We start from the raw sequence: 123,498 nt of genomic DNA, 5'->3' as shown, positions 1-123,498 counted from the left end.
ATCTTAAACTAACTGCAACATTAAATAATAACTACTAATACTACTCATGGTCCCACTTTCACATAAAATACTCTATTTGAGGGATACATATGTTTTACTGACACTTTAATCCCTGATTAGTACAAAAAAAGACATGCAGAAAAAAAGAAAAGAATAACAAAACAAAAAACAAATACATAAGCCCTATCAAAATGTAAAATTGTGAATACATTGTAATAACAAGATTGAAAGTGTAAAACAAGGTTTATCAGATGCTGGGGCCACTCCAATGATGTGGTATGCACCTTTTCTGTACAGAAGTTCTTGGCGCACATTTGCACACTTTTGGTGCTGTTGTAACATGGAAATTTAGGCTCCCTCCGAGCCCAGAATACAGGCTGAGTGGAGTAACTATGGTCAGAGTACTGGATTTGATATGTAAATTGTTGGAGTGCCCCTTCAAAAGATAGTTGCCTATTTCGGTTATCAGCCAAATGGAGCTATGGAAAAATCCAACCTCAGCATGAGTCTTGCTTTGTCTGACACATAACTAGCTGTTTAATTCATCAGGAAGATCACTTTCTTCCTGGAAAAGGCTACAGAGGATATGGATTACATAGGTGGTTGGATAAAAGGGTAGTCACCACCATTTGTCTTGGACTTCCTAAGATTTGTTACTACTGACCTACTACTTACTATATTATAAGCCACGAACAACATTTCACTAAAAACATGTTTACTAAACAGCAACAAGAGTCATCACCAAATCATTGTTTTAAACGAAAACACACTGATGCATGTTTCATTGTGATATTTACTGAAACAAAAACAAAACTTTCTGATTTAAAAATGTTATAAACTAATCATGTTTACTCTCTGGTTCTGTCAACATTTCAAGTTAAAATTAGAATTAGCCAGACTATAGCTTTTCCATCAACAATTACTGATAAACTGTACTTTCCCCAATCTAATTGTAGGTTATTCAATGTAGGAGCTTACAATAAATGTGTAGCTTTTTAGTGCTTTCATGTTAAAGGCGAAAAACCTAAAGCCTCGTCGAAACGCAACAAGATAGCTGACAACACCTGGCAACAAACACCACACTTCCGGTTATGATTTTCATCATAAAGCCTTGCTGGCAATGTTGTAGGCTATGTTTTGGTAACACTTTGAAGTTCGACGGAATGTTTTCGATCCAAGCAAAGTATTTTTATAAAAAATATTTTTGGTGGTGATGTTGAATGTTATTATTTATACTTGCACAAATGTATAGTAAACAAAAGCTCAATACAAAGAGCTATGGTGAAAAGCCAAGACATTTATTTCCGGTCATATTTTATTGGAACTTCAGAATAAAAGTCCAAAGGTAGTAACCTACCTTATCAATACTGTATGAAAAACAATGAACTTCTCATGATAAATTTTTTGATCAGTGTAGAAAATGATAATAAATAATGAAATATATATGTTTTTGTTTGTTTATCTTGTTTACCTTTAACTGTAAAACATTTTAAACTCATTTGTAAATGTGATTATTTTTGCAAATAAAATGAGAAAAATAACATCATAAACAAGTTAAAAAATAAAGGAAAAAGTTGAGAATATCTTCTGTTTTTGATGTAAATTCTTTTGCTTTGTCTTTTAAAAGTAGTAGACATCATCAGATCCTAAATTGCAGCCTAAGAAGCAATGACATGTAATTTGATATTAATACCTTTTATAAATAGATTAATTATAATTAAAGAGTATTTATTAAGGTATAATGTACCTATTATTTAACTGCTGTTTCTGGTTAAAGTGAAATTAAACTAGTTTGGTAGTATGTCCTGTATTAGGTGAAAGTTTTGTATATAAGGTCCTAATGCACAAAATCTAAATGGTAAATGGCCGCTTATATAGTGCTTTTATCCAAGCGCTTTACAATGTTGCTTCTCATTCACCCATTCACACACACACTCACACACATGGTGGCTGCCATGCAAGGTGCTCACCTGACCCACCGGGAGCAACTTGGGGTTCAGTGTTTTGCCCAAGGACACTTCAACATGTAGACGGGAGCGTGGACAGAACCACTGACCCGCTGGACGACTGCCTTACCAACTGAGCCCAATATCTGCTGTCTAAATTGTCGTGGATGAAGTTTATTAAAATATTTAGTGTGGCAGCAATAATTAGTAGAAAATATCAGCAACTGTTTCGTTAATACAGTGTCAAATATTTGCTGGTTCTAGTCTCTTAAATGTGAATATTTGTTACATTTCATCATAGACCATTATACTAAACTACAATAAAACTAGAATAAAATATAAGACATGAAAACATAAATACAGAATGTTTGGAAGCTGGGCTATAGCAGGCACTTTTTCAACTTTTTTTTACATTGCATGGTTGACACTAATAATAAACATCAATACAACTTGTCCAAGTATCTGTACACAAGACACTGAAAAACAATAGCACGCGCCAGTTTCTGTTCAGCTGTTCAACAGTAATGTATACATTATTATTATTATTATTATTATTATTATTATTATTATTATTATTATTGTATTGTCATTATTCATTGGTGATAAATGTGGTTTATATACCCCTTTATTTTGAAAAACGTTTCAGTGACACCGGAAAATGAACTTTTGTTCGCGTGTTGCTGTAAAGAACTCTGTCAAACAAGAAGCAATAGACCTTCCTCCTCTTAGCTATCGCTATCACCGGATGGTTTTTTCTTATTTTGCGGAAGTGATGATATTTTCCAAGGAGCTACATTATGTAAATTGTGTTGCCCAATCGTGTACGTCTGGTTGAATGTCATGTGGCAATAAGAGTGGACCCAGATCAGTCAGATCGATGTGTTGCCTTTTGTAGCTAAATAACATAATCTTTCTCAAGTGTTAGTTGAGACATGTGATGTGACATAACTATAGATCATTGTATAAAGCCAAAACTGATAGTAAGAAACAAAACTCCGCCCACCATTTTAATAAACCTCCCGTATAAAAGCCCTTTGTAATAATAGTTTGCATTCATGATGTTTTTGAAGAAAAATTGTAACGTATTGCAGACATGTGGGACAAAGACAAAGTAGACCCATCTTTGATCTGCAGTGTATGGGAGTCAAACCCTTGCAGCGACGATTCAACTAAACCTGTTTTCTTTCAGATCGTTTCGTAGAAAAGGCTGTCTTTATTTGGTCATCACATGAAAACCAAGTGCCCCAGTGCCAGCGAGTAGTTTGTGTGTGCTCTGGGTGCATTCCTGGGTTAATATTTCACTGCTTAGTGTTGAATTTTGTCAATCTTTGAATTTTGTTTTTTCCCTATAGTTGGGTTGGTGTTGTCTTTCACAGTAGCCCACGCCCGTGCATATGATGAAGTAAATGTTGATTATGTAATCGGCCCCCAGGACCGACACAGACCCGTTCCTACATGATACCGGATTAAACAACTGCGGTAAGGGTCCCAAAAAAAGATTGCGTCGCTATTTCTGTTGTAATTTTTAAACATGTAATGTATGTACAGAATCTTTTCCTTACATTCCTGCCTCTCAGGCAAGCAAGCATGCGCACGAGACGCTCAGCTTTCGCCTTATTTGGATATGTTAATGAGGGGCTTCGGCCAGCCAATGATGAGCGAGTACTTGTGCATGTGATGCTGAAAGACCGCTTGGGAGGCGGGGTCAGGCGCGGAGTTTAGGTTAAAACCACTGGCCAAGACACAGCGCATTCAGTGTAGGGAGAAGCAGGGACTCACTGTGAGGGGGAACTTTGTTACTATGAAACTTAGGAATATTTGCAAAATATTGTAAAAATTATCAAAATCCCTCGTGAATCAATAACCTGCCCCTAGGGTTTGAGGTTTTTAGTTTAGTTTGCCCGGAAAGGGCTTCTACACTCACTATTCTTACACTTTTTTGAAAGAATGTGTGAGACAGACAGTTAGCCAGCTAGCTAGCCAGCTAGCTGAGAGGTGATACAGGCGGCAGGAGAACAAAAGATTTTTTTGCGTTTTGGCCGGTTGTACTGACACCAAGTCCATGCAGAACGTGTCATTACCATCACAATGCCCGTTTTACTTTTTCTGATAGACACGTCCGCTTCAATGAACCAGCGCACCCATCTGGGCACTACCTATCTGGACATAGCAAAAGGCGCTGTTGAGACTTTTATGAAGGTACTGTAACCACGGGACACACTAATATTGGGAGATCCCGAACCGGGATTGCGGTTCAGATCATCATTGTACTGTTGCAAGCTCGCCTGTCAACGCTGATCTCTCGATAACCGTAAATAATTCTCTACTATTTCCACAGCTCAGAGGGAGAGATCCTGCGAGCCGAGGGGACCGGTATATGTTGGTAAATTTTGAAGACGTTCCGTTCGGGATAAAGGTAGAGTTTGTTTTCGGGTCATGTCCAAGCTTTACATTGCTGTCCTTCCATCGCTCCACCACGTTGTGATCACTACATCAATTGTGTAGAGAAAATCTTCAGGAGGAGCTTTCATACCCCTTTTAAAACATGGCCGACATTTTGTTTCAATGTGAGCAGCAAGGAACTCTGGGTGTTATTTATACAGCGAGGTGATATGTGGGGGGGGGGGGGGGGGGGTGGACCGCGGAGGAGGAGGAGGGGTGGGGGGGGTGACAGACTAGCCTACTTTACTTGTTTAGGCCAAATTGCCGCTTTAGTTATGGCAAACATGGCGACTTTGCCACTTTGTAATTTATGAACCCAGGCTGATGACATCTGAACAAAGTCTTGGCTGCAGTGAAAAGGTGACATTTATATAGATGTTTATCAGAACCACATCATAGTGAATAAATCCTAGTTAACCATTTATTTCTTTAGAAGTTGTCTAGTGCTCACAACACTGTGGTGGCTATTTATCTTTGTGCATATTAATAACCTAATGTTTTGTTTTTAAGGCTGGATGGAAAGAGAGCCATGCCACATTTATGACAGAGCTGAGGAACCTTCAAGCAACTGGACTCACAACTATTGGCCAGTCCTTGAGGACCGCTTTTGATTTACTTAATCTCAATAGATTAGTGACTGGGATAGACAACTATGGACAGGTATGTAGTACTGAAGAGAGCGAGAAAATCCAATTTATGAAGTGTTTACCCTCCGAGTCCCCTCTCACCCCACAATCCCCTTCACCTACCCCCAGTCTTACAAGCATCAACCACCTGCAAACTGTGACCCAACACGTTCAGTCATGTGTTCACGACACAAACATAACTGAAAGTAAAAAACAAAAAAAAAAAATCAGGAAGACATTATTTTCAGTAACTGCTATTGACGTCACTATTCATTTGGTAATTTTTGACTTTGGTCTTAAATCATGGATATCGTCTTGCAAATATTTTTATCCATATAAAAAATTTAAGCTGTACATTAGCTTCAAAATATACTATGGCCAGGAATTATATTTGAAAAAATGGAGGAACTCTTCCAGTCTTAGATGTATTATGTACATTTCCCTAAAACGGATTCACACTAAAGTGGCATAAGCTGCCTTTAATAAGGATTATATTGCATAGTTCAGTTGAAATTTCAAGGTGTTTAGTTACTTTGAGGCAGTGTTTAATTTTGTTTTACTAAGAAATATCCACTCATTAACATATAAATGTGGGGACAAAATATTCAAAACAGTTCTCATCAGTTCAGCATTCATAATCACTATAACACTGATTCATTACTTCCCCATAAAATATAAAACTGAACATTACAGTTTAACCTTTTTATAATGATAGAATTTATTTCAGGTCTAAATGATTTATTTTAATTTAAATCCAGTGGATCTAATAAACAGTTTCTTAGTGTAGATTGGAAAAATCTACTCATTACTCACATGTTAATGTAATTAGTTGTCTGATACACATGGCAGAGTTGTCTTTCATCATGCTATATATTCAGTAGTGTAACACAAAATGACCAGAATGGTTCAATAATGATTTTGTCTCAGTAATAAGAAAATAGCAGGAAACTGCTCCCAGGGGATGTAGCACATGTCATCTGTAAGACTCTTGTGTTAAAGTCAGGTGCCGCTTTCTGTCAGATGAACAGGATGGTCTTTATTAATAAAAACTGGGCACGTCTAGTCCATACCCAGTTTGACTGCTAGGTGAGTTTGAGTGCCTGTGGTTGTTACCGGATCTCCATGTCTGTTTTCCCGTATGGGCGACAAGTGAGGAGGATGGGACCAATCATTAATGTTTAACTAGCACTTTCTTGGTAACAAATTGAAGATCTCTATCATTTAGGGTAATGCATACATACAGCATACATAATGCATGTCAGATACTCTCTGGGAGTTTAAATGTCAAATTCCATGTCTGCTGTCAGGCTCAGAGATAAAATATGGACACAAACATGTGCCTACTAATAGCACATGCTGAGGTCAATGTTAAAGTGTCCTTCACCAGTCACCATGACCTGTGATGAGTGACAGTAATAATTAAAATGTAATGACCAGTTCTCTCTCCTGTGCCCTTTTTTTGGCCAACTCAAAGGTCAGTTTCAGACTAGAGGGTTCACTCCCTTTTTTGGCTTTCATACAACTGATGTTGTTATTACTAGTAAATAGTGTAATTTAAAAAAGAATCTGCTAACAATTTAGCATTTTTGTTGATAGCTTTTATTCTATTGATTAAATGACAATTTTTGGAATAAAATGGTGCATTGGTGACATCTAATTGGTTTGCTAGAATGGCTATTTAAAAGGATTTGAAAAAGGTGGATTTCTGGATTTTAGAATAATGTTTATGAACAGTGTATGTGGTCAACATTACTCCATACATACCGATAATTGTTTTATTACAGCAGACCATGGGTTTCTTTTTTCCCTATTAACTTGAAAAGTTTATGAGCAAAACTGTTTTTATGTTGCAGCTTTTCTTTAAACAGTCTGAACTGACTTTTCAGGTTTCATTAGCGCTCTGATGGCTGCATTCACTTTCTGTCGTATGTCTTTCAAACTTAAATTACTTCAACTGCTGTAAAACAAAGCCCAACAAAAGTGATGCAGTAAACTGTGTTTTGTTGGTGTTGTATTTAAAGGGCCTATTGTTATAACTCCTTAGTCCCTGCATTTGTCAAACGTTCACCAATTTATAACGAAAAGTGGACTTTGATTTATTAATTTTTTTCCATCCTCATCCTCACCCACTGTGCTGAAGGTGAAAAGGTGTTCACTGGTATAGCGAGCTAAAGATAGGGAAGACAAAGGGGACTAAGCCTGTTGGGGGAGTTAATTTTGCCCTCTCTCTACAGTAACAAAGAGCCCTCCAGGTTGCCAGGCATCTGAGATGACTCTCCCATGGGAGGTGAAGAGGGGTATGGAGCTAGAGAGGGAGCACGCCAGCGCATATTCCTGACACTGATTGCAGTTTCATTTAGAAAGCAATGAAAGGGCAGAAGATGGAGAGGGCAGGAAAGGATGAGAGTGAGGAAATGATATGACCGATGATGTTTGGTCGTACGTTAACATGTCAGCAGGGGTGATAAACAGGGCTGTAATGGATCTCCATCAGTCTGGCGTTGTGTTAGCAGCTCAGACATCCTGCTGTTTCAGATGGGCTTTACTCTTTCTGACTGCATTGACAGATTCACTTATGATCAGGTTTAATGATTGTGTTTATTGTTGTATGTTTCAATTATTTGCTTGACTAATCTCAATTAGGTTGGTCTGTAACTTGTCAAAAAAATACTGAAAAATGTCCATCCCTGATGATGTTATAAAATGGTTGTTTTAGCAGTCACATAACCCCGAATTTGTAGTTAGTCATTTTATTGTCACATAAGGTAATGTAAAATGCAAATACACACATTTGAGAAGCCAGAAGCAGCAAATGTTTAGCGAAATAGATAATTTTTTTCTGTCAATGAGCTATATTGAAGTATTTAGCTTTACAAATGATGATACATATATATATATGAATACACTGGCTTGCCAGATTATAGGAGCACAGTTCCCTGATTCTGTCTTGTTGGTTTAGACTGATACAGTGTCTCAGAGTCTAATGTTAATAAATGTATCATGCTCTTTTGTGACAAACACCTAATTGCATAGCAGGGAAGCTAAGTGAGCTCATGTGACATATTAAACCATCACTAGGCAAATTAGCCTCATTTCCTACTCCTTAGCGAGAAAGTTCCCGATATAATAAAGGGACTTTCATGAGGGAGGGGGGGGGGAAGTCAGGTTGTCATAGATACCTACAATACAGTGGATCTTGGTAGTATCCTACTCTGTTTACTTTGGGCTGTTTGTAGAACTGGACAGATTCATCATTCAGCAGAAACCAAAACCTGCAGGTTGAGTCCAAACTGTGTTGGTCCAGATCTATTAATAATTGCACCACTGTCAGAACAGGATGGCCTTTATGAATTCTGTGTGAATCTGTAGTGAGGTGCTGGGCACTTACAGGATGTGTTGAGCTACATTGGGGTTTTCCACTGTTAACTCACAAAGTTATTCTGTGGCCTTTGAGATCGCCACAGGGTTGATGCATAGTGATAAATGCAGTGCTGCTCCAATTTCATTTTATCAGTGTGGATGTGTGCTGATGTCAGGAAATATTGTGAGATCTAGCAAATAAAAAAGGTTTCCTATAGATCCTCAGGAAATGTTCCATCGTGGTGGATAGAGTGAATATATACTGCAGGTAGACACTAATACTTGTCTAGGAGGAATAGATGTAGTCCCTCTGTACTAAAGACTGCTCTTTTTGCTTCTATTTATTATTCCCTGGAGTCAAGGTTTTCTCTTTCACACACAGACATGCTTAAAATAGGTCCTCAGTAAGTTGTCCATAAAATGAAATCTTAAATGTGCTTATTTCTGCCACTGAAGTTAAAGTGCCATAAATATACAGGTGCTACATTTTAATATGAATTCTGTGCCTGGCTTCTATAAATGCAATTTTTAATTTGGTATGTTGCTTTTGTTGGCTCTTTAATATGAATACTTCCTTCCCCCCCCCCTTTTCAGGGAAGGAATCCCTTTTTCCTCGAACCAGCCATCATAATCGCCATCACTGACGGCAACAAGTTGACCAGCAGTGGCGGAGTCCAAGATGAGGTCAGCCAGCATTCTCCATGGAGGCGAGGGGTCCCGGCCAATCAGGACTGCTTCCTGCTTGGTTGGATGACAACTACAGTCTCTAATTGTACAGTGTTCATTTTAACACTGTTACTTCAATTAAACCATTATCTATTATCTATCAATATTTAGGCCAATGTTATAAAATATATTATCATCCTAGTAGTGTATGATACAAACCAGTCCCACATGTCTTACCTCTCTTAACTTTAGATAAATGATAGAAACCATAAGTAAGTTTAAGCTGTCACATTGGTTTCTACCAATCCTCTGTTTGAATTGAACAGAATTTTGTTAAACATGTCATTAGTTTTGTAGCTTGAAAAGAAAAATATGTGCAGGTCAGACACATACAATTAAATCCTTGGTTCTGAGGCCACCATCTAATTTCTGGCCTTTGTGATAATTCCAGGCTTGTGCCTGTGCACACCGGGCAAGTTACCAAGTGATGTTTGGAAGGGAAGTTTGACTTTAATTGCAGCTCTTTGGACAATTAAGGGTCTCTGCTGCCCATTAAAAATAAACAATCTGTATTCAAGGGACAGTATGATAGTGAGGATCATGTCACTGTAAAGGGATAATACTTAGATATTGCAGGCAATTAAAAACCTAATTCTAAAAAAAAAAAAAAAAAATCCAGCAACTGCCTAAAACAGAATCTAGACTAATTCCTGTTACAAGTAATTTCATTTGGACTCAAACCTCTTTTTCCTTCCTCTGTTCAGCTCCATCTGCCTCTGACCACCCCGCTGCCGGGCAGTGAGCTGACCAAGGAGCCCTTCCGCTGGGACCAGCGTCTGTTTGCTCTGGTGCTGCGGATCCCTGGCAATGCCTCTGTGGAGCCTGAACCCCTCGGAGGAGTCCCACCTGACGATTCTCCCATCACCCCCATGTGTGAGGTCACTGGAGGTAGGAGGACTGAATACAACCAGGTGTCTGGTGAATATGTGCTTTGTGGAATGCATTGCCTAAACTGAGCCTCACTTTGTTAGTTTGCTTGTCTGTCTTGTCTCTGCTTTTAAATAGTTTTATTTTGTTTTCTGTATCTGTCAGGATTTCTCTAAACTCTGAGAAAACTGCCTACGTTGCAATACGCTTTGTTCCTGCAGTTTATAACAGGTTTGCTGTCAGGTTTTCAGAGTGTATGAGATAATGGCATTTAACAGGCAGGGACATGTAAATGACTACTCGGCTGATTTAGTGTCACACCTCTATTACACATCAATGTAGCGATGAGATTTAGGGTGCATTCTTCCCAGTCTTAACCCGTCCTCTGCATTACAAAAATACTGCTTGTAAACTCTTAAAAAAACCCAAACACCCATTATGTTTATTAGTACCAAAACAAGGAATAGTTTGACATTGTATTAATAGCTCCAGTTTTAGGTACTAATGATAAAGTTGCTTACTGTAGGCTTGCAAGACACAAAGTGACATAAATCAGATCAAACAGCTAGGTTGTACATATTAAATAACCAACATTTCCAATTATCTTAATTTATCCACAAAGCATTTGTACATTAAAGAGTATGTTATTCTAACTTACTAGATACAAGAGCACCAGAAACAAGACTACATAATCTCTGTTTTCATCAGTTCTTTTCTTCAGACATCAGTTAAAATAACAAATTAAGATTTTTAGTCTTTGTAATAGGATATTTAATGCCACTTGTGGCTGTTCAGATTAGCATAATAGATTTAATTTTGTACCCTTAATGATTTTGTAATTAGATGCATAATGATTCTATTTTCGACAAACATATAGACATATTCCTCTTGGGAATGACACGGGCCCAATTTCTACAACACAACCCCGTGGAACATGCTGGGGCAAGTATTTATAACACTACATCGAAATAGATGTTTGATAATACATTCTGTAGCCCAGCTGATGAATCATCACCATTACTACAAAGAAATGGGAAAATAATAGATTTTTTTAAAAAAAAAAATTTTTAAGAAAAAGGCAGATGGATTGAAAGATTGCCGTGGTAGCGTTTTTTCATTTCAGTGAGATACCACCTAGAGCTCCGACTTAGCACTGTCTTGCTCAATGTTGAAAAGTTAGTTGTGTTTACAAGTTTCACAGTGAAAAATGAATAACCCAGGAAAAATGTGGCATGGTGTAGTTTTACTTCTGTGCAGGTCTGTAGGAGCTATGAAGAATTTAAGTGCTTTGTTCAAGTGTACTTCTGCAGAAATTAGAACTGTCTTTGTCCCACTCCTACACCCATCACCATACTTTCAAACCCTTCCAAACCCTGACTGCCTACCTACCTGTTTTAAAGAGCCTCCACATAGATGTAGACTTTTATTTCTTCTTTTTCCTGCCCGATTGTGGAAACAGCTGGCAGGAAGAACAGACCAGAGCGATGGCAATGGCTGGTTAGGACACACACACACACACACACACACACACACACACAAACACACCAGAGCACATTGAAGCTCTGTAGCAGTCAGTGGTGCTGAATGCAGAACATGACACAGCTCCATTGTCACTGACAGTCTATAGTACATGCTGCCTGTCTATTACTGCTGATGGCAGACCTGACACAAAGCCACTGCCTTTTGAAATGTGTGAATAAATGGGTGCATAGTAGGGTCACAAAAGGTGAAGTTGAAGGCAGTAAATGGGGAGAAGACTGAATTAGACTGATCAGTTATAGCTTTATATGACACCATCTTACTCACGGTCTGTACTTGTGTGGCTTTGACTGTTCTTCCTCTGACGCCGTGACAACTAAAGCAAATTCAGAGCTTTAGAGCTCCATTTCATGCAAATGTACATTTTTGCATCCATTTTGTAAACGACTGATTCTGCCCCATGTTAAGTAGAGGACAATTTAGAGTGCACTGAGTATATAAATTCAGAAACTGCAGTGTTTTATATGAGACAGTGAGCACTTTACATTTAAATGGTGTTTAGGAATATTTTTAGTATAAGAGATTGAAATTGGACTTAATTAGTATGTGTAAGTGGATCAGAATAGTAATACAGTAAACAGTATGTCTAGATTGATTTGGCTTTACTTTAGCTATTCAGGTAGTTATTTATCTAAAGAATAGGGACAGATATAGACACTGATCATCCTCAGAAAGTCTTGGAATTTAAAGCTTTTTTTTTTTTTTACATTGTCAAATACTAATGTTATTTCTTCTCTGAATTATTTGTAAAACTTAAATTTTGTAAGCTAGTAATATAGTAAACTACTTAACTAGCTATCATGTACGCTACTTCTTTCCAGAAATTGTTTGTGTACATTTTAAGAACTTAATTTCTATGTTGCTTTGATTTATCTAATCGCACATTTCATTCAAATGAACTCACTGCATTAAGTCAGACCAATATAATCCGTGTTAAAATTTCAATTTTAGTTCTTAAATTTCAAGCATACTGTATTTTGTATCTTAAAGATTTCCTTATTAGTACCTTATTAACTGTGGATTTAATTGAATCTTGACTGCACAAGTAAGTGGTTACTCGGTGGGATAAACACACAGACAATTATCGCGCATTTCTGTAGATTCCCCTCCACTGCATTGAGCTTTTGAGCCTCTTTTAGGTCATTATTTACTTTTCATAGCTTGTTTACACTGTAATTTGGTCTTAATCCAGTACCACCTGTTCAGCAAATAAGCGTTAATAAACTGACTAAACACTACCTGCCAAGCACCAAACGGCAGACAAAGTGACACCAGCTGGTGAGGAAAGTGAAACACTTTGCAGCTGGGGTGACATTTTTCTAAGGACTTGGAGGCCAAAACCAGATGGAAAAGGGAATGAATGTTGGATTAGCGCTCATTAGCACAGAAGCACATTTTCAGATAGATGATACTGTTTCTCCAGAACTGATGGATCTGTAAATAGGCAAACGTGTGCTAAGTTAACCCCAGGATAGATGAAATAAGGTGACAAGAAGTCAGGAGCTTTTTTTTTTTTTTTTTTTTGCTGCTGCCCCCAAGTGGCAAATGGAATAAATACATGCAACTTTGTGTGTTGCAGGACGTTCCTATAGTGTGTTTTCTCAGCGCATGTTGAACCAGTGTCTGGAGTCTCTGGTGCAGAAAATTCAGAGCGGAGTGGTGATAAATTTTGAGAAAACGGGGCCTGACCCACCTCCACTAGAAGGTAAGTGACACCTCTGTTTGTCCTAAGGAAATTTGCTCCTCCTTTTATTTAGAAGAAAGAACTTGTTGAGAACAGCTGCACTGCATCTGAGAATCTCTTCGCTCTCTTCCTAAACACTGTTTTTAATCTGCCCCACTTTATTTATTTGCTGTTGTTAAAAAAAATCTGGTGGTTGTCAAAGTTTGAATCCCCATGCTCATATTGTGCCTACACAGACATTCAGCTTATTAAAACATATTGTTGTGTTAAAGTCTCACAAACACTTTCTTGTCTGAGCTGCTGTTGTTTTACCTGTCAAGCAAAACTCTCCTCCGTGGTTCTCTACAGATGCTCCAGCTGAGGTGATGAAGGCTTGTCCACAGCCTTGGCATTGCTGTCACAAGTTAATCTATGTACGACCCAACCCTAAAACCGGTGTTCCTATTGGACATTGGCCTATCCCTGAGGCCTTCTGGCCAGACCAAAACTCCCCTACACTGGTAAGAACCTTCACATGGATTGAAAATGCTATTCATAATATCTACTATCCTCTAAGGTCTTAACTGCATTTCTTGCATTCATATTTAATACATTTGGCAACAACAGAAATTTCCTAAGGCTATACAGAAGATTGCAAAGAATGCTCTATGTAGTTTAATGTAATTTAATTACATTGCAAAGTATTTTTGCTTTGCATGGATACTCAACATAAAAAAATCAGTTAGAATAATAATGGAGTAAAGCAGGAAAAAGTGAAAATAACTGAAAATATTACATAGCTCAACAAAAGTACAGTATGTGACTGAACAGGTGGCAGCACAGTTGAATGTTTAATCTACATTTATTTGTATCCAAAAATGCATCATTCAGTGTAACAGTTTGTTTACATTTACATATTTTAAGTGCAATTTTCTTGTAATGTGTTTTAACATGTACTGTAACAGTATCTGCCTCCACCTCTGTGACCCACCCAGCCCCCACGTTCGGCACATCCCCACGTACGTTTCTCCTGTCTTGACGCTGAGCCCATGGTGATAGACAAGGTGCCCTTTGACAAGTATGAGCTGGAACCGTCGCCCCTCACACAGTACATTTTAGAGAGGAAGTCCCCGCACACCTGCTGGCAGGTACAGCACCAAAACCACAAAATAACACACACAAACTAACACTGGAGGAGGAAGAACTTCAACGTTAACCTGAAATCCTTAATGCTTTAACATTTGCAGCTGATGGTTCATTCTTTCATTCATTCTCTCTCGTGCCTTTTCATTGTGATGTGATTGCGATAAAGTGCAGCATTAGATGTTTAACTGTATTTTCTGTGGTCTAGTTGAGACTATACGGAAACCTTCAGGGTTTCATAGATTAGATTACACAGTCATTTGGCAAACACTTGGGGGACACACTCACGGGAGCGACATGGGGTTCAGTGTCTTGCTCAAGGACACTTCAACACATGGCCTGGTGGAGCTGGGGATTGCACGGCCTGATCTGCAGATGGCAGATAACCTTTTCTTCCGCCGGAGCCACAGCCCCTGATTCAAACCCTGATTTACAAACTCTGTCCAAACTCTCAATGTATTGGTCACTATAATTAGAATTATAAGCAAATGAAGGTAATTAATGTGTTAGTGTGCTAACAGTGTTAAAGGATATAAGTTGGCATGCTAATATCATTTATGTTTATAAAAGGCATGTTTCAATGCTAACCATAAATCTAACATTACCACAGCAACACTAACAACCACTCAGCTTGAAGGACAGGTGAATATACACCGATGAAAAGCAAATATAACTTTTTATTTTGGGATTTCCTTGCAACAACCCTCAGACCTAACTGAACATGTATTGAACTACTACAATGACAATGTAGAACTAGTAAAGTTTTCTCTCCTATTTGCATGCAGTCCATAATTTAATTTTATGTTGTATATACTATTAAGTCTGTGTGTCCTTTAAACATGTTTGTCTTTCCTGTGCGATGTCCCATGTAGCCACACTGAATGTCTGACAGAGTTTAGTAATTGTGAAAACACTAGCCTAAAAATCACACCGGAAACCTTTTAGGTTCAGATGTCTTTTTCATTTTTTGACACATTGTATACAAATTTCTCACAAGTAATATTGATGCATGTAAATTCAGCTCAAGCTATGCATCTTCTAGATGCTTATATTTCATCAATTGTTGACCAATCAAAGAGAAATACACACAATAAAAGTTTCTTAAAAAATGGCCATGTGATTTTTGTTTGGTGCTTGATGTGTTCTAATGAGACTACACATTAATTCATGTTTTCTTCTGTGTTTTTAGGTGTTTGTATGCAACAGTGCCAAGTATAGCGACCTGGGCCAACCCTTTGGCTACTTAAAGGCCAGCACAGCTCTCAACTGTGTCAACCTTTTTGTAATGCCGTACAACTACCCAGTACTTCTACCACTTCTGGGTAAGGCTGAAGGCTCTGTTCTCCCTATCACTCTGTTTGTACCCCGTGCATCACTGTTACTCCCATTTGTCACTTAACATTGGTATTCTGCTTATTGCAGACGACTTGATCAAAGTGCACAAGTTCAAGCCAACCCTCAAATGGCGGCAGTCCTTTGAGAACTATCTGAAGACCATGCCACCCTATTATATTGGGGTCAGTGCAGTTCCTTGTGGTGTATTTCTTTTGATGATTATGCTAAAGTTATAGACAATGTTTTACTAATATAACTTTTTTGTTCATTCTGTAGTCTTTGAGAAAAGCTCTGAGAATCATGGGGGCACCAAATCTGCTTGCTGACAACATGGAGTACGGCCTGAGCTACAGTGTGGTCTCATATCTGAAGAAGCTCAGCCAACAGGTTGGTTGTTGAGCTGATGTGTATATTCCAGTTTGTTTACATATTGCAGAAAATGTTTTCCTAATGCATGTTCAAAGGAAGTACAGGCTGAGGTGTGTTCGTAGCACTAAGCAGTTATCTGTCAATTAGCGGAAGGCTTGGTAACAGTATATTTTTAATCTTCTTAGACCAGATATATCTGGATTTCTCTTACAAGGTAGTTTTTTTTTTTTTTTAAATTTGTGTTAATATCCAATGAAACCTAAATGCATTTAGCATGTTTCTCTTATTTTGATATTAAAAAAAAAATTATTATGTAACGTTAAAGTAAGACAACAAAGAGAAACGTTTTTGAACTGGAAACACTGGTGTTGTATTTACATTTTGTATTGTATTTACGTGTATCTACAATTAACGTGTAGATTTACAAGTATGTGTTGATTGTAATATCTCTAACATGTTAATGCCCTGGTGTTTTGCATATACACACTGATAAATACTTTCTTTTACTTCACACTACAATGTAGTTTAGAGTGGATATAAAAAAATAAGTGTTTACTGATTATTATATTATAATTCTGTTTGACTATGTTGTCATTCATTGGGTGTTATATTAACCTATTTCACACAAGAGGAGCTGTAAGTAAATGTACATATGCATTTAGAAACATTATAACCATAACCTCTCCTCTTACAACTACATTGTAATATGTTATGAAGCATTTATTACATTTTATATACTGCTAATAAACGCTAAATGGCAGGTAATAAGATTAAACATAAGACACTTGAAACAACAGAAAGCTTTTTTTTTTTTTTTTGTCATAACCTAATTTTTTCTCATTGCCAGTCAAAAATCGAGTATGATCGCCTGATTGCCTTAATTGGTAAGAAGCCACAATCTGATGCTGGCATCAAGGTGCGGTGGAGGGGTGGAGGTATATCTCTGGCTCAGCGCAGGGACTTCATCCAGCAGCTGCAGAGTCTAACAGGAGAAGCTCCGACTCTGCCCATTGAGCTTAACCCCAAAGAGTTTCAAGGCTTTCATCTGGCACTGCTAAACAAGGTAAAGATGGATTATTAGTGATAATACTCAGCTTTCCTAAATAAGAAATACTAAGTCATAATTATACTAATTGATATTGTGAAATTGTTGTCTGTTGCATTTTACTTTATTTAATTCATGGTCATGTCAAGCAAGTCTTTGTTCAAATCTCACGGTTACTCATCTGTGCTGTTCATCCTGCCTGATTTATATATTTTTTATAAATATATATATATAGAGAGAGAGAGAGAGAGAGAGAGAGAGAGAGAGAGACACACACACACTCTTATAGTATTTCATCTGAAATATTTATGTTTTTCTGACTTGAAGGGAGCTGGAATTTTAACTCACATCCCTCACATGGCAGTTCCCTCACTTTCTTATGTCCTCATCAGGGCCTAAAACCTCAGAGCTTCAGGAATCCTTATGATATCCCTCGCAGCCACATCCTGGACCAACTCAGCAGAATGAGGAGGAATCTACTCAACACCAGTGTCTGCAATCTCAGAGGACAGGACTCAGGTAAGTCACTCTGCAAGTCCATTGGTTCGAAATTTGCTGTTGTATCTAAATCTGCATCCAAAAAATTATGGCAAGATGAAAACTTCTAAAACTGACTGCAGAGTGTTGCCTTGTTATAAATTACTCTTAAAGTGTAAACTTCCTGTTCAGACCAGCTCCACAGCGTGCCAATTGCCCAGATGGGCAACTATCAGGACTTCCTCAAAGCTGCTCCTCAGCCTCTTAGAGATGCAGATCCTGAGCAGCCAAAACGCCTACACACATTTGGCAACCCCTTCAAACTGGACAAGAAGGTACGTTCCACAACTTGTATAAATCCTAACCTTGATCCTCTTTCATGAACAACAGACAAAGGAAAATGACTAACAAATAAATGTAAAATAATCTCCTCATTAATATTCTCCCACACCTTTCTCTCAGGGCATGATGATTGACGAAGCAGATGAGTTTGTGACAGGTCCTCAGAACAAGGGGAAGAGACCAGGAGACAACAACATGCAGGGTGGAGGTCCCAAGAGACGTCGCTGCATGTCGCCGCTGCTGCGTTTGGGAAGGGCCTACACCCCTCCGGTAACGCCCCCTGCCAGTCCTCGACCTACAGAAGGTGAGAATGACCTGGAAGCACCCAGGAATGTTTCCAACCTGAATCAGTTTTCAGTTTTTATTAATGATTGCTTCAAACTTTGAGTGACTTAAGTATTTAGTATTCCCATTGGCAATTAAACAAATCTAGTTTAAAAATCAGCAATAGTTCAATCAGATGTTCTGGTTGATCATACAGAGGGTCAATGTATGAATTCTCTCATCTGACAATTAAACAATTATTATTTTTTTTTATATTTTTGCTCTTTTAGACATGGACATGAACAATGGAACACCTGAACCAGACTTGATCATCAACCATATGAATCAGAACCACTACGTCTCAGACAGGAGCTCAGACTCTGAGGGCGATCATCCCTCGGGGCCCACTGACCACCTTGAAAACCACACAGCCTCAGACACAGAGGACATCCTACACCAGGACGAGGAAGAGAACGGGCAGCCCCCTGTGGGTGAGCTGTCACCGGACAGTGAGGGAGGAGCAGAGCTGGTACTGGTGGAGGACCAGCCGCCTCGCTACCTGACACCTGCAGCTCTGAAGAAACACATCCACAACGAAACAATAAAGGTCAACAATGAATTAAGGGCACTCATCACCAAGGAGATCAGAAAACCTGGCAGACGTATGTGGAATAAGGAGTCACCTTAGTCATTTTACTGTATATGTACTGTACATTCAGCTGGTTGTTTTCAAAATTGCATTAAGGCTTTATGTGTCTTGGAAGCACTGCAGTAATTAAGCTATTGATCTTATTTCACATGCTCTTTCTGTTTCAGACTATGAGAAGATATTCCTCCTTCTGAAACAGATCCAGGGTACTCTGGACACTCGGCTCATCTTCCTCCAAAACATCATCAAAGAGGCAGCCAGGTACAGAGTTTAGCCGTCTCTGACATCACAGCAGTGCTATTATGTGTTTTGGAACAAATCAGATCAGTTAATTCCTGGTCCTCCCTTCACAACAAGTAAAAAGCTACAGTGGTACAGAAAAAGAATGTGAACCATTTGTGTTACCAGTTTTTCTACATGAATTAGTCATAAATGGTACCGGTCTTCATCTAAGTACAGACAAATACATTGTGCTTAAGCTAAAAGCTAAGTATACTAAACTTTATTGTCTTTCAAGAACACACCCATACATGTTCATGGATTTATTATCTGGTTGAACCTGCTTTGGGGCTTTTGGAGCAATAACCTGAAATAGTTCCCATAGCTCTGACTCAGAAAAGGACAACCATGAGAAAGAGAACTACACCTGTTTGATATGAACAGTCTAGGCTCCTACTCCAGAAGGTTGATTATATTCAAAACTTCTTTTTAAGCCTGTAGCAGATTTACTTCAGTGTTTAGACCTTTGTTGTTGTCAGGCAGATACACTTAACGTAACCCTAACCTCTTTTAAATAGATTGTGTTTGTCCTTAAATTTACTTTACAACAATTTTTACCACAAATGCAAGTAATTCCAACGAGGCCACTTCTTGCTTTTTTTCCTTTCCACTGTAAAAAAAGGCTGAACTGTTGCTCCTTTTGGACTTTGCATCTGTGTGTTTTTTTTACATTTACCATTATTTGTTCTGTGCAAAGGTTCAAGAAGCGGGTTCTCATTGAGCAGCTGGAAAATTTCCTAGAAGAGATCCACAACAGATCCAATAACATGAACCATGTGGAGATGCTCTAAAGCTAATTAACTCCCAACTCAACTTACTGATAATGAACCCCCCCACCCTACACCCTCCACATCCCCAAAACTCCTCTCCTGTAATGTGGTTGGGGGGGAGCTCGGAGATGGGACAAGGCAGCATCCAGCTCTCAAACTATCACCTCTTCAGTGGACCGTCTTCATCTAATCAACATTGGTTGTGTTGGTTTACACACGGTATGAACTAATGTGTTGGCAGTGTTGACCCTGGATGATGAATCCAAAATGGAGAGTGAGGAAGCATTTTATTGCTGCAGGTGAAGAGTTTGCCTATGCAATGAGAGATTTGGGCTTTAGACCATGTCTTTGTGGTTGCTCTCTGATCTGTGGAACTGTCCTGAACTCTTCTCCCAGAATGTTCTCCTTTCCTGGTTAGGTTTATTGTTTTTAAGTGACAAATAAGGGACAATAAGTCTCTCGCAGGGAGGTGGGGTAAACGAGGGAGTGCAGGACATTTCCAGAAAGAAACACATGGCAGCCACGTTTTATTTGTGGAAGCCCAGCAGTCTATGAAGGGTTCAGGCTCGTGTGCGCACTTTCAGCCAACTCAGGGTCAAACAGGATACAGTGGGGATGTAAGTGAAACACTTTTCTCTCCTTGTGCGCTTTTATTGAGTCACTTTTCTTTTCATGTTAGACATTTGTAGGGGGATGAGTACCTGTCATCATGTTGACTGTTGACATTTTCTTTATACACTCCATTAACTGAAGCACTCTGACAGCTCTTACATGGGTATGAATCGTGGTCCAAATCAAATCTTGAATTTGTCAACTTGTGGTTTGCCTGCCTGACTGACAATTGAGTGGGAAATTAAGCATGAACAGTTTTCTGAGGAAAAAAATGATTTCACAGTTTTCATTATGTCTAGAGTTTATATGCTTAAAAGTTCTTCTGCAGAGCCACACAAAGTAAAAATAATTTTGAATGATGCAACATCATTGGTTACAAATGTTGAAATACAGGGACAAAAATGCTCAGGAACTGATACTAATACATCATAGTCAGCAATAACATTGTAGCAAATTTTACCCCCAGTTTTTATCATAATTTGAGCCTGAAACAGCTGATGTGCAAAACACACTGTTGTCCCCTGGAGCGTTGATGAGCTGAGGTCTTGGAAGCCAGCATCTCCTAACATGCTGGCCGCTGCCAAATGATGTAACCGCCCCAACCCCGAAAACTCTCCGCCATGAATCTCAAACCAACTTCTTGGCACTTAATCATGAATGCACTTGTGTACATTTGAGAATGTTTTTATTTAATGTAATTTAAAAGAAGCACTCTGCAGATTTTTTTTTTTTTTCTTTTCGGGTTAGGGCTATTTTCTCAAATATACACAAAGAATCTGAATTAAGGTCTAGAGTTCAAGAGTTGATTTCTGATTCAGAGGACAGCCCTCTTCCGTTCCCTCCCTCCTTGGACAGGGACCAAAATCTGCCATACTTCTTTTTGTTTGTGAAGAGGCCGCTACACAAAGAGTATTTTGAATACACTGTAAAGATGTAAATAACCCTAGAGTACTATTTAAAGAGAATGTTCAGTGGAAAATGGCCTTTTTGTAAGTATTTCCATGAATAAAGTTTCTATTTTACACTGTGAAGGGCCATGTAAATAAAGTGTTCTGTAAAGATGTGACTCTGTTTTTGTGGTAAATTTTTAAAGTATATCAGACAGAAAAGAGAGGGGCAGTTGGAAAAGGCAGTTGTCCACGGACCACAGTGTCAGTGGTTTGATCCCCCGGTCCTGTCTCTGGGCAAGACACTGAACCCCCAGCTGTGCAGTGCCGGTCCAAGCCCAGTAGAAATTGGGGAGGGATGCGTCAGGAAGGGAAAACCGTGCCAAATCAACATGCGACCCTGAACTCACGGGATAAGTCGACAGGCCAAAAAAAAAAAACATCAGGCAGAAAAAATATTCTATGATAGAAGAAACAACCAAAACAACAACAGTGTAAAAACGTGTATTAAAATTTTATTTACAGATATGTACAAGAATACTGTCCGTCCTCCTGAAGTGCCCATGGACCCTCCTGTTCATCCACAAATAAATACTGGTATTGTTTGTTTCTGTGTGTGTCTGGGTAAATTAGTCTTAAGGTGCTTGGTCAGCTGGATTCATAACTCTGCCCATGAATACGATGGATCCTGAAATGGAGAATGCAACAAAATAAGATCAAGCAAAAAGTGTTGCATGTTCACAGATTTTCCCCTCAAACATGTTACTGTCTGCAATGGCAGAGGTCTGATAAGAACATTACAGTAAGATTTGCTAAATAATGTACTTTCCTAAGCTGAAACATGCAAAACATCTTGTATCTCCTGCAGCTCAAATGAGAAGAACAATTACCTGTATTAACCTCTCGTAGCAAAAATAGAAACGGCCGGTCTGCTTTAAAAACGGGAGCACGAGATCGTTTGAGTAGCACCATAGCTGTAAAGGTAAATATCATTTTTTTAGAAACCATGTATGGTAAATTGGAATTCGGTTTTATTTCATCTTCATAGAATATTTTAAACCTGTAGCAGCTGCTGCCTTTGTCCCATCTTCTGTCACTTCTATTCTCACTTCATGGAAGGCATCAGACACGTAAAGACCTTCCTCCACTGCAGGAAAACAAACTGTGAGCTGCCAGTAGAGCTTCAGTGATGCTTGTTTATTTGAAACCGTAGTAAAAAAAAATCAGCATTTTGAATGCATTCCCTAACTGGTGTATTGACCTGATATCCCAGTGAAATCAGCTGCTCCTGGGTTAAAGGCATCTCTGATGCCCAAAGCAGGGAGCACTGATCTCAGGTTGAACTTGTTCTGCATTCGGAACCTGTGAACACCAAACAGAGAACTGTTGAAAACCACCTGATAAGGTCGGAATCTTAAAAACATCTGTTTTCTGGGGGCTTTATCACCTGGGTAGGAAAACATCCATCCGGGTTCTGCGTAGGCCCGTGTCCCACGATGCCAGCTGGCGAGCAGTGAGCTGGGACTCCAGGGAGGACAGCGGCACCTTCCTCTCGCTGGGGAGGACCACCTGCAGGCTCAGAACACGGCCCAGGTAGGGCAGCTCCAGCACAGTGTAGCGCTGGTCTGATGATGTCCTGAACTGACCTGCCAATGTAGACAAATGCTGGCTTTTGAACTGTGCACAGATAACAAGTCAGATGGTCTCTATCATCTCTACCACAGCAACAGTGTCTATGATGGGCACAGGACAAAAGGGCATTTGTTGTCTTTTATTGGATAGACAGATGTATGATGTCTCTTACCAAAGCGGACCTCTGTAGCCTGGTACATCATGGGCACCTTGACGGCGCTCCCATCGGAGAGGATGAAGGGCACGTTCTGGGTGTTGGTGAAGAGGAACTGCTTCTGCCAGATGCCCCTAAATGTCACTGTGTTGACCAGAGCCATCTGTAGCCGGTGGCTCCACCACAGGGCCTCTGCCTGAGCCTCACCTGAACCTGATAACTCCCCGCTGCTGCTTCCTGATTGAAGGGGCCACGATTCGTCTGGATGTTAACAAGAAAAGGTCAAAGTTTAATGTAAGAACCATGTTGTCTGCAACTCATCTCTTAGAAGTCAGTAGTCTCCAGACTGCCCTCTAATGCAGTAAACAGGATAGAAGCATGTGTAAATACAAATGATGGTTTTGGGGGTCACCTAGGTATTGTTTCACAACAAGGCAAAGATGTTAAACGATAAAATGACAAATAAAACCAGAAATCTCATTATGTGTCTTTCTTTAACAAGGGGGTTCTAAATTAGTCTTTAATTTTAATTCTTTAAAGAGGGGTCCTTAGGTTTTTTTGAGCACTAAAGGGAAACCGAGCTCCACAACTCTCCTTTTAGCTTCGGCTGCTAAGAAATCTACCACATTGTGTCAAAGCTTGTTTTTGAAAATCAGCTGCCGGATCCTGATATGCAGTGAAAGCAAAACATGTACTGAAGCTAAAAGAGGCCAAAAAAGCTGCAGAGTTGGAGATAATTCTCTGATAATTCAATTATTTTCACTATAAATAATTGATTAGTGGGGCTGTCTGCTTTGCTTACCATGATTTTGTCCGGATCTCTCCAGCTGGCTGCGAGTGTGGTTGGGATGGCCGAAGTTGACGCGGACGACGCTGGTGTTGGCCCAGGATGCTGCTTGTTGTGTAAACTCAGACAGGAGCTGGACACCGCTCTGAATGAATAATGTACAGGTCTGCTGCAGCCACATCCCCTGGCTTGTGTTGCCCATGTCCCTCTGTGAGTGCAACAGCAAGTCTTGTACCACGGCATCTACAAGATGTGAAGAGGAGTGAGGTGTGCTAGTTTGAGCTTTGTTGGCAGTTTAGGAAAAGCTGGGTGCACAATTATAGTGTTGCATTCACAGGTCTATAAACTGTAAAAATACTATAGACTCTTTGTCTCGTTCTGAATCTAAAAAATCATAATTCCAGTATGTTCAACTCAGCTGCACCTCGCTTCATCCAGGAGTAATTTACTGAGCTCACATCTCATCCCTGCACAAACAAATGCTCATTTGACGTAATTTGAGCTCCTCAGAGTCTGGTGAGCCACAGGGATCTTCCAAACTAATAAACACCAGTCATTTGTAAATGAAATTATGCAAACTCAAGTCAAACACGGATTCACTTACGACTGCAGTATTTGCAAGCGTGCGCCCTTATTCTGAGTGGGTGGAATCAGTCAGATGTACGTTGGCCCTCTGTGATGTATTATCTTTCTTTTTATATTTTTTTTCATCTTGCTGTGGTTGTGCCTGCTTTAGTTAGATTTTGAGTAGGAGGTACATATGGCATATTTGTTCTGTATCCCAACTTCCTGAATAAGAAGTTTTTATTTATATCTAAGTATTTTCTATATTATTCTTTATATTCTCCTTTTTCTTTCTTCTTTAAATTCTACAGCTGGCCAGGAAATAAGGCTTCCTCCAGTTCGAAACACTCTCATGCTAATATTAATTTGTACTTTTAAGAATACAGTGATTTTATGGGCAAAGGAATCCAATGTTTTCAGTGTTTTCTTACGCTCTTTCACAATCTTACAGTCTCTTACACTATGTAACTGGTCCCAAAGGTGGTTTCTTTGCTTTGCTGCAGTGCCGAATTCAACAGCAAATTAACTTGCAAACAAATGACTTTGGAGCTAAAACCATAAGTGGGTTAATCAACTGGTTGATTGTTTCAGAAAATGAATCCCCAAAGTTTGATGATCATGATTTCTCAAGTAAACAAGCAAACATTTGTTTCTTAGTAAGATCATTTTCTGCTGTTTTCTTTGTTTTATATAATTAAATCTAAAATTTTTGCTCCAGCAAAACAAGCCATGTGAAGATGTCAACATGAGCTTAGAGCATGTTCACAATTTCAGTAAATAAATGATTATATATTTATGGGATATTTTGGCTCAGGTTAAATTTAATGTTTTCTTTTCCAAGGTGTCCTGCTCCATTAAAGCCCAGCTTAATCCACTGTCACCTCTGACTAACAAGTGAGGGTCACATCCCCATGAAGGTGAAAGAAACGGCGGCTGCAACACTTGTTTTGTTTATAATTAAACACAGTGACCTCTCGACCCGGAGGCCAAGCTGCAGGAGTGGTTAATGAGATTAGAGTTGGTGTGGAGGCAGGTATTATGGCTCCAGACACCACTGTGCAGCAGCAGCACCGCTCCACACCACCTGGTACCAACAGCACTGAGGGCCACCAACAAGCTCACTCCCACAGCATGAGGAGCTGTGAGAGTGTACAGTGTACAATAGAACTGAGCACAACGCTGATCCACATCATGTCCATTTACATGTAATTCAGTTGCTTTTATCATTTCATGTGTGTGTTCACTGACCGAGGTTAATCTTTCAGCTTTGTGCCTTTTGTGAGCACTTCTTGCATGAATTATGGAATGTTCTGCACATTGTCTGATCACTTTTGTTGTACACTATATTTAGAAACCGAAATCAAGCCTACCGTTGACATTATATCCCAGTGTTCCCTCCAGCTGAGCCAGTGTGCTGCCCCTGGCGCCAAGCTGCAGCAGTCCCAGAGACAGGGAGATACTGACCGGAGACACGATCAGGTTGGACTTGTTTTCCGTCTCGGTTAGCGTGTGGTAGAGGTCCATGGCGAACCTGGTGTGCAGCTCCTCCATGCTGTCCTGAAGGCTGCCGCTGCAGTGGCTTCTCTCCACCAACCAGAAGCAAATGAAAAGTGAAGCCACTGGCAGCCGACGCATGTCCTCAGAACTGCAGGAGAGGAAAGGTCCACAGGGTGCAACAGGTGGTCTGAGAGAGAAAATCCTATGACACCAAAAAACAGAGGTCAGTGAAGGCAACTAATGGGCAACTATTGACTCTCAGTGATTTTGAATGATGAAGTGATCGTGTTCTGTTGCTGCAAAATCAGTGTTTGATTTGCACGTGTGAGCAGTTGCATCTGATGTAACATAAAACAAGGGTCCACACAAGAGTACTGGAAAAGTAAACTTATTTATTCACAGCTGTTTTATCTTCTGTCCTTTTGCAGTGTGCAACACTTTTTCTAAGTTTAGATTGTGATGAATCTCAGGAAAGGGTGTGCTGCCATGTATAACAATTTAAACGATATGAATGGAAAGATGCGCGTATTTGTCAAATGATAACTGGCAAATAGGCCCAGTATAATCAGCGAGTCCACAGATATCTTGGTGTGAGCGATGCAAGTTACTGTAACCTTGTTAGCCTGCAAGTACATAATATATGTTGTACATAACGTTAATTATTGATTAATTTAGCCAGAGGAATAAACTAGCCCCAACTTTACCAGCTATGACACGTGATGCTTACGTGCTGGGTTTATAGTACTGTCCAATATTATTATGATATTATGATCGTGACATTATTAGGGTTCCTTCCCTGCGTTGTGCTTTACCTTTTATACTACTCTAAGTTTAAAATTACCTTCATATTCCTTGTAATGAAGTACTTTAAAGTTGCAGTAATAAATTTTTGAGTGGGCTTCCACAAGGGATAAAGAGATGGAGACAGTGACTGTCATCTATAAGCTTCTCAGGTGAAGAGTCTCGTTGATTTGTCCGTTCAGGTGCACTTACAGTCCTACCTGTGGACAGGTGATGTGGTATCCGTGTAAACTCCAGCTGTTTGGCGCCAAACATTCAGCCACCGCAGGGGAGGGGTGTCCTGGTATGTCCCCGGAGGCCCGTCACAGTCACCGGGTTCTTGTCACTGAGTCCGTCCTCAGCTGTCCCCCAGCTGTCAGTCTCTGGTTCGGACCTCCGGTCTGTCACTGGAGCCGCCTGTAGTCATAAGACCGCGTTAGAGAGGAACGCTTCGCTCCGTGTTTGCGGTCTCCGTCGGCGATGTCCGTACTGGGGCTATATGGAGTCAGGCGGAGGGAGGCATGTCCCCGAGCAGCAAATCCCAAACCGGCCAGTGGGGAAACAACTCCCACAGAGGCGCGCGCGGCACAGGGCGGCACACACGCACGCGGTATCTGCAAATCAAATTATCGGCTATAAATACATTTGTAATGATGGATAATTATTTTTGTAGGCTCAAAATATGATTTTAATTTGACTGTGACGCAGAGATGTCAGACAGACAAAATCTACATCAGCCCACTCACTTAAACATGTATCTGAATCACTGCCAACAAATCAGTAATTTTTACACGTTTTATACTTTGCTGTGAACAACAAATACAGTCAGATGTGCTAGATAAAATGTTTGATCCCATCATTTTTATATACTGTTATTAATATGTTACATATGTCTTTCACTAATGCCAAGCCATTAAAACACATTTGGGGTTGCCAGGTTGGGAATCAAGAGGTGGCTTCTGAATTGCCACACAGGCTGGCAACCCAAACATTTTCTTCATTCGTGATCACTGAGGCTCTTGACTTGAGTAATAAAATGTATCAGGCAGTGGTATCACATTGTTTGGGGTGTTTCTCCCTGCGTACAGCTCAGCTGAGATACTGCACCTCAACAGGCATGTTCCATGGTGACCACCATTAAAAGAAGTTTGTAAGGGCCTAGCAACGATTACATGAACTAATTCCCTTTCAAAACGAATTTTAAATCTTTAAATTGGTTTATGTCTGAATTCTGCCCAGAATTGATCTAAAACATAAAAACACTTTTTCAATATGAAAAGCTACTAAAATTAATCGGAGAGAGGCTAAATCATTCTCAGATTGGGTGGCAGTGGGAGGGTGGGTGAATATTAAAGTAGATGACATATAATCAAACACAAAGTAAGAAAAAGTAAAGAAGTAAGAAAAAGTAAGAAATGTTATGTGTGACATTATTTGTTCTATAATTTGTTTCCTTTCTTCTTCTGTGCTTATTTTTTACAACCCCTTGAAGTTGTGGAACACACAACACACGACCTACAATCTTAAACCTATTTCTAACCCCATCTCAAAAATCCCATCTTTACCCTCAAACAGGCCTTTGCCAGTCTGAAGACCAGACGAAATGTACTCACTTACCAAAAATATCCTCATTCAGAGAGATTAAAAGCTCAAACACAATGGTATTCATACAAGTAAATGCACATTAATAAGACATTTGTTCTGTTGTACTGTACAAGTCGTTTGGCCTTTTGTTGTGATGATCAAAAGACATTTCTGCTCCCAGCGTCACACTGCTGCGTCAGTGTTTCTAATTGGTATCACTATGGAATGTGAACTCACTCACTCAATCATGAACATGTTGCTGCTCCCTCATGTGATGAATAAGAGCATCTCAGTTATCATCAGGAAACATTTTCACACACCTGGGTTGCAGTCAGAAAAATACCAGTGCTTTTTCAAACTGTGTGTTTTAGAGGCACAGTGTTAAATAGCGTCTTAGTTTTAATATAATCAAATTTGTACTAGACAGCATAGCATTATGAGAATTTCATTAGTATCATGTTTGGCTGGATGATACGTTAGAAGATCACCAAGATATTACAGTTCATCCTGAGCTAAAGCTGAAGACAGTTACTCAATTTCTTGGCAATCGATCTAACACTTGACAAGACAGACGGACAGACAAACAGACAAGAAAGTCTTGGTGTTCAAAATGTCCATTAGATGTTGAGATATTTCAGTCCGGATCAAAGTGGCGGACTGATATCAAAAATGATATCAACACTGTCACTGGTGTCATATAAAGCTTTATGGAGTCTGTCACAAGATCTGTCACGTTCAGCTCTTTTATTATTGAATGAGAAACTTCTAAATTTGGGGAGAAAGTTGTGACAGGTTATAAAGATAAATGCTTTTAATATTGGCCCAGCAATGGATAACATGCACACATAGTTTATATTTTAACATGCACAATGTGATCTGAGAGTACATGAGGACAAAAAAATAAAAACATTATAGGATGATATATGTCCTGTGTTTCAGCTAAAATCAAGTTGCTGAGGATTGATACCCCCTCAACCGTCCCTCTTAATTGGGGACTTGATAGTCAGCAAAATAAACTGTGGACATTTTTTCCCATGAAGGAAGGAACATGATTTGTAGCCATCAGGTATTTGGCTGCATTGTCTAACGGGGGATTCCAGCCATCATTGGACTTGACTAATTAGTGGAGCCGTGTTTTGGCTTCATTAAACGCAATCGCCACATTCTTTAAAACCCAATGCCCCAAGTTCCAACGCAGGAATTTGGAATTTTAAGGACTTGGACGTTCACGGTGATTGACCAAAGACAATTTCTGAAAAGATGCCACCATGAGCAGCAGCTTTTATATCTGCGCTTCTGAGGCCTTCGGAGGAGCACTGTGTTAGAGGTTCATATTTGTAGAAATAAGGATTTCTGGAGGACTCGGCAGTGTCAGTGTGCAGCGTAGCGGAATGCTCAGGGGGCCTCAGCCTGCTAAACATGGTAATGTCCTTATCTTTGCTGGAGATTCTCTGCATTATTTCATTACAACATACAACTAGTAATAACATAGTCATCCTCACTACTCGTGACGCTGACAGCTTGGTCATTGACAGCTGGACCAGGAGGATTAAATGTGGTTGGAAAAAACGAAAAGCCATCACTTGTCGTCTCCCTCATTAACACGAACGCCGTGCCCTTGAGCAAGGCCTTTAACCCCAGCTGCTCCAGTGGAGCTTCTCAGTGGCTACAGGTCAAACTGTGGATGTACTGAGCAGCTTCCAGGTGTGAATGTAGCTCTTCAATGAAATTAATAAATAAATGAAAAAATAAAACCTTAAAAGTGAATTGTTGACATCTGTGGTTCGAAGTATTGTCTTAATAAATAGCATATCTGTAAATGGCCAAAAATATGCCCTTCCATGACATACTTGTCTTAATGCAGTCGCATTTGTGTAATATTTAGCAGTATGCAAAGTAACAAAGTACATTCTTTACATACAATACAATTTATAGTTATTTCTACATTATTCCAATTTTCAGCTACCTCATACTTCACTACAGAGGCAAACATTGGTTAACTATCAGATTCAGATTAATAAAACAGAATACAGTAAAACTTTATTGACCCCCATTATGAAATTTACAAGCTACAGTAATAGAATATACCGCAAACATGAAGTAATTCAAATTTCAAATTTCATATGGTGTGAAAAGGGCCATACTACATATAGAGTACTTTTACAGTACCTTTTGCACTTCAAGTATTTTTTGTGCTAACACTGTTCTACTCTTTCTAAGTTTGCATTTTGAATGTACTACTTTTACTTGTAATTGAGTAATCTACACTATGCTGTGATGTCTCTGCCTTTCTCTACATGGTAGCAACCTAATCCCTAATTAATGGAGGGTGGCCCCTCTGTTCTGACCTTTAACCTTTCCATCCTGGGACCTTTGACCTTTGGGGAAATTGGTAATTAATGGAGAAGAAGAAAGAGAAGGAGGAGGTGTTCTCAGTGCAAAATAGCTACAAGTGACAGTTTTTTTGTGTTTTTGGTTTCATTCAACCAACAGCCACAAAAAACAAACAACCAAACAAAAAAACCCAACAAAAACACAAAAAACTAGGAACAGCTTATGTGCAGTGGTGGAGTGTAAGTAAGTGAGTAAGTACATTTACTTAGGTAATATACTAACTTCTGCTACTTCACATCAGTGCTTTTTTTGAACAGTGTTTTTTTTATTAGAGGCCATTCTGCTCATTCTGCTTCACCTCCAGTACCCTACTTCCTTGCAGGCTCCAGGGCCTTTGGGTTGTCCAGGCAGGCATGGATTAGAGGGGATGCTGGTGTGCGGGGTCGGGCCAGGCTGCAACAACGCCGGTGTCTCCAGAGCGATCTGCCAGGTACGCCACGGCGGATTAGAGCCACTAGTGCTGGCACCGAGAAAGGGGCGACGTGAGGGGACGTGTGCCCCGCAGCGTTCACCTCGCAGAAGCATGAGCGTGGCTGGGGAGAACCATGGGAAAAAGTGTGATTGTTTTAAGCCCAAGAAAATGAAGGGAAGTGCCATCAGAGCAGATTATTACCAACAAATGAATAAATAACCTTAAATGTTTTACAGTGATCCCATATGTTTTCTAATGCAGCAAAGAATAAAGTCAGCCTGGACAGTGTATGAGATCATACTCCTGTAGAAACATTAACCTTTTCATCGTGTTTTTGTTTGCACTGCAGCACCATCTGCTGCCACTCAGAGCTAAAGTCTTCTGCATTCAAGGTACAGTATCAAGGTATTCAAAGTACAATATCATTGAGGATCATCAAAGTCATGGCCAAGGCGGAAACAAGATGAGTTGATTCAGGTTTTATTTTTAACCATAAAAAATACAGCTGAAATTTGAATTTGAATCTAAACCTAACGCACATGTTTTAAGTTTACATAGAATTCCCATTTATTACCTTCTTGAAACAGTCTGTGCCCTGCAGGGCTGGGAGTGTTATGACGGCTGCACATTCACGTTATTTATGTTGGGGCTTGAACCCCGTATGCTTACAGTCCAAACATTTGTGCCCACCCATCTTGATTCACACAAATTGTAACAATAAGTGTATGAATTTAGCATGTATATATAAAATATGTAAAACTTTCTGACTCATTTGTTTTTCAGACTTCTTCCCTGTAGAAGCCCTGGATTACACCATACTCCGTGCTGATTGGCTGATGATGACATCACCTCTGCAGGACTGCAAGGAGACTTTGCCATGGCAACTAGTGTGCAGTTTGATGGGACCCCCCTCTTCAAGCTGTGGGGGAGACCACACAGGCGATCTCACACCAGTTTTAGTGCTCAAACTGTGGAGAGAAGCTGAGCTGGAACAAGAGGTCGGCGAAGATTTCCCCAGACACAGAGAAACCACACTGAAACAGCTCTGACAATCTGTCCTGAGACACCTCAGGATGGATCACTTACATTTATTACTTTAGAGATTAGCACAAAGATAGAGCTGTTTAATGATAATAACATGACTGCAGTGGAACCATGTCCAAACCATATACAGTATTTGACCTCAGATTTCAACACAAGAGGGCAGCGTTCTGTTGCATTTAAAGACTTTACATACTTGTATGTTCTGTTTTTATTACTCTGTAGTTTTCCTTTACTGTATTTTTTGTCAGTTACTGTGCATTTTACTGCCTACTTTTACTTCTTCCTGTTGTCTTTAGCTGCCTATATTTTGTGTTATAGACTCATCTTCACATCTCTTATGAACATGTGTCACTATTCACCAAACTTTTTATATAAACTTAACGGTGAAACAGGGATCGATTAATTCTTTTTATAGGGTAAAATATCTTAACGATCATTTTAGGACTAAAGTTAGGGCAGAGATGTTGCTTCCCTTTAAATTCAGGTTTTATCCACTTACAGGAGAATTAAGTTTGAGGCATAAATAAAATCACTCATAGGATCCTGTTAAAACTAAATTTGATTATTTGTTGAGTCACAAACGTTTGATATTTAAGAATTTAATTTCAAACGGAATAATCTAGGCTATGATTTAGCCAAGATTGGGCCTCTGATTCCAAAACAAAACCGTTAAATGGGCTGCATCACTAGATTTTTGGTCAACTTCATTATATTCATTACTGGTTGTTGACTTTCAGAAATTCTTCTTCTTTAGTTTTTCACTCATTACTTTGGTTTTTACATCAGAGTGATTTCAGGGCAGTCTCAGCATTGCCATCAGCCTTATTTCCAGCAGCAGGGGGCTGCTTAAAGTCAGACTGGTATGAATACAATAGCTGTGCAGCATTGAACATCTTGCAAAGTTATAGTAAATACTAGTAAAGAAAGTTGAACATTCACAGCTGAAAGGACTAATGTTCTTTTCTCAGGAGTTGTTGGAGACCAAACTAAAGCTCAAATTAGAGTGAACTTCTAAATATGAACATTGGTTGCTGCATATGTCTGTGTATATCATCTTACTGTCAAGTTCCTCCACACCAAAAAGTCCAAAAACTAAAATAATGTTTACTTTATTTAACCTGTGATACATTTAGAGTTTAAGCTAGTATGTGAGCATTTGCAGTTGCACTCCAGGCCAGTATAGGGCAACACCAAAGGTGCTGGCCTTCACTGCTCCCCAGCTGAGCACTTAGTAGTATCCTGAGGCGTAACAAACAGCTCTCAAGATAAAGAGAATCCAACGGTGCTGCCAGTCAGACCCAGTTTTCACGGCGCTTCAAGTCTTCAGGTTAGTGTTTGTCGCAAGAAGTAGAAACTCAATCCATCCATTTACCTCTGTCAACTGGGTTAACTAGTTGGGAGTGTTGCCAGTTAGTCGACACAGCGAGCCATCAGGCAGCTTTAGGTTTTTATTCAGTGTTTGTGTCCAAATGTGTTCCCTTAGTTTACTGGGCTTTTACTCCGTGAAATAAGCTGATTAAGTTGCCTCCACGGTGGTTCACTGGCATTCTCAATATACTATATCTGAAGCTTTAGCCTCACAGACTGTAACCTGCTCTCATCAGCATCTCTCGTAGTCTTCATTGACTTCAGTATAAATGCAGTAATTATTGTGTATTCTCTGTTCTCAGCAATAAACTCTTACTGCAGGACTGTTGCAGCTAAACAATACCCAACTGAGTGTGTAAATAAAATTAAGTCAAGTTAAGTGCTCACAGTCAAACACAAACTGCTGCAATAAAATGCACAATAAAGGTCGGCAATTCCCTACAAGTAGGGGTGTGTAGGATGTTTGAAAGAGAAATAATTTTATTGCATAGTGGATCTGTACACAAATAAGTGATTGGTCCTCTAAGTGTTCACTTACTTGTACGACCTGACATTTGCAAAGCTCAAATCTACATGCAAAACTGCAAAATTTACAAATACACAAGGACATGAAATACACTTTGAGCTGTGCTCCACTGGCCTGTATTTTGACTGAGAGACACCAGTGGGCAGAGAAGAGCTGTTTTCAACTTTCCCAGCCCAAAAGGTTGACATTGATGTGTGATTAGGTCCTCTCAGGTTGCAACTGTTCAAATGTAGAATTCTTGGACTTCTTCGGCCTTGTCCTCCTCTTTAATTGGTGCACTGATAATGCTGCAGCTGTCTGACTGGTTAATGGAAACGTCGCTCACTGACGGAGACGCACTTGTGTTTGCACTGGTGCCATGAATATGTTGCCCCATTAATGTTGGCGGATCGCCGTGGATGCAGAAGCGGTTAGGAGTCCGTCCCAGTGTGGCAGCCTTGTAGGAGTTCTCTGGGATGCCAGGAAAGAGGCAGGGTCCTATGTCTTCTGGTGGTGCAGATAATGGACGAGAAGCCTGTGGCAGGCTGGAATTGATATATGCAGATACCACTGTGAGGTCCACACTGCTGCCTGGATTCACTTTGTTCCCTGTGTCCACATCTGTCTCCTCTGCCCCGATCAGGGCGTCCACGTTGAGCCGGAAGGGTGGGATCAGAGAGGAGCTCCTGTTTAGGGAGTGGCTCCTGTGGTGGGGGCTGAGAGAAGGTCCAGGAGAAGAACATGTGGAGTGGGAGCTGGCCGAGCCCAGGTGGGGTAGAGAGAAAAGGGAGCTGGACCGGTGGCCCCTCCACTGGGCCCTCCAGCTGTCTGGATGGGGCCGGTCGGCCCATGGCTCCTGCTCGTCAGGCTCCTCACAGGCCAGAGGGAGGGAGCTGTAGGAGGTCTCGTGGGGTCTGGGACGGGATGTCACCCTGTGGTGGTACCGACGGTTTCTGTAAGAGGCGCCGCTGCGGGTGAAGGTGGATGGAGTTGATGCTGATTCAGTAATGGTGGATGATATGTGGCAGGAATCTTGTCGGAAGTGTGCACCTTGGACCTGAGCAGGAAGGAACAGAAAACAAATCACAACATTTACATGTATTCATTTATCCATCGGATATTCTAATGGGGAAGTTCATGAAAGCCTGAATGTCTTATTTTAGAATAAATAAAAAAAAGTTTCTTTACAATTTGCAAGTAACTTGTTTCAAGGTTGCACAGTAGGGCGCAAAAGTTTGCATCCCTTATTTTGAAATGGCAAAGGCAAAGATTTTTTTCATCAATATAATATTCAATGCGCATTGAGATAGTGCAGATGCGCCTTCATCAAAAATTTATTTGAGGTTACTTTTTACTTATTAAGTGTGATGCTATAATTTTCAGTATTTTACTGTAACTTTTTAAGTACACTCATTGACAATTTTTATTAGTCCTGATAATAAAGGAACATTTTTACTGGATGAAAGTGGGTTTTTATTGTTAAGTTTAGGTTTAACCTTCAAGTTTTCAGCATCCCCTCACTCCTGGTGCCTTGCTACTGTTGAGCTTTCTATCTGTATATGTCACTTGTAGTTTGCACTGAGCTTCCTCACTAAACCTACACACAGGGCATCTTAGCTGATGTCAAAGGGCTCTTCAAAGTGTTTTGAATGTACAGTGACATCTCTAGCTAAGCCCTGCATGTCCCATGGACCAAGCAGGGCTGAGAGAGGCTCTTTTCAGGCTGACAACCTCCTTCATTGCTGGTGTCCACAGCAGGTCCTTCTGGTTTCTAGCACGACAGGCACAGACTATTTCTAGCTACAATGAGGGCTTTGTTACATGGCACATTTGGAATCCATATTCACAGTCTTGCTTTGTCTTGTATTATTTTTGCCAATATTTATCCTCTATTGCCAGGTCAGACAGTGTTATGTACTTGTCAAATTTGTTATTAGCCCATCGACAAGAGTATAACAGTGTTTTAAAGCAACAGTCAGGAAATAATTTGAACACTTAAAAGTTTGGCAGCTATAATCATTCCTCCTGTTCATACTGGCAATGCAATGGGAGTGAACACTGGGAAAGATAATTGCATTTTTGTCAATTGTAGAGGGGGACGTTTGCATTGAGCACACAAACTATCCCACTGTATGTTCTGTAGATTTGGTGAAATACGAGGCCACAGGGGAAACAAAGGAAGGAGGTGCACATTCACGACTATTGACCTCCCTCTATAGGGCTCTCCAGCAACCAAGTGCTCCTCACGCAACGTGCAGCCAGCAAAGCCAAGGCGTAAGGGGTATAGAGGAAGCTGAGGCTTTTTTAAAAATCTTGCAGACGCCCCCTATTCTCAGCCTGGCCACTTTTTGAATAACAGCAGCAGCTGGAGAAGCCATCAGCACGTAGAGGAGCCCCACATGTATCCCACCTTCATTTATGGACCAAAGTATCCCCAAACACAGAGAGTGCTGTTCTGAAGATCTGTGCTCAGATTGTACCGCAACTCTTCAGAGGGAAAAACATCCACAATAACATGTCTGGAAATGTGTGTTTTGACTTAACTGTGGAAATGTTCTCGTCTTTAACAAGCGGCGCAGCTGTAGCAGTATTTATTTCATTTCTCTGTCAGTTCAGTTTCTGGTGTTTTCCTGCTCATCTTAATGCTGATAGCTTCTCCATGTTTCTGTTCTGATGTCTGCTCAACACAAGCAGAAGCATTAAATTTCCACACAGCCACCTCAGGATGACGGAGGGAAGTTTGCAGTTTTCCATATGCTCTGATTGAACAACTATAAATATCACAGCAGCAAATCTTAAAGTTTCCTGAGAGCTGAACTGTGATTTATAACATCCTACGTATAAAATGCACATAGTGTAGATTAGAAATGAAATATGTTACTGGAGTTAATATGTGTAACTAGTGATGACACAAGAAATTCATTTAACACTTGACATATAAGAAAATTTATATTTGGAGATTCAAATGTGAGATCGATCACCAGCTCCTATTATATATGAAAATATAAGACATACAGCGTCGGCACATGTTTTTTCTACTATTGCCTCAAATTTCACAAGCTGATCCATTGATCCTCTAAAGTTTTTAAAGTTTTTAAAAATCCCAACTGGCAACATATACACTCATCGGCCACTTTAGTCGGTAAAACTGTACACTCTTAATCCAACCCAACACAGCAGCTCTGTCATAAATTCTACTTTTACAGTGTTATAATTTCTCAGTTTTTAAGTTAAAACTGTCAGAAAGGTTATAATTCTTCTCTCTGGTTATTATTAAGGTCTTAGTGGGTAGTGGAGTCATACTGGAGTGCATTATATTAAAAGGTGGTTCTAATGTTTCGGGCTCATTCATTTTACTGTATCTTATTATAATGTACTCCAGTACAAATCCACCACCCACTGTGACATCAATAAGAAACACAAAGTAGATTTATCACCTTTCTGACAGTTTCAACTTAAAAAAACGGAAAAATTAGAACCTTGTAAAAACAGAATTTATGGATTGTATTAGATTGTAGTTGTATTATTACTATACCAACTGTATTGCCTTACACAGTAATATAATTTGCATTATAGAAATATTTGCATAGTACACATACTGTATATATTCAATTGTATTTTTTAGCTTTTAAATATATCTCTAATCTCACCCACACTTTTATCCAAAGTGACTTACAAGTGAGTTACAAGGCAGTAAAAATCGCAATCAAGGAGAAAACATCAGAGCAAAGAGCAAAGAAAAACCTTTCAGTGCATTCAGATTTCAGTGCATAGGAAGTTGCAGGAGAGTTTTGCATAAACATGAAACCGACCAGAGTGTTTTTATTTTTCTGCTGGTTAACAGGACATTTGTCAATGTGAATGTCTGTGTGAGATCAACATCAACTTCCACTTTGTTGACTATGACTGAGTGTGATGCTCCTTGGCTCTGTCTTAAAAAGGGGAAAAACAGCAGACCATTTCTACGTATTTCCTGTACAGTGTCAACACTGGGATTTGTTTTATGGCCTGTGAACACAAACTTTATTATTTGTATTATTCCAATGCCACTTTCTAGCTTTTTTTGAGAGCTTTTATTCTACTGCCCTGCAGTGAATGGTTTTTGCTCAGGTATCCTCCTGTTACCTGTGTATAATGACCATTTGTTTCATGTGAGCTACATAAGTTGGGTACCTCGGTCACATGGTGACATCTGAGCGAGGTGGATTTACTAAACAAATGCCATGGTACAGAGCTGAAAGGTCTAACAGAAGCTAATAACTGGAGCTTGAGTTTATTTATTTAAACTGTATATTCCACTAGAGAAGAGGCAAAAGTCTAAAAAAATGTAGAGATATGAGATATTTGTCAAATGATCCTTTAGCATGAAGACAACAATTTTAGTCCAGTGCTTTTGTGTGTGTGTGTGTGTGTGTGTCAGTGTAACACAGCCATTGTTCTTCTTTCTCCCTGCTCAGTGTCTTAAAGCTGGTTCTGCTATAAAGCAGCTTTCTCCTCGGTTTCTGTCTCTCCGGTCCACTTCCTCCTGTTTATGTTTATCTCACTCCCTTCTTCACTTTGTCTCCCTTGTTCTCCCTCGCTGCCATGGAGTAGCTTCACCATACTTAATACGTATTTCATACTTATTTCTCATACTTATTTCTCCCACACAGGAAAGAAGGAGGCCGTAAGTGTTATTGGTGGCTTCTCAGGCTGTGATTTAAAACTTAATGATACTGTAAGGGGGCCACAGCAGGGCGACTGTGAGCGTGTTGTTATCACAAAGAGGCTGCAGGTTGATTGAACACGTTCATTGTTTACCAGAATTCTTTGAGTGCATGTTTGGGTGGAAGCGTGCACGCCTCCGTCTGCTAATAGGACACGACAGGATCTGTCCTGTTTTCTCTGGGGACGACATGCTGGTGAGCTGGTAGGGGGGCACACTGAGTAATGAGGTTGCTGGCATAGAGACGATCAGATCCTTACTCATGCAAACTTCAGTTTTGTCGGGATGTAAGCCAGGTCAGCCGAAGATCTGACCTCAGCGACACAAAGGCAGCACAACTACACTAATCTAGCACTACGCAACATTGCTATCATATTTTTAAATGCTCCAGCTCTTGTGCCTTAAATCCTGGTACTGTAGGTTTAATAGCTAAAACTTAAAATGCCTTGTGGCCCAGCAGCTTGTCTATTTCACAATACTACAATATGCAAATATGTCGATACAGAAACTAAAGGCAGATCAGATGCTGCTATCCCTTCACTTCTGCCGCGTACTGTGTGGACGAACACATGACTTCAGGCCAGGTGGGAGCTGAGCATCATGCATATGGTCGATTGTCATGATGGATTAGCTTATTGTTTCCCTCGGATGTTCCAATCCCAGTAATGGACTGCAGCTTAAGCAGACTGAACTATCCAAACTACTTAGCTCCCACCACTCAGACACATATCGCCCCTGAAACGGATACCCTCCAAACAGGGAGCTGTGTGTGTGTGTTTGTTACGATATAATTCAAGTCTTTAATCTTCACTTAAAGTTGCTGACAAATAATTCAGAGCTAAGGGAGTTTGTTACTCTTGATGCTTTAACATCCGCCACAATCTCCTTATAATGTCCATGTTTGTGTTTGCAGTGCAGGAACAAATTCAATGTGTTTCCAACCTGTATTGGTTCAGGTTTCTCTCACAACTTGCAAGTGAAATATATTTGATTTTCACGTTTGATTTGTTGCTGAACCCTTTCTAAATGACAGGGAAGCTCCATTTTTAGGATGAACTCCTCAAACTCCTCAAAGTGGTGGGCTTGGCCTTCCACCACACTTTTTCTCGTATGAAAAGCTCACAGTAAGTACACGTGTACTTTTTATCATGGGGTGGATATTTACAGTACACTAAATGACAACTTGACACGGCGAAGCGCTAGATGTGCGCACGTAAACCTTTTACAGTGGATTCAGGATGGATGGCTAAATTTATGATTGGCTAGATGGATTCAAAGCTGTGACAAATTATTAGACTCAATGCTCCTTTGTGTGGTGGTACATGAGGTTATTTTTGGCTGTAGAGTCTGTTTTACATCCCGCTCTGTGTCGTCTTTCTTTCTCTTTCCTCTCCCTTTTTTCTACATGCATGGAACTGCCTTTGGTTTTCCTTTGTTTTTCTCATACACCCGCATAAGTACAGCCTGCAGACAGAGTAAGCAAACCATATAGAGCATACATCGTCCAGCCCAAGATTGATATCTGGAAGGAGAAACCCTGCACTAAAATAGCACGACTTAATCGATGAAGTTTCATATTTTAATAAAGGAAAACACCACATACTGACAGATTTGTCAGAATTTTTTTTTTTTTTTTTTTGTCATGACTAAGAAAACACATCATTTCTGAGAAAGGAGCGATTGTTTAAAACAACTGTGGATCAGAGGTGCAGTTCATTGGCCTATGGGAAACGTTTGAGATTTGCACTGATGGTGGAGGAGGATTACCTGCAGGAGGATCTTGTTTCCGTCGTAGTCCTCCGTCTGCCAGCGGACTTCACTGATTGGGCTGCAGGGGTGTGGCAGCAGGGGCACCAGTGCTCCTACGTCCTGGACCCTAACCTCCATTACTGCTGAGTCCAACACTAATGGACACTGTCCGCGCGGGAGCCTCTTGAACGACAACTGGATTTCCATATCCGGGTTGGAGTACACCACAAAGAAGCAAAAGTCCTCTTTCTTCTGCGCTACCCTCCGCTGAAGCAGCAGCTTGTACAACCGCACCATGTCCACATAGTTTTCATGTCGGCAATAAACAGTAAACCGCACAATTTCCTTCCCGTAGTGGACTTGTCTCACGGCCCAGAGTGGCGTGCCAGGAGACAGAGTGAAAAAGTCCTGACTGCATGGTGTCATGGGTAGCATCCGCCGGCCATTGCTGACTTTCTCAGTGTGGTGGTACCTCCAGGGCGGCCTCTGTAGAGTGCGGTGCAGCATCAGTATCTGCTCCTCGCCACCATATGCCTCCTGCAGGAAGAGGATGACAGCCAAGGCCGGCTGGCAGGAAGCTGCTGGGCTGCCATTTTGATGGCGCTTGGACCTGGGCCGCGAGGAGACAGAGGCCCGCTCTGACACTCTGAAGAGCTGCAGTTCAGGGTGAACCCACGCCAACACAGCATCGGCAGCACGCTGCAGACGCTTGCCCTGGGCGGGGTCAGCGATGAGGTGGACACTGACGAGGAAGGGATCCTGGAGCTCGCCCATGGATAACTCACCTCCACATACAGCAGCATCAAGTGGAAAGGGAGGATAGGGAGAAAGAACAAGAAAAGAAATTGAATGATAAAGACACAGGAAAGAAGTTCAGACATGCTCAACATCCTCTTCCTTATACTTTGCACTTTTCTACAGAAGGACACACAAAATTTAAAGGACACTAAGTGTAAATCGCAAAGTTTCCCTAACATTGTATTTCCCTCTTTTTCTTTGTTTACCACTTGGTAAACAAATGGTTTTCCCATCTCTGGCTCACTCCTTTCCTTTCCCACAGGTCTCTCGCTCCTTGTCCTTCTCCATTTCACTCATCTCCATCTAACTCCATCTTTCTTTCAGTTTCCTTGTTTATCTTGCTCTCTGCTCTCACCCTCCCCCCTCACCAGCAGACCCATGTGGAGCAGGGCTCCTCTGTGAAGTCTCATTAGTGCCATTAGGAGATCATTACTGCAGCACAGAGGATTGTTTCAGACCACAGCAGGAGCGATGCATTCAGGTGTAGCCTCCCTCTGAACCCATGACTGGGAAAAGCCGCGCACACTGGCACAGGTACTGCAAATTACTGCTAAACTGCTCCTGAAATCCTGTCACATTTATCCAGTGTTGTCATTTTTGCAAGTTTACATGTACACAGTTAAAGTATCTGTTCTTATCTTCATGTTAAGTCTTTCTTTTGCAAACACCTTTCCCACTCTCTTTATATGAGTTCTCAGGGGACTTGTCCTATTTCGTTTGTTCCTAGAGTTAGTCTGTGAAAGGACACACAGTCTTCCTGTCCCTGGCACAGTAGATTGTCTGACTGTTGCCAGAATCGCTCCATGAGACCGAGAGGCCAAACAGGGACAGGTTCTGTCTCATGAGTTCCACTGGCCTTTGGAAAAGGACAGTTTGTACTTGACCAAAGAGGTGACATTTTCTAAATGTTGAGATCAGGTTACAAGGAAAAGGTGGCCATTAATCACACAGTCAGCTCAGGGTCCAGAATGATACACAAGAGTTTGTGGGTTGATGCCCAAACTTTTTTAACAGAGTTTGAATGGAACTGAAGTGTGACGATAGGTACAGTGTCAGCTTTTAACTGCTTCTTAGTTTTGTATTTTTTTGTCCTTTCAGCTTATCCCGTGAGTTCAGGGTCGCGCAGCGGATCATTGTCCGCATGTTGATTTGGCACAGTTTTTTCGCCGGATGCTTCCTGCTGTTAAATTTGGCTAAAAATAAAGCCATAAAAAGTTTTTTCTAAAAATTATTTTTCTCTTTTAGTTAAGTTAAACGAGGCTGAAGAATTAAAACATGCTTTGATAGGTTCTAAAGATCCTAAGGCAGCTCCGAGTTATTGACATGCTCTGGACTGACTGGGCCCTGCTGAACTTTTCCCTGTCGTCTAGCTGAACTCTGGGTAAATCTGTCGTGCTCTGCGGGTGCTACACAGTGGCACAGCTTGCTTTCTATTGATATTAAATGGGCAACTGTCGCTGGCCCAGACTTTTGTAGAGGTACACTTGAATGTCCCGTCAGAGGTACTGAGACTGTAGCGCAACCTAAAAATTTATTATAAATATTTTCACAGGTGGTGTCCACAGGTTTTTGTACAACCTTACTGCTGATGGATAATTTCCTTCCAGCAGACCTAAGAGACTTAATTGTTGATTTTATTTACAACGTCTGGTACTTGAAATCAATTGACCCGCATCATTTACTATAAAAGATTTGATAAGGTCATTTGAAAGGAATCAGTTTCAATAAATGGCTTTAACATTGGATCCATTCATTCATAATCTGTACAGTTTATCCTGTTCAGGGTCGCAGGGGGGCTGGAGTTAATCCCAGAGACAATGAGTGTTCACAGGACAGGTCAGAGGTCTATCAAAGGGCTGACAGAGGAGACAGACAACCATTCACACAGATGAGCAGTTTATAGTCATCAGATCTACACTAACTGCATCTTTGGACTGTGGGGGGAAACCCGTGCACAGGGGCACAGGGACAACATGCAAGCACACAGAAAAGCCAAGGATTGAGAGAACTAGTGCCTTTGAGCTGCTACTGAACCCCAGAGCTACAACACAGTGACCTTGTGGGTCAGTTCAACACAATGACAGCAGGATCAACAATGATCAGCTGCAGGTTTAAGCTGGATGCCAAGGCACATATGTCCCGCTCCTCAACGTCTGCCTGATCCCATTACAATCAGAGTCTGTCTCTCTGACATGAATCTGCACCAAGACACCAAACACAGGGATAAGAACCTGTAAAGGTGTTTACTGTGCAGCACATTGTATTGATACGGAGACTGCTTGATTTCTCAAGTATTTATATATATTTCTCACTTTTATAAAGTTAAAGCCTAAGGAAAGCCAAAGTAACAGTGACCTTTGTCCAGGTTCTCTTGCTTCATAAGAATTGATGAAAACAATAACGCAAATTGAGCTGGAAATAAGATGTTTTCATAGCTCTTGGACGGGTTAGAAAAAACGCCCCTCACCCTTGCTCTTCATTTTTCTATAGTAGTCCATATACAGTGGACACATAATAGTACACTATTTTTAAAAAATCCCTTTTCACGCTTGTCTCTCTCTTTATATTATGCTTGTTTATCTAGACAAAGTTCTCAGAAGTCTGTAACTAAAATGTCTCAGGGATTAAACAGGAATTTGAGATTGGCTCAACGCCACAGACAGGCTGAGGTTCACACTCAGGGCCACACACCTGTTTCTTTCTGCCTCATCGCATTAGAATCAAAGTCCGTCTCTCTGGTATTTGATATCTTTACTCAAGCTGCTGTTTGAAACACGTGGACGCTGAAATCCAACTGGATCTGGAAAATCCAGGGTGATCGTTGTTACTGGTCTTCACACAGGTTTGTCACCAGCTGAGCCAACACTGCATTTTTTGGCTGTGGTCATTTATCCCTCAAGCCATATTTTATCATGTGCCTCTCATTTAATTTTGTTACAGTAAAAGCACAAAAAATAAATGTGTACCATATATTTCATACAGCCAATTAACAGATAAACAAAAATGCTTGCATGGAATATTTAATGTGTCTATGCCGAGTTTTTCATAGAAGACATTTGCCAATTTATTTGGCTAAAACCTTTTTTTTCTTTTGGCTTATCCCGTGAGTTCAGGGTCGCCACAGCGGATCATTGTCTGCACGTTGATTTGGCACAGTTTTTACGCCGGATGCCCTTCCTGATGCAACCCTTCCATATTTCTACCGGGGTTGGACCAGCACTGCACAGCTGGGGAGGGGAATGGGCTGTTGGGGGTTCACTGTCTTGCCCAGAGACATTTTGACATATAGTCGTACATATAGCTGTGGGTTCTAACCACTGACCCTGTGGTCTGTGGATGACTGCCTTACCAACTGAGCTACACCCGCCCCCCATTAGGCTAAAACTCTAACGCAGCCTTATACAGCAGTCCTCTAAGGAATTCTGCTCTCAGAATGGTGATAATGGGTGGACAAAATAATCGAAGCATCCGTTAACTAGTTGTGTATAACAAATGCCAACATCCACCAATAACGCTGAATCAAAACCTTACACAAAAACTGAACGTTATCACCTTCATAAAGGGAAAATGTATTCCAGGACTGTTGGGTTAGACTGCATTACTTTTAGCTTGTTGTGCCTAATAACCTGCTAAGTGGGGGTGACTTGTTTTTTTATGTATTTACTGAAACACTTGACCTGCTTTCTTTCAAATTGAAAAAAAAAAATTCACAGTTGCATCTCTCACAAGTATAACAGAAACCTCACTCAGCAGCTAAACACACAAGATGCTGACTTGAAGCTTTTGGATACAACTCTGGAAGTACCCTGTAGACCTTGTACGTAGAGACTAAGCCTTAGTCTGATGAAGCAAAGACGAGAGTTTGTTAGTAAAGCTCTGAAGGAGTGTGTCTCTAAGCTGTTAATCCACTCGAATCTTCAAGCTGAAGCTGATGTTCTGACTAGTGAGTAGACTGATGACATAAACGCTCATGCTCAGACACACACACACACACACACAATTTGCAACCAGATTGTGCATTTAGAGATAGGCCTGTCATTTCTAATTCTCATAGACTTTTACCTTCACTCTGTGTTTAAGTGTTAACACATGCTCGCAGCTACAGATGATGATGTGAGATAAAACAACACGCCTTCCAGTGGCCCCTGCACATATGAGAGTGATTAGCACTGAAAACTCAACTAAGGCCTCAGTGTGTGTGTGTGTGTGTGTGTGTGTAAGTACCACAGTCACAGCTTTAGTTTCCCTGCCCCTCAGTGTGAGTCAAAACAACTGAAGGAGGAAATTTGAAACGGGGGCCCCTTTTGTCATTTGGTTAAGAAAAAAGTGCCTGGACTCATATGTCAGTTTGACCGGTGCCAAAGACCAAACATGTAAAGTCTTATGTATATTGTAAAATTCTGTAAATCCAGATCATGTCTGAATCCAAACAAACTGTGGTTTATTCTTTTTTAGGGACCAAATACACATTAATCCATAGATGAAAATAATCTTCAACAGTCATTTGTTTGGGAAACTTTTGCCAAAAAAACTACTGTAACGCTTTTCAAGATGTTATGGAACTTTTTTAAGAAATTAAAGTACTAAGTAAGACTAGGCGCACAGATTTTTATTCTTTAGTTATCTTATTCTTTTGACAGTGACTGAGGCATTCAAGTGATGACTGATGCATTTCTTTGCATTTCTCTGATATGAGAGCTTAAATTAAAATTTCATGCAGCAGTATCTGCTCGTCAGCTGGATCTCACGCATCCCAACGTTCACGAGGGAAACCTGCAAGTCTGCGTTTCTGCACATGATGAACCCTTTAGGCTACACATCATATGTTGACACATTAAAGGTTTACATGCCTTTTAACTTTGTTGTGTAAAAGACACAACAGGACTTATAATTTCTTTGCTCTGTTTCGTTTAAAGTGCAACATAGGCAGGACTTGAAAATAAAGGGAACTGCTGACTTTCTTTCCCAGAGCAAAATATGCAAGGGTCTGTGAATGTGTGACGCAGAAGATAAAAGAAATCAGACTATAATGTGTAGCCACTATTTTTGGCTTAAAACTGCTGTTAGTTTTAAACTTGAGAATTAGATAGATTAGATCGATTACGACAGACTGCTGTTAGGAGAAGATTAGAAGGGGAGGCTTAGTGAGCAGACCGAAGCCAGTCAACACAGCTAGTCCAAGTTCTTGGATGTCATTTGACATTCAGAAGTCTGCACAGACATTGGACAAAGCAGCTCGGCTTTGCAGAGGGACAACAAGCTGAAAAGGCGAAGATGCCATGATCCTATTTGTCTACTTCGCTCACTCAATCTGGAGTTGGACACGGACATTTTTGTTTGGTTGTTTTGTATGTCTTTACTGCAACAAATTAAATTACTATGAATGTTTAATCTGATGATATCACATAGTTATCACGTACTCTAAAAATGTAATTCATATACTGATTTATACGGATTTAAAGACCCTCAGCTCAAACCTGAATCGCTGAAGCCTGAGGTCTTCGAGTCATGCATGCAGTAAATCGTTTTGCAAAATGGGGCCTCAGATAGTCAGACTTGATCGCAAAATACCCGAGAATAATTAGGCATGAACCAAAATGGGGTCGACCAGAAAAGACCTCAATAGATAAAACATTGGCAGCAGCATGTAATATACAGTGCATTCCGGAAAGTATTCACAGCGCTTAACTTATTGCACATTTTGTTATGTTAATCTTATTCCAAAATGGATCAAATTCATTATTTTCCGCAAAATTCTACAAATGATACCCCAGAATGACAACATGAAAGAAGTTTGTTTCAACATAAGTCACTACAGGCTTTAAGTACTGAATATTAATGGAACCTGGACCTTTAACCTCTATCACACAGTTGTGCTGTGGTGCAGAGCCAAAACAACAAAACATGCTTCCCTGTGCCTTTCAATGTGCACCCATTGAGCACACACTCATTAAGTCATTATAATGAACGGCCCACAACAAGGCTGACAGACAGAACTGCCTCAGTTATCCCATATGCAAACAGCTGACTGCAGCATATTCAGCAGCTTCATGGTTTAAATCTCAATTCAGAGGATGCACATTTGGTAACACTTAATCCAAGCTGCCTTACAGCACAGCCAGGATCCCATATGCCATGTTCACGTATAGGAACAAAGCATCAGGAGTGTGTGTGTGTGTGTGTGTGCACTGAGCTGTTACGGGTGGTCCTTGACCCATCAGGTGCTATTCAAATTGACTTTGTTGAAAGTGTCTTGGCAGACATCACTGAGAGGGGTTTGGCATGTAAAAGGATACTCAGCGCTGTCCCTTTAACGCAGACTAGTGCGTCATCTTCCCCTCTGTCTGAGAGCGTTTGCGCTGATGAAAGGCAAAGAGTCAGAGAATGCTCAAATATTTTACCAGTACAGGTAAAGCATAAGAAAAATATTGCAGGTGTGAGAAGGTTGGAGAGATCTATTCAACAAGACTGCTGCAAATGGGGCTTGAAAAAGTACTGAATTTGGGATGTGAATACTTTCGTAAAGATTAGAGATTTCAATTTAGAATTTATTTGCATATATTTGCTAATAATGTTTTTACTGTCATAAGCAAAAAATAGCAATTTTTCCATTTCAGTATAAATTTACAAGGCAGACACAGGTGCATAAAGTACAGTGGCCCTGACAGCTCAACCAACTACAGCAGGCAAAAGAAGAGCAAATTAGGAAAAACTGCAGACAACAGCCGCATCACTGAAGAGGCCAGGACAAACTTGTTGCTATGGTAACATATTAAGTTACTAATGCGACTGGTGTTGGAAAATGAGCCATGTCATGATTTAGTTAAATAGATGTATAGTTAGTGGTTTAACAAAATATTTGAAATCTGTGCTGCTTGCAGCATCTTTGTGTATTTGATTGTGTTTTTTCCTTTTGCATTCTCTTCTTGTGTTTTCAACTTATTTTTAAAATTTGCTTGGGTTTTGTCTATTTGCATGTGTTGAGGTCTCAGTGAAGGGGTGAGAATACTCTCTAAAGAGGCTGTAGCTCACACGATGGGACTGTGGCCTCTGCAAAGATATCACGTGTAAACTTCAAAAATTGTAATCAGTTGCTTGTGTTTCAGTTGAAAAGTTGAAGAAAGATCCCAGCAGGACTTTTACGCAACACACATCTAACAAACTCATCTCCACTGTAAACACTCTGCTAATCATGACCCCTGCTCTCTATTACAGTGAATGAAACAACATAAAGACACAATTGCACGCAAGAAACCTCCAACTACGTAATGAGACAAGCAGAAACAGAAGTTAGTGGATGTGGGTGCTGGATGTAATCCCAGTTATATGAGCGCTATCGCTTAGAAACTGCATGAAAGACTGTAAACACAGTCACTTTATAGGATATAATTAAAGCAGGACACGGATCACATATAATTTATTTGCTCATTGTTGCTTGGGTCTGCTGGGATCTGCTGGGGTCTGCTGATGCCGCGACACAGTTACTACAGAAAATAATAATGGATGGAGGTTTCCGACTGAACCTTTACCTAAAATTAGAAAAAATTAAAATGAAAAGAACGCATCTTTATGGATTCCATCTGTCTGTCTGCTCATATGGTGTTCAGCACATCTAATTGCCACTCAAACTCCACAGCAGAACTTGAATTATTTCAGGGAAGGAAGTCGATTTTTTCATAGGCTCCTGCTCTTTCACCAGTAAATATTTAATTGACTGGCTGGAAAACAAAAGTGTGGGTCACATATGAATTTTGGAGAGTTGAGAAACTTGCATGTACACGTGTTCCTGATTCCGCTGATCTGCCGCCTGTCTCAGCCGAAATAACAAGACCAAAGCCTCAGGCATTACTGGACACACACACACACACAGACGGACCAGTGTGTTTCATTTTATGATGAAAAAACTATGATCAACTTCATCAACATGACCTGGGCCACAGCATTTACGACCAATAGTTTTCTGAAACCATCGGTCTGGGATTACCTCACTATAGAAAGGCTTTCATTGCTACTGGTGGAGTCCACGAGATGATTCAAATTGCTTACTAATGCACAAAACATTCAGTAAAATAAAAGTATTCAGGTCAGATACAACAGTGCCTCCAAATATGGATGTCTCAGCGAGCGAACATCTGCTGGTAACTCCCAGGCTTTTGTTAGACTGCTATCAATCCCATCTCCATGTCTGTGATATAAAAGATTTGCTGAACTGGTCACTACACTGAGGCCCATTTATTTTATTCATTCCTTCTGAGGAAGTTTTTTTTTTTCCATCTTAAAAGTAATTCTCGTTTGGACGCTGTGTATAATGTAAATGTTCATGACTCTACATCTGTTTGTAATACATGACAAGTAATGCTACTGCTCCTCCAGTCTGTTTACATCTCCTTTAGTACATCTGTATGCATCTCTACACAGTATCATACAGTTGTTAGACTCTGACCTCTGCAGTGTAAAAATTTCTCCCATCTGGCCGAAAATCATTTATTACTCTGACATGTGACCTCCTCTGCCTTACGTACATGTACACATTCAAGAAAACAGTTGGGGGCAGGATGACAGGTCACTCATGCATGAATGGACACTTGTCTGCCGTGACCAATAGAAAGTGATTGAGTGCTGGAGCCTCTTGAATCAAAACCTATTTATGTCCCAAGCTGCCTGCACACACCAGCTGCAGACAGCGTGAAAGAGTAATAATAAGCTGTGTCTCAATTCAGGGGTCGCATCCTTTGAAGGACATGGTCTAGCTTGAAGGCTGCAAAGGCCAAACTGATCTATGGAGGATTCCCCGAGTCTGTCCCCTACTGTTCTGATTGGATGCAGCTTTTATTGGCAGCTTACGTTTAAATTCAAGGCTTTGAAGACTTTTTTTATTGATATTTCTTCCTCATGCAGAAATGGTGTAATGTAATGTGAGTGCACAGCCTGTGGGTTTTCTGTTAGAGTTAACTGTTGTTTGTAACAACTGTCATATCCTCATTTGTATCAGTAGAGAATCACTGTCCTAAACAAATGGCATTTCACTCTGAGTTATATTCACCTTTTTATAGCTTTTAGTCAAAAACACAGACTACGTCATTTGAATTCCTACAGTTACTATTACATGGAACCTAAAGTACAGTTGTTTTAACATGATCAGTCTGTCTCCTGGGGGCTTGGAGCTGGTCTGAGCTGAGGTCAAAGGTCTGGGGATAAGACCACTTGTATAAGCACAAATGTGTGCTCTCTGCCAGCACCTAAATATACGTCCGTGACTTAGGAGACAGGGGAGACTAATGGTGCACGCACCTTTGCAAATGGACATGTCAGCGAAGGACAAAACAAGCAGCCACACACACGCAGAGCTGCGACAGATGAGTATTTTGTCCTTTCACATCTTTGGAAAATCTGCCGTCACAGCAATTTGCATCCCTCTGTCGAGTCCTTTCAGCTGTGATCATTAGTTTGAGCCTCGGCTTGACAAATGTATTAATGGGGCTTCTTTCACTTTGTCTTTCTGTCTGAGGGTTGTGCATGTTTTTAAAAGACTAAAGAGTTTTAGAAAAATATCAGTGAAAAAACAGATAAATAATATACAGCAAGTACTCATTATCTTATTTGTCGAGTCAAAAAACCTCAAATAGGTATTTCTATTGGTGGTCACACACCTTTTGTATTTAAAGTTCCTGTGTTTGCTGACAATATGTTTTCCATATTTTATTCTCACCCTGACCTTCACTAGTGACAGAGACAGAGACAATAGTGGGCAAAAGTTTATCTGCTACAGCAGTAACATAGGAAACAGAGGTGGAAGACCAAGCCAGACACTGTTGAATCCCTTACTGTGTGTGTGTGTGTGTGTGTGTCTGTGTGTGTGTGTGTGTGTGTGTGTGCATCCTAACTTGAGGGTGTGGTGTGGGTGGGATTTTGCAGCTTCCTGTAGACCAGATTAATGGGCTAATATTGAATATAATCCTCCTATTGTGAAAAGCCTGGAGACCTGGCAACCAAACTTAATAGATATCACGACCTCTGCAAATACAGAGCTTCACAGTCACATGCACATACAGCAGACCCCATCTAGGCAGCAAGTGGAATCTTCATATTTCATGCACTATTAGCCCTCACGACCACACAAACAATATGAAGTAGCTGGTGTGTAACTCATAAAGTCAAGCTGATTTCTTTGAGCAGTAGCCAAAGTTAAACTAGTGGCAGAGACAGCTAAGTTTGACCATATCTTTAAATTAGTGTGGACAATTGCCAACAAACAGCACAAAGTCTGGTAACTGCTCGTTGTACTGTTCACCTTTGTATTACCCCATTAACTTGTGTGAGTGGCATGTTCCTCATACAGTATTTCCTGCCTATCCGCAATTAGTACAATGATGTCATGGGCCCCTGAGAACAGTTGAGCCATTTTGACAGTCTGTAGTCATGTGTGTCCATTTTTTTTGTTACTTTTTTGTCACCTTGTGTCTTTTCCTGGGCATTTTCTACTTGCTTTTAATGATTCTGCATCCATTCTTGGACAGTTTGTGCCATTTGAGTCTGTCTTTGGTCATTTAGTCTGTTTGTCCCAATTTTGGTTTGTATTGTTTCTTGCCTTGTGAGATTGTCTTTTAATTGAGTTATTACAAAGAGAAGCTGTGGTCCATGGGACCCCTGACCTATCAGGCCTGTGTGCTGTAGGACTGTTCAGTAATCCATCCTTAAATGTTATTGCTGAAAGAGACAATGGCAGCAAATACTGCCAATAAACAAGGGTCGTGATTTATTGAAATGAATTATGAGATTTAGGGGGTAGTGTTTTTTTCTATAGCACACGAAGAGTAAATACTGAAATCCTTCCCAAGACCTTTAGCTATATTCAGACAGAATTCTTTGCGATAAAACAGGCAGTTATTTTAATATTGGGAAAACAGAGAACGTACTTCCGAAACTAGAGCCTGAATTCGCCCCTTAATCGGTTCAGTCTATTAAAGCTCAGAAAATAACCACATTCTGTCAAAGTCTGTTTTTCCAAGTTACGCCTTTAAATGTCTTTTTTTCATCTGACCTCCACATGAAACACAATGCTATTCACTTCATAATGATATGAACTGACAACTATTCACTGCTGCTCAAATCTGCAAAATGTGTAGTGTTAGTGTACCATTAAAGTGAAGGTACACGTCGTGGAAGAAGAAAAAAATAATCAGTTAGGCAGCTTGTTATTGGCATAAAAAGAATCCTCCTTAAAATCTGCTTTAGGCCTTACAGACACACACAACCCTTCCTGTGAGTGTTTTTTTTTCTTTGTGTCAGTGCGTATTAAGGCGATACAGTCATCGGTCTCCTGTAGCCATCGGTTTACTTACTGCTCGTCGAGGACAAGGGACTGTAATCAGACCTGCAGTGGACGATAGAACAGAGGAAAAAAAGAGAAGATAAGAGGCCATGTGGACACGGAGGGAGGAGGAGGGAGAGAAAGAGAAGACAAGAAACAGAGAGGAGACAGGAGTTTATATTACAGCATGAAGTGCAATCAACATGATTTACAGGATGACACACTCCTATTTCAAATAAAGTGCTGACATCTGGCTAAACACAGGGAGAGGTCCAACTGGAAAGGTCACAAAAAATGCAATAGTTTCAGCCTGAAGGGACCTAACACAGGGACATTTACTCAAGTCGTGTTTTTAATACTACTGATATACTATAACTATACTGAGGTACAGCTTTCATGTAGTTGAGTTTTAATTGTCTGTTTCTATTTTCTACTTCATTCTTGTGCTGGATCATATTATATTTCACGGAAAAATCAGGTTGTTTGTTGGTAATTTGCAGATTAAGATTTTCCATTGATTATACAGAGCTAGAGAATAAACTGCCAAATAGTATCTAAAGCAGATTTGAACATATCACAATATTAAAATGCTGCCTACGAGTTCATGCATCAGCGGTAATTATATAAATAGTATTAACAACAATGAAGGACGTCATCAGAAAATATCTAAATAATTATGTGAATGCACTTGCAATCAGTTTATGTCGGAAATACTGTGAATGTCAGCAACAGTCTTGGTGAAAGAGTAAACAGATTCCTGGAAACATTCAGCAATTACATGACACTGCGAAAATACCAAATTTATATTTAAAATTACAATTTGGAATAACGGTGGGTTCCATTTGCCAACACTTGTGCTGGGCAAAGCTTGTCCTCAGGAAACAGCTATGGCACATAGCCTAACCAACACAAAGGTTTATGTTTAGATATCTGTTTGTGTGTAGGATATTCAAACAAGAAACCGTTCACAGAATGTAACTGTTTTGAATTTGTTACGTAGAAATATGTTTCAAAACATAACTTGATAAGGAGAGGTGACCGCCTTCCATGAAGTCAGACTCACAGAAAAGTACTGTTAGCAGCACAGATTTTTGGTTGAAGCTCACTGGGTAAGATGTGGGGTACAGCCTGAACAGGTCTCCACTCTATCTCAAGGCCAACGCACAGAGACACACAGTACACTGACGGACAACCAATCACACCCACAGGCAACTTACAGTCACCAATTAACCTAACACGCATGCACTATCGGAGAAAACCCATCCAAGCACGTTAAGAACATAAACACTCCACATAGAAAGGCCGCAGCCAGCCAGCATTCAAACCAGAGACCTTCTAGTTGTTTGGTGCTACAAAAACAATTTAACAATTCAAAGTGGAAATAAACTTCTACATTGTAATCTAAATTAACAAGAAATATAAAACTGAAAATAAGGGATTGCATAAACATTCCCCCCATTAAATGTAACTCTAAACATCACTGTTGCAGCCAGGTGAGTGCTGGTAATCACCTGAGTGCAGGTAATGTGTTAAGAAAGGATCGCAGTGTAAATACACATGTATCTGAAAAGTTTTGACCATACAAGTCTACTAGTCATTAAATATCTCTTGAAGTACAATCGAATCCGTCATTAAAAAATTAGAGGAAAATGGCAGATACTACCCAGAGCGGGTCGTTCTCAAAAACCAAGTGGCTGTGCAACGAGGAGACTGGACGGCAGACTACGGCTGCCTGGGTTCTTCAGTAGTCGAAGCTGGAAGAGTGGCCTCAATCCCTTTTATTTAGATTTTTTTTTTTTATTTTAGATTATTAATCCCACAGGAGTCAGATGGCAACACTGTTCCACTACACACACCCTCCCCATGACTCTGTCTATAAACTAATAAGGTCTCTAGAGCTGCAGGACAGCAGGAAACAGAGGAACAAGTCTGTTTCCTGCTGCAGGAGGCTATCAATCCATCTAATGGTCATTAGTGGTTAGAGAGAGGAATGGATGGAAGTGTGGCAAGAAGCAGAGGTGAGCAGAGAAAGGTAATGGGGAAAATGCTGGCAGCAAAACATCATCCAAATATACAGAGCAGATAATAAATGACAAGAAGGTTCCAGGAAAATGACACAGAGGGAAACTCAATGTCCCTGCCTGCAGTGACGGAAATGACAAAACGGGGAAAAAAAAGACAAGAAAATCCTTTCATGGTTGGAATAGACTTGGAAGTATACGTTTGTGCAGTGGTGCACATGTGTAGCTGCAGGTCTGGTTTGATTTTTCTCTTGGGTGTGAACATTTGGCAGCAGTTCCCCAACGGTGCCTGTTAGTATCTCGCCTGGAGTCCCCCGTCTGGCTGCACTGTCTCGCTTCATCTCCGTCCAAAGACAATAAACACAAAGTGAAGCGCAGACAGGCAGCAGCCAGGTCATGCAGTTTGACTGCCGAGTGACCTGATGGCCTCTCGAGTCTTGTTTGCCATGAAGAGTGGAACGGTTCCGTGTGGATGGAAAGGAGGATATAGAACAGATGAAGATGGAAAGAAATTAAATATAAAGTAACAAATGCTCCATTATGTTCCAAACGATGATATATGACACATCCGGAGTTAAGATCTGGTTATGCTCAGAAAAGATCTTTATTAGGATTTATACTGACCGATGTGGGCTGACGGTAGGAGTTGCACCAGTTTTAAACACAAGTTTCCTAGCGTTCCCCGCATTGAACTTGCCAGCCAAAGATGTTCCTAATATTCTGATCCCCTCGCGCGCAGATAAAACTCTGGACATAATGCAGTCCAGTATAAGCCTGTTAGCTGCCGAAAAAATTAAAAATAAAAACTCCTCCTGTTCAGTGCTCTTTTGGTAACTACACCCCCTAAAATTCAAGCACATCATCACCTAAAATGTCATTAGCAGGAGATTTACAGTACGAGGACCAAAAGAACTGAAGGCTAGTTGTGACTGATTGACTGAATGAGAGCTCACTGCTCACGGTGGAATTCTCGAACACACACAACACATCCAGACTTCACTACTCTCTTCCCACAGTCCCCAGCTGCAAACATCACAACCAACTAGTAAGTTTGCTGAATGTCTGCGGACAAGCCTGTCATTGTGCCTTGCAACCCCAGATACATCTAACTTCTTTGTCAACTTTTGTTCTTCTGACCTGCTCCTCTTTGGTTGGTTGGCAGCCATCTTGGCTGTGCCATGATGTTGTGATACTCAGACCTCTAGTGTGCCAGATGTAACGGCCCCGTTACTCCCCAGTCCTCCTCCACCGTGCACGAGCCGGAGAGCTCCTGGTGCGGATTGGCTTTTATTAGCCGGTTCCTACCACTTTGTTTTTTTACATTGCATACACACACACTGAATGTACAGCTACAGGGACATGAGGACAATTTCACTTAATTTGACCAAAATTGTAAAGAGTTACATACTTTTACTGTGAGTACTGCTACAATGAAGTACTTCACTTTTAATACACTACAGTTAAAGATCCATTAAGGACCATTGTTGCTCCAACCTTTGAAAGCAGCATAAAAAAAAAATTCTATACTTCTATGCAAGAAGAACAACTCTTTAGCTCCACATTAGAAAAATAGAAAAAAGTGTAGCATTATCTGAGGTTACCACAAAATCATTGACGTACTGATATATGATTGTCCACGCTTTGGATGTGATGTTAGGAGAACAAACGGGCATGAAAGATGGCCTTGTGTTGACTTGTGTAATGTTTACTTCTGTCTGTGGTTGTAAAGAGTTATGTACTTGATATGATATGTGATATGTCATCTTAATGTTGTTTATCTGTCTTTCTTTTACCCAAGTACTACATATTAGATTCCTGACTGAAGGTGTCACAATACCATCGTATTTATATTTCGCACTGATATTCTTCTTTATTCTACAATGATCCCTGGAGTTAAACGGACGTATAACAAATATGATCCGGGGGTTTTATTACAATGCATACTGCATGAAGACAATGCTGTTGATGTATTTAAAGGGGTATTGGGTCATGCAGGGTTTAAAACACACTCACAAACACAAGCACCAGACTTTCACTACCACAGCACCACAATCAGCAGTGACATACCGCAGGAGAAACGGAGGCACATCTTTGGTTAAATGCTGAAAACAGAGTAAACAATACAGTAATTCATTTAGCTCTCCCGATTCTACAGTGGGGGTGTACTCTCATTAACAAATGAGCTGGAGATTAGGACTTAACTTTCCACTGTCCAAATGCCCCTCTCCCACATTACATCAGTCATTTGGCACAGGGATGTTATCCAAGAATGTGAGCATAATATTCCAACTTATATCTGCGAATTCGGTGTAAATATTGTCTCACGTTATGCGGCTCGTTTTGGTTGTGCCAACTGTTAAACAATAGACTTATGAGATTTGGGACCTCGAATATCCGCCAACTTACACGACTACGTCCCCAAATAATAGTACGTGTCACTGTGCGTACAATCAAAACTGCATCAGCTGTGTTCTGTTTGGGTTCGCTCGTTGCGTTACGTGCGTACTAATGAGCTTTAGCTCCTGTAACACGTTTTCTCAACGTTTGCGTACACAAGCTTTATTTCGGCATATTATTACAAATTATTATTAAATGCACCGTCCATCATGTTTTGAGAAATATAATTTGGACTAACAACTTGTGTTAGTTATAGTTATTAACAAAATATTTTATTACCTAGTTATATTTTTTTATTAATAAGAAAAAAAGAGTTTAACGCTATTATGAGATACCAATACAATGCCTCATACAATCTCTTTTAAAAATCTCGAATATATAATGTAAAACCTTTAGATCTGTCATTTCTCATGGTTTCGGCTTCACTTACCCTCCAGTCTCGGCTCCCGAATCCACGCAGTCATCCTCCGCCGAGCTTTTCTCCATCTCAGAAGTTCTTCTGAGCATCAGATGTCTGCATTATTTCAAAGTCCTGGTGACACAAGCAAACAGAGCGCATTTACAAACAGGGCAGAGCTTGGTTAGGGGAGTTAAACGTGAACAGAGGGTCTGAACACGCAGTGAGGGTTCAGGTTTTAGTTGGAGCAACAGGAGGAGAGTTCAGTCTGCGCTCTGTGGTGATGCCTTTAAGTCTTCCGGAAATCTGAGAAATGAAGCACCTTTAAAATGAGTGAGGCTTGTAGATCAGAATGGGAGAATAGGTTGTTTATTCATGAATACATTTACTTTTTTCTCCTTTTATATTATAGGCCCACTTCTACAGCTCTACATTTTGGGGTGATCTATATTGCAAATCGGTTCTACTAATTAATAGAATCTTTTTATAGAATATGTCTAATTATTGGATTTATTAATAGTCAATGTATTCTTTGTGTGTTTTTTATGGGTCCGTTATTTGGCAAAGAACAGCTTCTGGCTTGCCAGATTATTGCTTTATAGGAAGACCACTCTGTAGACTGTTTCAACACTCATCTTCTGCAGAGCATCTAGGGCAAAAATGAATTCTAAACAGCTTGTTTGCATTTGTTTGCATTTACAACTGCAGACCTGTTGCACTGAAAAAGCCTTCATTATTTTTTAACTACTGTGACTATAAAAAGACAAGTCACACGGATTTAATACTTTGTTGCTTCTTTGATGCCTATTATTTCTTTATTGCTTCTTTACTCCAACCCCAGAGCTTCTTCACTTTGAAACAATACAGTGTAATAATTCTGCAGCTGTACGTAATAATTTAGCCACAAACCGATGATTTTGGCTGTAATAAATAAATGTTTATGCTTTGGTGTTGTCGAGCAGAACCTGAAAGTTACATTACCAAGTGCACTGCTTTGGCTCCGTCAGCAGGGTAAATGAAGTAATACAGCACCACTGCAAACCCAGAAGGGCGCAACAAGCGTTATCACATTTCTGACCAGAAGACAACGCTGTTTCTGTTCTGGTATTAAGCTAGAAACCTGCAGCAAAACACGCACATGAAAGTGATTGCCATACATGATATTTAAATGATAACCTGCCCTTTGGATGAAGCAATAATTTGTACTTGTATTCGTGCAGTTTTAGATTTATTAGGAAAAATATCAACAGTCTTATAATGTTAAATACTGTATGTATTGCTTTGTTAAAGCTTAGAGCTTGTGTAAAGTTATATTATGGAAACATACATAGAGAAAAACAATAATGGAAAAAAAATACGTATATGAATATAATTTTACAATATCACTGCCCTTTGTGAAATATTTTATTATAATGATAAGAACCGTAGATCGTATAGCTTCAAACACTCGTTTAATTTAGCCACGTAAGGTTTGGTGTCTTTTGTAAACATCTAACAACGGTGACAATAAACCAAAATAAACATTTAATTCATTATAAAAATATAAATACATGAAAAACAAATGTTGATATCCACCAAAGACTGTATATATACAAATGTTTTTTTATTTAAAATTGCAATCTGAAAAGAAGCTAATGTCAAATACAGCTAAATTTATTTTGACGTGATTAATAGTCGTAAGCTAAAAATGTAAAAACTAAACAAAACACCGCAGTCTATAGAGCGCGACAACAACATGACGCTGGAAATGACATCATCCCCAGGCGCCTGTCGAAGCGGAGGAGACGGTTCTCGGGCACGTTGATGTTTTTATGAATTAGCTGCAGACGCTTCGCCGTCACGTGCACCGCCCGGACACTTTGATTCAGATCAGAAATGTCGGTCACTGAGATGTTCAGTTACATCCAGGGATTCCTGAGCGCCGACCAGGACATCCGAGAGGTATGAGTGCGCAGCCGACCGCCACACAGCTGCAAGGGTTGTTCGTTTAACGTCCACATTAGCGCTCAGAGAACGAGCTAGCTGCTAATCACAGCTGAAACACTGACAACACAGGGGAAACATTTTTAGATTGTACACCCGTAGCTGGCTACGATAGCTAGCTGTTAATAAGATGCATAACACTTTTCAGAAATTATAGATAAATTGCGACCTTGTGTCTGAATTTTGTTGTTGTCGTGCAAATTACGATGTAACTTTGTCTGTTATAGATTAAGAAACCAAACTTAATTAAAAATGTGTTGATTTTGCGTTATGTTGCAATTTATTTGTACTCGCTATGTCACAGCTTTGGACGAGCACAGGTAAAGATCCTCTGTAGGCAGCTCTTAGGAAATGTCAAAAACAAATGCCCTGAATAATAATTTGGGTTTTCCCCAAAATAGTTAAACACACTAATTTATTTTCTTCTAATCAAATACATTTTTCAACTTGCCGCTGCTCTGTTTGCAAAGTTTTATTATAAAAGAATAAAGCAAAAAAGAGAAATCTGTCGTGTTACAGTTGACTCCTTCAGCAGATGAAAATGATAGCAGTCCGAACGGGGAAGGTCAAACTTTCAATCAGCAAAACACTTTTTTTTAGGACATCCGTAAAGTGGTCCAAATCTTGGAGCAGACTGCCAGAGAAATACTCACAGTGCTTCAGAGTGTCCACCAACCATCTGGATTCAAAGAAAGTAAGTTTGACTCGGTATAAACAATTTGGAATACTGTGAGTTATTGTTTTCCTCTGTGGAATTTGGCGGAACGTTCGGTTAAATTTTATTTAGTTAATTTGTTTCCTTTCTCTCATCAGTTCCCAGTAAATGTGCAAAGGCGCGGGAGTTGTTCTGCACAGTCAGGACACAAATTGCAGAACTCAAAACCAAATTCCCTGTGGAGCAGTATTACAGGTACGACCCACGTTTCACTGCAATTGTAGTTTGCAGTTGTCCTGGCCATTCAATAAAAGCTTTGGTATGTGACTGGAAGGGGGTCATTCAGAAGTAAAGGTTGTACATAATGTGTGCTTAGCTCGTGATGTAAAATGACAGTATCCTCTTCTTTTGCGGGTTTTTCAGGACTAGGACATCTTGGTCACTACTTTTCTCTGTTTAGCACAGCTAGAATTTCTTATTCTGTTCAACTTTATGATGTGAAATTAAATCTATAATCCTAAATGATATCTTAAGTCTCCCTTAGTCCAATTTTTGTATGAAGTGCACTCTATGGTGAATTTTATTTTGTTTGGGAACAGGCTAAGAATTGAGAACCGCTTTGATAACAGACTGTATAAAGTGTTATGAACCAGTGTGTTGCTGTCTGGAAAGCAGAACTGAGAGTGAACGGATTATCTTTCTGAAATAAAAGTCTTTCATGTTTCACTTTTCTCTGACGTGTTTGATCACACTTTAGGTTCCATGAACACTGGCGGTTTGTGCTGCAGCGCTTGACCTTCCTAGCAGCCTTTGTCGTCTACCTGGAGAGCGAAGCACTTGTGACTCGGGAGGAGGTGGCTCGGATTCTGGGCAGTAGGTGTCAGTCCTTGTGTCAGTGTGTAGCTACTATTGAGGGATATGCATTTACACATATTTCTTGTTTTCTCCTGTGCTCTCTGAACCCTACAGTTGAGGTGGTGCGTGAGAAGGGCTTTCACCTGGACGTTGAGGACTACCTAGCAGGTGTGCTTATCATGGCTAGTGAACTGGTGAGTGTGTTGTCATTTGCCTGCAGTAACTAATGCAAAGAAGGTCATAAAGTCCAGTTTTTGTTGAATTATTTTAGAAGGGTATTGATTTAAGAATATAAATGTGTTGCTCTTGAACTGTATTGGCAGATATATCTACTGTTTCGTCGACCCCATGTATTTGATAAATTAAATAACTGAAACCCCCCCTCCCCCTCCCTCCGTAGTAAGTTCAACAGCACCATAAAAGCTATATCTTCCAAATGTATTGTTCTGGTGAATCAACCCCTTACTAAAACTAACTAACAAGATGGCAGCTAAGTGTAACGTGTGTTGTATATTTACATATTTGGCTCAAGACAACCATTTTTTATTTTAACATTTTGTCTGACACTTGGAGCTATAATAAACTAGGTAGGGGGAGAAACAGGGGATTGCCAGACTCACATTTAGCTGCCTGGTAGCTCAATGGGCAGAGCATCAGGCTGGGGTGCAGAAAAATCCCAGCCTAAGTTGATTTATTTCACTAATTCCATTCAAGAAGTGAAACTTGCATAATGTATACATTCATTCCACACAGACTGATATATTTCAAGTGTTTATTTAATTTTGATGATTATAACTGACAACTAATGAAAACCCCAAATTCAGTGTCTTGTTCCTTGTCTTTAGCTTAGGCGAGACGCTTCTGATGCTGTCTGTTGTTCGATAGTGGCTTGACACAAGGAAAAAAATAAATAAAAAAATAATATATATATATATATATATATATATATATATATATATATATATATATATATATATATATATATATATATATATATATATATATATATATATATATATATATATATATATATATATATATATATATAAAAAAAAAACTTGAGGAGAGTTTCTATGTGCTCACCTTAAAACTTGAAGGTCAATTAAATGAACTGTTTTTGACATAAGACATTTTGGTAGCTAATCCCAGTTGAATAAGTGACAGACGTGTACTATAGGATGGTGTCATCTTGTTTTAAGCAGTTCAAAGATACTGAAATTTTAACTGAGAAGAGAAAGGTCAATGTGCTTTTTAAACATCTGAAGATTCTCAGTCACCTAACGCTGTACTGAGTGGCTTTACCTGTTCTGTCTGAACTTTGTGAAGTTGTTTAGTTGTTGTCACTTTGTTGGTCCCCTGGGGGTTGTTGTTCCATCTGGCATTCATGTGTGTCATTACAGTCACATGAGTCAAAGTGTGAACAACCATTAAACCGCCTCAGGAGTCCAGTTGCTACTGAAGAGCATATCTGAGACGTGTGCTTTTTAGAGTTTTTACTGAGGGATTGTTAGTAGAAATCTTTAAATTCAGGTCACAGATAACACTGATTTTACTTAATGTTTTCAATATTTTAATGTAACAATCTATGCATGAACATCACTGCATTTTACTGATCAATGTTGTTTTCTTCTTCCAGTCACGGTTGGCAGTAAACAGCGTGACATCAGGCGACTACAACCGACCGCTACGCATCTCCAACTTTATCAACGAGCTGGACTCAGGCTTCCGACTGCTTAACCTGAAAAACGACCCACTGCGGAAGCGCTATGACGGTCTTAAGTATGATGTGAAGAAGATTGAGGAGGTGGTGTACGACCTCTCCATCCGCGGCCTGGCTAAGGAGTCAGAGTCAGGCGGGGACAAGTAGAGCTCGGAGGTGGTGATTGGCTGTGGGAGACAGAGGAGGGCCGTGGTAGCTACCCCCAGCTGGGACCTCTCAATGCCTGCTGCAGATCAGAGACCTTACCCGACCTGGAAGATCCAGAGATCTGCCTGAGGCCCCAGCAGCCTAGGACAGACTTTGCAAGTGTGTTTTTTTGTGTGCGCGAATGAGTGCGTGTTTTAGCGAATGCATGCACGAGAAGGGCTTTTATGTGGATGGCAGTCGTTTAGAAGGGTGGCAGAGTTTACCCCCCTAAGACTGAAGGTTCAGTTTACCTTTATCTAATTCATTAAGTGTTTCAATGAGCTGGTTTTGACACACTTTTAAAAAAAATCTGAATAGTATATAGCATATTGATGTTTAAGAAGATAGAAGGAGAACGCTCTGAGCTTATGTTTTGTGGATGTTAGTGTTTATTTGCAAAGGAAAAAAAATTATGTGTTTGTGTTGTTTGCCAGATGAGTTAATGGCTGGTGGCATTTCTAAGAAATTATTGTCAAAAATGATGCATACAAACAGAATCCCAGGAGCCTCATTTAATTTGAAATTAAAATAGAGTCGGTAAATCCAGAATCCAAATGACAGCCGTAATGGATCAATACTATTGATCCAATTGTGAGTCTCTTTTTTTGAATTTCATAAAGAAGCTTTACTTGGTTTTTTCATCTTAAGAACCGTCACCAACCCAGTGAACGAAGCTAAGTTTAACAACTGAGGCTCCAGGAGCCAATACACTTCACCTGATAAAAATCTACTCTGTGGTTAGTTAGGATTTGTTTTTGTTCTTATTTTTTTCAATGGCTGGGGACCCTTGCAGAAAAGTACCAATCAGTGTTTTAATGGGAAATACATGAGCATATACAAAGTTTTCCGAATTTCATGTACTGCATGTGACATTTTAGTTTCTTATTTTGCTTAGTTTAGTTTTTTCACTAAATGATGTCAGCATTTATCCTTCTTTTGACTTATACAGTCTACTGTGCTAGAGCTGGATTGCATCTTTTTTCAAAGAAACAATTCACTTGATTGCTTTTTTGTTGTCTGGAGTAAAGTTCATTCCACCTGTAATATGTGTCCTTCCATCTTTGCTTTGTCCTAAAGCTGCGTAACATTACTGTGAACATATTTCTAGATCCTGCATTTCCAGCCTCATCAGACGACACTTGAGCATATTGCATGAAAAGGAAACGTCAAGTTAGGCCATGTTTAAAATATTTTAATATAATTCACAATATATTACATTAGGGAAATAATACATCAGGTCTTTGAAATGAAAAAAAAATGGTATGAAACTCAGCAGGCTTTGTTTCTACAATATGAAAGGGGTCATCTGAAACAGCATTGTCTGACAGCACAGGGGTCTTTGTGTGCCCTCCAAAATCAGTGATTTGCTACCTCTTCTAGTGCTACTTCATGGCAAACATACTGTATAACAGCATTGGTTTTAAACAGTGGTTTTGGTTTGATTAAGTTAATTACTATATTGTCTTGAACTGAGGAAGTCGGCTTTGAACAATGAGGTTCCTTCTAATATGAGGAACTGAGAAAAATAAAGATCACGATAAAGTGCATTAAGCAAAATAAAGCCTTAGATTAAAACACACCAAGGATGGACAAATAAAAAAAAAATAAGAGAGGATCAAGTAATCGCACATCCTAAGCAGCTAGAAACTGTCAGTGAAATATTGCCTTTAAGTTGGCCTCAATCAAGTACAAGATGGAGGGCAGTCTAGTTCGGGTCTCCGATAAATGCTACTGTTGCACAGTGTTGCAGACATGTTGCACATACTTTAGTCTGTTGAAGCTTAACAGTTATCAAGTACCAAGGCACAACTGCTTATCGCTACGTCACGCAAGCCACAATTAAAACCGTCATGATCAACTGCTTGCGGCTTGTCCCTTCAGGGGTCGCCACAGCAGGAACGTGTTTGGCACGTTGATTTGGCATGAGCTTTTATGCCGGATGCCCTTCCTGCTGCGACCCTCCCATTTTTGTCTGAGCTCAGGAACGGCATGGCTGGGTGGAGCCACACCTGGTGGGGTGGGATTTGAACCCACGGCCGCCTGCATCCCAGCCCAATGCTCGACCACTGACCCACTAGGCCCCCTTGGTTAAAACTCGTCATCCCAAAAAGCTGGAGAGACATAATGTAGTTACAAATTAAAGACAGTATGTTTCTGCATTCTCCTTTCAGGGTCATGGGTAGAGGGTGGCACCACAAAGAAAAAGCCACATTTTTCAGACCTTATTTATTAAAGTACTGTGCAGAAGTGATAAGTCGGCACATTAGCTCACTGACTAGTGTTTTTGAGCCATTAATGGGTTTGAAATGGATATAAATTAGCTTCCTGTTTCCTGTTAGAAGACTAGCAAGCTTTGGGAATTTGAGACACTTGTCAGACATTGCTCAGACCAGGGACTCAAATATGACTACACGTCTCCGACAGCTCAGTCATTGCAGTCCCCTGTGACTAATAAACTCTCCAAGAACACAGTGAAGCCAACTGTAGCGTTTGACTTTCCCTATTTGGTCTGATGTTAACACAAAGGACACTGACCACACTTCCCACAAACTGCTCTGAGTGCACGAAGGCAAACATCAGCCCAGTGACACTTGCTTTAGTGTGAAGACGAGAATCTGCAATGATGCCGACAAACAAACCGATCTGAGCTGAAATCTGTCACGTGAAACTCAGGAACACAGTGTGCACTGAAAACAACCAAAGGAAATCTTGGGAAATTAAATGCATATAGAGTAGCTGCGTATTTTGAAATTGGCAGAGATTATTGCTGTTAACGTGAGTTCTCCTTTATGACACAGTGATACAGGAGGTCTGTTCAGCCTGGTAGAGAGGCTCTGCTCGACTGCATCTCTGGCAGTGAAAGTTGCTTTAACGCCAACGTAAAGTAGAGGGCAGCACACGGACAGAGGAGAGGGCAGTGAGGAACACAAGCCACTGAACTATGGTCTTGACCATTTCCCCCCTCTCTACATATAAAAACAAATATTTTCAGCCCCGCTGCTTTGTATAAAAAAAAAATGACACAACGGTTTTTTCTTTTTGCAGCCAGTCATGCTTTTCAACAGACACACCTTTTTCAGCGGAAACACAACTTCTCTCTTACTCCAAGAGGGAACAGTCTTTACAATCAAGGCTGACAAGAACAGCCCAAGTTTTTTTTGGTTGTCCAAGAATCTGATTATTTCTTTTTTATTTACTTACTTAAAATTAAATCTTCATACATAATTCCATTACAGTATGGTGCACTTACAGCTTTGTAAGAAAAAAAGTGCTTTATCTTTCTTTTCTCTTACCCTCATGAGACACTGAGAAAGGTTACTGAAATCTGCTCTACCATTGGTGTCACTCAAATGCTTCTTGTTGTCAGCTCATCTTTGCAGTAGAAGGGTTTGGGTTATTTACAGTGTAAGAAAGGATTGGAGCAATGCTTAGTCTCAGGAGCGGCTCTGGGTTGTGTTGATCATGATGTTGGGCAAAGCATTGCGCCTTTTCCTCCAGGTGCCCAAGTCTCGAGTGTACCTCCTAATTTGATGGAACCACTGCTGTGTGCGGGATTTGTCTGAGGCGCGGAACACGAAGGACTCCCGACGAATATCGAGCACCTCGAATGTGTCCTCACAGTCCGGCTCCGTTGACACCACGCAGTTTCCCAGACGGATTGGCTCTCTCAGCACTGTGAACTTCCCGCTGCTTTTGTCCTTGATTAGAACCAGCACTCCATCTCGAATGCTCTCTCCCCCTCCCTCCCCCTGATCTCCCCGTGCCCCCAGGTCAGTGCCCTGTCCAGAGCTTTCACTCACCCGCTGAGTCCTCACCATCAGCAGACTCTGGACATTTTGGAACTTTAGGGCTTTGCTACCCTTCTTCACCCACTGACCATCGGCCGGCTGGGACAGCTGGAGGGGTCCCTCCATGACGAAGCGTGTGTTTTCTCTTGCCCAGCCCACGGTCTTCATGGACACCTCTCGCATCTCGATGTTGATGACCTCCCGATTTTTGCGGCTGTCTCGGCGGAATGAGCGCAGAGACCAGGTGACGCCATTGCCCTCCTGCTTGGTCTTCATGTTGATGTGCTCCAGGTGGGACTCCACCCGGCTCTTGGCCTCCCGGAGGCGCGCATAGTCGGGGTGACACTCGGGAGTGACCTTAATGATGCGGCTCAATAGGAGTGGGTATTTGGTTACCCGCTGGAGGGGCGCCATAAGGAAGGAGCGCAGGTTCATTCGACGCAGTGCGGTGTTGTCATTCTGGGAAACATCCAGGAAGATTCTGTAAAGAAAGAGATAATGAAGATCAAACTCAAACATTCTTACAGTCTGTGCATGTCCTAGGAGAACTCTTAAAAAGTTGATTAATGAAAACCACAGGACAGCCCGACTCATGGGTGGGCTGCGGTTCTGTCTAAAAATATGAATCATTGCAGCTCCGCTCTTAAAATAGGACTTCTTCTGAATAAATGATAACCCACTGTCCTTCCTATTAAGAAGGATTACACAGAGAAGCTGCAGCAGAACTAGCGAGAGCTCATAAAGTAACCTTTCCACCACACAGACCAACTACAAGATAAGACCCTGTCCTATGCATTTACCTGAGCAGTTCTTTCTCCTTCTCCAGTGTGTTGAGCATGTTGACAGAGGTGGACTGCTGCAGGCAGTAGGTCTGGAAGGCGGGTAACATGTTGACGAACTCTAGAAAGATCTCTCCTATGTACACTGTCAGCAGATCCTCATCTCCCTGAGGTCAAACCACATGAGAGCGTATGGTCAGTATTCATCCGATTTACATTTTGCACCAGCAAACTGTGTACATTTTCATTGTTGTATCTAAAAAATCTGCAGTAAAATTAGTTCATATCCAAACCGTATGTGCATGCAGAATATGTACAGAGTTTATATTTGGCTCTGAGAACTTCCCACAAGGACAAACCAACCACATCACAGCAATAATTAATCATATTCTCACTCATAAGACCTAAATTCTTTCTATAAAAAAAAAACAGCATCAGTTACTTTAAATAAGAAGGAAATGGCCAAATATTTATACTAGATTGAAGAAAAAATGTTGTCTGACCAAACAATTTCATCACAAGGTGATTTAGCCGCTGTTCTGGGGCAACAATCATCACCCCCTTTTATAAAAATGAGATTTTCTGGAGCCAATCGCAGACTAAAATTTGTAGTTATATGATGTTTGAAGTGTACAGTAGGCACCTGACTTTTAAAAAGGTGACTCTGAAGGTGACTGATGTAATAGGAACAAATGCAGCACAGCAGCAGAGAGGAGAAGGTTCACCTGGTCAAAGGCCTGGTCGATGCTGTCCTGCAGGTGTTCAGTGAAACGGTCGTTGACATCTATCAGTTCCTGAACGTTACTAAAAACCACAGCAAGCTGCTCAGCTGTCAGCAGCCCAGCGCTCTGCATTGGGCAATAAAATTCCTCTTTGATGATGCGCAGATCCTCGCCGTAGCTCGACTCCGTGTTCAGAAACTCCAGGATGGCTTCTTTGCGCTCTGTGCGCAGCTTCGAGCAACGTTCGCACATGCGCTCCCCTCGCTCTTTGGAGGCCCCATCCCTCAGGCCACAGTCTGGACAGGGTCTCTGGGCCTGCCAAGCTCTGAGGGAAGCGGATGGTCTCTTCCAGGTGCGAGACAGACCTGGGCCGATGCCACTGTCTACGCGTTCAACCTCGGCTCCCCGGCTCCTGCGGTATCGCCGAGGCTCACTGTCCTCTTCCTCCCTATCATCACTGAGACCAACCACTCCACTGTCAGCACTCAGACTGCTGATGGTGCTCCAGCGGTGCTGCCCGGACCGGGTCACGCCCAGACCAGCCTGACGCTCTTCACCAGGGGGCTCTGAGCGACCACGGATTGCTGCAGGTGCTGGAGAGAGGGAGATGGGGATGGTCAGCTTAATTAGTTGATTGATTAGTTCTCATGATGTTTGGGGACTTACTGTCTACTGTAAGTACTGGCATTCCGTGGACCCTCACTTACCATCACAGCTGAGTGTCTAAACCAATCCTAATCCTACATCTAAACTCAGGTCTGACCTCATCATTATCATCATCGTTACTAGCAGCCGCTCTAATGAGAACCCATTTGACAGGTCATGTCAAAATGCTGAAACTATTTTATAGATAACCTCTGCTACTGATATTGATTTGTGTGTGTGTGTGTGTGTCTGTCTTTGTGTTCAGACAGCGAGACTGAAGCTTCATTGCGTCACCTTTCTGCTGAAACACCGGTGCTAATTCAAAGATCAATGGCTTTCAGCTTGTCGCTTCAGGGTTCACCACAGCGGAATGTGTTCCACACGTTGATTTGATGTGAGTTTTATGCCGGATGCACTTCCTGCCGCAACCCTCCCATTTTTTTGTATCCAGGCTCGGGACCAGCACCAAGGTCACCCTTAGTGGCTGGGTGGGGCTACACCTGGTGGGGTGGGACTCGAATCCACTACCTTCTGCATCCCAACCCAATGCACTACCACTGAGCCACCTGGTCCCCTCACCTGCTTTAATTATATATCAGAATAGAAAGTCATGGATGCCAAACTGTTTTTTGGTACCAAGGAAAAACCATTGACTCTTTCTAATCAACATGTCCTTTATCTGCTGGAAAGAGCAACAAGGTCACCATTAACATATGCCATATTGACTGATGTCCTTTGGCCAGCTGTCAAAAGGCTTCTGTTATCAGCAGTATTAGCAGGGGAACTGTGTGTATAGTGGGGGAAGTGAGCAGTTTGTGCAAAGGCCAATGAAAATATTTAGAGACAAGCATGACACCAAGTTGCAGATCCTGTCAGCTCCGACAGAACCTCTATTATAAGACAGTGACCTTGGTTTCTGTGTTCGTGTTGATGAAACAATTGCTGCTCATAATCTGTCACACAACCTCCTCCTTTTTTGGGTTTGTATCATTAAATGTTAGAAATGTATTTACTCCCACATAATTTATCCAGTCTCAATTAGTTATAAACAGATAATTATATTTGCCAAAAGAGATTTTGGTATTGAGGGACTTCAGTTTGGTAGAAGAGCATCTTAAAAAATGTTCAAAGTGACACACCACCTATTGTACATACATATTTCTAGTGAGAAAAACTAGTCGTAATAAGACCTCTATGATGTATTTTATGGCTACAAAGAAGCTGTTAGATTCCTGATGTTAGTGGTGGCATGAGTGTCATCTTAGCTTTGGTTTGGAGACTCCACATTCTAAACAAAAAGGCTGCATATTAAACACAGAGGGAGGTTCTAACAGAAAAAAACAAGGTAAACAGGTGCATTATGAAAAATGTGGGATCCAGTGTTTCTAGAGCTTGACTCAAACTAGGAAATACAAGTCCAGCTAAGTTGTTCATTGTTTTGTTCATGTGCTTTTGCAAGTCTTCCCAGTGTTTGGGTTTTTCAGGTACAATGACTCTGTTTAATTAAACTTTTCATTGAAGTCAAACAGCATTTATGTGTCTGCAACCATCAGCCAACGGGCAACAGAATGAGATTATAATCCAGATGCACATTAAACTTGGATAACTTTCATAGTGGATTTCTTTACAGTTGTATAACATACATATAACATATTTGCCCCAAAGTTGCTGAACTGGACTTAAAACTTGCTGCATTACTCGGAAACATGCTACATATGCACAAAGTGACATCACACACGTCTTACCACTGTCTCTGTCTCTGTCGCGGTCCCTGTCTCGGCGGTGGCTGTGGATCCGGGCGGCAGCAGCGATTTTCATCTCCAGCTGTTTCCGCTTGGAGGCGTCGGCTGGCATGGGGTCGCTGTAGTGGGGTCGGAGGCGGCACTCGCGCTGTGCCCTCACAATCTCAGCCAGCTCATAGGCTGCGTCTGAGCTGGAGCGCCTGCAGCCCAGACCGGTGTGCTGCCGGTTGGAAGGACACGTGTCAGTCAAATGGTCACGTTGCTATAGCAACAGATGAAAAATGGGCAGAACTCTGAGTAGGTAAGGTGAGAATGATGACAACAGGGATGTGTGTTTGTGTCTCTATGTGAAGAGTTTTTTATGATGACATCATTACATAAATGTCTGTCATCTCTCTGATCCCAGCTTTCAGAACTCACACAAATCCAAATTTCATACTTAGATGCAGTATTTGCGTCTGCCAAGTCTTGTACAAGACTAATCAAAACAAGACGTCATATCTAAAGATCTGCTTTTATCGCAACTTAAAGCTGAAGATGAGTTGAGTCCCCTCAGTGACAATTCAAAGCATCTCCTGGCCTTTTTTTCTTTTTTAGGCGAAACCTGGAATTCCCCGACACAATGCAGCTTCCTGCATGGACAATCGCTCCTCATGTGGCTTTTACATTCCTTTTAGGACCTACCAAGCCCCTGAGAATTGACCTGAGTCGGAAAGATCAAAGGTCACTGCTATGACACGCAGCTCCGCACCCCATAGAAACATCACCCGCATCTATTTCTTGTCATGATATTGACTTTATATCAACAATTATCTCTCTAAATCTTGATAATTCCTTGACAGATACTTGTGACTGAAAAGCACAGGAAGATTTTCATTGCTCTACATTAGAAGGCGACATGATTTACAGCTTGCAGCAATCAAATAAAATAAAGGAGAATAATTCATGTTCCGCTGAATTTTCAAACAGCAGCCTTTTAGTTTTGGGGTGCAGCTGTAGGCTGCGATTGAGGATTCAGAGTCAGAAATAAAGGCAAGAAGCCAACTCACCTCGACATTTGTTCTCTAAAGTACCTACAGCCTTATAGCATGCGCATAAGACGCGACTCCATGTCAATCCAGCTCTTCTGTTCTGCAGATGCACAGAGACGAGCACAATGCTAGCTGCAGCTGAGGCTGGTTTTAAGCTGCAGCCAGAAATCAAAAATGAATTGCCCGTTGATGAAGGGGGACTAATCCTTTTCTTACTGCACCCTCAGACGACGGTAGAGCACTGCATGTTCATTCCTCCCTCAGCAAATACCTCTGCATCAGTGTGTGTGAGTTATATGCATTTGTGCGTGTTTGTGTCGCAGTCCCCTTGCTTGTCCCTGCCATCCTCTAAACCGAGAAATCTGTGTTTCTGTACATCACAAAGCGACAATGAAAAGTGCCGTGCGAACACTCACAGAAGACACATTTAAGACATACAAGAGAAAGAAAATGAAAATCATTCCTTACGCATTCTCCTGCTTCCTCTCTTCTTTCTCCTCCTCCTCCTGCAGGCGTCTCGTCGCCAGCCTCAGCTCTGCAGGCCGTTGCCGACGTTGCCATGGCAACGGCGGAGGGCTGACAGTCGGTCGAGGGGGCGGTGATGTCACAGCCTCCGTCCTGATCACCTGACAGCCTGACGGGGGCCTCAGCGGAGATCTCTGCACTGCAGCTGGTGTAGAGAGGAAGAGACGAAAGAGGCGGAGGTACAGAGAGGCAGAGGTATGGATGGGGGGGGGGGGGGGGGGGGGGGGGGGGGGGGGGGGGTTAGTGAAATGGAAGGACAGGGGAGGAAAGGAAGTCAAGATGAGGGAGAGTGAAAGGATGGTAGGATGAGGAGAAGGGAAATAGAAAGAGAGAGGAGAGCAGAAGAAAATGAATAAGGAGGGGGAGAGGAGGGAAGGAATTATAATTCTGACAGAGCTCTTTTCATTCCACCTCACTCTTCCCTCTCTCACTCGCGTCTCTCTGCTTTGTGCTGTGTCTTCTTCCATCCCTGCCACCCTCTCCTCCCTTTTCTTCATTCTTCTGTCCCCCAAACATCCAAATTAATGCCCTCTGACACGCCTCCCACCCCCCCAGCCCCTCCTCAGGAGGACAGTCATTAGACACATTAGTGGACATTAACACCTGAACCCCTGGACCGCAGGGACACTGTCTGGACACAGCCAGACACGTGGACGCATCCTACTTGTGCCTCATTCCTTGCACTGATACCTGGGGACTTGTTCTTGCAGTGCACACCGCAAGTAATCTGAGACATTAACTACATTACAATTACACAACACTCAAATGCAAACAAACACTAAAGCATGCCTGCGTTCCTATACATGCATTTGGAGCCTGTAAGTCTTACAAAGACATTAATCTGGACCAAAGTGTGTTTAACTCACATCTCACATCTCACTGGGGGCCAAAACCTCTTCATTCCTCATCCTTCCCCCATTTACTCTACACTCAACTCCTATACGGGCATAAAGATGTCCCACAGTTAATCGAAAAATAATTATAAGCCCGGCTGTGGGGGATCTGGGGCAGATGAATATGCCAAGACGTTACAAAGCACACAGTCCTGGCATAATAATGTTATGGTGAACATGTTGCCAGAATGTCTATTTACACATCCAGCACAAACTAATGCAACGTGGTTATTAATGTCATTAATTTCTTACTCTCCTTTTAGCTCTGTTTTGGTCTTAACTAAGTCCTGAACTTTTCTCAAAGCTTTTTTCTTTTTTTTTACATTTCTTGTAGTTGGATCGATTTATTTAACATGCATACATCTTTTTTTTTTGGTGTTATTAACAACAGAACTGACCTTCATATTCCAGCAGGCATGTGTGAGAAATATGTTATTGCAACCACTGGAAGGAAAAAAAATATGATCATATTTTGTAATACTGTCTAATTAAACTTTGTATTTTGATTTAATCTTAATCAATATTTTTTAATTTTGCCCAAAGCAAAAATAAAAAACATACATGTGCACAAGTCAAAAACATAAGTTTTACCATGGGAGAGATCAATCCAGCTATGGAATAACTGAAATTTACTAAGACGATAATGAAATTGACCTAATTTGAACTAAAAGTTAAAAGCTTAATTTAGCAAAAGATAAACTATATACCTGAATCAAAATGTTATTTTAACTTCCAGTTGGAAATTTACCTACACCTAAGCTATTAAGTTAATTTGTGTAGTTTTATACAAGGACACTTTCAGCATTTTAACTACTTATACATAAGCATGAACACAACCAAAACAGGTAAATGTGACGGGTAAAATGTCTTGTTTTTGTTTGCTATTGATCCTGGCATAATTCTTTACCTGACAGAGGCCATACATACATTTGCAATTGGTGATACTGAATGATGGGCTTCAATGTAAAGTGAAATGCGGCGCCTGTTTTCTTTCATCTCTCTGATCCCATCCACAGCAAATTGCTATGAATAAAACTACCGCTGTCAATGGAGCTACAGCATGTTTTCATTTTATTTGTCTTATGCCGTTTTTGCTTGTTAATCAGAAGCTTTAGCTATAGTTTATTCAACATGTTCACATGATTAAGTGACTGTACGTATTAATTAAAGTGCCCAAGTGTTACCAGAACGCAAGGTGACATTCTGCTAGTTTTTCCATCACACAATGTTACATATATATTAAAATAAACATCGGTGGACAGTGACTAATTCCATTTGTAGAGGCGATCTTACTTGATTCTGATGGTCCAACTCCAAAGATGGTTGGTATGACGAACATTGCACATTTCACGTATTACACCTTTCTCAACTTAGACGATAACGGACTAATTCTACAATACACGTTTACGAATAGTAATCTCATAAATACGTTCACGAATCAATTCCATCAAACAAGTTTCTCAAAGTGACTCCTAAATCCTCAGAACCCGGTAAGAAACCGTGTGCCCCCTTTCTCTGCTACCTTGTAACAGTTCCAGTTTCCGTGTCTCTTGTTGTCCATATCTGTTCCTTCCAATAGCTGAGCTGAACTGACTCTCTTGTAACAAAACATTACTAATGCATTGTTTCCTTGACAACTAGTTTAAACAAACAAAAAAGGTAAACTACAAAGGCAACATCAAAGCCATATGATGTCATTAATGACATCATCAGTAGACTGATACATATACTTAATGTAATTAACCTTACATTACACACCTGGTTGGATTATACGCATTTGTTTAAGCTCTGTTTTTTTTTTTTGAGTTGTGCTTTGAGTTGTATTTCTTTTTATGTTATTGTCACTCTCGCAGATGCAGTTTGTAAACACAAAATATAAGGAGCTAGTAAATAGCAATGTACTATTATGGATTAACCTATTGTATGAGGAAGTCTGGAGTGGCAGAGAAGTACGTTAGAGTGGTGGAGGACATGTATGAGAGGTGGAGTTGGGTCTGCATCAAGGATCAGCTCTGAGCCCCTTCTTGTTTGCTCTGCTGATGGACAGGCTGACAGATGAGGTTAGACAGGAATCTCCATGGACTATGATAAGTACAGATGACATTGTGATCTGTAGCCAGAGCAGGGAGCAGGTGGAGGTCTGCTCTGGAAAGCAGAGAAATGAAGCTTAGCCGCAGCAAGACAGAATACATGTGTGTGAATGAGAGGGACCCAAGTGGAACGGTGAGGTTACAGGGAGCAGACGTGAAGAAGGTGCAGGACTTTTAATTGTAGTGTAGTACTTGTTGAGGAAAAAAATGAAAAACATTTCTCCAGCACCAGCTTCTGTCTTTCCTTAGCTCGAACCAACTACACAGCTCTTTCTGGTCACGCCATTTCTAGAAAACGTAATTTCCCACGATCCCTTCAGCACACTTGCACATTTCATAAACTGCATGTAATGAAGAAAACCAACACGGCGGATGAAACATCGGTGAATGTCCAAATTAAACTGGCGTCAGTGTGGTGAGGAGGCAGTTATAATTAATGGATGCTTTTGAAGATGCAGCTCTAAAGTGCCCAATCGGTTTCCACTTAGACAAACTGTCATTGAAGGCCTTTCCTTCACAGTTATTAGCTGTCACACCTTGGATGATGCATGAGAACTAATAACCTGCAGCTTAATTCATCAGGAAACCGCTGTACGTCAGGGATCCTCGCTCAACACTGCATTGTGACACAGAAATTAGCCTGTCTGTCATTTTTACTGATGTATATATCACTTCAATGAATCCAATAAATTTTTCCGGGGTGTGTGCATCAAATGGAGGCATATTTATGAAAAACCTTAAATACAGTGGATACATGCTTCACTTTACATGCTACACATGCTAGTGCACCTATTGCAGTATCCTTCTAGTCTATAAAACCTTCCCAGGTGTAATAAAATGAACATTACTGTAATATTGCAGCCATGCTGTATTATACTCTGTATGCAAGTCTGGCTGTTTAATACACTTTTAGAATTATTGGTGGAAGTCAAACACCTCAGGGTGCAAAGATCACACAGAATATTGGATGTAAATGTTTAATTAATAAATCCTAAAGTACTAAAACATTCACAGAACCTGAGGATGAATTTGAATAACCAGGGGGCGCACAGTGTGCTGCATTCTTGTTTCCCTTTGAGATTAAAATAATTCCTATGGTTTTCTGACATTTATTTCCGTGCCATCATCAGGTCAAAAAAACAAATGTAATTTTATTCTGCTTCATCTGTACTATGTGTACTTTAGTTGTTTCAGACCGCAGCTCCGCACTTACTCAGACTGAGCAGGAACAGTATATACACAAAGACCAGTTATTTTTTTGCTGCCTTCATGGAGCAGAGCCTCAAACATCCATCATCCTTTCTTGCAGTGCAGACAAAGGAATAACAGTGAGTGCAGAGCCCTGACAGGCAGGGAAAGATACTGACTATTGCCCCTGTATCAAAGCCTGCAGGGGGGTGGAGTTTCTATTCTTCTATAGGCCTTATCAAGTAGCTTCTCTGTGTTCAGGGTCTTATAGTTACACTGCATGGAGGCCTGGACCCAAATGGCACCACAGTTCTGTACAACACACCCTCCTCTTGTTTGTCCTTGATCAGAATGATCCACAGTGGAGTATAGCCTGCATTTATTTAGTCAACAACTGACACTGATAGAAAGAGACAGGGAAACGTTAAGTCTGTAGGGACAGTGCCAGTCTTCCAGTCTGTCATGCTTCATGCCAGCCTCCCGCCCTTAGTTTTGTCTGCAGAGCCAGCCCAGTTAGCTCCGACAGCTGTTATCACAATAACTGAGATAAATCGATAACACAACAACACACATGGGCTTAAACAGATGGACTCAAAAACACTGATGCATCTCTCAAGTACTGCAAAGCCCAGGCATTGAAGTGCACAAGCATGCACTTTCCTGTTAAACACACACACACGCACACACACACACAAACACACACCTCTGCTGCTGTGAGCTTCTACAAGTCTCAGATGATGTATGATATACAGTCAACATCTGAAATATTAACTGGATTTAAAACAATATGGTTAACGGTCAAATGCACAGGTGTGATTATAAATACAGTGCAGCACAAACAGAGAGAGAAATGAGAAATAATCACAGAGCTTTTGTTCTCGTTTATCATAACTGAGACTGGGTTGTATTTAAACGCAAAAGACTTTAAAAACTCCACTATGATCTTGGATGTAATGAGAGAAGTAAGTAAGTAAGTAAGACTCATAAGTAACTACAGCACTGTAGTGTGAAAGTACTCAATTACAAGTAAAAGACTATATATATATATATATATATATATATATATATATATATATAAATTTGTCAGTAGTAAGCACATACAGCCACACCACCCTCTCCTGCCCCCATCCCAGATCCCAGACTAACCTCTTCTTAATGAGATCCAATGCAGAACCAATAAGACCATCCTTCATCTTATAGATTTTGGCTCCATAGCTGGATAGGTCCGCCCCCTCCAGGAGGAGCGCTGGGCAACAGCTGGAGGGTCGTTCCCAATTCTCCCTGCAAAGAGGGAAGGGCATCGATCCAGCTGGCTCCAGACTGCTCCTCCTTCGTCTGGTAAACCCGTCATCTCCCCCCGCAGAAGCGCCTCTCATCTGGGTTGAGCTGGCTAAATGCTGCAGGGGGGAACGTGGAGATGGGCCTGTGCGAATGGGAGAATGTGTGCTAGTAACCAAGTTGGAAGAGGAGGGGTCAGATTCTTCTGAGGAAGTGACAGTCTGCAAGCCTTCACCACTGCTTCCTGTCCTTTCAATAATGCTTTTGTCTCTATACAACTCCTCAGGATCCCTCCTTTCCACTCTGTCTCCTTCATTGCAACTTAAATGAGGGGCAGCCCGATCAGAAGTAGGTATGATTTTACTGTCTGGTGCTCCTGCATCTTGCAGGTCAGCCTCAGGTTTTTGAGATGCCACAGAACCTGCAATGGATTCCTGGTTCTGCCTCATCTTCTTAAACTCCTCGAACGTAGGAATATACAGACGTCCCATGGGAGGCCTGCGGCGCTCTGGTGCACAATCAGATCCACTTGTGTTACCTGCAATGTGGTCTGTTGTGTAAGATGTCTTAACCAGTTTTGGGCTGGATGGAGAGCTGTGGACGGCCAGGTTAGGGCTGCTGTTCTGCCGCCGGAGCTGTAAGCGCCTCAGGACCTCCTGCTTGATCTCCTCGGGGCTGGTGATGCGCATTGCACCCTTAGACCCAGCAGCTGCTAAATTCACACCCTCTCTTTCAATGGGTGCAGCACCTGGGGACACCTGAGGCCGCAGTGGGAGGGGTTTCAGATGTTCAACAGCTGACCTTGCACTCTGGAGGCGCAGCTTCTCTCTCAGGCCTTTCCTTGCATCCAATTCATCAATGCCACCTGGAAAGAGTAACTGGGGAAACAGTGGTAAATCCTTCCTGGGCAGCCCATGTCGAGGGTAAAACACCAGGCTCTCTGGGCTGGGCACCAGTCCATGTGCCCCCACCACAGATCCATCTGGGGGCCCATTGTACCAGTGACTAGTGGATGTGTAGCGTAATATAAACTCACTGTCCATGCTCCTGTAGGGGGCAGGACTGAATGTGCACAGACCAGAGTCTGTCACAGTGTTCCAGTTGAGGTTCTCCATACTCCTATAAGGCCTCCTGCCATTGCTTCCAGTGTGAAAACATGAGCCTGGAGCCAGCCCCTGACCTGGCCCCACCCCCAGAGGGCCCTGCCTGCTGGAGTAGTATCTCAGCCCCATGTTTGTGAGCAGGGTGCTGCTGTTACACCTGGCCATAAGGGGAAAGGACTGCCCCTGAAGGCTCGAATAGTGAGGGATGCTGGGTCTGTGTTGGGAGAAGGAGGACAGGGGGTTGGGGGACAGGGACAGGTTGGCGATGCAGGGCTCCATGTCTATGATGAGGTCAAGGGTAGAGATGCAGCCAGGTGGAGAGCCTGCAGCAGAGGTGGCAGAGGTGTAGTCACATGATAGTGGAGCCTTTACGTCTGGCATGGCTGTGGGCTGAGTGAGTGGCCCTCAGACGCACGGTCAGCAGGTGTGAAGATCTGCAGCCTGGAGACATGAAGGCATATAGATATGACAAGTAAAGATGACAAAGACAGAGCCTTATGTCCTTTTACATTTTGAAAACAACATAAGCTGTAATTACATCATGTCTGGATAAATATGTACTGGAATTAGTTAAAATCCTTGATTTAGGACCACAAAAGACCACAAAATGTCTTTTTTGCACATTTTTGCACCAAATGTGCAAAAAAAGACCACAGATTTTGCACATTTTATCATTTAACTGAAAAAAACAAAAATATTCTTATCAACATAGTAAAACTCAAACTAAACTCTTCAATGATCAGTGTGAACCAGAACTCTCTGCTCTTCACAGCTCATCGGACAAAGTGGCTTTGGCCAGATTTGTCACAGGTTTTCAGTCATGGAGATGGCTGCAGACACATACTGAACTACTGGACAGGTCTGGACACGGAGACACCGTCTGTGAAGTGTGGTTCCTTCAGTAGAATAATCACATTCATTTGATATAAATGGCTCCCTGTCTAACCCCTCAGGCTTCTTCCTTTTTTCTTTCTCTGCAGCAGGAATAATAATGGAGGGATTATTACCCTGCTTGTCAGCGTATTAAAACATGAGGCTGGGAGATGGAAACAGAGAGACAGACAGTACAGGAGGAAGAAAAAAAAGGAGAGAGAGCGAGATGGTAAGAGACAAATGAGACAGAGGAAATGAGAATGAGAAATGGGGCGTTCGCACATAGGCACATCAATTTCTGAACTCCACTATGTGTCAACCAAAAGAGAATAGGTGAGGAGGGACCTTTAAAGTATATATCCACCTTTTGCTAAAAGCAAAGTCATGTTTTGCTTAAAAGTCTCATTAACTTAATATGCATCAGCCTGTTTCAGACATGGTTTTCTTGATGATTTGGAGAAACACTCGTTTAGGTTGTTCAGGTTCTGTTCAGTTTATTTTTGGAACAAGGCATTTTTCAGGTTGTGTAGTGATTCATTTTAATTTTCATTTCAGTTTATAATTGTTTTCCATCCCCCCAAATTTCACTTTAGTTTCAGTTTCAGTAAAGTAAAATAATTTTCCTGAACACACCACAAGACTAAGCACTAAGCTGAGGGGACAGTAATGAAGATAACTGCTTGGCCGTCTGGTTCTGCTCTTTCCTTCTGACTAATCAGATAGCCCGTGTAGATTAGCCAGGAGCCGAGGGCTGTCCGGGCCGCACTGGTTGCACTGCAGCTTTCCCTCTGTAATGAGTACAAATAGCATATCAACCACTCCACCCAAACACCCATCATCTGTGTTTCATATTCGGTCTACATCCAAGTCAGCTGTGCAGGGTTACGGCTGCGTTTATGACTATGATGATGAAGCAGGGACTCAGAGGGCTCATCCTCGATGCATTTGGTGAATAATAAAAGCCAAATCATCTTTAGACTAAAATGCTCCCCAATGCCAAGGCACGCACAGGCCGCAGCACTTCTCTGCAGCTTTGCAGTAATAGATAAATCTCCATTCCTGGCATGCCAGAGGTAAGCAAGACTGTGGCTCCCTCCAATCTCATTTGTATAAGGTTTATTACATGAATAGTGCTCCAAAACTAAAACCTTGAATATTAATTTGTAAATTTAAAGACAATCCTTTTAACACTAGAACTGTAGCTCATTGGAAGTCTAAAGAAATTCTTTCAGAGGAAACAAATATTTATCTTACCAATGTTTAAGGTCGAGGCCAAGGATGATTTTTGTCATTGCTAACAAATCCCATTTAAGGACCAAAACCCACAAACAATAATTTTAATGAAAGGTATTGTCTGTGAATTTAGATATTTTCTATTTGTCCATGCCACACACGTAGCTGCGTTGTAGTTCAGAAAGTATTAAAAACACATCAGTGAGGCAAACCCTCAGGCCCACATACTGTAGAGGATCCTGCTGCCTGAAACACTCCCTATACCAGAAATGTGAATTATTATTATTATTATTATTATTATTATCAGCACTTTTTACTCCTGTTTGAAAAACACTAATGTCAAACCCCTGAGCTCACTGCTAACATACGGAGTTTAGCATGTCTACTATCTTGGTGTCATGTAATACATTTTTGTAGGTATTTGGTCTCAGTCCCACGACAAATGCACAAACTGAAACTTGGGCCTGATGATGATGCTAGATGAAAAGTAACCGGACTTAGAATTCATTCCGAGAGTGACGTGAATGCTCGCAACAGTTCAACATAACCCATGAATCAGTGGTGGAAATACAGTCCCCCCCAAAAAAAGCTGTCGTGATGAAGAAAGAGGAAATGGCGGGGGGTCATCAAAGTTAACACAAAATGACCCCAAGAGTGATGCAAAGGTGGCTAAACTCAAACATCACAATAAAGTAGTTTTACTCTCTAATCTGCAACATTTTGCACCATCTAATCAGATGTGAAAGGAATTCATTGCCTTCATTTTGGTACATTTTTCCACCATTTCTCTGCATTAATATTTGCTTTTAACACTTTTTAAACTGTCCTCCACATGCTGTTTAGTAATAATCAGTGATACCACAGATTTTATCAGAAAAGAGGAGCTCACGTGGTCACAAGTCACTTAAACAAGTGATAAGTTTGAAAGCTCCACATGAGCATTTCTCAGCTTGCCTCTAAATGATTTATGAATTAAGGTACTGGGTAAAAGTGACTGGAGTGACTACATTAGCATCTTAAGGTGCCTGGACTTCCTGAGTAATCACCTATTTTGTTTAGCAGACACAAATATGCGTGTCCACAATTTAGATTAGAGAAAAAGCGCTGATATGTATTGAGTTTAATTAACACGAGTGTGTGTCTGAAAAGCAGAGAGCATGCTGCGTGCTCTCTGCCTTTCTCTGCTTGGATTACTGCCAATATAAAGGCCCTCTGGAGGTCTGTGATCTGTCTACCCTCCCTGCTACGGAGCTGACCCAGGGATAACTCATGCCTGACAGCAGGGTGCTAAATCAGCCACCATGTCCCAACATACACAGGGGCTGGTTTCTCCAGATATGATGGCTAAGTGACGAGGGGAAAAATGATTGTATTCACTGTTTGAGTGTCTCCCTTATTAAACATGCTGTCAAAATCTCCATCTTAAAAAGCCAGTTTGTGCATTACTGAATATTTACATTTTAAAATAATTGTCCAAATGGTTGTGGGTAGATTTTGTTTTGTGCACTTTTGAATTTTTGAACTTGATTCAATCTTTGGGGTTTATTGGAACAGCAACTGAGCCAGATTCTGCTACCCCGAAAGCTCAAAGCACTGCAATTTGAGAAAAAAAACATGCAAATAGACAAAACACAAGCAAACGTACAAAAACAGCTTCACCAATTTGACAACGCAGGCCCAGCATTAAGGAACGTGCACCAAAAAGCCACAACACAACCAAATTGAGAAATTTAGATGCCCCTGGAAACATTGCCCCTGACAGTTGTCTACAACACTTAAAAGTGGCGGACATTTAGATTTTTAAAAGTATTTTTAGTTGCTCTCAGAGCCATTTCAATTTGCATAGTTTTTCTCCAATTGCAGTGCCACCGTACATATCAGGGTTGGACCTCACTTCAGTTAATGAGTGGGGACAGAGTGGTCACCTTTACACCCCAAATCTATTTCAATAGGTTTCTAGAGTGATTTTTTTCAGATTCAGGTGCAGCTTCAAGACACACATTTCAGTTTTCAGTAAGATCATTTCAGTATGTATTAGTCATTTATTACCGAGAAGTTATTCTCATTTTCTCTGATTCGCTCCACTACAGGGACCTACAAGCCACATCCAACTATAATTGACTAATATAAAAAGAGATAATTAGTTTAATGACCAATATGATTAAATTATATGAGGACAGAGCACTGATCCCCAACTTGGGAGTTCCAAGTGGTTCCAGGATTAATCTGTCTGTCTTCTTTAATACTAAATGTTTACACCCTGAAAGTCTTCAAACAAACAAAACAAAAGAACTCATAATCTGTTGAGCAGTGTTTTAACATTTTAATTGGCGACAAGTGAAGATTTCTGAACGTAGTGATGGCTTGAAGCATTTTATCTACTTAGCGGGGGAAAGAAGAAACAACAGAATAATTGTATCTTTTATTGTTGAACGTTGTGTATTTAGTGTACAGTCTATTATTCCAAGTTCTTAGCACTTGGCTGTAGAGAGAGGACGACTGCACCTGTCTGTGCATCCTATTAGAAGTGTGTGTGTGTGTGTGTGTGTGTGTGTGTGTGTGTGTGTGTGTGTGTGTGTGTGTGTGTGTTTGCAGACACATCCGTGTGTTTTGTGTGGGCCTGTTTCTGTGTTTCGATACGAGCACATCTCCGCCTCCTCTGGAAAGAGGTGAGCATCACGTTGCTGGTATCAAGTTTGGAAAGAAATCCTGGTGTTACAGCCAGCAGTTCCTGCATCTGCAGGCAGGCTGCTTGCCAGTCTTCTAAACTTACCCCATTTTAATCAAGCCTCTGTGCTGCTTTTTTTCCACCTACAGGTCATTGGCTTAGATCCCAAAGTGCCCAGCTTCCTCTGTGCAGTCTTGTAGAACAGAAGATCTGTCTGGAGCTTCCGCCGTGCCAGGCAGACGTGGCCCTGAGCAACAAATATATATATATATATATAAAAATAGGGCAGGGAGAAATGCATATCAATCAATGAGCTGCATTTTCTAAAGATAAGAAACCACCACAGAGGAGAGTCTGCCAAGTGCTGCTGTTTTTAGATTCACAAGGAACCACAGTGCAACAAAGACCTGAGGATTGAATAGCAGATGTATCCTAATACTGTAAAACAAACCATGTCCTCCTTTCACAAATTGAATTAGACGTTGAGTCAATTACATAATTAGTGTTGCTCTGTCAGACGAGAGTAGCAGATTACAACAGTCATGCCAAGAGCTTGTGTACAGTACGTGTTTGTGTTGAAAACAGGAAAATAGAAAAGAACAATAAAAGAATGAAGAAGAACAATGAGCTTTTTTTGTGACAAAACAAGAAAATTGAATACAATTAACATTACTTAATTGCTGTGTTATAATCAATACATTGATATCAAATTACATTTTAAAAGATCTGGTGCAACAATTTTATGTGCTTTATCCAATTGTCAGGTAATTGCTCGAATTACAATTTTAAGTACCAATCTTCATCTTTAAAACTTGATGAGTAAGACAAACACTGTGAACTTACAGACCAAGATTTTAAAGTAAAATCATTGTGAAGCAGCATTTCAAAATGTGGACCTTCAGTCTTTCCAGGGAATAAAGGAAAGATTAAAAGCATAACGAATTCCAGACATAACTAGACAGCAGTCATGAATGTAACGTAGGACAGTAGGCTGAACGTAAAACACAAGACACTGAATTGTGCATTACAGCAAAAGCTCAAAACCAACTCCGACGGAAACACCGCTGCGCAGGGACGATTAATAACACACACGCACACACGCACACACACACACAGAAAGAAAGCATCCCACCTTGCCTTAAAACCCAGCTTTCCCACCAAACTTCATCCACCACTTCAACATCTTCAGCCACATGAAGAGGAAACCAAGTAACTGTTGTCATCCTAAACTCAGATTGTGGGATTTCTGACGTCAACATCCACCGTCTCCCCTCCCCACCCCCACGGGATGCTTGGATGGAGACTGTTGTGCCTGCATCATCCAAAAGCTTAGACAAGTGGCTGTCACATAGAAATGACCCACCCATCCCAGGAGTGCTATATGACTGACAGTGCTTCCACTGGATCCTCCTCTTCTTTCCCATACAAGGTCCTGGTCCTCTGTTTCATTCATATTTGATTCGCATTTTATTTGTCGTCACCAACTCTGTCAATTCAAACCTGACTTTAAGCCTTTCTACTGAATCACTTCTGTATTTTCAGCTCCACTTTGGGAGACACACTGGGAGAATGTGCCTCTGTCAGCCTTCTCGCTGAAAGAATAACCTCGCTCTGGCAATCCCACTGCAACTGAGTCTAAGAGGGAATGGAAAAATTGGTAGTGACTGAAATGACCCGTTTTTTTTTATTTTTTTATTTCATTTTTTCCTCTTTCTATCTGGAAAGTGTTTAAATCACTGAGCCAATTCCCTGCTGTTCCAGTCTGTTTCATTCATCCTCTCCTCATGGGCACTTCAGAACCTCTTGGACTATGCAGAAGTGTGTGAGCAGACTGTGCAGGAATGTCTCATTACTGATCTCAGTGTGTGTGTGTGTGTTGGAGACGTAATGTCTTTTAGATCTTATGCAATTGTAGAATAGGTGATAATAACAAGCTGTGGAGTTTTAGACACCTTCAGCGTTCCCTGCAGACATGCAGGCTCACGTCTCTATTTGGCCCAGTTTACGCACGTCAATACTGGCATCTAAAATGGCATGAAAATGTCACCACTTTATCTTCATCATTTTGTTGTTTTTAAACTGAAGTCAAGTCTTCGTTCTCTCACCAGAATCTCTCTTGGAGCCACAAACAATCCAGCAGTGAAAGAGAGAACAATAGAAGAATATGGGTGTTACATTACAAGTGTTCTACTGTATAAAATGTGTTGCCAAAATGTACAGTTGGGTGCAAAAGACTGCATGGCCTCAATTTAAAATCATCTTCAAAATATGCATTAAAATGCGCATTCAACTATTATGAATGTTCCTCATCATAAATTAAAATTAATTTCTATTCAATTTATAAGGGAAGTACAAATGTTTGCACTGATATAATAGTCATTATTTTACTATAACCCTTTTTATATACTCTTGACCATTTTTGTTACTTTAACATTTGCAGTATCTGAATGCGCCTATTAATATGTTATGTTTAGGGTTACATTTGAATCATATCTACATGCAGTTTCATTGTAGGAGCTTGCAGACTTAACTGATCATTGTTACAAAATTATTGCAGGATTTGTTGCAATATTTAGTGGACTGCATTACCTTACTTTGCATCTTCATGTATATGAGAATATAATAAAATCTATAGTTCTGAACATACAGATATACAAATGTTTGAATTTACACCCACTAGTGTCTGCAGTCATCACAACTCGTTTAGCTTCAGGTTCATCTTAACACTATCTAAACACCTTTAAAGCCTGGGCGGTTCACCTTCCACCGAAGGGTGCTGTGGCTCAGCAGGTGTCTGGATCTGAAGCTGTGCGCTGTGTTTGAATGAAAGGCAAGCTAACGTTAGCACAGCTGGAGGGCACGGCAGGAGAGCGACACACTTGCCAGAGCTCGATGTGAAGCCATGACAGGAGAGGACACACACTATAGGACAAACCCCATGCCCACAATAAGCCAAATACATTTGAGTTTGTCTAAACCTCCATCCTGCCCATTTATCCTCATTTTTCCAAATTAAATTGCAAGCTTTTTTTTTTAAAATTGTTCTTTTAGTCATCAGTAGTGAGAGTGTGATGTGTAAGTGTTTGCTGTGTTCTCCTCTGCATTGACAGTGACATCAGGTGTAACAATATCAGACAATGCTGCAAAATTCTTACTGTAGCTTTCCTCAGTATACTTTGACTAGAGAGCAAAAACAATGCTCAGCGGAGCTTTAAGGCCAGTTTAATGTAGTGTAAATTGATTCAGAGGACGGTCTCATGGTAGTACTACAAAGGTGTGGGTGTGTGCTTATGCATGTGCTTGAGTGTACCAGCATGCTGCATTTGCAACTCAGCATGTGGCAGAAGATGGCAGACTGCTGTCCACCCACCGTGTTGCTGGCATGCAGTCTGGATTCAAGCGACACTGGCTGAAGAGATATTTCACTTCACAGCAAGAATGAAAATGCCGACCACCAGCGGACCAAAAAACAAACAAACGAAAAAAAACCCTAAAACACGGCTGACTGGATTCTCCTTATGAGCCCCTGAAGCCACAATAAAAGCTGCCTGTAACAACAGTGGCTTACACTGTGCAGAGAGGGAGCAGAGTGTGTAAATGTAAAGCAGTCAGGTGAAGGAAGAAGCTGACAAAAACAGCTCTGAAGTCATAGCTGAGGTCATTTGCAAAATGAACACTATCATTGCCTGTATTTCAATGTCACTCAATTCCATTTGCATAACATTTACATGTAGTTAATACTGTGACATGTTGAAGCTTGTTACTAGTTATTAGCTTGTTATTTCATGTGGTACTTTAACAGTTCACCTCTGATGTAAGTGACACTCCAGCTAAATTCAGACATGTGTTGTTAAGCTGCACCGATGATTATGACAAGTTTGTTTGCTCCTTCAGCATCTGTCAGCTTGAATACAGTTGCCCTTAAAGTACCACACACACACACACACACACACACACACACACACACACACTCTTTCTCTCTCTATCTCTCTCTCTCTACAAACTACTTCACCAAAATCCACTTTTTCACCATTTCTTTTTATGTTCAGTATTTTGCGCTCTCTGTTATTTTTGGCAGAATATTTTGAACAGTAGAGTTTCAGTGCTTGGACACAGCAACAGCATAATGATATATCTTTTATGAGTGAAGAAATACAGTAGGTTTGGGTTAAACGTAGCCAAGTGGCACTGAGAAGTTTATTTAGAAATAGTATTTTGGCAAATCAGGTTTACAGACGTTAATCACCCAGACCATTGCCTTCCCTTATCCTAATCCCCGGGAAAACCTAAGCAACAGTTCATCCTCATAACAATTCCAAACATAACTCAAAAGCACATTATCCCCAGTTTCGTATAAATAATGTGCCTGTCTGTTGGCTAACCTGTCGCCTGCTTCTCTCTGCATTAGTCATCTATTATTTCAGCAGAGTGCATCTTTATCACTGTGAAAGTCTGTTCCCATAAAGCCCCAGTTCTTCCAGCTCATTCTGGGCTCAGCGTTAGTCTATTGATCGAGATGCTTATCCGCAGTGTCTTACATAAAAAGACCTGACCGCCATAATCATTATATATAGATTTTTGCACACAAGTAGGATTTGTGAGGAAAGGAAATTTCTCCAGGAAACCAACTGTGTTTGTCCCAATATTTTCTGAGGGATCAAAAAACTGTATTTTAGTATTAAACACAGAGTCAAATGCTATTTTCTGTGTCTTATACTTGTTGTACATTGATACTGTAGTGCTGCCAAACATAATAAGGTAACTGTAATAAATTAGTGGATCAATTGAAAGTAAATTACTGATAATTAATTGTGTAATTGTCGTTAATCAAGTAAAAAGATCCAACTCATTGTGGTTTTATTCTCAAGTTTGGATATTTACTTGTGTTTCTTCATTTTATGGTATATTTTATAGTATATTATAGTTTTTACAGTATTTATCTTTTTGATTTGATTTTTTTGATAACAGGAATTTGACACATTTTACAAGCTAAACAATAAACTTACAAATAAAAATGTATTTCATAATGAAAATGTAGCTGCTTTGGCTTCCAACAGCTGGTCCAACTAAATCAGTCTGCGTTTGAGACCATGTAGTTGTGACACACAGACACACACACACACACACACACACACACTCTCCTGTCACTAGGAGGATGAACGTAGCAGAGGGCAGAGGGTAAAGTACTTGCAAATCAGTGGAAACTGTACCTTAACTGTACCTTAAGGATCCCTTTACTTACTGGATAAGACAGAATGCAAATTAGGAAGATGAGGAGAGATGGGGGGATAATGAGGTAATAAGAGAGGACTATGCAAGGAAAGATGGATTAGGATGAGGATGAGGATGAGAGGACTTAAAAAACAGACATGGGGGAGAAACAGATCATCTTAATGAGGAATCTACAGAAGGCCCATTTGCTCATAATGCAGCCAGCAATAACAGTTCTGGCAGAAGTTTGGATAACAGGTGCTTCTACATCAAGGGGAAATGAGGGTTACACCAGAAACAGCAACCTGGGGTTTGGCATAATGTGGGCGTCAGGGCGTCTGTGTGAAGCCCAAACATTTGAGCCTGGACATACACATGTGCTAGAAAAGTAAACCAGCTGCTCCTTTCATCCATCAAAAGGTTTCTAAAATTTATTTAGTGAAATGATTGAACATATATTTTGTTGTGTTTTTCCATTTTTCATGTTAAGTTAAATACAAAAGTCCAAGAAGCTCCTCCTTCATACTGGTCTGGAGTTCTCATTGTGTTTTCTGTAGCGTGAGTACAGATCGATCAGAGTTGATCTTTAGCCTCGACTAGTATTAGATTTAGACTTTAATCTCCAGCCAAATTGTTATAGTGGAAATGCAACTTGTGGGTAATTTGGGAGTCCAGTTGGAACATGGAGGAAGAATAGAATAATTTAAAAAATGAAAATAAAATCGTATTTTTTTCTGCGTTGCACTGCATCTTAGATCCATATTCTTAAACTGTCCTTTAGTGTGATAGATGGGAAATTTTCCAATTTAACGGGTGAGAATGAGCTTTTAAAAATCTCAAACAGAGAAAAAACAGCAGATCTAAAGACACCTAGAGGAAATAAAAACTAAATGATGACATCCTCATTTTTTGTGAACTTACCAATACAACGTGGATATTTATCTGCACAATAAGGGTTTGTGGGGCTTGTGAGCAGCTACAGATGTGTCTGCATGCTTCGTGTTTTCCACAATCAGGGAGTGTCCAAAGTTGAAAATGATTGCCTTTCCATTTTAAGCTCCTACTCAGTTCACCATTAGCATTCACCCTGAGTGTAACGCACTGGGATCTGGCTGATCTATATTAGGGAAAGAGGTTGTAAAATGAAAAATGGAAAACAGCTTCCAGCTTCCACCACGCCTGCATACAGATGCTAAGGAGTTACTTTAAAAAGGCAACATTTCCATTTTTCTTCCATCACACACACACACACACACACACACACACACACACACAGACACACACTCCCCACCCACCGCTCAAGATTTCCCATCAGCTTGTGAAATTTGGGTTAATGAGGCACCACCCGGGGGCACTGTCAGCAACACCTCCACCAGGGAGGGGAGGCGAGAGATGGGGTGGGGGCCTGCATTGAGCAGGGCAACATCAAAAGTGCAAGTGGAGAAGAGTGCATTTAATTAAGCACAATGACTGCGGCATGTGTATGAGCTACAAGTCTCCAGGGAGATGAATTGTACAGTCAAGAGAGTTTACTACAGAAGCTGAGAGCTCAGCTCTGCAGGAATGTGAGACGACAAAATAAAATGGACTTATTGTTGTTGGAAACAGTCCTGAAAAAACAGACTCTGGGCAAAAAAATGCATCCTGCTCATTTAGACTGCAGCACTGGCACAACGAGGACCCTGAGTCAAAAAGGCCTACAGCAGCACATCCACAGCCTCACAGCTCATTGTTGTTTGTTACACTGAAATCAGGGGACGTCATCTTGTGATCTGTGTCATCTGTTAACCCGTGTTTGCTATCATTCAATTTTGTTGAAGAGGAAGAAAAGGGAAAAAACTAATAAGATATATAAGGATATGTACCCACAAGGATCAGACAACACTCCTCTGACCTGAAGTGGCAGCAGCACTGACCTACTGTGGCAGAGCTTCTCGTCATGATATGAAAGAGAAAAAGGAAAAAAATCACAGCTAAGCACTTTGCACAAGTACCAGCAAATACTGTGAAGTGGGAACTGTGTCAGTCCATAGATGTGAGAGTACTGATGCCCATTCAGGAACATTGCTGTGGCATTGAAGATAGTCGGGGGGGGGGGTGTTGAGGGGAGATACACATCTCCCTTCTCCGCACATACATGAATGGGGACAAACTAAAACATTCTTATGTCATTTCTAGACTTTTCTGACTGAAAGGATCCAAGTCTGAAAATACGTAAAGCGATTCCATTGGTGATATCTGTAATGGTCAGAGAATGTCATCGTTGTTTCATAGCTGCTCCGTTTGTAAATCTCTCAATGGCCTAAAAAATGCTTTCTGGGTCCAGTTTGTTTCACTTGATCAATGCAGAAGTTGCAACACCACTGTTGGCCACGATGCTGAAATTGCTTCACATCCCAACGCTGATCCTGCTCAGTCAACTCTTCCCCATTAAAGAACTAGGTGCAGTTCAAAGGCTACAAACAAGTTAAGTTTGTTGTGTGGCAGGAAGCAGCACCTACAAATCACCCTGCACTGTTGTGTCCTTTTACTTCTGGGGTTCCAGGTCGGCTCAGTCTCATTCATATTTCATATGGAGGTGGAAATGTTGCAGATGAATTATAAAGGCAGCCGATGACCTGAGAGCAAACTCCCTGCTTTTTTTGCATGAGATTTTCCATGAGCGGACGAACAGATCTGCACATATTCAAAGAGGACAAAAGAGAGAGTGTTTTCCACAGAGGAGAAGCAGTTTAAAGGAGCCAGTTTATGCAAATGATGACCAGAGCTATGATGTGATATGCGGCCTTGTAATAAAGAGCAAATGCTCTGGAAAGACTGGTGCTTTGAAGTAATACAAGGAGGGTTTGATACCCCCCAGAGAAATATAATTTATTGTGCGTGATCCTGTTATTTTTAATGTTCTTCAGGTTTATTGCATGATTCAGTTATCTCACAGGACGACCCGTTTGTTGTGTGATTATGAACGTGTTTTCATGCTGTAATAAAAACTAGTGCTGTGTCAATACCGTGTACTGATCAACAGTTCTTGATCAGAAACGTGTTTCATGATTTCGTGATCACATGAATTCATTTATTTGTTTTTTTAAATTACAGAGGCAATTGTGCTTGGACATTATTTGTGCAGAAAACAAACATTTTAGCAGGAAAAAATAATTTATTTTTCTAATAGAGCTACAATGATTACTTTACGTATTCATTTAAAACATTTTTATAAATCAAAAATTATCTCGTTTGACCTTTTCAGAATGAGAATTTGCTGCTTTAATTTTGTTAAGCAACAGCCACTGGAACATCAGTGAGTTTTGGCCTGCATCAGTGACGGGCAACATTTTTGGATAGGTCATAAATCAAATCAAATCAGATCAAGTTATTAAATGGCATGTGGGCAGCACGGTGGTGGAATGGTTATCGCTCCCGCCTCACATCTAGAAGGTTTTCTGTTCAAATCTACGTGCAGGCTGGGGTCTTTCTGTATGGAGTTTGCATGTTCTCCCCCTGCACTCCTCAGTCCAAAGACATGAATGTTACTGTAGGTTAACTGGTGACTCTAAATTGCCTGTAGGTGTGAATCGTTGTTTGTCTGAGTAGGTCTCTGAGGGTGTACACCGCATCTCGCACGCTGAGACCCTAAACAGGATAAATGGTTACTGATCATAGATTGGTCTGAGCATACAGCCCGTCTTAACACAGATACTAAACAACTTCAAACGATTCAAATGATCAGTCAAGTTAAAAGAAAGAGAAATGCATCACACACACACACGCTCGCACAATTTATACGGTCAATATTAGATGTAATCTAAACCTGCATGCCAGTAGCTCATGTTTAATTGATGAAACAGCAAAGCATGTAATTACTGAGTGATCACAGAGGAAAACAAGCCTTGACAGGAATAGGAATAATCTCAATAACAGTGGGTATCTTTTTTTTTCTGTGTGTGTTCGTCACCCAATCGCAGAGTGGTTTTCTGTCACACCATAGCCAGACTCTCCAATCGACCGATGGAAGCTTATGGATCTCATTCAGTTTGGTGGCAGCATACATAACAACTAACTGCACAGAGCTAACATTTAGGGTCACACACACACACACACACACACACACACACACACACACACACACACACACACCAGATCAAACTATAATCATGTACAAATGAAGTAATTACAATGTAATATGACAGGATGTCTAATGAACAACTTTATGAAGCGCTGTCTGTGTGATGTATCTGTCCCTCTGAAGACTAAGTGCTCCCATCATCACTGCTCAACATCTGTGCTGCATGATGAATGAAAGACAGATTGAACGGAGAGAAATGCAGCCGAGCGAATAGACTGTGATATATTGAGTAACCTCTAGATTTAGCTTTGTGTGATGCTCAGAGAAAAGCTAGAGTAAAGCACACTGTGTTTTCAGGACTTGGGTCACTTACCTAAGGCTGATGCACCATTTCAAATCCAAAAGACTTCCACATGTACAATAGAATAGAATAATACTTTATTGATACTTTGCGCTTTCCTGATTAGTAATTTCCTGCAAAAGCAGGTTCCAAACACCACAAATTATGTAGTCGAGATTCCCACATTTGGGGAATTCGCAGGGGTCAGCACAACCTGAGTGCAATAGCTGAGCTCTTTCCCTGGGGGAACCACCTTCTTGATGATGGTATCTCTCCTGCCAGGTAAGTATTTTGTTCCTTAAAGCTTCCATATATATACTCTCAGACCAACAACAGACAACACACAGTCATTAAATTCTTTCACCATTTAAATTCAGCATCTTCTCTGGCTTCTCAGGTGCTCATTCTTGCGGTTTTTGGGAAAAAGTGGAAAAAGCCTTATTGGTTTTTAAACTCAAATTTATTTTGGAGAGGATATTTTTTTTTATTATGTGTTTGTTATTGTGAATGTGACTCCAAACCGTATGATACCCATGATATTCCATTACTAAGAAGACAAAACCTGTCAGAAGGAAATATAAAAAAATGACGCCCTTCAAACAGGGACAAAGTGTGACACCAAACTTCCTAAATTCACCCAAAACTGTTCAAAATCAGCTAAAGTTCTACTAAATGGAGCCTTAAGATTCAGCCAATGCCTGCCGATGGCTCTGTAGCTGAGTATGTTCTAAAGTGGAACTTGGCAGATGCTGTTGATGTCTCACCCTCGGTTTTTATGTGCACAGACTTGTTACTTCAACTTTTTAATTAAAGAACCTTACAGTTTCTAAAGACAATTCAGACAGGAGAGGTTTATGTTCATCCTGTATAAGTACTCCAACTGCAGTTTATGCAGAGAATCATCAAAATTACTGTAATCACTAATCCCCCAAATAACTGGTCCTACTTCTCTGTGCTCCTTTAACAACATAAATATACAGTGACTTGCAAAAGTATTCATATGCCTTGAAATGTTTTATATTTTGTCATGTATCAACCACAAATGTAAAGGTATTTCATGTTATAGATCATTAACTTTACATTAACACATTGTTATAGAGCATTACATATTTGTGAAGTGGATCATTTCTATTTTGCAAAGAAGAATGGGCAAAACATTCACTCTGTGTGAGTGGGTAGAGTGGGTAGAGACATAACCCCAAAAAGACTTAAGAAAAATGTGGTTCTACAAACTATTGTCTCAGGGGGGCTGGATGAAAATGCACGCCGCACTTTTCAGATATTTATTTGTAAAAAATATTAAAAACCATTTATCATTTTCCTTTCACTTCGCAATTATATGACACATTGTGTTGTTATATCACATAAAATCCCAATAAAAAATACATTTACATTTGTGGTTGTAAAGTGATAAAATGAGGAAATGTTCAAGGGGTATAAATGCTTTTGCAAGGCAGTGTAATTTCCACAGCATTTTTGTAGACCAGGAGACTACGTTGGACTTTCCTATTTAGTCAGAGTTTATGTAGTAAGATGTGTAAATACAAATATTAAATATATGCTGTTAATTTGCATTTCAACATAAAAAACCCACTGACTTTAGGACACATCTCGTCCAACAGCTACTTGCTTCAAATCCTGATTAATTAAAAACATTATCATTTATTTACATGACGTGAATATTTAAACTGGGAGATTCTGAAACTGATGATGCAAGATCAGCTGGTGGTTTGACTAAAGAAAACGGTCTCACTCAGTTTTGAGAATTTTGGGATTTCACGCGCTTGTGAAACCTCTTACGCCAAATAGACCATCTTTGGCACAAACAGTTTATATTGAATCCTGTTTCTCCAACCAATGTGCAGAGAACATGACGACAACACGTTTCATTTGTCCTGCCATCAATGACTGTTGTCTATGAAGAAATAATATCGCTGACCCGGATGTAAGCTGCTTTTTGAACCTTTTAGGCGACGAAAACATTTAAATTAATTGACTGTGGATCTTTAAAATGGGTGGCCAGATATACTTGGGTAGGTATACATATAATTGGGCAGTCTGCTCAAAATCAGTAGCAAATCTGATCATCTTTCCAGTTAAAAAAATAAATAAAACGTTGTTGAGAATCGACACAGTATAACAAATAGCAATACTCAATACATGATAAGTAAAGGCCTATTGGTATTTTTTTATTTAAAATATGTCTCTCATATTCCAAGCAAAAGATGTGAGGTTACTGTGTCATTCAGAGTTTATCAAATTCTTTTCTCATGTTTTCAAAACAATTTGATCCTAGAAAAACACAGCAGCCCAGACAGTTGTGCTGTTGTAAATCGGGCTATAATTATTTCCCAAAGGCTAATGACTGTGCTCAAAGCCATGAAAGGGAAAACAACAGAGGAGAAAACACACAACAGCAACTATCATGGGCAGATGCAGTCGCCATAGAGACGAGAGATGACAGAAGTCAGGTTCAACGAAAGGTCTGAGAGACCTAAACACACCATTTCCCTAAACTCATGTCTCTTTCAGTCTATGTGTAACTTCCCACACAAGGACACACACACACAGAGTTTACTCCAGGGTGTCCTGTTGTCCTTTCTAGGAATCATAATTACATCAGCAATAGCAACACCTACATCAACAAAACATCTACAGTCTCTTCTCAGTCATTACCACATGCTCTCTCAGACACACACACACACACACACACACACACACACCTCATTCCTACAATCCGTCTCCTGGGAGGAAAAGGAAGAGGTGGATGAGAGGAATCAAATCATTTCAGGTGGAATAAAGGGAAGCAACACTTTCTCGCACAAATTCAAAGGAGGAGGTGAAAGGGAGTGTAGGAGGAAAACCTGCCAGAAAGCCTGGCAGAACAGAGGAGGAGGACGAGGAGGAGGAGAGTTGTAGGCAATTGGAGAGAGGTATAAGCAGAGATGGAGATAGATGGGGTAGATAGAGGCATCACTGTCGTCCCAGGAGTGGCGTTAATAAACAAAAGGAGGCTAATAAGGCAGGAGAGGATTTGCTGGGCAGCAGATGGCTACGTGAGTCACTTCCATCACGGGGAATAAAGGAGGACGGGGGGATAAGACAGCGTGAGGGTGGACGGAGAAAAGAGAAACAGATATTGATGGTGAAGGCGGAGAGAGTCAAATAGAAAAATTATTCATGTATCCCATCAAAGCATGTCTGCATCTGCTTAACCAGCCTGTCACTCAAGAAAGGAATAAGCAGATTCAGCTGTGTGTTATTTACTTGCTGGGCCACAGGCAGGTGCCCTGGGTAAATCCTCCCCTTCGTGAATAAAAGTGGATAAAAGAGGAAAATGTTTCAGTGATGTCTTGCTGTTGCATGCGAATGAACTGCCTCTTTCCAAAATAAGAGATTTGATTTTGAAACAGAACAAATCAATTAGAACAACTATGAGTGGCTCCGTCCTGCAGGTGAACGTCCTGTCCTGCTGTCTTACTCATATTGGTTGGTCTGGTTAAGTAAAGTAGTGTTATATCAGATGGTCTTGAAATAGGGAAAACATTATTGTTTGAGATTCAGTTGCAGCTAACTGAAGGTGTCGAGACCCTGGGGCCATACTTCAGAGGAGAAAAATCACTCAAATTGATTTTTTTTACCTATATGGGATTTGTTCACCTATTCAGTCTGCTTAACATCGTTATTCATCATCATTAATTTGAACTCTTTTTTTTTTAAACCAGACATGTTGGTACCCTGACATCAGAAAAAAAAAGAAAAAAAAACAAAAAAAAACCCACAATTTTCTCTGAAATAACCCCCCAAAATTCAAACACGTTATAAAATGGAAAATCTGACTTTTCAATTTAAAACTCTTACAGGGTCAGAACAGAATTCAAAAAAAAAAAAAATGGACAAATTTCAAACAAAGCTAATTATTTCATATTTGCTCATATCACTTCCACAAAAATCTACAACTCTAATAAAAAGAAAAATCACAGGTGCTAAATCAATCATTTTAAAATTCAGCCATGTTCTCCTAGTCGCCTCCTTTCTCTCAATCCATACTGCCGCTTGACCTTGAGGGGGAGGTGTCGACGTTTTCAAAAGTTGTTCTTATCAGCTCATTGTCAGCTTTAACAGCGAGCAATCAGGGATACATGATGACCTGGTTATTGATTGGCTGGCTCGCACAGATGCAGCCACAGAAGGATCTGAATCTGCTGAAGGCATTCTGTATGTCACTGCATGACTCACACCTCCTTTGAAGAGAGGGAGAGAAGGAGGAGGGAATGAAAAGCTGAAAAAAAAAAGCCCCATCTTCCTTCTCCTCCAAAAGCCAAGGGCACGTTGTAATTGGCTTAAACGAGAGGAGAGGAGAGGAGAGGAGAGGAGAGGATCTAGGGAAAGAGGACGGAGTGAAAAGGTAATGGAGACCTATGAAATGGTAGACCTGGAGGGATGTGAAGACTCACAGCATGGAGAGAGACAGGAAGGAGTGGCTGGAGGAGGAGGAGCAGGGGTAAAGGGGTAGAGGTGTGTGCTGGGAGTGGGAATGAAGAGGGATGAAGAGCCATCGATCTACTGTCACCAGAGTTTACAGGGACCCGACTAACAAGCATTAGCACTTGAAGGCTGTATAAACTCTGCAACGTATGTGATGGTGTGTATCCATGCTTGTGATATACGCCACAGCTTGTGATTGTGCACCGTGTTTAGGGCTGGGACTGGTTTGAACTTTCCATCTTCTCCATTATAGGGAGTTCAAGAAATGTATAAATTGTCTAAATGTAAGCAGCAACGTCACTATTTGGTTGACACCGAAAGAAATTGAGGGTTTTGATCAGTCTGAGCAGCAGTTATGTACATCTGCAGCGGGGACGAGTATAAAAGCAGGAATCAGTGAAGTTTGTCTTTCTGCTCTGAAGATCAAACATACAAACTGATACAAACTCACGCTGGCTGCCAACTTAAATTCTTCCTATCACCAAGATGCTTCAGAAATAGATGAAATGTTTCTCCTGCTGGACACTCAACAACTATTGCTAGAAAAACAGAGTTTCCTGCTCCTCAGTTTGAGTAAAATATTCAAAAGGACAAACTTAAGAGCCACTTAATTATCGACACAAAGGCAGCAAACAGCAGCTTCTGAACAGCCAGGCACATGAGAAATGAATCTTTTATCAATGCAGATGTAAATTCATAATTACTAACCCCAGGAAGCCTTTTGGTCCACCTAACTGGTGGCTACAGAGATGATTAGCCTGACATGACCCTGTTAAAGTCATGAGTCCAACCCTCTCTCCTTCCCAATTCCAATTAATATTGCTATGCAAACCTGCCTGTGTCAACACAATTTATTTTCCCATTTCCCACACGGTGAAAAAGAGCCTCTCACTCCCTTTCCCAATCTGCCATCCATCACGCCACAACTCTCAGTTTTCTGTTCTGCGTCTCTTTTCTCTGCTTCCACATCTCCATGCCTCTTCCATCTTTTTTTGTGTTTTCCCCCTCTGTCAAAAATCCAGAGGTATGACACTGATTGGGAAGGAGCAGACAGGGGGGTTTGTACTGGCCGTCAAAAAACAACAAATAGTTAATATGCCAACATACAGTATTAATGCTTTGAAGCAAATGTAGTGAGCTTTGCACCATCAAGTGGTATTTAGAGTCTGCAACAGCTGTAAGGACTTTTAAAGAGTAAAGCAGAGTTAGACTCCAGTGTGAAACAACTTTTGTGACTGTTAATAGCAGGCCGCAGCTTTTTACTATCCCCAAATCTTTATTTAGGACCCAATTCTAGCCTACCATGGATAGTTTTGTCCCCAGACCGTCCCAAACTGCTGTTTGTGCAGTTTAAATTCCACGTTTGTGTCTCACGGGTCTTGTGAGTCTCATCAGTGTCGCTTTGAAGCACAACAGGCAGCTTTTATCAGCAAACGCGCTCCGATAAACTCGCTTTCCATGATCTGTCCAGCACCAGGCAGCAGACAAAGACAGACTCAGTGAGACCAAACCAGAGCTTCAAAGTAAATATTGGACCAACGTACATTCGTCAGGTGGACACAAACATTGTTCTGGGTTCACTACATTTGTCAACAATTAGCTGTTTGCTAACCTGTTAGCCAAACTTTGTCAGGAGATAATGTGTGTAAAATGCATGTTTGTCAAATTGTCATGGAGCTCGTTCTCAGCCAACATACCAAGAAAAAGTAGATTTAAGTTTACCAATGTTAAGTTAAACAAATGTTTTATTATAATTTAAAGTCAAATAAATAAATATATTATTTTATTTTTAGTATTTATACTGTACTGTAGAGAATTGTTCTGCACCAACCTCACCATGACCATGTGCATTGTGTTATAGGGGACCATGTTCTCTCCGTGCTTGCATGGTATTCCTGTCACAGTCCAAAGACATGCACGTTACACTCAATGTGAGTGTGAAAGGTTGTCTGTGTGTGAATGTCGCTCTGCATTGGCCCTGAGATAGACTGGAGGCCTGTCCAGGGTGAACGCTGTGTCCCAATGACAGCAGGGACAGGAAAGTGGTTTGGATGATGAATAGATGGATGGAAACACTGACAACCCTTCTCTTTACCATAAGAAACACTCTAAAATGTAATTTTAGGTAGAGGTAGAACAGTTTATTAACTATAACTCCTGTGGTTGCAGGTGTATAAAGAGCTAATCAATTACAAATTAATACCAGACACAGCAGTAAAGCAAAAATGTTGATATATACTACCAACCATTAATGGCCATACTGTACATGCTTACAAATTACCAAGTGTGTTAGAAACTATTTGTCTTACATAGAGAATGACATCAGGCATGTTTGATTTATACACCGATACAAAAAATAACAAAAATACTGTTCCCAATATAATATCAAATTGACAACACCATATCATCCTGCTGTATGAAGCCACAAAACCTGGCCGGTGGATATTCAAGCTGCTCTGTGAACAACCAACAGTACTCATCAGCACAAACACAAGGGCCTGGCCAGCTGCAGAAGAATACACTATCGACCAGGAATTTATCGGCCGCCACAATTAATCTTGTGTGTGTGTGTGAATCTCTAAGTGTCCCTCTGAGAGAGAAATGGGGTGAGACTACAGGAATATATTGAAGACATCCTTCACGCTGACCGCCCATGACACAACGCACACGGACAGACGGACCACATACACAGACACACAAGGGGTCAGCCAGGCATGATGAGAACCTCATCAGACTCCCTCGACCTGCAGATCATATAACATTTTCGGAGTTGGCTGAGCATCGAGACCAGGCAGGCTCCATTCATTCTCCTTTCCTGGAAAGACGCCTTTCGTCCTCTGTCTGATCAAGTCAACAAACAAGTGCTTCAAAATGCTGGATATCCAGTTTGAAGATCTGAATAAGCAAAAAGGAGGCTGTAAAACTGCTGCACTGTCAAATGAGCCTAGAAGAGCTATCTGTGTCCATGCAAAGCATCACATTACACCTGCTGTCATCCCCTGACTTCCCTCCATACACGGCTACATGAATTATTGAGAGATGCTCGCATTGTCAACTACTACACCTCCGATTGAGCAGAATAAATACACTTCCTTTAATATAATGACAAGGTGTATGCAGTTTTCCTTTTGCAGAAACGGGTAATTCCAGTTTAATGCTGCTGTTATAATAAATATATATACACACACAGTCCTGTCACTCACAAAGCAGAGCACATGCTTCCTCTTTATCTACCACCGGTAACAAACTGTCTCCACTCTTCAGTTCTTCCCTAAAAAGGGAAGAGGCAAAGCTACAGATGCTACAAAGTCTGCAGCACAAGACAATAAAAGCAAGGAAGCAGAGAGGAAAATTTGCAGGTTTGTGTACTCACCTTTGTTATAAGGGACCGTGTGTTTGTTAGTCGGTGTGCTTTAGGAGCTCCACAGCGCAGCAGGCAGCCTCTCATCTCCGTCTAGCTCCCACTGTGAGCTGGAGTAGAGTGTGTGAGAGAGAGTGTGTGAGTGTGCATGTGTGACACACACACAGAGAGAGCGAGAGAGAGAGAGAGAGCGCGTGAGCGAGCGAGCCCTCTCACTGGCTATTGTTACAGGGAAGGAAAGCCAAACTGAGCATGCTCCAACATGAACAGCCCTTGTGGTTGGCATAGAAACCAGAAAGCGGCTGTCGTGCTTGAGTTGTGAGGTGTTTTCTGTTCCACACACACACACACACACACACACACACACACACACACACACACACACACACAGACACAGACACAGACACACACACACACAGGGAGAAGTGCAGGCAGGTGCTGCTGCTGTGTCATCACCCTGGCCATGTTTCGACACTTGATTAATCCTCAGTTCTCCTGCGTTTTATTCTCTTTGGTCAGAATAAAGTGACAGCTGCTCTCTCAGCTGATGACCTGGATCAGTTCACACAGTGTCCTGGATAAAAGTAATCCAGCACAATCCAGAGTTCTCAGGAAAGCGCCTGACTTTCAACTTAGAAAAATCCTACCTATAACAAATAACTTTAACCATCTGCCACAGAGTGAGGCTTTACAACTGTTTCGCTTTCAGAAGTTGTGTTTTTATTTTTTTAAACAGAAGTTATGGAAAGAGAGTTGACACATCATCAGCGAGGAATGACACACACACACACACACACACACACACACACACACACACACACACACACACACGGTCCCTGTTCAGATTCAAAGGACAGATTGAGAGGGTAATTTACAGGGTAACACACTGATGCAAACTATTGTAAATATTTCTGGATAAATTGTGCAGAATATACTGACACAATTTGCTGCAGAGCTCAATTGGGGACTGGAATCTATGTTGAATCGGGTCCATTAATGGGCCTGGTTCTTTAACTGCCATAACAAATGCTGTGATATTACATTTGTCAATATTGCACCACTCCCCTTTTTCTACATTTAAGATGAGTGTTTTTGGCTGTGACAGGCAGTAGTAGCATCTCATTACAAGCTGAACAAATTGACAGCAATACATTTTATTCCTGCACCTATTATGACTAATGAAAACAAATGGATTAGTCAGTTTTTTTATGTACCACCAAACACCTCTAATATGAAGAGTCTACCTCAATAAAATCCAACTTTCCTCATTAGAATGCACACGTATTTACACAGAAGGATGCTCAAAATCTTATCAGACCTTCTGCTCTGCTGGAAGAGCATGTGTCATAAGAATGAACAATTTTAACGAGCAATGCCTCAAACATCGTGTATGAACACTGCACGTGTGTCATGGAAAAGATGCTGAGGCTGTGCCATCAGGATATTGTGTTGTAAGGATTTAAAAGGCATCTCTCAACACACGCGAAGCTTCATATTCTCTTTATATATCTGACTTACATTGAATCCAACTTGTTCTTTAATTTCCTACATTCATACATGTCAAACCTTAAAAAAAAGAAAACACCACTTTCTTCACTTTCCTTATTTTCACAGTCCATTGCAAAACCAAGAAGCGGTGACGAAGTGAGAAAATAGAGGGATATCAGGTCTTGGTGTTGCCATTATCAGTTGCCAATGCAGCCCATATGCCAAGGGGGTGGGATCACTAAGCACCTGCTGATCTGAATCTCAAGACTTACTATTATTAACAGGAACGTGTTAAAATATCTGAGGCTGTTAAAGCATTTCTGCAATATTTGGCAGCTCCATCACACATCAATCAATACAGCATTCTGCAGGAGGGCATTAATCAGACGATGGAGTGACTCTGTGTGTTTATAGCGAAGTATATACTGTAAATCTCCAGCAGGTAATCACTGCCCAAACTGCCCTACTGAAATCCGCTTTTCCATTTCCATTTTGACCATTTATTATTCTGGGGTGACTGCACACGCGGGCAAAATGACTGCAGGCCCCGCTTTGGTTATAAACAGACAGGTGTTGTTTGATGTCAATAAGCATGGAAAACATCTGGAAAACTTTACAGGCTTTTTTTAGTGCAGGCAAGGACTTTATTCTTAAACTAAGCAGGAATATAACTAATCCAGAGATGTATTACTCATACACTAATCACACTTTAAGAATCAAACAACAGCACAGAAAGTCAATTGTTAATCACATGAAGTTTATACATTATGCTTGATGTCAGCTACTTCACCCTCCTTTTAGCTCTGGTTTGGTCTGCACCAGCTCCAAATACAAAACAAATATTTGGATTTTAGCTGCTGTGTTATACTTAGTATCTGTGCCCGATAGTCTTTAACTCGGTCTGTCTGTTGTTTGGTGCCGGTCAGGTAGTGTACACATTAGTTTGTCAGAGCTTGTTTGCTCACAGCAGCTGCCTGTGGCTCCTGGAAACGTGGCTGGGAGCAAACCTACACGTCCAAGCAACAATAAACTAGAAGGAGCTCAGGGGGTAGAAATGGTGATGCTCTGTGAGCTGCTGGGTTTATGAGTGACACCTTTCAAATTACAAGTAGTGACTAGATTGTCGGACCTTAAAGACTTGAGAGTGTTATAGACCTGAAATTCAGGACATTATTCAAGTTAATTGCCAGAAAAATTAAAGGAAGCTGTCTAGGTTGTAACGTGCTGTTGCCTCTCTCTTGAGCAGATTCTGCACTTTGTCATGTCTGATTTGGAAGCTCGGTCAATTATTCTAAGGTTAAAATATATCAGTGTGCGTTCGTCCAGGTTGGCCCTGTCCTGTTATCTTGTCTAGGTGCTACTGACACTGTGGGTCAAGATGTGACGTACCCACTGAGCTACCCTGCTCCACCCGGCGACACACAGTTAGATAATTTATGAGGGTTCCACCGCTGGTTCAATAATTCATAGATCATTCGTTCTGAGTCACGGACAAGGCTTTTACTGGGAAAGGAAGGAGAGAGACATTTCTGGGGTGCAAACTCAAAAACTACTTGCTACACCATTACTTTTTGAGGCCTGCTAAATTTAGCAACAGCTTCCATGACACAGGGGAGGAGCCGCCTGTGGAAATGAAGGAGGGTGAGCCAGCTTTTAGTGTCAAGTAAGTAACCCTGGGAGCTCGAAAGCATGAAGGAGCCAACAGCCTACAGCAGAAGGTAAAAACAAGCCAGGCTTCGGTCATGTCATTTGTCCATGTTACACACACACACACACACACACACACACACAGGACGTCTAACAGAGTGTGAACAGACAGTGTGTTCACATGGTGAATATATCATTACCTCACAGTGGATGTTACACTTAGCTTTCCAGAACAATGCATTGTTGTTGACCCCTTTGGCAACATAGAAATGTTTACATATCAAAGGGGGAGGGGTGAGTTAATACAGGATGACGTAAAAAAACATCCTTTGGCATGTTTGTCTGCCACTTAATTGCTTGGCAACGACAGGGACATTATTGTGGGGCACAGCGTGGTCCAATGATGCCTGACAGTCAATAGAGTGATGGGCAACTGGGTTGAGGATGATGAGGGACACAATGCACAAAGGAACACGGTGACACACATAGAGGAAAGTAGCCACAGGCTTGGCACACTGAACTATATTTAAACAAAACATTTTAGATTTTTAGTTATGGGCATTTTACGTATGACTTCATTCATTTCTGAACTTGGTTTTTCCATTTATGGTCATGCAAACACTCCAGAACACTGCAGTTTTTCTGTAATTGTATATTTCATTTTATTGAACACCAAAGAGTAATAATCCATCCTATTAACTAATAGGTGACTGATGAAAATCTACACAGCTTTATTATCACAACAGAATTGTGCTTGAATAATGACAATAACTCCTTCTACTCCTACTACTCCTTCTTCTTCAAGCCAGGCTGAATATCCAGCAACTTGTCAGCTTGAAAATGTGTACATTTGTTTAAAACACTTCTGTGCGACCACACACCTGCTAAGCTAAGGTGAAGTAGAAAACACACTGTGCTTTGATTCAATGTGCATCAGAGTCACTTTGGACCTACATTGTGTTAGATAAAGTAACAGGTAGGTTAAATTATGTTTGCATGTATTATGTATTAATCTACCAAATTGTAATGAATTAATTCTTTAAATTTACAACATTGACACATACAGGAATCAAATTGCTCTTTTTGAATCCAGGATCGTTTCGATAAGAGACTAGTTCTCTTTTGAAGGACCGCTGTGCTATCGATATGATGTCAGTGGTGATATCTTCCAGGATAATACATGGTTATTTCCCTGTGTTCTGGTCAGGCGTGGGTCAGAACAAGCAGACATCCGAGACGTTGAGGACACGTCTGGCGGGAATCTCAGCTAACAGTCAGAACACGGCACAGTGCGAAGGCCTGACTCCACCACCATCACTCAAATGCAGACATACACAAGGACCTGACAGATTGATACAAAGCTGCCCTGTTTGTGTGTGTGTGTGTGTGTGTGTGTGTGAGTGACCGGACCGTGTAGTGCACTACTGACCTGATGGAAATGAAAATAAATAAAAAAAACTGGGCCATTTGTAACCATCATGACCCATTAACATCATGCATTATTTAATTTTCCATCCTCTCTCAGTAGAGGCCTCATAGGAAAGAGAGGCTACTGCATAAAACTGCCATTTACATGCGAGATGTTACATAAAGTCATATCATAATCTATGACCTATATTCTCGGGTGTGTTTGTGAATGAACATGTAGGTGTAGAGTGTGTTTGTACACATGCCGCCTCCCGAGGCCCGTTTTGGCTCATCTGAATCCCCATGTGCAGACTGAAGCCTCCTATCACGATCAGCATGCTTGCAGCAGCACAGTGCGCTGAAAGAAGCCAGCCCTCCTGATGGGAAGCCCTGAAATCCCATTTTCCTGTCAATTTAGTCAACTCTATATCATACAGTCCCTCTCAAAACTGGATCTTTTGCACACGTTGGACTGCACAAGCCTTCCTCTCTCATCTGCCTGCTCTGATTGCTCCCCTTACCGATAACACAAATCTGGTTAGTGCAACTGATGAACTGCAGGATTGGGCTGCCGGTGGCCAATATTGTTTTCATCATCATTTCCACTACAAATATAGTGGAAACTGGGTTCCTGGCTGAAATATCTCCGCAGAGAAATAAAAACGATGCACTATATTGAAAAGATCTGATAGTATCACATCACAGAGCAGTGTGCCAGGAGGTAGCACAGTAGCCGCAAAGGGAAATTGGCATGTAAATGTGCTAGAAACACGAACAAGTTTCTTTATTAAGTGGGCACCTCTCCTATGATTCAACCTATATTTATCGCCTCAGTTGGTGCAGTAAATAGGGTTGTTGACACATCTGCAGATAGAGCAGTTGTCTGACTTTACTTAATCGCCAGAGCTGAAAGAAACCAGAAGCAACGCACGCAGGATCATCTTCAATAAAAGGAAGATTAGCCTGTGAAACACAGAGATCAATGTTATTCCTCAGCTCCCAAGAGCCAACAGCTCATAAAGACTGTGTGCTGCGTGGGAGGGCCGAAATAAAAACACATAAGCCATCACAATTCAGCTGCGGCGATCTTGGTTGTAATGGTAGACGTGCTTCAAAAACATCTTCCGAAGCATTTACACATCAATGGAGGGGGACGGTTGGGATGTATTATGATGCAGAATCTCAATGAAGCTCTATTTGGACAAAATGAAGGCAACAAGCATTAGGACCATTCGAGGCAATTACTCTGCAAGGGTGAGGTCTATATCTGCATTAAACACCAAATTATGCAATGACAGTGACATGCCCATAGGTCCAAGTAAAGAGCTGCACAAGGTTGCAGTAGTTTGAACGTCACATGGAAAAGCCATTAGAGGAGACCTTGGGCTATCTGTGGATCAAAAGGCTCTGGTGCAGTGGTTGCTATCCAAACAGAGTTAATATTAAACATGGACAAAAGGTTTTTGAAAAAGCTGTTGTTTATCAAAGTGAACAAAAGAAGGAGCTTTAAATGCATGTAGGAAACGTGCCAGCCAGACCGAAAAACAAGTGCCTACCCCCCACCCCCCACCCCCCACCCCTTGCTCAGGGCCATGTGCAAATCAATATTAGCACTGCTTGAAAAACTGCAGCTTCATTCATTTCAGAGGGTGCAGACACAAATGCAGCAATGCTGGTTGGAGCAGCCAAGTGTGTACAAGAGGTGGCATCAGCCTACGTGTTTCCACAGGAGTTGATCTACATGAGGTTGAGTCGAAGATAAAAGGAAACAATTAGAAAAATGAAGTCAGCTCCTCTTCAGCCCAATGGTTCTCATGATTCCTGCTGCTAGAAAATGCTAATCAGCTTAGCTTAGATGCCGAGGGAAACCCCAGAGAAGGGATGTGCAGACCAGTAGCTTAATCCACATTTTAGCAACCAAATCGCCAACGGCAAGGCAGACACTGAGAGTCAGCGCAGGGTCTTCAGACATTTCCATTGGGACCCTGGTGATCAGATTTACTCTTTACTGAAAACACAGACTTGCCCATTCAGCTGTTTTCAACATAATCCCTCCAACGAACTGACCTGAATCCTAATAGTTCAGAGAAAGGTTCTGGACATAAACACATCAAGCCAACAAATCAACAAACACACACACACACACACACACACACACACACACACACATACACAAGCTAGAACCAAATTTGAGGTGTCAGGTAGAGCAGCTAAGAGGCTTCCAGTCTCATTAACATCCAGCATCTGGCTTCACGTCACACACAAACACACACCTGAACCATACAGTGAGCAATGTTTTGAGAGAAATAGATTTGGTTTTTAAAATGTCCCTGACTTCATGAAGATCTGAGAGAACAACACCTAGCTGAGTGGTCTGTTCATTCCCTGTTCTTTCTATTCATGAAAAATCCACTGTCGCAATGTTTTTCCTTAATATTTTATAGATTTTGTGTCATTTCCAGATAGTGCTGCAGTGGGTAAGGTAACCATTTTCTTGTTGGATTGGTTGTATAGTAAATTATGAGCCAATATGTTGAATCGGGGAGAGAGGAAGTGTCTAGACAAAGTAAAACCTCACAGCATTAGCCCCCAGCCAAAGTGATGGCAAAGTCCTTGGGTGTTTGTCAAACAACAGTCAAGTAACTTTATGGTTATGCAATGTCCTGATGTTTTACTTTTGTTTTATAAATTAATAGAAGTAATACAAAAGCCTTGACTATATATTATGCAGTTTATATTTTCCTTACTCCCGACACAGATTTAAAAACTTAGAAAACACTTATTTTACCATTTATAGTAAGAAAACCAAAAGTGTTTCCTCCCTGCAAAATCTGTGGTACAGTGACATTTTCTGCAAACCGATATATACGGGACAGAATATGCTTTATATCGATTTCCTTCGATTATTAATAGTTAATAGCGATGTGATCCCTATGTGTTTATTGTAATTATAGGAAAGTTGAAAAACAACAACCTTTGAATCCTTGTTTAAATAGGTCAGAAATGAATCTCACAAATAAAAACAATATGTTTTAAGTTAATGGTGTTAATGGGGATTCTTCTAATTTACTTCCAGTTGGCTAGTAGTTTTTCTCTTTAAAAAACAAAACAAAGGACAGAGGGGGAACAGACAGAAATAGTACAGAAAGAAGAGGGACATTCGGGTTACAAATGACTGTTAGAGAAGAAGAGGAGAAAGGTTGGATGTGAGTAGAGAGCGAGCACAGCTGGAGCCCTGTCTGTCAGCATGGTAACACTAGATGATGGGTGGAGAGGTCACGCACTGATGGAGTTTTTACCCTGCCAGAGACTGTCAGCAAGTTGTGCTGATAAAAAAAAATGACTGCACTGACAAGAAGCTGCTGCTGCTGAGGAAACTTTAAAGGAACCACCGCAACCACCCACCACTGTGCCACCGGTCTTGCAGCTAGCTTTCTGTTAATAAATCAGTCTCTCCCAGAACTAGCAATGTTGGCATCACAACAATCAATCCTTAATTCAGCAAGACCTTGCAATTTCAAAGATCATAAAAGCACGCATCACAATTTTCTTTTTAAAAAGCGGCTGCAAAATCAAGCATTTCAGGCTGCAAAAGCCCCCACATGTCTATAAAATACTGGAGCGACTGCTAAATATAGCACTTTATTCATTAAAAAAAACAAAACATCTAGCATCAAAAAATAATCTTTTCACTGAAAGATGCATTTCCTACAAAAACAACATTTTTGACTGACTGTAAAACTATTAAAACACCAGATTTCCAGGTGACACTAAAATTAAAGAATGATGGGAAATGGAAAATAAAAAATAAATGTTAATGCTAGAAATCATTAGACACATATGGTTATTTTCTGGCGATGAAACAATTAAAGCTATAAAACAAATGTTTGCTTAAAGAAAACAGGAAATTAATTAAACTGAAAATACACATTTGTTCTGTTTTAGTCTTTGGTTTCATAAAATGAATGAATACAACAGGTTAGACTTTTATTCACAGCTATGTCAGTGATTATGAACAACAACAGCAGGTTTGGTACTTCTGTATGCTAATGCTGCCAGAATAATAAACCTGAATGGATTATGCAGGCTAATCCAGATAATAATGTTATGGGACGAAGGCTGCATTAGAGATGGAACACCTCAAACAGGCATTAGAAATGAATGCTGCCAAACAAGACACAAATTAGGAGTTTTCCCATGTAACATGTTCTGGAAGAGCAAATATCATTCAGGACACAGTAAAGAATTTCTATGGGAGAAAACAAGTGATCAGTGTGTGCAGACAGGCTCTAATTGCAAATGATCACAGTTTTTACTATGTTTATTTCTTTGTTGTCATTTTGTGCCCTTACAAAAGAGCATGTAGAATTTATTATGTTATGTGTGCAATGTCTGAAAACCCCATTTGCCTGACTTTGCCTGTAACTTTATTACGAGTAAAATGCTGTTTGCTAGGTGATAAAAATCACATGTGTCTATGGGTGAATAATGAGAAATGTGAGCACAATAGAATAAAAATGTCAATTTATGATGCATACATTTTTAAGGTTGTTGCTGCCGATCGTTGCAGTTCTCTTTACCTAAACTGTGGAGCAGTTAAATCATTATTTTAGTAGAACAACATATGCTTTGCCTGTAAAACCCTAGTTTAAAGCGAATATAACTGTCAGACCAGTGTAGTGAAGTAAAAACAAAAAAACCTTGCCACTGAAATGTGGTGGATAAGAAGTATAAAGTAGCAGAAATGGAGTAGTACTTTAAATTTGTATTTAAGCACAGGGCTTTAAACCTCACACAGAAATACAGTAGTATTACTTCATGTGTGATCAGGAGTTAGAGTTACTATTCACTGACTCCCAGGCCAGTGAGATAAATTCCAAAATGGTTTTATCAGTCAAAAAAAGGTTTTATATCTCTGTCTCCAGCCCTGTGAGGAGTATCAGCCCCAAGGTTGAGACAGTCATGGCAAGAATCAGTATTTGTTTGTGTATGAGACTGATACACTATCTAAGTCCTTCAAAGCACTAGTGTTTAAGCTGCCAAATGTGTGTGTGTGTGTGTGTGTGCCTGTGTGCAGCTGTAGTCGGTGTGCTTTCGAACAGATCTCTCCGCCAGCCTTGCCAGACTGACAGAACATGGACGCTGAGAGCCTGTATTAGCATTTTATCAAGTGACCTTCCCACTCTCCAGTCTCCCCATTAAAAACGCTTTTCTGTTTTCACTGCATCCTCTGCTTTCCCTCAGTACAGACAAAACAAGCACATCACCCAAAACAGCCGATCTTGGATAGATCGCACTCACTCTGAACCACATTAACTGCGTGTTAGCAGCCATGTTTTGAGGGTGTGTCGCAGCTTAAAGAGTAACTTCTTAATAGTCTCCCTAAAGCAGTTTATTGTCGCCCCAGCTGCCTGATTCTTAATTACTGCACTGGTAATTAGTGGTTATCCATAACTGAGATAGGGACTTCAGAATGTCATCCGCCCACAGTGCCCTTTGTTGACTGTGTAGAAGCAGAAGGATGGATGACACACACAAATACTCACACATGCCGTCAGAGCTGGCTTGAATGCGGCTGTGCATACAGCTGTGACTGATGTTCTAACAGGACTCATGGGGATGTGCTACAGTTTATCCTGCAGGCAGGGCACAAGAACAAAAGGAGGTTCCCGGCGGACAAGAGAGTTCACTGTTTTGGGTCGAATGCTGTTTCTGTTTGTCAGACACACCCCTATCGTCACCATTAGCTGCCTATTTATGCACTGAACCCTAAAATGAAATACCATCAATCACATCAACAGCAGACATCTTCATCATTATCATTTGGACAAAATATCTGAAAATTCTCCCAGGTTTTTTTTTTTTTTTAAGTGCTCTTGACTCAAGGTGGCATTCCTCTAATCAAGGCTGAGCGTCTGCTGATTGGCATCAGCAGCAAAGGAGAGGTTTTAACCTGCATTCTATTCCGCTTTCATTATGATTACAAAAGTACATTCAGATGCATGTAATAAAAAGGTGAAGGTTGAGATGTACACAAAAAACCCGACATCTGAGCTGAAGGACTCCAGACGTAGTCTACCCTGAGAGAACTGACGGAACTGTAAAGAATACGGAGTCAGAGAGTCCAGTACGTTGTTGGGCAATGTCAAGCAAGTTAAAACCATCATATGCAGTTAGATCCATATTACAGTATCATATCTAATTGTATTTACTGTATTAATTTAACAAATCAACCTGTGCAGAAAACTACTAAAACATACAGTACAACCTCAATACTTTAGTGACCATTGAAATGGTTATTACTTAGGATGCAAGTAATTGAAAGTCAGTGAACAAAAAAAAAAAAAAAAAAAAAACACCTGAACACCTGAACCAATAAGTTAATGGAATGTAATCATACTCTGTCCAGCCAAGTGGACCTTGTTCCAAAAAGAAAACCAGTAAAACACGATGCATGTTGCAAACGTACACATTAGCATTATTGGGCCACTGGCCCTACTGCAGCTGCTACACATTTCTGCTGGTGTGTCCAGAGTGACAGAGAGACCGGCCTCATTAAATCTAGCCTTATTGACTACCATTCAGCTGCCTCTGTGTGTGTGTGTGTGAGTGTGTGTGTGTGCAGGAATCAAAGCAGGAAGTTGTACGAATCCGCTGGGCCACTGCTTGACCTTTTATCACATCACCTCAGTGATTACATCCATGCAGAGAACAACAAAGCAACACTGTGGAGGAAAATCTGCAGGACTGGACAGTGTTGGTTTGTCACTGAGGCGAATTTCATTTACATGCACTTAAACAGTTAAAAGAAAAAGGCTCTGAAAGCACGTTAGCTCCGAAAAACCTGTAAAACCTCAAACGTACATTGTCCTCATTGTGCTATGCAAGATACCAACCAGGGCAGCAACTAGGGTTTTAGAAACACATAAGTCCAAATTCCCCAATAGGCTGTAAGAATCTTAAACAATCCCTGGCTATCGCCACAGAAAAACACTTTCTGCAACTGCACAAGTATATTTTTCCTCTAAAATTCCCTATGCATTTGTAAAAAGTATTTAAATACCCTCTCATCATTACAAGGCATTTATTTCTGCATTATACTGCTACAGAAATACTGAACCGAACATTCATTTTACTTCTTTCTCGTTTTAACTGTACAGCTATGCCCATGTATCCAGCAAATTCCAGCCTACTGACACATTCATTTTAAAACAAATGAAACACGAAAATGCCGAACGTCCTCCACACACCAGAAAATTAAAATTACAGTCACAATTAGTGTTTGCTAGTCTAAGTAATCCATCAGTCAAGAATTTAATTCTTCTAATTAGCTAATAATTCCTGCTTAAAACCATACATGACAATCATTATGGGAGCGAAGCGGTAACTTCCTGTGGGCAATACCTTTTGTGAGAGCACCCAAGATAATTCAAATGGTTTTCCAGTCATGTGACCCTCATCTTGGAAAGAAAAACACACTCCAAGTCAGTTTTCATCAACTATTTATGCGTAGCAAGGCTGGGGTCCATTATACAGAATTTTCCGTTCCGTGAAAACAAAGAAACCGCTGCTGGTGCAAATAACTCAATTTTACTGTATTCATTAACATTATCTGATTGCAGACTGGAAGGCAGCCAGCTTTCCCATCAGCCCCAGAGACATTTCCAGTCATGGATGCACCTGCTTACTGAACCCCGGCCACCACCAAAATGTTGCACATAAAGGAGTCTCAGGAGGGTCTGAGTGGCCTCCAGCAGGGAAACGGGGAATAGCAACACTGCTTTAATTTACTAAAATGGAAAATAAAGACAAATTGTATTGCTGTATGGTTTTACGTTCTTGTCTCTTGGGTAAAAGCAAATCCACACACAAACACACACACACACACACACACACACACACACACACACACCACAGTTTGCCACTGTGGAGGACAGTGGCAATTCCCAAAGGAGAGGGGATTTCAACCTGCCTCTGTTATTCCAAGACATTTAACTTAGTTATTTTGTGTGAAAGTCATCTGTGGTGAAGCCTGAAACCAAACAATTAATATGCATTTATAAAGACAACATTTCTAAAATGAGATCATTTGCTCTTTATTCTGTTTCATATCAATTGTTGTTTAATATTCGTGTTCCCTTTAATGGCACTTTTGAAGCTTTTAAACGCATAACACAATACTTACTATCTATGCATTTGCATGCTCAGATATTCACATGTTCATGTTGGTTTAAAGGTTGAAACCTTGTCCCTTAAAAGCTGTTTGGCTTAAAATATCCATGCATCCATCCATTATCAGTAACTGCTTTTTTTCCCGTCCTACTCAGGGTCGCAGGAGGCTTGTGCCTATCCCAGCTGCCATTGGGCGAGAGGCAGGGTAGGTCCTGGACAGGTCTCCAGTCTTTCTCAGGGCCAACACAGAGAGACATACACAGGCAGACAAACATTCACACTTACGGGCAATTTAGAGTCACCGATTCAAATCCAACGTGCCCGGAGGAAACCCACACAAGCACGGAGAGAACGTGCCACCTCCACACAGAAAGGCTGCAGTCGGCCAGGGATTTGAACTGGGGACCTTCTACAGTATGTGAATTAGCAGTGCTAACCACTTCAGGCTTGAAATACTTATTTTATTATAAAACAAATATTAGTGTGAATAGCTCTCCATATATGAGGATTATAGCTATTGGATTTTCTAACTTGGAGAACACCACAGGTCTGTGAAGAGCTTAGATTAATCAATAATTCTATGATGATAATTTATGAAAAACGCCAAACACGCATATTAAGTAAACAAACAAATACGGTGAACTTAGTCCTGACATTATGTATGTAGTGGCTAATTAAGGACTGCTGTAGTCATCGGGATGGAAACGGTGAGCTGGTAAAAGTCCGCTTGAAATCACAGCTGAGGGATAAGAAACACAAACACATCCCCACCGAAACGCTTCAGGTGAACTGCAGCATGACTCACAAATACCGGGTAACAAGTCTTATTACCGGGACTTTAGGTTATATTTCAGATTCTCTAACATATTCACCCCCGAATGTCTCATTCGTCCATACACTCATACTCACTCGGTTACTTTCAACGCGATTCCACCCCCATCACCTCGGTGCGAAGGTCAGTCCCGTTTCTGGCTGGATTCGGATTCAGCAGGTCCGAACCCGGCATCATCTCACGTGTCACTGGTCGCTTTCTCATGTATCCTCGGGTGGTTTCTGACAGGGATTTTACTGGAGCATCCCGGATTACACGACCCCTTTCCTTTGCGGGTTTCTCCTTGGGAACTGGGCTGCTTTTACGTGCTGCTCGTAAAAGCAACAATCTCGATTTAAACCTGGACAAATTAAATAGCCTGTGTCCTTTTTATAAGTAGTGTGGTAGTGGATTGACCTAATTAATAACAAATATAGAAATGTTATATTTCTGTGTTTGGCAAACCAGCCAGTGAACAAAAGAAGCAGTTAAATGCATCACCCAGAACTGGATAAACTTTAGGTTAAGTTGTGTGTCACTCTGACGATGCTAACGTGATTTACTTTGCTGGCTCAGATTATTTTAGAGCATGATGAACAAAATGACAGGCAGTGATGCATCTTCCTCTTCTGCAACCACTGTAAATTCCCACTTTTGTGGCAGGTCATTTCCAAGCTTTGGAGCATAACTTAATGTCACTATATTTCTCATAAAGGCCGCATTTCTCAAAGCAGAAAGCGCAGCTGATTGGTTGACGCTGCATTGTATGGTTCTGGCACATGTTAAGTTGTTCTTGGCACATTCACATTGTGACGTTAATACGTCCGACAACAAGTGAAAGCATCAATAGCCATAGGAGAAACGCTCTCACTCTGCTTCTGATTGGTCCAGATGAAAAAAGCTGGCTGTGGTCACACTCAGACCATATGTCCCCCTCCTCAAGACTCAAGATAAGAAGGCGGAGACCCCAGATCATGGTGGTGTTCACTCTTTACATCATTTTGCATGAGTCAAGCCTGATGCGTCTCAGTTCTCCGACAGCTGCCTGGCTGAGAGACCAATATATGAAATAAATAACCTATATTGATTACCTTATAAATATCAGTGCCACACAATCAAGCTACATAACCTCACAGTATAAAATAAAACGGCAAAACCCAAATGATAAATGCAAGTGAAGAACAGAGAAAGAAAGCAGACCCATATTTTTTATTTGATATATTTTAAATGTGTTGAGTATAAATGTGCTTATCTGGATTTGTGAAGCAGACTAGGTTTTAGTAGAAAAACAGTTAAAATATCAATCAAAACAGAAATTTCGTAAATATTTGCATTTTAAAGCATTTAGCCTTGAATCATATTTTACATTTACATTAATTTGAACCAAATGATGTTGTTCTCTGATAACTGATGGGTAATTGTCTCAGGTATTCAGATTATTAAGTGTTTTTTTAAGTGGTAATATGTTTCAGTTTGCTGAACGTGACCCAAATGTCTGCAAAAAAGGCAACTGATTACATTATTTTATAATTTCCGTTCGGTTTTCTCTAGTATATGATGCATCATAAATTTTGTCTGAAAGTCTGATTGTAATCAGTATTCAATTTGATTTTCTTTAGTATTTGGACAGTATTGCTTGCAGGTGTATGGCATGTTGGACCTGCCTTGTATCAAGTTGGGATTTTTTTTTTTTTTGTATTGTCAGGAACACATAACAAATACACAAAGTTGTTCAGTTTACAGTACCTTGGCCCTCTCACCACTGTTGGTGGATGACAACCTGGGAACTCTCTATTGTGTTAAAGCCACAGTATTGAACGTGGTGACAATAAACCTTACCTCCCACAGTGCACGGACAACCCCTACAGTAACTGATCTCACCAGAGGACAGCCACTGTTTACTTCCATCCATGGAAACAGACTCCTGCTGCATGGTTTCATTTCACATTGGATAAGGACACAATGAAACAGGAATCCCGTTCTTCAAACGGGATTACAATCATCCAAAACAAGTAATTAAAGAAACAACTTAATAAATGTATCCTCCGCTGTCCTCTTCTGAGCCTATCCTTACATCTTACGCAGCTAATAAATATCATCATTAGGTCAGAGTTTACTGAGCAGGCCCCAGTCTGTCCTTTCCCATATTATCCCAAGACATCTTTCATCCTATCTAACCACTTACAATTCCTACCTACCCACCTGCACACATGAACACCAAAAAAATCATGTACCGTAAGCAAACAGAAAGGCCATATTGTGACAAATTGGTGATAATACGCTTGTGTAATCTTGACGTCACACTTGTCTTTGATGTTGATCCTGTAATGTTTGAGGGCAGCAGAACATATGGTCTCAGTAAAGTGCAGACAGGCCAGGAATTTAAGGCTTAGGAATCATTAACAGTTTAAAGAAAGGAAAAGAGATTATTTTTACTGCCACAGGGCTCATGGAGCTGCGAGTGCCTGCAGCCTATGGAGCGTGCAGGCAGAAGTGTTACCAGCATCACATCATTAGTCTCTATTTGTCAGACCTTCAGGACCTCCAGAGTGTTTTAGCTGTTTTAACCAAGTCGGTAATTAGGTTTACAGCTCAGACCAATGATGCTGCTAATAGTGCTAATGGTTTATCCATATTGGGAATCTTGAGAATCTAATATTTTCCATAACAACTCACATAAATGCTTTGTTTGTAAAGAAAGGACAGATATAAGAGAAAAACACAAATATTTTGTATTTATAAAATTGACAAATCTTCAGTTCAAAAGCCACAAATGTTACATTTACTATCACAGAAAACTAGCAGAAATAGCAAATATTTGAAGCTATCTCGTGAGCTAGTTATCCTACCTGGGAATTTTTGCTCTTTTTACTTCTAGTATAGCATTAATAATCAAACTGATGCCAAAGAATTTATAAATAACTAATTTATTAGAAGAAAACTGCAATTAATTTTGTTTTTAGTGTACTTTATGTTTATTTATTTTTTCCTAATTTGGTTCTAGTTTGGGCAGCAACATATCTAAATGTCCCTCTGTGTTCCTTAAGAACTTCTAGCTGGAATAATAGCTTGATATTCTTTTTAAAAAGTATTAAAAGACAAGAAAGCATGTGACATTTTTAATCTGAAGCTGCCCTGTCATGACGACATTTTGATTGACACACGCCAAACCAACCACGTGAGGAAAACGTTGAACTGCCCTATCATGACAAAGAGGAGGCGGGACGTAATTGCATCAATGAGGTGGTCTGGTCTCTGCCGTACATGGTTATCGGATAAAAAAGAACGGTAGAAAGTTTACAGCTCATGAAACTCTCACAATGAATGGGACAGCCTACTCCAACTTTGACAACCAAGAACATGTCCTGAAATTAGGAGAGACGTTTGAGAAACACCCTAAAAGTGCCTACCACACGGTGCGATGTGAGTAAATCAGTTGGTTATGTCTGGCTTTTCCTGTAGCAGTAGCATGCTAGTTAGCGTTAGCTCACTAGCTAAAACCCCAAAGGCAGCCGTTTGCCATGTAGCAGGCTTTAGCCGCCTTGTCAATCCACGCGTGTCCACCTGTTTTTGATATGTTTCAGCAAGGTGACAGTTCTTTCATGTTTTATCGTATTTCTAAGTTTGTTAACTCTCCACTATAAGCCACTGATGCTCCAGCTGTCAACATTTTAGCTAATGTTAGCATTGTCAATCTGTGCACGGCTACCATCTGCTGGTAACGGAAAATAACTGCAGCTCAATGGGACCAATGTAATAAACGTCACATTAACAAAATCATTTTTTTTTACTTGCTTTCTTGTCACAGATGACTTCAAACCAGCTTCCATTGATACAACATGTGAGGGAGAGCTGGAAGTGGGCAAAGGAGAACAAGTCACCATTACTTTACCCAACCTAGAGGTGATTGTGGTTCAGCAAAAATGTGTGGAGACCCCCGGGCAACAAAACATTTTTGTATTTGTCGCCCTACATGGCCGCTCCATCGTTTCATAGAGCTGAAATTATTTGTTGATAATTTAATCAAAAGACAATTATTTAAAAAAAATTGAATAGGCTTTAGCAAGTACCTACTGAATGAATGAATGTCCGCTTGTTCGTTTGTTTTCTATGTTAGTAAACATAACATATGATTGTTAAAATATAAATATTTTTACTTAAGATTGTTAGATCTCTTGTGCGACAGTGGCTCAGTTGGTAGAGTGGCCGCCTACGAAGGTTCGCGCCCCGCCCTTCCCCACCACATGTCAAAGTGTCCCTGGGCAGGACACTGAACCCCAACAGCCCGTCCCCAGCCGCGCAATGCAGGTCCCAAGCCCAGTAGAAATTGGAGAAGGTTGCATCAGCGTTAAAAAAAAACAAAAAAAACTTTGCCAAGTCTACATGCAAAACAAATGATCTGCTGTGGCGACCCTGAACTCACAAGATAAGCAGAAATGTTAAAAAAAAAAAAAGAGGCCAGGTTTTACAGCCAGGCTTTTGTTGCCTGTGTTTTTAGGGTTCCAGTACTCCAGTAACAGTCTTTAAGGGATCCAAGAGGCCGTACATGAAGGAGTGCATACTCATTGTGAACCATGACACAGGGGAGTACAGACTGGAAAAACTCAATAGCAACATAGCTGTGAAAAAGACGAGGTAGGTTGAAAAATCACCCCTTTCTACACCAGGCTATATTTTACATTTTAAAATCAACATTTAACGTATTTTTCCCAGGGCTGAGGGCAGCAGTAAAATCCATTCCCGACTGGAGCAGCATACCGGTCGTATGAGCCAGCAAGTGAGAAGTAGCAATAATAACAGCAACAGCAGCTGCAGCAGCAGCAGCAGCCACAACAATACCAAGACCACACTCAGCTCCAAGAGTTCTCCCCCCAAAGAGAAGACTTCCCCAGCATCACCCATGGATGACATTGAGAGAGGTAATATGGTGTTGCACACCGTGTTTTAAACTATACAGGCTTCATGAGCAGCCATATTTAGCATATTTTTATTATGCTGAAGTTATTACCCTTCTTAAGTGAGTGATCATGCTTGGTGCATGGTGTCCTCAGATAAGGATCACTGTCACACATTTCTTAATATTTGTGCATATGCTACCATACACAGAGCTGATGGCAGAGGCACAGGTCATGGACCAATTGAGCAGCAATGACAGCTCGTCAGACTCCAACAGTTCATCGTCTTCCAGCAGTGATGACGGCTCCAGCAGCAGTGACTCAGATGACGATCAGAGATCAGCCCCACCCTCAGCCCCAGCCAACCACAGCATGCCTATCATCAGCACCAGCAGTCGTCAACAGGAGAGTGGGGGAGTACTCATGAACACACTCAGTAAGTAGCCCTCTCAGATCTGTGTAAAGCCCCTTTCTGACAGGCACTGGAATTCTGACATTCTCCTGACTTTGTCTGGAGAGAGTGCATGTCAGAAAGTGAATGACTCCCGACATCATCCAGACTTCAACCTTTGAGCCTTCTACTACAATGTCCGTATTATGCCCATGAGCTTGTGCATGCAGCAAGTTTTTTACCATGCTGTACCACTGAAATTAAGTGGAGTTTGTGTCTTAATGACACTGCTCACTCTGATAACCTCCCGCTGTGTGCGACATGTGTGAAATACAACTCTGGACAATGTCCTAGGCTGATTTCTCCTGACATTCTCCAGAGTTCATATGTGAAACAAGCTTAGGTGACCTAGCTTGTTTTTCATGCTCACATGTATATAAACAGTCTATAAAACACTTTTTTTTTTCTCTCTCTCTAAAATCTGTGTTGCAGAGAACGACCTGCAGTTGAGCGACTCAGGCAGTGAAAGTGATGATTGAACAACATCTGCCTGCAGTTTTCATTGAGTGGTAACAGAAACAGGCTCAGACCTGTCAGCGTCTCTCTTCCTTGATTGTGGAGCTGCCCACTACACATCCACAATTCACGAGTATAATTTGTTGCTTCTCCGCCAACGAACTGCAAATTTAATGTCATGTTTATTGTTTCACGAGCTTTAATTTTTTATTAATTATTAAAGAGATGCCTTAGTTCAGCCATGTGACGTGGTTGGTTTAACTGAAGTAGTAATTTATGGCCAACTACCCGTAATGTTTTCATCTCTTTGGATGCACAAGTGTGGTTTAAGTGACCAAGTATGTCTGAGGCTTAATGTTTCTGCATCTTAAGCCATCACTGTAGTTTCTGTATTTCAGCTTAGCAGGATTAGAGACATTTGTCAGATGTTGGTTAACATCTTCAGTTATTATTTTTTTTAAGTCTCTGGTGCATTTGTTTTTCTTTGGAGACATTAATCTGTAATAACAGAAACTTTTTTAGGATGAGCCACACTGATGGGTCTTTTCTTTTTTTGTCTTATGCTGAGTTATGAGGGTAGTTGTAGAGGCTTTGGCTACAGGACAACAAAATATTTTAATTTAAAGCTGCATACTTAAAAATTAGTAATAATTTGGCCACTTAGAGGACAGTGAAACAAGCCACAACTTGACGCTGAGACATTATCACCTTTAAAAATGTGTTATTACAAAAGTGGAACCAAGCGGTTGCTTACGCACACATGCAGAAGTCATGGATCAACAGTAGCATTCATTTGTAGTTGTGTTTCTTGAACCTGAAGAGCACAAACATTTCCTCCTGTGTGATTTCTCTTTTGGCCTTTACCAGTTTTAGAAATTATTTATGGCTCTTTAGCTGCAAGATGCTTTGCTATGTTCACCCGATATTTGTTAACCTTGTGTGCTGTTTGGGGGGTAGGAAGGTAGCACAGAGTGAGTTTATCAGAAACAGCTGTCTGCTGTGGCTTGAAACAGGGTTGATGAGGGCAGACAGTGACATGGAAGGGGGGGAGGTGGGTGCTGGTTATCTGTGGTTTCATTAGTACAAGAGAGTGACCCTGTTTGCATTGCACCAGGTTTTTCAAGTCTTTGTCAATGCAAAACTATTGGTTATGGCAGCGTCAGCATATACAATGTATTTAAAACTTGCTGTGATATTTTAGTATAGTATGCAAGTGGGTGTGATTTATGGCAAAATACTGCACTAGTGCTCAGTTGATGCATTTAGGGAGCTTTGTAGCTTTAAACCTGCAATACTTGAATCTAATTATTTATAGCTCAAAATATACACGGCCAACAGTGAATTACTTATTACATTTTATATATTTTTAATAGCCAAGCAGTTGGAAGTGCAAGTTACTATAAACTATATTGCTATAGAAGCCCGATGCTTTGATGCTGCACTTCAGTGGAAGTCTTCAAACTTCATGTGCCTTTGTTTTCTGCCTTCGCCGGTTTAACCTTGGCCACCTTGTTGTGTCATGAACCCCATTTATCTGCTGAGTTGTCTCTATACACAGGAAGCTGCTGTTTATGTTCCAGCATTTCTTAGGTGTCCCAGCTGACAGAAACGGCCCAAAGACGGACATGAAGAATAGTCAATACTATGTTTAGTTGTATGGAGAACAGTGGCCTCTGAGCATCTTTTGTAAACTATTTGAAAAGAGATATGACTTTGTAGAAAAAAAAATAAAGGTTTTAATTTTCTCGTGATTTTTTGCATGATTTCTCTTTACAGTCTGTATGTGTACTATTACTGTGTGTAATGTAGGTTTTGCAGTATATTTCTGTTTGACCACAACTGACTGTTTCTAAACGTCGTGAAAATTGGAACTTGCTGCTACCACACAGTGCCGTTAAAAAAATTTTTCACCACATGCAGGATTTAAAGGAAGTGTAATCCCATCTGTTGTTGGATGCCAACAATCTTTTTATTTTTATTTTTTTGTCTTGCTATTAGCAGCACAGAAAAGAAGAAGTTGTCATTGTTGAAACATGAAGATTAATATCTGGAACCACTTTAAATACTTTTTTTTTCTGGCATATGGTTTTTTTTTCTTTACCCACATGTGAATAATGAAAATATCACAACCACATTTATACTCTTTGTTACACATTTGTGTAACAAAGTTTTGTCATATCAGAGAAGGTTGAGGGTACACAATGTCTTTAGCTATAAAGGTGTCTTTGTTTTCTGACTTCTCGCAAAGGTGTTTCTTGTGGAATGTGTATAGTATAGAATATAGAAACCTGTAGTGATTCACCAGTTGACACTGCTTTGTTTTAAAGCAGCACAAGCCAAAAATGTGGTAAAGTAGTTTTGCACCTACCTGCACCAAATATTTTGCACTTGCCTTTGTACCATTGGTAGAGGTCGGAAGTGACTGCAAACCAAAAGCTTGAGTTATGTATGATGTCAAATGCAAACACACACACACAGAGGAAATTACTGGGTGTGTGACTCCCTTTGATCACCTGGGCAACACACTGAACCCCTAACAGCCCATTCCCATCCCCAGCTGAGCAGTGCCGGTCCAAGCCCGGTAGAAATATGGGAGGGTTGTGTCAGGAAGGGCATCCGGCGTAAAAACTGTGCCAAATCAACATGCGGACAATGATCCACTACAGTCACCCTAAACTCACAAGATAAACTGAAGGGATTTTTAAAAAAAAACACACACACACAAACTAAGAATTTCAACAATTGTATCTATAAGTAATCATTAACTTTAATATTTGTTCGTCATACTAGAGAAAAATAATTCAAGAATCAAGATTTTCTCCTTCGGTGGCAACAAGATCCCTGAATGCACCATTTGGAAATGTTACACATTGAAATAAGATTAAATTTCTTTAGTTCTTAGGACAGAGGAAAAAAAGTTAGCACTGTATTTGAAGTACTAAAGCACACACATTTACACACATCACACTTCTAATCGTCCGTAGTTAAAACAGGAAATGCGATGTATGTGCATGTCATACTCACCTATGTATACCTAAATACACAGCATAGATCCTGAACGTATGTTTTATGAATTATATTATTTCTGGTAAAAAGACATCATTGTAGTTCCATAGTTAGATTTCATTTATTATTTCTATCTTGCTATTAACTTGTAATGATGTGTTAAACTTTGTGCTTCTTTATACATTTGCAAAAAGCCCATTGAAGGTAACAGAAAGCTATTATCATTTTACAGTACTTTATAAGTGCAGAGTAAAACTTTTACACTTATTGGCACAGTGGCTGTATTATAATGCAACAGCACAACA

The 123,498-nt window shown here is 40.7% G+C and overlaps 6 protein-coding genes and 1 non-coding gene across 14 annotated transcripts; 3 read left to right on the top strand and 4 right to left on the bottom strand.

The window, feature by feature from the left end:
* The first annotated feature begins 3,688 nt into the window (after positions 1-3,688).
* Positions 3,689-21,520, top strand: ints6 (integrator complex subunit 6). Of its 3 annotated transcripts, XM_067516456.1 has the most exons (18): positions 3,694-4,145; positions 4,285-4,362; positions 4,899-5,048; positions 8,969-9,058; positions 9,805-9,988; positions 13,086-13,211; positions 13,539-13,690; positions 14,165-14,317; positions 15,502-15,634; positions 15,735-15,829; positions 15,924-16,034; positions 16,864-17,079; positions 17,454-17,580; positions 17,731-17,873; positions 18,001-18,184; positions 18,435-18,806; positions 18,961-19,054; positions 19,770-21,520. In XM_067516456.1, exons 1-18 carry the CDS (start codon positions 4,035-4,037, stop codon positions 19,861-19,863), a joined length of 2,613 nt encoding a protein of 870 aa, XP_067372557.1. In that variant the 5' UTR covers positions 3,694-4,034; the 3' UTR covers positions 19,864-21,520. The 3 variants fall into 3 exon arrangements, with proteins under 3 accessions (XP_067372559.1, XP_067372558.1, XP_067372557.1); XM_067516457.1 differs by lacking the exons at positions 15,502-15,634; positions 15,735-15,829; positions 15,924-16,034; ... (5 more) ...; positions 18,961-19,054; positions 19,770-21,520 and having other exon boundaries at positions 3,693-4,145; positions 14,135-14,271; XM_067516458.1 differs by lacking the exons at positions 13,086-13,211; positions 13,539-13,690; positions 14,165-14,317; ... (8 more) ...; positions 18,961-19,054; positions 19,770-21,520 and having other exon boundaries at positions 3,689-4,145; positions 8,969-9,146; positions 9,805-9,982.
* Positions 21,521-21,789: 269 nt separating this feature from the next.
* Positions 21,790-27,236, bottom strand: serpine3 (serpin peptidase inhibitor, clade E (nexin, plasminogen activator inhibitor type 1), member 3). The gene is made up of 9 exons (XM_067516459.1): positions 26,977-27,236; positions 25,849-26,177; positions 23,930-24,157; positions 23,146-23,388; positions 22,789-22,987; positions 22,603-22,703; positions 22,402-22,488; positions 22,232-22,315; positions 21,790-22,029 (listed from the first exon to the last, which is right to left on the bottom strand). Exons 2-9 carry the CDS (start codon positions 26,111-26,113, stop codon positions 21,977-21,979), a joined length of 1,260 nt encoding a protein of 419 aa, XP_067372560.1. The 5' UTR covers positions 26,114-26,177; positions 26,977-27,236; the 3' UTR covers positions 21,790-21,976.
* A 6,388-nt stretch (positions 27,237-33,624) lies between these two features.
* On the bottom strand, positions 33,625-57,719 carry LOC137133257 (protein FAM124A). Of its 2 annotated transcripts, none has more exons than XM_067516702.1 (4): positions 57,474-57,719; positions 52,657-52,688; positions 40,535-41,310; positions 33,625-35,119 (listed from the first exon to the last, which is right to left on the bottom strand). In XM_067516702.1, exons 1-4 carry the CDS (start codon positions 57,548-57,550, stop codon positions 34,307-34,309), a joined length of 1,698 nt encoding a protein of 565 aa, XP_067372803.1. In that variant the 5' UTR covers positions 57,551-57,719; the 3' UTR covers positions 33,625-34,306. The 2 variants fall into 2 exon arrangements, with proteins under 2 accessions (XP_067372803.1, XP_067372804.1); XM_067516703.1 differs by having other exon boundaries at positions 40,535-41,301.
* A 1,472-nt stretch (positions 57,720-59,191) lies between these two features.
* Positions 59,192-63,883, top strand: tsn (translin). Its single transcript, XM_067516902.1, has 6 exons — positions 59,192-59,381; positions 60,024-60,117; positions 60,237-60,333; positions 60,836-60,951; positions 61,048-61,127; positions 62,570-63,883. Exons 1-6 carry the CDS (start codon positions 59,316-59,318, stop codon positions 62,798-62,800), a joined length of 684 nt encoding a protein of 227 aa, XP_067373003.1. The 5' UTR covers positions 59,192-59,315; the 3' UTR covers positions 62,801-63,883.
* Positions 63,884-64,020: 137 nt separating this feature from the next.
* On the bottom strand, positions 64,021-114,703 carry arhgef49 (Rho guanine nucleotide exchange factor 49). 5 transcript variants are annotated; one of them, XM_067516806.1, is made up of 9 exons: positions 114,484-114,703; positions 100,873-100,970; positions 83,503-83,644; positions 77,389-79,064; positions 72,015-72,216; positions 70,519-70,777; positions 68,132-68,721; positions 67,428-67,573; positions 64,021-67,108 (listed from the first exon to the last, which is right to left on the bottom strand). In XM_067516806.1, the coding sequence occupies exons 4-9, from the start codon at positions 79,002-79,004 to the stop codon at positions 66,274-66,276; spliced, it is 3,648 nt and encodes a 1,215-aa protein (XP_067372907.1). In that variant the 5' UTR covers positions 79,005-79,064; positions 83,503-83,644; positions 100,873-100,970; positions 114,484-114,703; the 3' UTR covers positions 64,021-66,273. The 5 variants fall into 5 exon arrangements, with proteins under 5 accessions (XP_067372907.1, XP_067372912.1, XP_067372911.1 ...); XM_067516811.1 differs by having other exon boundaries at positions 70,519-70,735; positions 114,484-114,702; XM_067516810.1 differs by lacking the exon at positions 83,503-83,644.
* On the bottom strand, positions 93,135-93,301 carry LOC137133653 (U1 spliceosomal RNA). Its single transcript, XR_010915272.1, has one exon. It is a non-coding gene; the product is annotated as a U1 spliceosomal RNA (small nuclear RNA).
* A 2,906-nt stretch (positions 114,704-117,609) lies between the features above and the next one.
* Positions 117,610-121,938, top strand: eaf2 (ELL associated factor 2). Its single transcript, XM_067516837.1, has 6 exons — positions 117,610-117,808; positions 118,194-118,288; positions 118,884-119,020; positions 119,099-119,304; positions 119,492-119,716; positions 120,164-121,938. Exons 1-6 carry the CDS (start codon positions 117,706-117,708, stop codon positions 120,208-120,210), a joined length of 813 nt encoding a protein of 270 aa, XP_067372938.1. The 5' UTR covers positions 117,610-117,705; the 3' UTR covers positions 120,211-121,938.
* Positions 121,939-123,498: the final 1,560 nt, after the last annotated feature.

The sequence above is a fragment of the Channa argus genome, chromosome 9 (assembly GCF_033026475.1).
Source record: "Channa argus isolate prfri chromosome 9, Channa argus male v1.0, whole genome shotgun sequence".
Classification (NCBI taxonomy): Eukaryota; Metazoa; Chordata; class Actinopteri; order Anabantiformes; family Channidae; genus Channa; species Channa argus.
Note: the sequence above shows the minus strand (reverse complement) of the source record. Positions and strands in the feature narration are given on the sequence as shown.

Bases quoted from the DNA above. Each gene is read 5' to 3' on its own strand.
- ints6 (XM_067516456.1), top strand. From the start codon at position 4,035: ATGCCCGTTTTACTTTTTCTGATAGACACGTCCGCTTCAATGAACCAG. The intron at 4,146-4,284 runs GTACTGTAACCA...CTATTTCCACAG, and splicing joins CTGTTGAGACTTTTATGAAG to CTCAGAGGGAGAGATCCTGC. The intron at 9,989-13,085 runs GTAGGAGGACTG...TGTGTGTTGCAG, and splicing joins CATGTGTGAGGTCACTGGAG to GACGTTCCTATAGTGTGTTT.
- serpine3 (XM_067516459.1), bottom strand. From the start codon at position 26,113: ATGCGTCGGCTGCCAGTGGCTTCACTTTTCATTTGCTTCTGGTTGGTG. The intron at 22,988-23,145 runs GTAAGAGACATC...CTACATTGGCAG, and splicing joins GGCTACAGAGGTCCGCTTTG to GTCAGTTCAGGACATCATCA. The intron at 22,316-22,401 runs GTTTAAAATATT...TTACCTTTACAG, and splicing joins AAAGGCAGCAGCTGCTACAG to CTATGGTGCTACTCAAACGA.
- LOC137133257 (XM_067516702.1), bottom strand. From the start codon at position 57,550: ATGCTCAGAAGAACTTCTGAGATGGAGAAAAGCTCGGCGGAGGATGAC. The intron at 52,689-57,473 runs GTAAGTGAAGCC...CGTCCACTGCAG, and splicing joins TCGGGAGCCGAGACTGGAGG to GTCTGATTACAGTCCCTTGT. The intron at 35,120-40,534 runs GTAATCCTCCTC...CTTCCTGCTCAG, and splicing joins GAAACAAGATCCTCCTGCAG to GTCCAAGGTGCACACTTCCG.
- tsn (XM_067516902.1), top strand. From the start codon at position 59,316: ATGTCGGTCACTGAGATGTTCAGTTACATCCAGGGATTCCTGAGCGCC. The intron at 59,382-60,023 runs GTATGAGTGCGC...ACTTTTTTTTAG, and splicing joins CCGACCAGGACATCCGAGAG to GACATCCGTAAAGTGGTCCA. The intron at 60,334-60,835 runs GTACGACCCACG...ATCACACTTTAG, and splicing joins CCTGTGGAGCAGTATTACAG to GTTCCATGAACACTGGCGGT.
- arhgef49 (XM_067516806.1), bottom strand. From the start codon at position 79,004: ATGCCAGACGTAAAGGCTCCACTATCATGTGACTACACCTCTGCCACC. The intron at 70,778-72,014 runs GTAAGGAATGAT...CTGTTGCTATAG, and splicing joins GAGAGGAAGCAGGAGAATGC to CAACGTGACCATTTGACTGA. The intron at 68,722-70,518 runs GTAAGACGTGTG...CCCTCTCTCCAG, and splicing joins CGACAGAGACAGAGACAGTG to CACCTGCAGCAATCCGTGGT.
- eaf2 (XM_067516837.1), top strand. From the start codon at position 117,706: ATGAATGGGACAGCCTACTCCAACTTTGACAACCAAGAACATGTCCTG. The intron at 117,809-118,193 runs GTGAGTAAATCA...TTCTTGTCACAG, and splicing joins TGCCTACCACACGGTGCGAT to ATGACTTCAAACCAGCTTCC. The intron at 118,289-118,883 runs GTGATTGTGGTT...CTGTGTTTTTAG, and splicing joins TTACTTTACCCAACCTAGAG to GGTTCCAGTACTCCAGTAAC.